Source organism: Haliotis cracherodii, unplaced genomic scaffold (assembly GCF_022045235.1).
Source record: "Haliotis cracherodii isolate W230 unplaced genomic scaffold, xgHalCrac1.p SCAF_5, whole genome shotgun sequence".
NCBI lineage: Eukaryota > Metazoa > Mollusca > Gastropoda > Lepetellida > Haliotidae > Haliotis > Haliotis cracherodii.
This window is the reverse complement of record NW_027266308.1, coordinates 65,703,401-65,818,552: the sequence shown is the minus strand read 5'-3', so window position 1 is coordinate 65,818,552 and position 115,152 is coordinate 65,703,401. Positions and strand designations below refer to the sequence as shown.

At 39.2% G+C, this 115,152-nt stretch overlaps 4 protein-coding genes across 9 annotated transcripts; 2 read left to right on the top strand and 2 right to left on the bottom strand.

Annotated features, from left to right (window-relative positions):
• The first annotated feature begins 9,372 nt into the window (after positions 1 to 9,372).
• On the top strand, positions 9,373 to 24,787 carry LOC139444155 (glutamate receptor 1-like). Its single transcript, XM_071225052.1, has 13 exons — positions 9,373 to 9,409; positions 10,292 to 10,429; positions 11,563 to 11,862; positions 12,148 to 12,329; positions 15,113 to 15,286; positions 16,049 to 16,132; positions 16,726 to 16,911; positions 18,737 to 18,837; positions 19,105 to 19,192; positions 20,183 to 20,507; positions 22,421 to 22,638; positions 23,119 to 23,387; positions 24,586 to 24,787. Exons 1-13 carry the CDS (start codon positions 9,373 to 9,375, stop codon positions 24,785 to 24,787), a joined length of 2,304 nt encoding a protein of 767 aa, XP_071081153.1.
• Positions 24,788 to 31,937: 7,150 nt separating this feature from the next.
• LOC139444013 (transcriptional-regulating factor 1-like) lies at positions 31,938 to 56,847 on the bottom strand. Of its 5 annotated transcripts, none has more exons than XM_071224912.1 (17): positions 56,782 to 56,847; positions 54,833 to 55,837; positions 53,305 to 53,545; positions 51,378 to 51,820; positions 50,021 to 50,210; positions 49,459 to 49,564; positions 46,867 to 49,201; positions 46,576 to 46,660; positions 45,894 to 45,943; positions 45,265 to 45,351; positions 44,717 to 44,820; positions 43,437 to 43,512; positions 42,693 to 42,781; positions 41,993 to 42,274; positions 34,674 to 34,757; positions 33,349 to 33,596; positions 31,938 to 32,939 (listed from the first exon to the last, which is right to left on the bottom strand). In XM_071224912.1, exons 2-17 carry the CDS (start codon positions 55,680 to 55,682, stop codon positions 32,816 to 32,818), a joined length of 5,394 nt encoding a protein of 1,797 aa, XP_071081013.1. In that variant the 5' UTR covers positions 55,683 to 55,837; positions 56,782 to 56,847; the 3' UTR covers positions 31,938 to 32,815. The 5 variants fall into 5 exon arrangements, with proteins under 5 accessions (XP_071081013.1, XP_071081012.1, XP_071081015.1 ...); XM_071224911.1 differs by lacking the exon at positions 56,782 to 56,847 and adding an exon at positions 56,536 to 56,742; XM_071224914.1 differs by lacking the exon at positions 56,782 to 56,847 and adding an exon at positions 56,536 to 56,742 and having other exon boundaries at positions 53,305 to 53,542.
• A 1,799-nt stretch (positions 56,848 to 58,646) lies between these two features.
• Positions 58,647 to 90,113, top strand: LOC139444407 (atlastin-2-like). Of its 2 annotated transcripts, none has more exons than XM_071225379.1 (13): positions 58,647 to 58,727; positions 70,941 to 71,155; positions 75,983 to 76,117; positions 76,896 to 77,000; positions 77,474 to 77,524; positions 79,048 to 79,110; positions 79,598 to 79,690; positions 80,357 to 80,495; positions 81,124 to 81,251; positions 82,377 to 82,433; positions 83,574 to 83,645; positions 84,319 to 84,750; positions 85,312 to 90,113. In XM_071225379.1, exons 1-13 carry the CDS (start codon positions 58,679 to 58,681, stop codon positions 85,396 to 85,398), a joined length of 1,626 nt encoding a protein of 541 aa, XP_071081480.1. In that variant the 5' UTR covers positions 58,647 to 58,678; the 3' UTR covers positions 85,399 to 90,113. The 2 variants fall into 2 exon arrangements, with proteins under 2 accessions (XP_071081480.1, XP_071081481.1); XM_071225380.1 differs by having other exon boundaries at positions 58,666 to 58,727; positions 70,947 to 71,155.
• A 2,092-nt stretch (positions 90,114 to 92,205) lies between these two features.
• Positions 92,206 to 100,867, bottom strand: LOC139444107 (leucine-rich repeat-containing protein 74A-like). The gene is made up of 12 exons (XM_071225013.1): positions 100,588 to 100,867; positions 100,217 to 100,408; positions 99,222 to 99,412; positions 99,001 to 99,108; positions 97,619 to 97,712; positions 97,450 to 97,499; positions 95,521 to 95,688; positions 94,664 to 94,858; positions 94,141 to 94,236; positions 93,562 to 93,834; positions 93,285 to 93,370; positions 92,206 to 92,398 (listed from the first exon to the last, which is right to left on the bottom strand). Exons 1-12 carry the CDS (start codon positions 100,865 to 100,867, stop codon positions 92,206 to 92,208), a joined length of 1,926 nt encoding a protein of 641 aa, XP_071081114.1.
• Positions 100,868 to 115,152: the final 14,285 nt, after the last annotated feature.

Sequence of the window (115,152 nt, the reverse complement as noted above, 5' to 3'; positions counted from 1 at the left end):
ACCCTCTTTTTAAAATACAACTTTGAAACTTTCAACAGGTATTTGATGATAGAAATTGACAGAACCTGTGGACATTTCAAAACGCAGCTGCTGATTTCCATGATTTGGCTCAGAGGGTGTCCTGAAACCACTATAGTCACGTTGAGATGCCCAACGCTAACACCGTATTCGTGCGAGTGTTATTCCCGTGCACCCTTTCGAGTTGAGTTGATTGGTTCAACTGTGTCATATGGCCCTGTGACGCAGTGGTAGCATTATGCAGATGGCTGTTTCAATGAATGCTCGTTCCACCCGTGACGAACAGGTCTGGTTGGTGATGAAATATAGTGATAGCTAAATAGACAGAATTTGTATTCATGCACCGATTGTCCTTAAATGTAATATCCAGTTATGTTTGACTGTTTAATAATCTCATACCAACTTTGACTGGAGTAGTTCCGATAGTTTTTCAGATATTGTAGTAACCGTCGGTACCTTAAATTACATTCCAGACTATAATTTGCGCATCGTTTGACTTTTAGAAGTAGAGGAGGCTTATCATTTACTTGCAAAATCAGATAAGGAAAAGTTTTGTGCTCAACGTTTCAATGATGTTCTGTACTCAAAATCTGTAAAGGACCATTCACAAGTCGTTGTTGGTAAGCAAGCTTGAGTCTCAGAACAATTTTGATCATTCTTCAGCTTTGCGTATTAGGTGTTAATTTTTCAAAAGGGGGTAGATATTCTAGTGTTATGTCACTGTCCTTTGGGTTATGTCTTGCGGCTAGTTCCTGAAGAAATATCAATGATAAGAGAAAGTGTTTCCAGTGTGAAAAGCGAGGTAACATAGTACGATTCTGTTGTAAGAGAGTGAAGGTTGTACAACCTTCTGCTTCCCCATTCAATCAAGTTTAGCGGATTCTAACAAAAGTTTGCACATCGGTTTTTCGATTCATACCTTAATGAACCGAAAGTAATACACATTCAGTGCCTATAATTAAATTCGACAACAAAAACATCTACGATAGTTTAACCAAAAACAGTTGTATATATAAAAGCAGACAAAAATTACGAGATTGATAAACATTCCAGGTGTAGGAATACATACTGTGGCGTGACATTAATCAGTTGATTGTTTAATGCACTTACCTTGACACGATTACAATGTCAGCAGCCAATCAACGGAGAATAAGATCATAACAATGTTCATAGGAATTGTCAATCAAGGCAAGAGGTGAGAAGAACTGCTTCAGTCAGAGTGCAACGAAACTGAACAAATATGTCCAAGTTGGTTGGTTCGTTGTTCAACGTCGCACCCAGCAATATCCCAGCTATATGACGGCGGTCTTGAAATAATCGAGTCTGGACTAGACAATCCAGTGATTAATATCATGAGCATCGATCCACGCAATTGGGCTCGATGACATGCATCAACCAAGTCAGCGAGCCTGACCACCCGATCCCGTTAGACGCCTCTCATAAGTACACTTTACGAGCACAAGAAATCTCTCTTACGGCAAGCATGGGTTGCTAAAGACCCATTCTATCCTGGATCTTCACGGTCCTGGAGAAGGCGGCTGTTTTAAATGACATGGTCAGTTACCGCCAGATTCAAACATTTGTTCCCTGAGAATGGGAAGACACAGTTCGAAACATGCTAGTTAGAAACCCGAAGACATGAAAGTTGTGGAACCGAGGCGAGCGGGGAAAAACAGTCGAGCGAGCCTGCACGTTTGCTGTTTCATTACTTCTCGTCAAAGGATTGTTTGGACAATGAATAGGCATGAGTTTCGCTAAATGTTCTGTGCATGACGATACACGTGAGCAGAGGGGAAACATCCCTCGACTGTGATATTGGGATTCCCCGATATTAAAAGTAGTCTGCCTCGGTGGTGAAAATGAATGCAATAACACGTGACCAAGTCAGCTAATGAGAATGCAGGAATTTCAATGAACACAACACAAATTTGATTAGAAAGTTATGTATTTTATAAATCGGTTGTGTATGATTATCAACTGAGATTGTCCTCGACGAGGGTTGATGTAGCGTAAAATTATTGTCCCACCTCATTCAATGTATGTTTATATCTACCTCTATTTTAACTGCAGACTATTTGTTCACTTTGTTCTGGCTAAATTTGCAACAATCGCCAGGAACTGAGGGAAAGGTGTAAATCCTGCTGGAAACCATACAGGTAGCAAAGGTACCATCAGTCCCCTTGGTCCCTAGGGTGGTGACATTACCTTTGTTGCTGACGCTTATAGCTGCCTTTTTATATTGTATTTTTATATTTTATATATTTAATAATCATAACAGGCAAAACAATGGGTCAAATATATGGCAGCAACAACAATTAACAGATCTTTTTACATACGTATGTCCACTCATGAATTTCCAGAATTTGTCACAGCCATAAATGTGACACATCCCACTGTTCTTTAATCAGGGAAACAATCTTGGAAGCAGTAAAAAAAGTCAGTGTTTTCAGATAACTGTCCCCTCCGCAGTTCGCAAGACGCAAGTCAGGTCGTAGAATGCCTCGAATTCTTCTCGTCTCGCTCTTATATAGGTACTGCAAGTCTTCAAGAAACTTCTCAGAAGTGTAGACTATCACAGTATCGATACACAACTGTGTTTGTGCCAAAGCGAAGCATCCACTGACAATGTCTTGGACAGTCTCATTAGGTTCATTGCATAATCTACATTTTATATTTACATTTTGATGCAAAATCACACATTGACGGTTTCGAGTGGGAAGTGACTGGTCCTGAGCAGCAAACAGAAAGCCTCAGCTTCATCCTAATGGACGTATTGCACTCATGAAAAGAGACAGGAAAAGTGTAGTGTTATATATGATATAGGGACTACATTTGCGTTACGTTAACAATACTGAATTGTATTCAAACATGATAAAATAATATTACTTTATTACCTACTCGGGAATTTTTACCTTCAAAACAACGCGTGACAAATATACTTAAAACATTTAACATATATACACTAGACATGAACTATGATGGATGTTTAAGTTCATTCAATGCATAAAGTAAACAAAATAAATGCTAAGATGTGAGATAGGGACATACAGATACCAAAGAATTAAGAGTTGAAAAACATAAAGTATGAAAACATGTATTTAAGAAGCACTGAGCAACATAAATATGTACTTGTGTATAAATGACTTGAGATTTGTTTACAAGGGAGGTGATATTTGAAATAAAAGATGTATTTGAGAGTGACATTAAAGTTAAAGATCACAAGTGATTTTAAGAAGCACTGGGCAACTAAATTGATGCCTCATAATATACACTTAGTCCTTCCCAAGAATCAAGTAACTCATTCTACAGGACAGCGGAGCCTTATTATCTCCTTTCTAGCTGAATGAGTATACCGCCCTCATGGTCAGGTGGATTAGTGTCTGCCTCGAGAGTGGACGGTCGGTTGTTCGATTCCCAGCTGCGTCATAAGAACATTTCTCAGAAGCTGTACTGCCTGGCGCTCAGCTAAACTATGGCATAGTATCTCAGTGGGCTAACACTATTGAACCGGCATTAGTTGAACACACACTCGAACAAACACACTACGCGCCCCCGCACGCACGCATACACATCGCTATATAAGAGCAATAATCTTGAACGTGACTTTAAATGCCCATTTTACCACCACCATGTGTACTTAGAAAAACGTGAAGGACACGAAAAGTGTTCGATGCTGGATCTGATCAATGACGTTATCATTGGATACGCCAATAAAAACAAATTGCCCAAAGTCTTTACAGGTGGGTAAAGAGAATGTATTTGTACAGAGTGAAATATTAAATTAACTTCAACAAATCAAACCACAAATAATACTCCACGAGGTAAGAAATCAATTTGCCTGATGAGTTATTACTCTTATACCTGTGAGATAACCAAGGTTATTCGTCATACCATCCCAAACGATACACAACACAAACGGATGTTGTACATGGCGATTACAAATGTCAAAGGATATTTGAGGTTGCAAAGCCGATCATGTATCATCGTTGTGTTCTGTGCATTAATAGAGGTTCTGGTCTCTTGCGTTATCTCCAATCGACTAGTTTAATTGATTGTTTACTGACAGACTTCATGTTCATCAACTGCAAATATGGCGGTGCAATGAACACAGTCATTACTCTGTAGCCGGGATGCTAAATCAATCACCGGTATGGGCACTGCACATATGTAAATGAGTAGGAATGAATGAATGAATGAATGATCTTTATTTCCTCCATTAATTTCGGAGAGTGATATACATTTGGAATCATGTTAACACAGCATATTTACACGAACATTATGCAGAGAAATTGGCAATACAATACTGAATATTTACATGTCATGGTCCTGGTATGAGATATACTGTCTATAGATAGAGCATTGATCGCAGGTTCCAGGAGCTTATGTCTCGTGATACAGAAGATATGAATTCAGCCCATCTGTCAAGGCTCATATCCTCTACAATAGGGGTTATACCACCTAGCAATGTCACAAGTTTGACTTCGTCATCTGCACAGTCCTCAACACGCATGTATTGTTCGAGGTTTAAAGAGTCAAATAGATGTTCATAGAGGGTGTTCCTTGCATCAGCTAAAGCTGTACAGCATAGCAGTTGGTGCTTCATTATGTCATCGCACTCCTCATCACACATTAAACACTGTTCCTTGGATGGAAACTGGTTAGTTTTCATAAAGTGAACTATTATGGTCCATAATTCATATTTCTTTGCAACATTGAGTAGATCATGTGTTACAGACTTACTTTTGTCACTGCTTGTAAAATATTGAGCACACTTGAAATAGAACACCTTTTTCGGGGCATATCTGTGGCTGCTTCTACACATCCTCCCAAGGAACATCAGCTTCATTTTGTCAATCACGGATGTCATTGTCCACAATCCCAGCGTCTGAATAGTTGCAACGGTCGAAGATTTTACATGAAAATTTTGTACATTACGTGCAAAGTAGCGCTGGGGTTTTTCAATTTCATTGTGTTCTGTCTTTGACATATTTGACCACAGTTCACACGTGTAGAAGGCACCTGGAATTATTACTCTACGCCATATGTTCATACAGCAGACTGGGTTCAGACCACCTGCTCTTAGTCCAATATCTCTCAGGGAATTCAAATTCTTCCTCGCCTTAGCGTATTGTGTTCGATTTCATTTCCAGCATATGGTTACCTAGTCTAAAAGAACATGGTTGGTTGATTTTGTTTCCACCTTTAAACACCAGAACGCAGCTTTTGCTTGCATTATATGTCAATCTCCATTGGCAAGCATATTGATGTACAGTCTGTAAGGACATGCAAATGCCACTACTTGTTGAGCTTATGAGAGTTGTGTCATCCGCGAGTAGGACAACTGGGAAGTGATCACGTCCAAGCATAACACCTTGTTTCAAATGGTCAAGGCGGATTATAAGCTCGTTAATATACACAAGGAACATCCAGGCGGATAAAACACGTCCTTGTCCTACACCTTGTCCGATTTGGAATGTTCGACTTGTCTCATCGGCATATTTGACACATGCAGTAGATTCGTGATACGACTGACGGATGATATGCCAGGCTTTCCCTTGCACACTAAAGATGAATAATTTTAGGAGTAGTCCATTGTGCCAAATGCGATCAAACGCTTTCTCATTATCAAGAAACACAGTGTATACATTGGAAGACATTTCCGTGTAGAAATATATGACTTCTTTGAGTATGTAGGTAGCTATGTTTGCACATTGTAATCTATGTGGGAAGTCGGGCTCCATATATTTGATATGTCTCTCAATTCTCTCTAATAGGATCTTTTCGAACAGTTTTCCCACCACTGACGTCAGAGTGATACCTCTGTAATTTGCAGGATCCGATCTGTCCTTATTGTTTCCTTTATATATTGGAATAATTGTTCCAGATCTCAACAGTGCAGGGCTGTAGCATGTTCGTATCATCATGTTAAACAGTTGAGTTAAGTGTTTTAGAAGCATATCTCCAGCGAAATAGATATGTTCATTTGTAATTTGGTCCGGTCCTGGTGATTTTCTCATTTTTAAGCTTTGTTTCAGTCGTTTTAGTTCGTGTATTTCTATGTCTCTCTTCAGTATAGGATCATCGTCCAGAAGTGGTATCTTTGAGATGTTGTTTATTCTAGAGTCCGTCTCAACACGAAAGTCGTTGTCAAACTCCGGCCGGTCGAGAGGTGATAATAAATCTGCATAGTAGTCTGCCCACAAGTTGCACACCTCTGATGGTGTATTGCAACAGCGTTCTTTGTACTTGAGGTGTGTATTTACTGTCTTAGATTGTCTTTGTTTCTTTACAATCCTGTAGAATTCAGCAATATCTACTTCACATGCTGAGTTTATTTCAATATATTTTTCTTTATTCCATTGTCTCTCAGCTTGTCTTTTGCAACGTCGGAAGTCACATTTAGCCTGTTTGTATAGGGTATACGAGTCGTTACCGGCACCCCGAGGCCTGTCTTCTGCTGACCACACCCTTCTCGCCTGGCGCATCTTGTAATGATAGAGGTCAAGATTTGAACTGTTCCAGTAAGGTTTCAGGTGAGCTCTATAGTGTCCACGTGGTATGAACTTAGCAGCAGACGTCTTTAGTGCGCTGACAATCGAGTTAAAATAACTCTCTATTACATCAGCTCCTATATTCCCAGTGTCAAGGATTACATCACCAAGCAATCTGTGAACCTCGGCTTCATACATACTTTGTTCTAAGTGACTAGCTTTTGTCCATTTGTATGGAGTCGACGGCATGTCCGCTTTACATGTAGTGCTGTTTAGCTTGTCATCATGTATGGACACTATAACAGGGAAGTGATCAGACACATCGAAAGGAGTTGAATCATATATACGTGTCTTGTTGACAGATAGTTGTAGATGTTGAGGTACAAATACATAGTCAATTATGGACGATTGTGTGAAGTTCTTGTTCCTCCATGTCATTAGTTGTCCTACTACTTTACCGCTGTCATAGGAAGATACCATATTCCGCACAGACAGATAATCTATGAGTAGGCGTGATCGATGCGAGTTTTGATTATTGGTTATGTCTGTGTTGAAGTCGCCGCACAGGATAGTATGACTGGTTTGTGAGAGTTCATCAACAATGTCGAATGTTTCCTTCAATCGTTCTTGATAGGCACACACATTCTTATTGGTAGATGGAAGGAGTGTACAGACCACAGATAGGTCAACATAGTTGGGTCTAGAAAGCCTTACAGCAACTACTCCGTCATACCCAGGGACGTACGTTGTATATCACTGAACGAGTCCTTTTTAACTAAAATAGCAACTCCACCTTCGCCTCTGTATCCTCTCTGGTCTTCTTTGATTTTTACCACGGCGTCATATGACGAACTCAGCGAGTCGAAAAATGTCTCAGTTCTTTTGGTCAACCAGTGTTCAGAAACAGTTAACACATCACATTTGTTAACTATGTTTTCAAGGTACTGGCGACTGTACAGTGCACCTCTGGTATTCCAAGTGCCGATGTTCAGCATGAACAGTATTAGGAGCAGCCTAAACATGTTTATGGTTACTTATTACCAGCATCCCGACGCGGGTAGGCTAGAAACAGAATCAATGACAGTGTCCTCAGGGTTTCGGCTCTTTTGCTTATTCAAAACCTCTTTCTGGAGGACGTCAGGGGTGGACAGATCCTGTTATAAATCCGTATAGATAAAAAACATCTGGGTGAGTTTAGTTCATGCTGATACTATATCGTACACATACATATACTTTTAATCACAGGTATTGTGTCGATGTGTTGAGTTGGTGAATTGCATTTAAAAATAAGGTAACGCAATGACCCAAGCATAGGAACATATGATTTATGAATGTATTTAGTACAATTATGACACCCTGCAATTGCGCAATCATTTCATATTAGGACGGTACCCTTTTGCTGTCGTTGGTACAACCACACATGAGTTTAGTTGTACTACTACCAATACTACTGACCCGTGAAGATCCGCGGTAGAATAGGTCTTCAGCAACCCATGCTTGCCGGCCTGTGAAGATCCGCGGTAGAATAGGTCTTCTGCAACCCATGCTTACCGTTAATGACGACTGTCTTTGTCGTAAGAGGCAACTAACGTGATCGGGTGGTCAGGCTCGCTGGCTTGGTTGATGCAAATCAACGTATCCCAATTGCGTGGGTCAATGCTCATCTGGATTGTTTGGTCAAGACTTCATTATATAGCTGGAATATTGCGGAGTGCAGTGTTAAACAAAACAAACTACTACTACTAGTAGTAATTATACCATGGATGACCTTGAAGTTATTGCTTATGGAGGTTCCACATTAAAATACAAATTCTCTTTGACGAGTCCTTCTAATTATATCGGCCTGGTAGAAATGACATATCAAATTATGTCACATATAAGGCCAGTATGTTAACTGTAATCTGCCAAAACCATAAATCAGTACGGTCAATTTTGATTTTAAAATCTGAAGACATGTCCATTCCTCTTTTGTACTGGATTCCAAAGCTCCTTAAAAATCCGGACAAAGACAGATATATTGCTCGGTCCAGCAAATGTACTACCAAGTCCCTGTCTCAAAGACTCATCATAATACAATGAAGGAATATTGACAGAAAGTATTTAAAACAAGTGGAAGTAATGCCATGTGGATTCACAAAAACTCAAAGGATTTGCTTGACATTATGCAATCTCAGAAAAGAACCAAGTTCCATTCTGTCAAAAAATATGATTTTTCAACTATGTACACCATTAACACATATGAAAAACGTAAGGATAAACTTAATTCCTTGATCCATGGGACTTTTGTTTCAAACCGTGGTGACCACAGATACAGTTCCGTAACTATATTCAGTGGTTCAGGACAATTTGTGTAACATAAAAGCAAATGCCATCTGAAGTTTACTGAGAAAACAATATGTGAAATTATGTAAAATTTTGGGGAAAGACTTTTAGGCAATAAGTAGGCATCCCCAAGGGTACCAATTGTGTTCCCCTGCTGGGACACATGCTGAATACGAATGCCACATGATTTCAACATGAAGGTCTCCGGTAGAAGTATGTATATATATTGAATTATACGATCAGGTATCAGCGTTGTGTTCTCTGCATTAAAACAGTTGTGTATGTTTACATTGTCTCCAATCAACTATTTAAATCGCTTTGTTTACTGACAGACTTCCGGTGTGTCTCAAATATTATGACAACAGTAACGGTTGCGAGATCTAAACACCCTGTGGCTGGGATGTTAGTTTAATCAATGAAGGGCACTGCATCATATGTCACAGTTATTATCAGTTATCAGGATTCGCCCATACACACAGCCTCGGAACCAGACGCCTTTGTGATGTCTGGGATTTGTACCTTGCAGCTGATCATCTTAATAATGTACACATCCTCGCACGTTTGGACACTGTCTTTCGGTGAGTTTAGTTCATACTGATACTATATCGTTCAGATAAATATATATTTATTCGTACGTATTGTGTATTTAAATGTGTTAAATGGATAACGTGCATTTACACATAATGTAACGCGCATACACACCTAGTAATCATAGAATAATGTAACGGGATAAGTATGTGAATCGGAATTTCTGCTCGGATTGGCAAAGTAAAAACCTGAAGTTGAAATTGAGGTTCAGGTATATTGATGATCTAATATCGTTCAGTAACAAAGAAATAGCCAATTCCCTTCCACTTATTTACCCACCTGAACTGGAAATACAGGAGATCAGTGAGACTGCCTCATCTGTTTCATATTTAGATCTATGCATAAAGATTCAGAGTAACAAAACACTCGTGACAAGAGGGATGACTTCAACTTTCCAACAGTCAACTTAACCTTCATGTCGAGCAATATTCCAGCAGCTCCAGCCTTTGGTGTTTATATTTCACAACTATTGAGATACAATCTAGCATGCTATTTTACCAAGATTTCAAAGAGCGTCTTACGACTCTTGCTCAGAAGTTGTTTGGTCTAGGTAACAACATTACCTGCAAATGCGTATTCTTTATATATTCTGTATGTGACCGTCCACGGTTATCAGCCTGTAGCTTCAATAATTCCATTGGTACAATTTTTTAAACAGTTTTTCGCATAGAAATATGACAAACTGATTTGAAGATTTCAAGAGCTATTGTCTTTTGATAATATGGTCAAAAGCGATGAAGAAAAGGCATGTAAACAGTTATGAATAATAGAAGCTGGTCAATTAATTATGTGTATTCCGGCGTTTACAGTGAGTAAAATGGTCTATGATTCTACTTGGTTTAATCATGAAATCAGTATCTTTTTCTTACCAGATATCTTGCTGAACACAAAGGAGCATGATAAATGCCCCCATCCTGTGGTGTGCCATAGCAATGTTTCAGTCAATAGTCAGTTAAATGTGACCAACTGGCTGGTTTCAGCTAGGGACCAATTTACTGCGTCAAAGACAGGTAATATTTGTTACTTATTTAGAATCTCGCTAAATTATCTTCTGGCAGTTTTCTTCCTGTCTTTTCATTTAGTTTTGTTGGTGAATTTGTTTTTATTTGTGTATATTTATCAATCTATTTAAAGTGTCATTTGTGCTCGCTATCACTACACAAACACCTGAGGAGATCCCATTACAAGGGATGTCAAAACGACCTTTCATTTGACAACCAGGGCGTTGCTGATGCAGACTAATTTCGTCAAAATTATCATTTATCTCTCGCATGAAATGAGATTCAAATAGATATTTCAGAATCTTCTTTTATTCTCTTTTCAAATTTTGAATCGAGAATGTTGTCAAAATGTCTTTCAAAAGTAGTCTGAAATGGAAGCCTAGTGTCCGAAAAAGACGCTTTCTGACCGGTTAATGTCGACTTCCTGTCAGTCATTTAAATGGTCGGTCAAAGTTCGTTCTGACGTGACCTGTAATAGAATGTCCTAAGATCCTGGTGTAGAACTTTATCTGATTATATAAGTTGTGTTCTGGGGCATTTGTCACTTAACATGGCGACAAGATATATATTTACATTTCTTTCTTCAAAGTTAAAAATTGAAAGCAAATGTCTCCCGAAGTTTCCTGAGAAAACAATATATGAAATGATGGACTTCCTCATACGTAACATCAATGTGAATTTGGAGGATAGGAAATTTAGGCAAGAAGTCGGCATCCCTTAATCACCATGCGTTCCTTGTTTATTTGTTTCTTTATGAACAGGGGTCATTTTCTCTCGGATTTGGCAAGATGTTAACAAGAACTTAAGCTTCAGCTTTATCAATGATCTGATACCGTTCCAAAATGGTCAAATAGACCATTGCTTTCGTTTTTCAGGCGATGGGGGTAGGGGGAGCGGGGTAAGGAAAGACAAGTAGTATTTGGTCATATTTTATTCACTGACCTACAAAAAAGTGACCAAGTGACCAGTTTAAGGTATCATGACAAATTAAGAAACCCTAAATCCCCTAATCTGATTTTACCTTATTTTACTGAATTCATAACTAACTCCACCAAATATAGTTTCAATTATAAATCAAATATGAGTTACAGTGGCATACTAGTGGCACAGTTACGGCAATACAGTGTGTTCATGAGTTTCAGTGAGATCGGTACATGGGGATGTGGTGGTCCTAGCAACTCTGTCTCCCTGTCAGCGTCACTTCAGTCCCTCCTCCCACAGGGATGACCTCAACATCAGCCTCTGCTCCGTGGTCTGCCCCAACTTCCTATCCAGCCATACAATATATATTCAATCAGTGTTCAGCGTCACAAACACAAAGCAGTCCTACTTCAATGCCCTTGTCAGACCCGATTCAATGGAGTTTGTCATTGGAGGCATTAACGTGATACTCGGTCATGTGAAGTGGAAGACGTTTGTTGTTATAACTTCATCCTATGAAGGTAGGATAAACAACAATCCACGTTATTGTTTCGGCAGCTGATCGAGACGTTACTCTCCGCCGTAGACAACGTTTTAAAGGGACCCTGTTCCCGAAACTCAGAAATTACACAAAAGCAATTACAATGAAAATAGTACAGACCCAAAATGAAAAATGGTACAATATATTGGTCGAAACACGGTATGTGTTATCTTTTGCTGAAAATCCAATCACCAAATCAGTGTTAGATATATCGGTAAATAAAGCTACATCCAATAAGATGCCTGCACAATGACGATATTTACAGTTCTGACTACACTGTCTGGAGGTAGACTGGCTTCTCTCAAGTTACTGCTGTATATGATAGATGATCCCAACAATCCACATGAAAGCATTGACCTCTCCAGCATATACCAGCTGCTTCCAGAGAAGGACCTCAACCTTCTTGTGGTGTGCCCCTCCGATTGTATACGGAAACTGCTCAATCAGGTAGTGCCTGCAAACTGCTGTTATGTTTCCAGTTCAGTTTCGCCTGCAATGCTTTCTACATTGTATGAGTTCATTCCTTTGAAAACTGTTTCACAATACTGTACATGTGTTCATCATTGCACACAGTACAATAACAGTAAGGGTTAATTTCACTATGATTATAACATCTAATGCAGGTGATATAATAAGGAGTTCCTGCAAACTGTTTTTAATTTTTAAAAATATACCCTGTTGCTTAGGTAATATATTACAATAACATAAACATAACAATAAACTTTTCAAGTTATAAAACAAGTTACTTTGTTAACTGGGTCATAACAAAGACAGCCTACCTTTAGAATTCAGCACCACAAAAGAATCCATAGCGGCTCCTAATATTCTTCACAAAATACGTCGATAAAGCAGGATGAAATGTGTCGAATATGTTGGGTACTGTAAGCTGTCCTGGAAGACCCACACAAGCCACTTTCACACGGTACATGCGTTCAGTACTGAGGCAAAAGCCGACTCACCCTTGTGGCGTCACTAGCCATGCTTACAAGCCTCCCTCGTTCCTTACTATGATCCACATCATCATTGCAGTGTCCCTCCCACACTTTTCTGTCACAGTATCACCCGAGGAATTATTTAATACTATGTCATTCATGCGTTCCCGCGATAGACGTCTAACGTCTCATTCCTGGGGCCCTTTTTAAGTTTGCGCTATATCGGCTCATTCCCCACCATTCGGTATCTTGTAGTTTACGGAATGGGACGAGTGTGAAAATTGGCATCGGTATCGCTTGTAAGTAGACCAGAATAGACTAACTTAACGAGACACCTACCCGTAACCTTCGTAAGTGTCCGTAACCTATTCAACCCTTTCCATTCAGTTCCGTAACGTCTTTGACATGACAAGGTGAACTTAAACTAAATTTTACAGGGTGGACATTGCTTATGGGGCCTTTACACAGGATGGCGACCTTTGTGCCTCCGGTGTGCGACCATAAAATTTGCCAGGTCGACGTTGGAGGCTCAAAATAGGCAGAATGGTTGCCTAGGTCGTTCAAATGTAGTACACAGAAGGTTCAGGCATCGCCATGAACGCCATGGTCGGCGTCGATTTTGGAACATGTTCAAAACAGTCGCACAAAGGTCGCCGAGGTGGTTGGTTGCTCAAAAGTTGCTCATGCATTGCCGCTGTTGCAGAATGAAGGCACAGTGGTCGCTAAAATGGTCGCCAGGTAACAGATGCGTTCTGCTGAAATATTTTCCCGCACATCATGGGCAACGCTTCTGCCTCCCCTGTGCCTCCTTTGGGCGATCAACAGCGTTTATTGAACGATGACTTTGGCGACCACCATGCCTCCATTCGGCGACCACGGCAACCCTTGAGACACCATGGTAATGCTTCTGCCTCTTTTCTGCCTCCTTTGAGCTACCTGTAGTGCCTCCTCAGCCTGCCTATGAATAGAGGGCGTGTACCTGCAGTGTTTCATTGTGGTTGCAGACGTTGAACAACTCGAGCACTTACTGCTAAACAACTGCTGGAACAGTTACATAGAAACATGATTTTCTTGGTTTAGGCAACAATTGAGCCTCCTGACCAGTTTTTGATCGCTCAAAGGTGGCACAAACGTCGCAGCCTTGTGTAAAGGGGGCTTTAGTCGGTTAGCTCTCGGGCTAACAATCGCGAGATCGCGCCCGACAGATTCTCACAAAAACTAGTTGCTTGACTTAGTGGCATGTGACCTACGGCCGAGATCGTCCTCACGAGATGTTGTGCTGCTGTATTCTAAAGGTGCTTCTGAAAATGATTGCAGCTTTAAGCATGTTATAAGAAATGTGTATATTGTCGTAACTGCTTTCGGGCATCCAGTGCGACCCTACTACAGTTACTAAATGTATTGCCGTTCCTGGTCATCATGGTCAATTATGCCATGACTTTGCCCCTCGCCTTGTCCGCAGCGGCTCGACTCCGCCAAGGAGTGATTTTCTAACGACACTTACTCCAAGTTGTCTCTATCAGCATTCATACTCGCATAATAAAGAAACGCAACGCCAGCTTTATACTCACATAGTTTTACTTACTCTCAGCCCATCTATCAATACAGGACAGGATCAGACCGACCAGACTCGTCACTAAATGGAGAAAACTTAGAACGATCGGGATTCGACTCGATCGATTGCAAACCGCACTCTCCTCTCCTAATGTTGAAGATTTCATTTTATAGCGTTCGGGCCTGGTCTGTCTTTGTCACATGTCACAATACCTCATTTTCAGTCGTTAAAAGTTAGATCTGACCATGAATACAGAAGCCTACGTGCCAGATTGCTTATCTCTCTATTGATTTTGTGACTCGCCCCGGATGCTCCAAATGAAATATATCTTGAAATTCTCTGCTTGTTTCATTAACTAATGGACGATAACCTGGAACCAATCCAATGATAAATATGAAATGTCAAAAAATACACTTGTGATAAATTTTGAAATGTCTTTTATCTATTGATTCCTTTCTAACTAAAAGTTCTGTCACAAACTATATCTAATGCAACTCCTCATTGCAGCTATAACGATTTTATTTGTTACCATTTTCTAATGTTTTTGAGATGCATTTTTAACCTTATAACAATATGGTCTATTAGGCTGCGTAATTCGCAAATTATGTACCAGAATTTGAAAAAGGCATGAGGACAAGGGGTATCTTTATGAAGATCATACATTCATTTCAATACTGTAGGAAAAGTCGAACTACTTAAGAAAGGCATATTAAGGAATGGGTTGCGTAACTGTTTATTATCAGGCTCACTTACTGGAATCGAACATGACAATGACAAAGGCAACTGAGGTCTCACAATGGCTGATGGTTCCTCCTACCGGAAGTGTCATGGACATTGCCCACAGTCATGAACCATTCAAAACTGATGATGTTGTTTTCCTGGAGTTCAATCCGTGCTCTAGGTATTATTCACCAATGGTAAGCATCTATTAGACGTACATATATCTAATACAGTACCCTCTACAAACATGCAAAGAAATAATGTTGCAACAATGTTATTGGTGTGAACTGATTTCCGTAGGGAAAATACAACTCTTTATGTCGGGCAATATTCCAGCAGCTCCAGCACTTGGTGTCTACATTTCCCACCTTGTGAGGTACAATCGAGCATGCTCTTTCTACCAATATCTCAAAGGGCGTCATACGACTCTTGCTCGGAAGTTGTTTTACCAAGGTCACAACATTATAAACATTAGTAAAGTTTTCAAATTGTTTTATGGTACATATTTGTGGAGGACATTTCCAAATTTGTCGCAGCAATGACTAATATTATGTCTGATGCAATTCCCTATTTTGACTTGTACCATATGTTCCTGTGTTTTTTCTGGTGTGCAATTGACTTGCCTTTGCATGGTTTTGTGCCGGGTCGGGCAGGATACGCTCACCTTTATGCAAACACCTGGTATCATCACTATTTGAGCGTATTTTATAAACACATGATCATGATTTAGTTGAATTCGTACACTCGACATTTCTTATGAAAATGGAAAGGGTTTTGTCGCTTATATTTGCACGTGTCTATGGATCGTTACAATATTTACATTCACTTTCCATCCCTAGAGGAAAAGAACTTATGTCAATAATTCCCAGTGTCCCCATTAGTGCCACTTCAACCAAATCAATACTCTTGGAAATGAAAAACATACATATATATTTATTTATGTATCTGTAATGTTACAGAACCTGGAGATTATCACGAAGCAAGTGTCAAACTTAGAAATTATGACAGACCAGGCAGCTGACGAAACAGGATGCATACAGAAGGTATCTGTTTTCAATATCTGAAGCTGAGAGTGACTTACATGGGGATCGGGTGGCCACAATGGCCTCGTTTAGTATTTGGGTAGGGGGATTAAATTCAAGTTTACGCTCTAACTGTCGACCACATATATGTCTGCTCCAAGTTTGATGCAGGCATATTGTTTCAGACAATGCCATAGAACTACCTTCTTGGTAACCCGTGAAGATCCGGGATAGAATAGGTCTTCAGCAACCCATGCTTGCCATAAAAGGTGACTCTGCTTGTCGTAAGAGTCGACGAACTGGATCGGGTGGTCAGACTCGCTGACTTGGTTGATGCATGTCATCGTATCTCAATTGCGTGGATCGATGCCCATGATGTCAATCACTGGATTGTCTGGTCTAGACTCGATTATTTACAGACCGGCGCCATATAGCTGGAATATTTCTAAGTGCGGCGTTAAACAACAAACAAACAGACCTACATGGTACCCCGTTTATTAGCTCATGTACGTGCAGTGCTCAGCTACTGTGTAAAACCCAGTCTGTTTGCGAATACAGACTACGATGTAAAAACCCTGTTCGTTAGCTCAAATGGACACCATGTATTTTTGCAGGCTGAAACCATAAACGAATCCCCCGTTCAAGCTAAACTGCAAGTTCTCAGTTCAAGCCGTACTGGAATAGATATTGAAACCGTGGGATATGTTGGGACGGGTGCAGCTGTGGAGGTCAAGCATCAGCTCTATCACGGCAACAATTATGGATTTCACAACCGAACGTTAATTGTCGGGACTCTGGAGGTATTTAGAATTCACTTCATAATTTTGTTTCTGTGTACTGTGGTCTTTGGTGTAGACATTGCACTTTGCGATCCTATTGAAAACACCATTGATTTCCCGCCGTTCGCTTTACATACAATGATAGTTTTTTTGGCAGTTAGTTGATGTGTTGATATAGTCATATGTGTGTCAGCACCGGATGCAATGGATCTATAACACATTCTTTTAACGCTGTATAGCAACTATTATATGGGTATTTTTTTTCCCTTATAGCCATGGTTCCCTTGTCTTGTGACGGGTTCAGGACAATTGCATATCTTGCCATCAAGACGGTGCTGAATATTGTATAATACGGATATCAAAGCATCGGCCATTGACGAATTTTGGTGCCCTAACCTTTACATATTTTCATCAGTAAGAGGTATACCTCCATATACAATTTTATAATGTGTGCCTGAGCATAGTCTGCTTTTGTGTTTGTATGTTAGGTTTCCTGGCAGTGCAGCTGGTACACTCAACTAATTTATTTTCAAACGCGAGACCCATGGCATTTTATGCCAACAATAAAATTATGAAGTCGAGATAAAACGTCTTTATCATATAATGGGTAGGTTTCTCGGCAGGATAAAGCCAACGGATAAAAACGATATCCGTTGGGGCCATATGCGGATAGAGATGCAAATATCAAAGGTCAAGTAGGGACTACTTTCACTGTTTATAAACAAACATGGCGTCGCCCTCGTCATTCGGCGATCGAGAATTAACCATCGGGAATCTGGATAAACTACAGAGATAATTGCTTTCATTATCAAAAGAACAGTCTAATATACTGAAAATCAGTGTCTAACTGTGACGTAGCTAAGGCATTTTATAAGTTTTGGCAACTTTGGAGATATAAATTTCGACACAATTTTGCGAGGGCACGAGGCCTAGCCAAGCCGGATCAGTAGCCATACCTGTGCTTGTAGACCTCTGCGGCTTGAACCTTTCTCCACAAATTAAAATAGTTAGATTTGGCCGAAATATGTTTGAATTGTTACCTTGTTTCCTTTTGTCGCTGTGTGTACATCTGACTACACTTCTTAACGTTATGACAGGACAGACCGACCGTCAACAACGTCTGACCGTGCCCGTGACGTCTCATAGACTAGGGTTAGAGTAGCTTCCCTTTGACAAAGGGCAGTTACTCTAGCAGACAGACCGATCGATTGCCGCGAAAGGCAATTAAAAACAATTGTTGTTTTGGGTATATGTTGCTTCGACACTGTATAAGAAAGAGATTTCAGTTGGAACTATATTGGCTACTGTCACTGTCCGACTGACACATCACTTACCCTGTGACGTAATAAATATAAATGCGTGCATTCCAGGAAAACTCGCAATGTTTCGGTAATGTTTTTGGGAGAGGGAAAGCGATTTTGAAGCACAGAATTAAAGAATGACATTATATGATAAAGAGGTTATCACGCTTGTGTGTTTGGGGATGGTAAATATCCTGTATTAGGAATAAACACTATGTATTTAGCTCGCCAAGGCTCGCAAAATACAATGTTTATTCCTAATGCAGGATATTTACCATCCCCAAACACACTCGCGTGATAACCTCTATTTATCTCTGTGGCAGTTGCATAAAAAACATATCTGACGACTCACTCACTGATGCATGTACTCATGAGAATGAGCAACAGTAGCTGTGGTCAGCTTCGCGTATTTAGTCTCATAACTTTAACAGAAATACGGAAGGTTTGACTGTATTCAAAGGAGAGAAAAAAGCATCGGATGAGGCTATTGTTGAAGTTAGCCATGGGACAAGGTATTTCATCACAACTGTTTTGTATTGATACAGTGGGCGCCATTTGTGATCAAGAGAGTGGAGAATGGCTCTGTCAGGTTCGACGGCCTTTGCATCCAGCTGCTGCAGGAACTGGCCAAGCAACTCAATTTCAGGTTTCAGTTTTCAATGTCCATTTTGTGCCTGTGTGTTTGTGGTGTGCGTGCGTGCGTGCGTGCGTGCGTGCGTGCATGTGTGTGCGTGCGTGCGTGCGTGCGTGCGTGCGTGTGTGTGTGTGTGTGTGTGTGTGTGTGTTGTAACGAAGTGTGATATTGTCTTTCTGGTTAATCCTACCACAAGTATAACACAACCGTGCCAGGTAAAACCACGGATAACTATGACTTGTTAAACGGTTGTAACAGGACTATGCTTGTGTTTGTCAGCTACACCCTGGTGGAGCCCAAAGACAGAGAGTGGGGTCGGGTACTGAACGGTAGTTGGACGGGGCTGGTGAAGTTACTCACTCATGGGGTAAGTACTAGTCGTAACACACAGTGACATTAAGGGCGTCCTTTCTGTTTCTTGTGTTCTCATCTCCCGCTGCCAGCAAATTTCCCTTCCGCCGAAAAAAGGTAATGCTGAATAAACAGCCGTCCATCGGTATTTGTATGCCATCTTGAAAACAGTAGTAAGTTTCACAATTAAAACGTCGAATATAAAAATGGCAGTTGGCGTACATAAAATGAACTGTTGAAACTTGGAATTGAAGCAACTCTTGACAACTTTTATTTTTGTGTTGCCATATAGGATTCAATTCCACTATAGTTCACATATAACACGGGGGGGGGGGGGGGGGGGGGGGGGGCTATGCTGATGTTTGAGAAAGAACGTGGCATGAAACCCTGCGACAATGGCACACACAGACGGGCTTCTCTCATATTTGTGAAGTAAGATGATTCTGTCCAGTGTGCTGGCATAAATTGAGTGCACCAATCTCATGCACACCATTCGTCTTAGCACTGGGTGTTTATGGTATAGAACAGTGGCAGCGACTGGTCAGACGAAAGGTCAATTGTGAGTGATCATAATGGACAACTACTTCGTTGTTATATATACACAATATTTCAGTGCTAGTTGTTGTCCCTTTATCGGGTAATGAAGGGTTGCTATGCACTCTGCTCTCTTGCCCTGGGCTAGAAGTTTTTTTGGGGGAAACTGTTAAACCGACACATTGTATCTGTGCCATTACTATCAGAATTAGATTGATTCATAACAGATACATAACAGAAAGTTTGTTAGCAGACAAAGTGGTATTTGAACGACTTGTAGGAATTCCAACATAGCGCTCCTTGAATGCGCGCACACACACACACACACACACACACACACACACACACACACACACACACACACACACACACACACACACACACACACACACACACACACACACACACACTCACACACACACACACCTGGCTTATTAAGTCAGGACTAAAGGTACTTTTTCCGTACTTCCAGGAAGTTGATTTGGTTGTGGCACCGATGTCTTTGACTGGGAGCAGATCGACAGTCATCGACGTCACAGTGCCATTCTTCTACATCAACTCTGTGCTTATAATTGGCAAACAAGATCCCAACACCAACAAATGGTTGACCCTACTCTGCCTGTTCCGCTATGAGGTTCTTATTTGTATCCTCGTCTCCTTCATCTTCTCCACTGTCTTCGTCTTCCTGATAGAAGAAGTCACATCCGTCAGTCCGTGGACGGACGGCAGACTCACGGATATGCCGACCCGTTATGGGGATATACTCTGGTATCATTTTGGAGCTCTTATGGCGAACGGTAAATTAGCATTGCACTATCACATAAGTTTTAAAATGACATTATGTATATGTTCAGGGATTTAAAATAACTTTAAATTACATTATTTATTTAGCATATTCACTAATCGGTACATCATAATGTTGTATGTGTTATTTTGGGGGTCTCTTCATCATAAGTATGTCCCCAAAAAAGAGAATCTATCAATGAGCTTTTCATAATAAATTATTATCATAATTATTATGTACAGATTATAATAAGAAATACAGCAAAGAGGGTTTTGGTGGTTCTGGCACAGTCAGGCTGGTAAGGCTCATCATCAGCTCAGGGCCCAGACAGCCTTCTGCATTACACAGATTGTCAGAAGTGCTGTATTGCTGGCAGTAAACCCGGGTACTCTCCCAATGTCAGTCAACAGATCGGGAGGTACCAAACCTAAGGCACCGAGAACAATGGGGAGTCGGATAACTTGGTACTTTGGATGGAAGCGTGACATTTCGAAAGCGAGGTCCGCATATTTGCCATGTTTTTCCTGAGTTTTGTCAATCACATTAGTGTCAAGAGGGACAGAAACTTCAATGATAAACGATCTCATTGGATTTATTAAAAATGACGAGATCAGGTTTGTTGGCCTGGATGGGTCTGTCGCTGTAATTGGGCCTATTCCAAAGAATAGTGTATGTATCATTTTCCATAACGCCCTCTTCATATTCTGGGTCTTACCATGGATGGACCTCTGTGTCAAAACCACAAGCATGGCGAAGGAGGTAATACAAGTATCGAGCCACTCAATCACGTCGCTCAAGATACCGTGTTTTTGCCAAAGCGCGGCATCCACTGACAATGTGATTACATTCATTGCATAATCTGCATTTCCTAATCTGTTGACTGACATTGAGAGTGTACCCGGGTTAGCAGATGATGAGCTTAACCAGTCTGACAGCCAGAATCGCTGAAACCCTCTGTGCTGCACCAAATACTTACAACATTATGATGTACCAATTAGTGACTATGCTATCAGTAAAATGATAATAATAAAAGCGAAAAAGACATTTCAATAATCATAAAAGTGCGTAAGAGTCCATTGTACGAACATAGGTCTGCCCGTTCTAGGCACGTTTTGTGTCCATAATAAGGTTGCCAAGCAAATACACATTTGACATCATGCAATTGTGTGGATGTCAACTTCTTTAGTTATATTATTGCAACGTTTACACTCAGAACCTTTATACACATGGGCATCGACATTCAACAAAGCCGTTTCTATTATTCCACGGTGACTCAACATTGCTCAAGAGCAAAAGTTCTGAAATGCCATTTAGTGTACTTTGCCTTAGCATTGTACTCGCTATGATACGTTCTTATTATTGCAATACATTTTGATTGCACAGCGATGGTTGCATAAAAACGTATCTATCCATTAACTTGTTTGTATCTGTTCATCAGCCTTTTTGGACATTGATAGAAAACACGACAAACACATACCATAAGACGCATACTACTTGATGAAACCGATTCACGGGTCTTACATCGCAGATCGTGCCGGTGGGGTAGCCTAGTGATTAAAGCGGAAGGCCCGGGTTCGATAACCCAGATGGGTACAACGTGTGAAGCCCATTTCTGGTGTCCCCCGCCGTGATATTGCTGGAATATTGCTAAAGGCCGCGTAATACCATACTCACTCGCTCACTCACTACATCGCAGATCATGTATCAATGAAATTAATTGATTTTGATTTTGTGAAACATAGATCTGTCTGTTCAAGACCCTGTTGCGTGGTGTCTGTAATACGATTGCCAAGCATATACACATTTGATAACAAGCATATGTTTGAATGAATGCGTCTTTATTCTGTTGAGCTCTTTACGTGCAGATACTAGCACCTTTATACACATGCGCCTCAATGTTCAATATGCCTTTTACCAATATTCCAGGAGGAGCATATCTTCCCAACACAGTGTCCGGACGTACAATGCTCAGCTGCTGGTGGATGTTCACGGTGATAATGGCGGCAACCTACAGTGGTAATCTCATAGCCTTCCTCACCGACGGACGACAGAAACCTCCCTTCTCCAACCTGGCTGAGATGGTGCAGCAGGACACCTACCGATGGGGCTTTGTGAGAGGATCCTCGTTGGAGACTCTCCTTCGGGTCAGTAGGTGTATAATATGAGTGAGGTGTGTTTAACGCAAATTTGAGGTGATATGGTTTTTAAAGTCGCATGCAAGCAGCTTTTGGAAAATTTCTTATAATACTAAAAGCGATAGTTGGTTTGATCATTTCAGCGATATTTTAAACAGCTTAGAAAATATTACTCTAGCAATAGAAAATGAATCTGACAGATCTGTACACATAAGTGAAGTTGAAGAGCTATCCTAATCTTCTATAACAGTTAAAGAAAAAAACTAATGCTAAATAAGTATTACGTACATAAAAAATGGAAAATCATCTGAAACTGACACTGCTCACCGAAACCATTAAATGTGAGTTGTTATTTGTATGTGGGCCTATGGCCTTCATACTGAATAAAGAATTGATTGATTGAATTCATCATCCTTACCTGTCATGTATCTGCGAAGGGATGCTGTATTATCAATAATGTTTAATGTTATATACGGAACCTGTTTACAGGAATCCAACAACTCCGTCTATCAGAAGATATGGCACCGTGTGGAGGAAATCATGGCCAAGAACCCTGATTGGTTGAGCCAGGATGACGACGAGCACCTGCGCCGAGCGGCCGAGAGCCAGTACGTCTACCTCGGGGAAGATTCTACTTTGGAGATGTGGGACGACCCACGGCGATGTGATTTACAGATGTTAAACGAGAAGTTTCGTTTCAACAACCTTGCAGTTGCCCTACCCAAACATAGCATAAACACACAGCTATTCTCCCAAAAGTGAGCACAAAATGTCTCGTGTTATGCTCTGACTCTTGTGTGTGTTGTTGTGTTTTTGTTTGTGTTATAATTTGAGTGTGGGCGTGTTACTAATACTTCAGCTTGACAACATGTGTATTGAGTCGGATATATGTTTATCCCGCCTAAACACGTTCTGTGGCCTCGGTTCTTATTTTGTGGAGATTACAACTCGCACATATAATATAAGATAGTTACGAAATTACGATATTAACTATATTTATTTTGGAAACCACGCCACTTTCTGAGTGAACAGCACCATTTATGACATAGTGCCAAATAAGTTGCAGCTATGTTTGTACATAATTACTCACACATCAGGAAACCTCAATGTAATCATAAAGGAAACGTCACGCAATAGCTGTTGATGTCGTAAACCACACATTATGTGTAGAGCTAACAGAAAGGAATTCCTGCTATGTGACCTTGTTTGCATATTTATCCGATCACGCTACAAACACATCAATAAAAGTAGAAATTAAATGATCAACATAATTCACATCTACTTAAAAAGAAATTTAATTTAAATCTACATAAAATTACCGTTTAAGTAAATCATTGAAACAGATTGATGGCGGAATGGCAAAAGTAATCCCTTGTCAGAATCTGGCTACAAATGAATGCTATGTTATTGCACATACCACATACTAGTTACCAATCAACTTTCATAAAGAAACATGCAGAAATGGTTTAGCAATGGAAAGTGGCATTTTTTAACATGCATGCCATACGAGATCAGAATATGTGTTGTTGTATTGTTCTTTAACGCCGCTTTTGAAATAGAAATTGCCTTCATATTGCACATGGGACCTGGGAAATGGCTTAGTAATGGAAAACAGTTGTATTAATATATTCCAGCTACATGACGGAAGTCTGTAAATAATTGGGTCTGGACCAGACAATCCAGTGATTAACATCATGAGCATCGATCCACTCTATTGGGATATGATTACATGCATCAACCAAGTCAAGAAACTGAGCACCCGAAACGCCAGTCACCTCTTACGTCAACAACGGCTTGCTGTAGACAACTTGTAACCCAGCTCAAGTCTTGAGGGTCTGACCGACACATGAATAGAATAACTAAATAACTCTGATAGTAATCATTATTCTTGTAAGAATATATAATTTAAATATGTTATGTGAACATATTCTCTTTTACTTCATATTAACCTTGCAGAATATTGAAGCTATACGAAAGCGGCATACTGCATATGTGGTGGAATCGATGGAAACCCAAACATCAGTGTGAGCCACCAAGCAGAAAATCCAAGAGGATAGACATGTTAGCCTTGCAGAGCGCCTTTTATGGTGCAGGGGTGGGTGTGGCCTTAGCACTTGCCGTCCTTGTGAGTGAATTCATTAAGAACCGGAGATGTTAAACAACGACAGCAAGGACTGTCTGGGAACGTTGAAGAAGAGTCAGTTTGCCGTGATATTTCATCACAGGAACTGTCCTATCAAGACATACCTTCAAGCACTTGACGTAAAACAGTGTTGCACTAGAAGAACCTTATGAAGACTTATCACATGAAATCCCATCTTGATAATATCGGTAGAGCTCCATAGGCTATAAGAATAGGACTGTTCTATGACAGTTTAGATTTTGTATGACTTGATCATTCAGATGGTAATAAAGCCTTTAAAGAGTTTTGTCCTTTGATCATTATGTATTTTCGGAGATGGTCTTCGCAGTACACAATAAGATACACACAGGCAACATAAAAAATACTTAAGCTTTATAGCATAACAAGATTTGCGCAGTTGATATGTCCATATCTTTGGTCCTACTGACATCACTTTGAGGAGAAGCGAGTGAGTTTGATTTTACGCCGCTTTTAGCAATATTCCGGCAATATCACGGCGGGGGATGCCAAAAATGGGCTTCACACATTGTACCCATGTAGGGAATGGAACCCGGGTCGGGCGGGACGAGCGAACGCTTTAGCCACTAGGCTACCCGACCGCCCCTTTGAGGAGAAGAAGAAACAATTACATGCAAAGAGTAGGTGACCACAACTTGAAAATTGGTATCACATTTCTACTCAGAGATTGAGCAGAGATGTCGTCTCCTTATGGTTATGTATATGTTTGTGTCATTTTTATTACCATAAAACATTTTGAAAGCTTTACTGAGGCCTTCAATGTTGTGGCCCTGAGTCGTATGACGCTCTTTGAAATCCTCGAAGAAAGAGCATACTTACTGTACATAATGTCAGTGTTGTCAAAAGTCACAGCGATGGAGACAAGTTATGTTTAGTGACGAGTCACGGTAGACGTCATGTTTACAGGCGTTATCCATACAGAAAGTGGACAGATTTGGTGGTGTGATGATGTGGGCAGCCATCTCCAACACTGGTAGAACAGATCTGGTGCAAGTTCTGGGGAATTCAACGGCACGTTACACGGATGAGATTCTTCGGCCACCCGTTCTTCCCATTATGCAACAAACGAACATAATTTTCCAACAAGACAACGCCCTACCTCACACGGGAAGTCTGACCACACTTTTTCAGGAATCACAACATCAAGGTCATGCAATGGCCCTCCAGAATTAAACACAATCGAACATGTATGAGATGCACTGGATCAACGACTGCGAGCACGTCGAGACAATCAAAGAGCCTCCGAGACTTGGCACAAGCACTGCAAGCAGAGTGGGTGAATTATCCCCAGGCCACTAATCGAAATCTGATTGTTTCCATGGGACGACGCTGCCAGTCTGTTTTTGGACTCTATTGGTGGCTATCCAAAACATTGAAAAAAGATGCCCTCCACCTTGTAAATATACTGCTCCATGTGTGACATAAGCAGGATCAAAGACAATGTGTGTTAATTTTGAAAAAAATTACATCTAAAATCACTATTGCGTTTTCTTTTTCAAAGTAGATGTGAACATAAAAATTAATAATGACCCGTGGCGGGGGTGGTGATAAGGCTGTTTTCTTGTTCCACTTTTCTCAAATTCTTTCTGTGAATGAAAAGATTGCATTGATGATTTTAGGCCACGGGAAACACCTGAAATGGGCTTCACACACAATGTACCCTAGAGAACTTGGACAATATGGTGTTCGTATAGGGAAACAAAACTGTTGGTGAAAGCTGGACCTTGAAATATAGTGTGACATTTTTAGGGAAACTGATTTTTGGCAGAGAACGTTTCTTAAGTGTAAGGCATCAATTCCTTTTTTAAACGTTCCAAAGCAGTACCAAGAACTTTTCTGTCTAGTCCATACTGTGGACACAGTATAGTCTTGTTCTTACTTTGTGCAGTCGCAATGGTTCCTGAAGGAGAGGCAACAAATCTTCCCAATCAATTGAATCATTTGGCCTTCCTCATCCACTTGGCTGTGTCGACGTCTTTTCAAACATTGACACCCTCTTTTCTTTGATTAGACAGTCTTGTCAAGGTATTATATTTTGTGATGACATCAATACGGCATTATTGTACATAACATTCGAATTATTTCCTCTGGACATGATTAAGTTCCTCTGCCTTTAAGGCTATCAGATAATGGTATACTTTCTCTTATATCCAAGTTTCATTCAAAGGAGGGACAGATTTTCAGAATTAAAATGATTGTCGACAAAATTGGAAACATTTCTGATGATGATCATTCTATGTTGGATAATTTATGACGATAATTGTTGTCTCTCCACATAAATATAAAAAAAACTTTACATTTTTTGAAGATGATAGTACAGAAACCTATGTTTTTTAAATAGAAATTGCCTTCATATTGCACATAGGACCTGAGAAATGGCTTAGTAATGGAAAACAGTACTATTAATTTATTCCAGCTACATGACGGAAGATTGTAACTAATCGAGTCTGGACCAGACAATCCAGTGATGGATATCATGAGCATCGATCTATGCCATTGGATACAATGACATGCATCAACCAAGTCAGTGGACTGACCACCTGATCCCTTTAGACACCTCTTACCAGAATTCTGTGACCAACTTTTGGCGGCACAATAGCTGGTTCTTGCTTTCAAGCTTCAGCTTCATATACCTTATTGTTTCAGGGATGTCAAACATGCAAACATCAAAAGCGTAAGACTGGAGGACAGATACCACAACATAAGCTCAACTGACTTTCCCTGAACTAATAATCTATTCTTTGGAGATGAAAAAAGAAGAAAAGGAATGTTATTTTCTTTCATGAGGTACATCCAACCTCTCATTTTATTCGATGAAAATGCTATGTCATGAGAGATGATGACTAAAATGGCATGGTTGATAAAAGGTACCTTCAAGAATGGTTCTATAGAATCATATCGCACCACTAACAATAGTCAAAACATAAACATGGCATTCTCTCCTGCTTGCCAAAGGACAATATACAAGCTTTGTTTGACAAGCACGGTACAATAGGGGTCTAGCTAGGGGATACAACAGGCTGGTTTTACCTGATAACAAAATAAATCTTTTCTCAACAGCAATATAAGCCACAACCAGGACAACTCCTGAACAACAGTACATAGATACACTATGTACAGCATAGTTACACACTCGCCACAAACATACTTCACACACACACTCACACACAGGTGATGCGGAAACAATGATCAACATACAGAGTGGTAATGAGTCACTTCTACACTTATGACATACACTTGAGCCAATATGCTTTCCTTGCACTAAGAAGCATGGAAAACAGTAATGGTTCTGTTACTCTACACAATGCCCAATTCTGTGCATTTTGTTATTATGTAATTCAAAAGGTCATGCAGGTTTGGAGCTATTTCTAAAATTATTTCATTTAGTTGGATTTCATAATAGAATATTGAATATTTCAGTTTAACAGTGAAACATTATTTTTCTTACTTTTGAAATTAGACACACACAAAACACATTTATTTTTATCTAACTTTTATCATGCCTTCAAAGACAACACAAAAATGGAGTCATTGAGTGAGTATGAGTATAGTTACACTTAGCAATATTCCAGCAATATCACGCTAGGAAACACCAGAAATGGGCTTCACACATCATAAAGTCATTGAAGTTCAACTGACCTGGTCCACTTTACCCTGAAAGTGAACAATACTCAAGGTACCTTGCACAACCTTGATGACAACTGACAATAAGGTATGGATGCATGAAATTCACTATCAGATAAGCAAATCTACTTTGCTTCATAATATGATGTACTTGTGGAATGACAAAGGAATATATCCAAATTAGAATATAATAATAAGGATGCCTCAAGAGTCCTTAATGTAACCAATTGATTAACTTTTGAAGTTATTAGTGTGTATGGTCATAAGTGTAGAAGCACTCAACCTGATGAGCAAATGTGTCATAGCTATGTACAATGACCAGAGAGATACAATTCATTAGAGGTGTGGTCATTAACAAACAGATGCATGCATACATTGTTAGTGCAACTTGATATGAGCATTATACTGGTAACATTCATTATGCCCTAATTCTCACTGACAAACGTACATAACACTGAAGGTGGTAAGTATAAAAGTATCTCAAAGTATGTTAAAATCACAAAGACAATGTAAAAATAACATTCCATCTGCAACAATGGAGCAATGATTAGTGAAGACCATGACACAAAGCAGTATGAATTGTTTGTTTTACTTCCAGCAACAGCCAACTCGCCAGGAACCATCATTGACGATCTCTTACTCACAGTAAGATGAGAATTTCAGCTAAAGTTTTCCTTATCCTCTATCTTGCACTTTCCATTAATACCTTTCATTAAAAATAGGTTGTATCTAGACATTCCTCCTCATGTCACGACAACCTAGTGATACTAGACTAGAACTACTAACTGCACCTGTCGTCAATCAAATAATAAGCTGCAGATTTAGGAAACATAAAAAGGCTATCAAAAGATTGAGCTTGATGAGATACTAAATTAAAGTCTTGTAGTGTCTGTTACATAGGGTTGCTGCCCTCATCAGAGTGGCTGTTACCAGTTCGTCATGCCTTGGCAGAACAACTAAGAATTACTACTATTTAATACTGGTTTGTACACTGAAATGCCATACCAAGTTTCACAGGAATTTCTGACTCGTACGTTTTTGAAGGTCATAATATAAAATTTAAACAATATCTTAACAACATACATAAAAATATTCAATAGTCATGCTTATTTGTCTGGTTGAAGGTCCACTTTAAAATCTGATAGTAACAAATGTATATAATCTTAATATTGAAGTCAATATTCTACTATATCAAAGAGGAAAAAGATATTTGTACTGTACTATCAACTGTAAGGCATTAACAAACACTTTTGGTTCCAGTTCAAGTAAATGGTTGAAACACAAAAGAATAACTCAACACATCATTAAATTATTAGATACAGCACATATCAATAGTAATTTTGAAACATCCCTTAAATAAATATTAAAATATCTAAATAATTAAAACTAAAGATTATTCTTTCAAAACTGATGCATGAAAACAAACAGAAGCACACTGATAGAACATTCAGAAATGCATCACAAAAAGCAACAGAATATCCTTTGGATGAGGTTTCCACTTGATGTCAGGTGAAGACAGAATGGACGGACAAGACCAATAGCAATTCAACTACTTTGGAGTCATTAAACCCATTTATAAATAATCAAAGGAATGTTTAAAAGAAAATAGTTGTGCCACCTGTAGTCAAGATATATTTCTACGGGGAAAAAATGAGAACAACAAAACAAAACAATTATGCATCTATGTGTAAATTCCATCATATCTCAACATGCAAGTCATGGCTTCGTTTAAGGCTCCTCGCCACATTTTGTGGTGTGGCTTGACCAGAAAACTGTTTATTAGTTACTCACATTTTCCTTATGATATAATTTTAATCAAAATAATATTCTGATGAGATACATAGTCTTATCTCCATATTAGGATTTGTATTGAGTGTCACGATGTTAAGATTCCACATTTATGAACGAAACCGATTCGGAAATAGTTTCTGGTCCCCAATATTTTGGTTGATCAAATTAAATGTACATAGGTTAATGGGTCTCAAAAATAGTTTTGAATAACATTCATTCACATATGAAGTCACTATTTCAAACATCAAGAAGAAAGAAGGGAAGCAGACCACTGCTGACAATACAGGTAATTTGTGCCCAAGAGGAAAGAATTCTCACATCTTCCATTCTTCCAGGTCAGACATGATTACTTCACTACATTATAACCTACACATTTAGGAAAAAACAACACCTATACACATGTATATATCTTTGAAACAAAATATATGCCACTTAACATGTTCGTTTCAAAAGAACTGTATGTTTGATGATATGGGGATGTTTTTAGTGGCTGACAACAGTTATTAAGATAGAAATCAGCAGACGAATACAGGTAAAATGTGGGTCAAAATCCACCAGCACAGCATTGCCAGTGTCAATCTAATATATTAGGTGCTTAAAAAAGACAGATGTGGACATTGAAATGTAGAAAACATTTGGCACATTTCCAACCAATAGCTTTTCAGAGCACACATACACCATTGTGAGCAATACAATGGCAGACAGAGACTCCATGAGGCCAGCTTGAGTTCACAGAACCGTACATGCACCTAGTGTAATATGTACTTAATACTGCTTACATAAAGAAAACTGCCATTTGATCTCATTGGATTTTCTGTGTCCTGCATTAAGTTAACTGATTGTTATATTGAAGAAGGGAATACTTTCATCCATGACAGAAATGATTTCATAATAAGATGATTAAAGAAGATAATGAGATATTACTGATTCAAGTTATCACTAAAGCAATTCCAAAGCAGTTTTCCCAGATAACGTTCCTGCTGCCTCCTCCTATGGGTATTTTCATCTGTAACAAACATGGCAGTCTAACTATCCAAAAACAGGCATATTACTGGCCAACACATGAGGTAGTGAGAGAGGCTATCCCTCAGTCCTATATCTGAATACTGTTTACAAGATTACTGTACTGTCAAGAGAAAGCCAATTTATAAGTTCCATATTTCATTGCAGCAGAATCTTACACTGACAAGCATTCTATGGATATCAGGAAATAGAATACTATATACCATGTATACAATAACTCTTCAACATAGTTTGATGGTACACTTGGTTCTGAAAATGGAATTCTCTGAGAAACAGGAGACAGGGAGAGACAACTTTGTGATCAAGAATAACTTTAAAATCATCATAGAGATCTTACATGTCTTTTCCCCAATTGAAAAAGAATTTTATTTATAGCACTCTCATTGCATTCCATCAGTTTGAATTGAGTGGAATATTAGCACTTCAACATGAGTTATGGCACATGCTCATCCCTGTTCTTCTTCAAATATAAGTCCACACATCTTTCACATTTTGTCCCTAATTTATCTGATTCATAATTTATAAAAATATGTTTAATCCAGGCCATAACAAACCTTATACTTACCCCCATCAGATCCATGATTTAGTACTAGTCTGCATGTATCAATAAAAAGTTCATCTGTACAGTGTACATAACAATAACATGTTTTTTCTTAAGCCTTAAATTTTAGAATCATACATGTTTTTATATTCACATCAGACATGTGGTGTGGTGTGGTGTGCATGGTGTAGCTGTAATGCAACGTATGTGATCCTTCATAAAGAAGCCTAGTGTTAATCCTCCACATGTCTTAACAGTGTAATATAGGGTGTCACACCATGTCATTCTCACACTCCCAACATCACAGCCACTGGGTCATAATAAAGCACCACATGAGTTAAAACTTTTAAGAACATCGTATAAAACATTCTTTCAAACATATCTACTGTCAAGGTCTTTCTAAAATGTTCTGCTATCTAAAAGGAAAGCTCAGAAAGTACACAATCATAAAAAAACATGGTAGGAGCTGACATGATATGAGGCCATAACTGGTTGTGTGACACGACCATGACAAGTGAGTGTGCAAGTGCAGCAAGTCCACATGAGCTATAGAACTTCAAGTCCCTTGACAAACTTGAGCTTCTGGTCTTCCAGCACACTTTGTCATGTATAGACAAGGAGAATAAAATCTTGAAGCTGCCATCATGAACTGAAGTGGGATTATCCAACCTGTTTACTTCTTCAAGGTTCAGAAGACACCAAGCCACTACACAGTTCCAGAACTGCATCCATGGAACAGCAGATCCAAGAGTACAGTAGATACCTGTGGCATGGGAAGCAAGCCATTGACACAAAAGAGCCTTCCTGCTTAACTCTTAGGCTCCAACTAGAAGATTCAGAATTGTATCTACTGAATGGCTGTTTTGACATACCCTGTTTGAATTTCAGCATTCAGTAACCCAATTAATTCTACCTATTCATGAGGTTTCCCACATTCAAAGGTGTAATCATGAATCTGCTATCCTCCAGACATACAGAGATGAGCATTTAACATCTGCAGAGTAGTCATGTAGTCACATAGGCAAGTCTTGAGAAGACAGCAGATTTCAAAGAACTTCTGCTGCAGCCTTCAACTTAGCCAGCTCTAATTCTCTGGCTTTGTTCTTCTCATTGTCCTGTACTTTGTGGCTCTTCATGTGAGCACTCCTGCTCTTCACCTTGTAGAACACTCTGTAAACCACAAACATTTCACATCATGTTAACATGGCTAGATGATGCAACAGGGTTAGTAATTTTGCTAGATATGAAGTAGCTGCAATTCAGAAAGTTTGCCCATGTTCTTGTCATTGAGAGTCGAATATCATTTTCAATTTCAGAATCTCCAATTTTATCTTGTGAAGTATTCCGTTCATTAAGGGTTTTGATGTGTTTGTTGTGAAAAAACATATACGGCTAGTATCATATAACAAACATCACACAAACTGCACAAGGTACTTAAATTGCAAACATATGATATACTTTTGTGTTCGGAATCGGGACCTCATTTTAAGCATGCTTTGGCACAAAAATACAAGGAATTTCAAACCAAATAAATAACACAATTGTTACTGAAACCAGAAGAAAACACTATAGACTTTACCTGTTGCAGAGTTTACATGGGAAGATGTCTCCAGTGCCATCTGTAGCTGGTGGTTTGCTGGGTGTGGCAGGGCGAGGTTTGCGTTGGACAGGGGGGTGGGGATGTGGATGTGGATGTGGATGGGGTGGTGGTGGAGGTGGTGGTTGAGGGCGTTCTGGCATAGTATCATGGAATGGAGGGGGAGGTCTTACTGGTCCCCCTCCATGCATCCTTGAGTGGCCATTCAGGGCCTGCTTGGAGGTGAAGATCTGAAATAGAGGATAAACTTGCACATCGCAGTTTGGAGAAACAATATTAACTTTAACATATGTACTATTTAAGCAGTAATATGTAAGCATGGTAAATATATCCTTATCAAGGAAACCCAAAGCATGTTCATGTCATCTGAGGCACGCAGATTCTTGGAATGTATGCATGATGCGATCATGGTGATAATCAACTTGGGGATCAATGCACCTGAAATTTTTTACGTATGCAAAGATCTTTGTTCTGGCAAATATACAGTGTTTCACTGATGGTAATTGTAATAATCACTGATAATATCTTCATCAAAACTGAATATTTCAAGGCAATAGTCACACTGACCCTTCATGCAGATAGATGCCTCTATTGACCTCAATGTGGTCGACGCTTCACCTCTCCACCATAGTGTGTGAATAGTTCCCTTAATCTGATTAATGGGCTATCCAAAACATATTAACTACAGTTTTAACCAACTGATATAAGCAGCTAATCACACTTCATGACCACTGAACATAAGTCACATATCATCTTCCCGAGGCAAGAGAGTTAACTGACTGTGAAAGTCCAGACCTCAGGAAGATGGTCACATATGTGATCGACAACAGATGCTGGAGTACTTATTAAGGGAGTAGACACTTTTAAGAGATACACAAATCAACTTGTATGTAGAAAGCGGCTGCAACTGAGCAGTGGCGATTCTGTGTCATATCACTTCATAACAAGTCGAAAAACAACTCCCAGTATATAAGACATTAATTTGGTCAGAAGGTTTTCTTTCTGATGTGTTCTTAATCAGATAACACAACCTCTGTATTAATGCAAAAAGATTGTCAGAAAAATAGTGTGTGCAATAATAAACAGCCAGTGAGTTTGGTTTAATGCAGGTTTGACATTTCAGAAAAGAAATTGGCATCATGGGGTAAATTAATGAGAAAACAGCAGTCAAATACAAACACTGAGCATGCTGAGAAACCTGGTTTGCAGGCATTACCATGCCTAGTTTGTTAACTTATCTTATGACATACTCAGACATTCTTACCGGTTATTAACAAAAAATTAATAGAATATGACATGAAACTCACAGCATTGCATTCTGGGTAGTCACAGGTGTATGTTGGGGCCGGGGAAGAGGACATGGAAGAGCTCTCAAGGTCAGACTTTATCTCCTGGAAATACACGAGATACAGTCCAGATGGGACATACTTACACACAACATCACCCATTGACACTACAGAGACACACACATTAAATGGCACATCACACAGCACTACACCCAACTCCACACAACACTACACAGTGAAGCACAACACACAACACCACACAATGACATTACATGGCACAACACAGTGACACACATTACATGACCATGGCACATCACACAAATACAAACTACACACAACACACAGAGACACAAAACATTACATGTCACACCAGACGCACACAACACAACACCACACAGAGACACACTACACACACCACCCGGTGCAGCGATAGAAACAAACATTGTTAGTCCACCAGTCTTTATATGGATAGCATATACCGTATTTTCTTGAGTATAGTGCGCACTTTTTTTCGGAAAAACACAGCTGTGTAGAAGGGGGTGCGCATTATACACGAATTATGAGTTTGGATGTTTTTTTCCCCCATGGAGGACATTACGTACCGTGAGCACGAAACACCGGAAATACCATGTCAACAAATCCATACTGAAGTACGCAAAATAATTATGTAATTACACTGTCTGTCTATAAAAAGTGTCCTTTGTATTTCTGGACTTATGTTTGTAACTTACTTCATTAATTTTATTCAAAATTCCTTATAATATTGTTTTTATTAATTTCGGCGAAATCGTGTGTGAAGCGATCGGAAGATCGCACAACTCACCGTTATTAACAGCAACCACGGTCAGAATACTGCTATTGACGCCTTGAAACGAACTTTAGTTGACAGAGAATGGATACATATATCATAAATGACATACTTTGACTCGTTAAAAGTCATATTTGTTTTTGTTTGACGATTCTATGTCAACATGAAATTCTCGCGCTCACGTGCTCACGTGCGCGTGAGCCTTGACGGTGACTGGTCAGACATGTTCCATGTAAAAAATAATACCCGGGAATAGCGATCAGCTGCTTCGCTTAGGGTTATTATTATTTTTAATATGTTTAGTAAAGGCTGCATATAATTAAAGCTCTGCACGCTAACGTCGAACCCATTCGACAGAGGTGTCGATCCCCGTGCATCTGATGTCGAACCCATTCGACAGGCGAATAGCATAACAACACCCCAAAATAAAACTCGCCATATCTATCTACCAAGAAGGCTTTGCGTAACATTTAAATTACGTATGACATGCATAAATGCTCAGCTTGCTCAATATCAAAACGTTCAGTCATTTATTTACCTCAAAAAGAAAATATCGCGAGTTAAAAAAGTTTCGGCCAAACTTCTCGGCACACATCTACCAGGAACGGCCATTGTTGACTTTTGGCACTTCACGTTGAGCGGCATGCAGTCCGATATTTTCTTTATAATTTCATCATTTTTCCTATTCGATCATAATTTTTTGTTTGCTGACGAAAGGAAAACACTCATGTTCCATTATTTCTAAAAATTAGCAACTTTCGGTGTAATTAATTGTAAACAAAAACAATCTGAATCGTAACATCATCGATTGGATGGAACTTGTACGATCATGGCAACGGCGGTAAACAAACAACTCCACATGCATAGTTATCCCGTTAGACTATTACAATCATTTTGTTACATCTAACTTAATTTTCTAGAATTATTGACACGCATGTATAAATCTTTGTAAAAAGAATTTCATTTTTAAAGAGTTTGCAAATGATTTCGTTTGATAAACTTTCCGACACATTGCCAAGCCGACAAACGTCAGCGATACGTTTGGGCGTGGCCTAACTCGCGATTTGTTGAGTCGAACAAAGTCAACAAACACTGCGAAAAATGACAAATATTGGATGATACGCAAAATCTGAACTGATATACATTCTAGGTAAACCATTCAATAGCAAAATAATGCATTTTACGAGAAATAATCAAAATACTTGCAATTTTAGCTATCATTTCTGAAACCGGAAGCACGTACCGCATGTGACACATGGAAGCAAAATATGCAAAAGTTGGTAAGCTATCATAAAGAAATTCCGAAATAGATTCCAATTCAAAAGAAAATACATAATTTACTATTTTTCGTCAACTATTTACTATTTATTGATCTGGAGAGCAGTCTTCACTCTTATTTGTTTCATATTTCTTCGTGATTGTCGCCATAAAATGTGTAAGTCTAAATCCGAAACCGTAATGGATTTCACGCTCGATGATTTTAATTTTAAAATATTTTCTATAAACGAGCGCAACGGAGAGCGATCCAACGTATTGATATGCCATAATAATAACATAATATTGTTATTTGTCTAACATTACAAAAAGAACAATTTAAATATTAAAGATGTTGTTGAAAACTTTCTGAGAACCTCCCGTCCTCTGAACCGATAACATTTTGGTACACAACGAGGTAGTGTAAATATATATAGATTCTAGGCTCCTATTTATATGTATGTGTGATTTTGTACCCAAAACAAATTAAATTGTACCCAAAATACTTTGTGAATTTGTACCTAAGAAAATAAGACAATAGATCTATAATTATATTTATGTTTTAATGTAGATGAACAGAACACATAATAAAATATTTCATCAAGTTCCAAATATGATTATGACTGTGATCCTTGAAATTGATTGTTTAGTTTTGAGAGAAAACTGACGTATTGTCACTGAAGGAGAGGCCAGTTAAGTTGGTTAAACCTAAGTTAGAATGAATTGTTTTGATAGGAAAGTGATATTATGTTAAGTTTAAGACACCAAATTAATGTATATCTTTGAAATAATTCTAGGTAGATCTACAAAATCACATACCCATTTGGGTAACAAATTACTAGAAATTTTGGGTACAAAAGTCACCACTGTACATTTCAACTGATTTTCGTGAATCAATGGGATAAAAAAAATTCGTCTGAATGATTCCTTTTCTCATTTTTTAAGACAAGAAATTGTTTTACATAACAAAACAGGCAGATCTACACGGATCACGTTTAGTCCTAAAAATGTGAAAAATATGGACACCTCAGAAATGAGGGCTTATAAGGTTATAATTCTACCTAACTAGTCACATGGTTTGACTTAGATCTAGGTCTATCTAAGAAAAGTCCTTATGAAAAAAAAATTTTAATTTTTTTTATGACACTTACATTTCTGGCACTTAGACAAAGAGTATTCAAGGAAAGACAGATATGTTTTTGAATGTAAATATGACTTTCCTTTATAATTCTTTTTTCATGATGACAGGGGAACTTTTATACACACCAGCTGAGGAAGTTGTGATACTGTGATTGCATACAAAGAAAAAACAGTTTGGAAGCAGTACCTGTATGTATAAAATAGACCATATAAGGTGAACAAAAGTAATGGATTGGCTGACTGGAAAAAATACACCTGGCAAGGGTAAACATGTACACAGGCATGTTTCTTTTCATTCCAACCAGAAGACTGAGATAGCATTTTCTAAGAAACCTATGGCAAACTTACCAGCTTATGTGCCACCATGGTTCTTGTGATTAAACAAACAAAAATGTCATGTACTGTTACTGTATTTAAATTAAATTAATTCCTATTAAATTATATTTCAGAATTGTTTTATTTGGAAACAAACCACATAATGCACAAAATTAATGTCCATATGAGTTTAGTATGTATATGTTAAGGATCTGATTTAATCATTATTCATGGAATACTAAAATTAAAATGATGACATCAGAGAGTTACTTATTCACATAGTTGATTTTCAGAGTGCAAGATAATAATTGTTGAATAAATATGTTTAAACTAAAGATAATAATTGAAGTTTGATCAGTTACACTGTGTTGATGCAAAGACTAATATTTACTGTCCCCACACACCATCATTGTGGGAAAAATAACTATTAAATATAACTTAAAATTTTAAAACCTGTAAAAAGCTGTAAATAATTAAACAATTACAAATCTATCATCAATGCGCAATCATGGTGGTCTTCATTTTTTGGGAATAAATTTAGAAATCCTTCGTGAAACTGTTCTAAAATCATGCTAGAATCTATGAATGTATTCCCGAAAGGAAAACTATCCTAAATGTAATGTGGAACTAACACCGAAAATATGTACGTAGAATTTTATTGCTTATATATACCCTATCATTTTCAGCAACGCGGGGATGTTATTTTGAAACACGTTTTGTCAAGCCCATTTTCGCGCACCTGTTGTTGAGGGTGATCTTGCTGATCGACGATATCCATAGACGTATTACGTGGGATACACTTGTTGTAGTGAAACTTATCAGCATGTACATCGCAGAAATATGAATCATGTCCCATTTATATTCACAACATTGAATGGTGATTCTTAGATATCAACAGAAGTTCAAATAAAAGATACCGAGAAACTTGCATGTGGCATGTTGATTTATCGTCTACCGTTTCCGGGTCACGGGAGCATGCAAGGTAAAACGGATTAACTAATACGCGAATTATATCGTCAAAGTCACATTTATATTTCATGTTAGTGGTGATTACTGATACTGTGTATCGACTTATATTTTTGCTGTATGTGATAGGCGAACTATTTCAAAATTTACTGTAATTGTTTTGTTTCGAAAGCTTATCAGCAGACTACCCCTGTCTGTGACATCACATCCGGTGACCTTTGCACTAATTGAAATAGTGCTGTCAGAATTCACGATCTTTATTTTCATTTTTCTCTCGTCATATTTATTGGAATATGACGAATAAAACATTCTTCGATTGAGAAGATCGTCAACTTTCGCCAAGTTATATTTATAAAGGCAATGTAAACTTTGTTGATATTAAAATAGCAATAAGTTATGCGGAGGTCGGGCGAAGCGCGCCATGTTTGATTTTAGGACGTCTACTAGCATCATGACACGGGTTGTTTATTTTTGTATATCGTAAATATTCAACCAAAACGCTTGAAATTAGGATTAGTGAATATTTATAAGTCATTTAATGTTTCCTGCAAATTTTATAACATGACACGTCAGATTAACCCGAATATTCGTATTTCTGCAACCGACATGATGACCTCGAAAATTAAGTTATTTTTCTGTTTAACGTTTAGATAATAAATTCACTGAAATGGTTCATAATTTACCATCGCGCTGATATATGCCGATTATAAATCCCGAATTTTTACTCAATTAAAATTATGATATCGGAGATATGATTATTGAAATCAATTTGCAAAAATGTTACGATATTAGAGGGTTCCTAGCATGAAATGCAAACCACCTTCAATAACGCAATTCAGGTAAGTTCAAGAAAATTAACAAATTTTGTGTTCGCTTTGGTCTTAACCTTGGTATGATTGAAAACACCAGGATATTTTTATATAGAATTGTGTAGTTTTCTATCAGGAATAAATGTGCAAAATATTTCTTCAATTGGCCCTTGTTTAATGAGGCACTGACTGTTTGAAATCACCCACCCTCTTTAGAGCGCCTTATGCTAAAATTAATCCAGCAGGCAGGGGTAAGAAGTGTGAAAATAATTCAGCAGGCTAAAGGTTAAGAAAATAATGGAATATATTATTCCTGATAAATAAAATAGTTTCAGATACAATTGTTGCCGATCCTTGCATTAAAAATCCTATAAAGTTATATCACTGGGTGTGTCTTGACCGAATCACCGGTCGATTCCAAGAAAACGTGTGTACAGCTGATTGCTGTTTCCGGCTTAGTTTACGAGAAAATACACAAGGTAATCTTAATCCCTAGATATAAAACAATGCCTAGCAGAACAATAAATACTATTTAAATGGTAAATAAACATGTCTGGTGATTTTTTATCTCAAATTTCAGTTTCTCAGCACCCGTTCGTTTGCCGGACTTCGCTGAAAGGGTACGGTGTAAATTTTTTCTGCGCATAATATTCAAATTTCTTTTTTTCCAAAATATTGAACCCGCTAGAGGGGGGTGCGCATTATACATGGGTGCGCACTATACTCAAGAAAATACGGTAGCAAAACCCTTTCAAATGGCAAATTTCTATGAGCCATATGATACCTTAACTATTGAACAGTTTGGCAAGGACTACAGGACTAGTGCCAAATTCTGTTGCTGCAGTGACACACTACACATGGCACACCACACAGACGCACAACACCAAACAGAGAAATACTACACAGAGACATACTACACAGAGACATACACACAACCATCATGACCAGCTTTCCGAAAAAATTATCTCCTGAATATTCTATATCTCACACCAGAAGTATTCCGCTGTAGATAATGAACATCGTGATTACCAATTCTGATCAATCATAGCATGTCACTTTATCATGTTTACAGGGCTTGATTTAAATGCCCAACTCTTAGTCATATCTTTGGCGACATTTTAACTAGCCTGCATAATCATCGGATGCTAATTGGTTCCACGACCCAACAAACTGGGCTTTGGACCAGTGAGGGGGCAATTGCAGAAACCTTGTTGACAGAGAGGGGGAATCCCCTTGAATCCTCTCATTTGACGGGATGATGCTTACTAAACTTTTCACCTTGCAAATTCGTCTGCGTGTGTAAATGTATATGTACAATTATGAGTTTTGTATACAGCAAATATGTTTTCGTAAAATTTTTGTAAAAATAAAATTCAGTACACATGTAACTGCATGTAATACAACAACTACTACACCTGTCTTGTCATCCATGTCTCATGGTATAATCTACACCTGTGTATTTGTCAACATTCACTTGACGCTCAGTTAATGACTTCATTACAGGTATAATTGGTGGAAGAAACACTTAGATTACCTGACAGACTGCAAAATATATGATATTGGAGATACTTTTGGTCTGGTGCACAAAATTTAAAATGAATATGTGCATATTTGACTTCTTTTTTCAAAACTATGTAGATAGCTAATGAACTTGATCTCCCTTTCACAAGGGAGTATAGATGATGCCATGGGTGCATAATCTTTTGTATGTGTGGTAGACCATATTGGAAAATACAAGTCCCTATCCGGAGTCCAAAGGTCAATGAATAACAGAGTTAATCTTTAGTCAACAATCACATACAAAAAAGGTTATGTCTTCAAATAAAATATCATAGTCATGTGCGCTGCTGAATAAAACTGTGTAACATGCAAATGATCACCATCTCAAAATTGAAAGCCTTTCTTATGAGACAAGAAAGATGTGAAGAAGCAGAGCACAAGTCAATGACTGTTATATACATGCCCTGATGAGGGTTATTCGCTCAACAGTATTACCCAAATGTCTAACTCTGTGTTACCAAGTATGCAGGGGTTAATGTTTGACTTACATTAGGTTCTCCAGAGTGGGCAGAGATGCTGTCCTCAGAGTCTGACTCCTCTTGCTGTTGCTGCTGAGGATGAGGCTGCAGCTGTGGCTGCTGCTGCTGCTGTTGCTGCTGCTGAGGCTGCTGCTGTTGCTGCTCCTCTCCCTGGGGTCGGGATCTCAGATTGTACAAAGCTTCCTGTTCTCTCTTACGCCTCAGTGATCTTAACTTTTTGTAATCTTCGGGACAAACTTTTTTCCACAGGTAGTAGAACTGAATACACTGCTTTGTGTTCTTTGTTTTCACCTAGAAACATAAATAACAAATAATCATAACAAAGCAGCATTAAAAAAATATGCAGTTTCAGATTGAGTCCTGTTGGACACGCCTTGTGCGCTGTCTCAAACACAACTGCCTTGCAACATGTCTTGATACTCAAGCAAACAATTTCTCAAGAAAACATTCTCTTCTAACTGTTTCTATAACCTAATTATATTTATTTCGGGCTAGTTCTGATGTGGACGCAAGTTTGAAATTAGATCTATGCTGAGCTCCCATTCAGAAGAACGATATTGATCAGTTGTTGGAATTCCAGCGAACAAACTTGAGAAAATATGAGCTACGTATGTGGGAGGAAGGCAGGAGATGGGGACATCTTTTTCACTGATACCAATATTATCTATCATTTAACCTCATATCAAGCAGTAAACAATATCATACAAACCTCATTTGAAACAGCAAAGAAATCCTTGCTGAACCGAAGCAGCGCCTGGTGAAAGGCCTCAATTTCCTGAGATGTCCATGGGTCAGATTCTAGATGTATACACAAAAAAAACATTGTCAAAATATTGCAAACCAAGACAAAGCAATAACTAATTTGAAAATGCTGTTTCACTTTGTCAGCATCCTCAAAGGGTTTGAAAATGCCTTCAAAACAATATGTCGACTGTAAGTAAAGTTGTAAAAATGCTTGTCTGGATTGCATTCCCCTTGTTCCATGATTGCTGTGATTCATAGGACTGCCTGGTGAATCCGGCATACCGCCAAATGCGACATGTATTTGTTCTGTTATATTGGGTTTAAAAAGATATGAATTTGTATCGTTCAATCGTAAGTGATGTTTCCCTTCAAACTTGATTGACAATGGTGGAAACGTGGAAGTGATTTTTCCCTCACATTCTAATCTCCCCTGTATCCATGACTCCAAAATGGTGGCAACTGACCATGCTGAGTATTATTTACTTTAGTGTCAAGAAAATAGGATCTGAAAGTACAATCAGTGTCAATCACTGTAAGAACACTTTAGCTCCCAATATAATGCAATTGGTATAGCAATACAGATACCTGTATCACAATAAATCACAATATATCAAAATATATCCCAATACAGTTCTTTGGCCAATCCACAGCCTCCTGTCACCTCAGAGCCTATTTTCATCAAACAAGATGGGTCACATATCACAAATACCTTGATACTTGAAAGCTGATATTCCATGGTTCCTCGGCAACTTCGGTGGGTCATCCATCAGCATCAACATTGCATTCTAAATCAGAGACAAGGAGGTATCACACTTTGCTACATAGAAGCTCTAACAATTAATAGAATATCAGAAGTCTCAATATAGGCTCCTCATCAACATTATTCTAACCTGCCTTTAACTAAGCAAAAGAGTGAGTGAGTGAATGAGTGAGTATGGATTTACGCCGCTTTTAGCAATATTACAGCAATATCACGGCAGGGGACACCAGAAATGGGCTTCACACATTGTACCCATGTCGGGAATCGAACCCGGGTCTTCGGCGTGACGAGCGAATGCTTTTTTAACCTTTAGGCTACCCGACCGCCCCACTAAGCAAAAGACATGCAGTATAACTGATATATATATGTACTCATTCTGCACATATCCAAGTCGATGTTCGTTTGTTTAATGCCACAATCAACAATATTCCGGCTATATGGCAAGAGCCTGTAAATAATTGATTATGGACCAGACAATCCACTCATGGATATTGTGAGCAAGGATCCATGCAGTCGGGGTGCAATGACACGCAATCAACCAAGACACCACCAACTCAACTTGGTCACCTCTTACGACCAGCATTGGTTGCTAGGAGACTGCTGTAACCAGGAATTCCCACATGGTCATATCCATGCTGAATTATAAATAGGTCTCCTATAGGGAGTGATTATGTTTTCCCCAGTTTTCAGCATTATATCACAGGGGTACCAGAAATAGATAAAAAAAAATTAACACGATAAATCTTTAATAAGGGCTCTCTGTAAGTTTAGAATATCTTTCCACAATTTGAAAATAAACCTGCTAAGAAGGGGGTCTTCTGTACAGGAGTCTGATTGTGTATCTACAATTTTTGATGGTGTTGAAATTTAAGATGAGAAATTGGGAAAAATATCTAATGTTGCATAGTAAGTATTTATTAAACATTGCTCGTCCTTATGTAAACAAGACCTTGTAAATATAATAGTCTCAGCAGCAAAGGAACATCTGAGCGGTTGCTATTTACTCAGAACATGTGTTTAGCATGTAAAATTGCAGTTATGTCCCTTGCAAGAACTTTTATGTACGCTTCATAAACTTACTTGTGCACTGTATTTGTACTTTTAGCCATTAGGCCTTAATAATGAGAAATTAGGTCAGTCTGTGTTGGGACTACACCTGGCTTGGTCATTGCTATGGTAAGCCAATGTTCCAGATCTGCAATACAGATCACCATGCCTAAAGACAATACCTGCACATTTCCTTCACAAAGGTAGAGTAGATGCAGAGCATATTCAACATTCGAGCCATTGCCCTTCACAGCTGCAGAGCATGCAAAGTCCTGGTAATATTGCACTGGAGAGAAAAACAAGTTAGTGTATAACATCATAATTATAATCATAAAACATATGTAAGTAAAACATGATTTAAAATTAAATGTCAAAAATACCTAAAAAGACCAGATACCACTATAATTACAAACTTTCATAAAGTGTATGGCTTTATGTCGCTTCTAGATATATTGCAGCGACATTTGGATGGGAGAACACCAGAAATGGACTTCACACATTTTACCTAAGTGGGGAAGTGAACATTGGCATTCAGTGAGCCAAGTCAGTACTTTAACCACAAAGCTACCCCACCACCCCTTAGAAACTTGCAACCTAGTAGCTGAAGTAGGTACTTTTACATCTAAGTTACCCAGACCCAGACACCTCTCGCCTCACTACATGCAAACAAAAAAAATGTATTTTTCACGTTGGCTTACAAATGGAAAACATACAGCCATGATTGACTTACCATCCTCATCGGAGTTAGACCCCATTCCCCTAGGTTCCCACACTAAGTCTTCTCCAAACACACATTTTGCTGCTCTAGATCGATCAGCTGAAAAACAAATTATAAAAGTGTGAAGAATTACAGCAGCAGAGCTATAAAGAGGAGAGGTGATCCAATTGGGTTTAACGTTGCATTCAAGATTATTGCACTTATATAGAGACGTGCATGCGTGTGTGGCTGCTAGTACTAGGAGACTAATGCCAATATTATAGTGCTAGCCTACTTAGATACCATGCCGCAATTTAACATGAATACCCAAGTCAGACGAAGTATACTGACCCTGAGCCGACCAGTCCTTGTTTTAGCCCCTTAATGCACAGCTCAAGGCAGAGTAACAACAAGACCCATCTTTTAACGTCTTTTGGTAGTGAACCGCAAATACACTGATCTCATTATCATCCCCATCCCCATCCCCTTCAAAGACATGTGGAGATTGGTCCCCAGCAACATGTGCTGGTCGTTAGAGGTGATTCAATGGATCTGGTGATTGCGTATCAAGATCGTTGATCGTAATATCAATCACTAAATTGTCTGATATCGCCAGAATATTGCTAAGTGCAGCTACAAACAAGATAACGATCAGCACTCACAGTTATAAGCTGGTAACTCTGCTTGGTATTGTGTTCCAACATTGACATGTCTGAAACAGAGATACTCACTTTAGAAATACTATAACAAACATCAGGTGAACTTAAAGATAAGAAGATATACACAATATGCTCACTGACCTAGAAGTATGGACAATTAGCAAAAAGAAAACAACTAGCATTTTATGTACATATCAATACTGGGACAGTCTTATTTCAACATCTTCAATCATATCACATACTGGGACAGTCTCGTATTTACCACGTTATCAATCAATCACATACTGGGATAGTCTCATATTTACCACGTTATCAATCAATCACATACTGGGACAGTCTCATATTTACCACGTTATCAATCAATCACATACTGGCACAGTCTCATATTTACCACGTTATCAATCAATCACAGACTGGGACAGTTTCATATTTACCATATTGTCAATCAATCACATACTGGGACAGTCTCATATTTACCACGTTATCAATCATATTACATACTGAGACACACACACAGTGATAGAAAGTAACTCAATGAAGTCACCAGTGGTCATCATGAAAAACATCTACTAAATCTATAGTAATTCTAAGGAGTCATAATGCAACCTTAACTATTGACACTTTATTTGGGCTGTAGCACCTGTGCCACTTTGCAAGCCTGTCATGTAAAGGTACAGCTACTCACGGCTGTATATCGGTCTCTGGTGGAGCCTCTTCTTGTTCTTCCTCAACAACCTCCGGTATGGCCTCAGGCTTGTGCCCATGACTCGCTAAAACAATTGTTTACGTTTAGTCCTCACTAAAACCAGTTTGAAACCTTCAGAGCATATCCTTTAAAAGCTGTTTTACTTAATTTAGCTCATAAAAGTGCATTCATATTGAAAAAAATAACTGTTAACAATCATATATTTTTTTTAAATCAAACATGAGTGCTGAGAACATGATAATACAAAACAATCCTTAAATGTTTACTTACCTCTTCTGTTAGCCAGAGAGAGCTTCGGTGTGATTGGTGCAGATCTGGGAGTGATGGGTTTGATACCCGGTAAGGTCCAAAATAAGCCACTACCACTTCGAATAGGACTCAGCATAGGCGGTGGAGTGTAAGGTGGAGGGGTGGAACCTCGGAGTCGCCCATCACCTCCATCCCACAGACGCGGGGAGCGGAGTCGACTCTGGAAGCTATTCAGATGCAATGGAATAAACAGGGGTGCTGGTCTATGTTTTCGTTTCACCTTCATGGGACTGGCGGACATTGGATTTCTGAACACACCAGCACCATCAGATCTGGACAGCATGTCGTCAGGGTGACTCTTAGCTCTCCCAATAATTGTGTCATCAACCCTACTTTTTGGTCTATATATTGATTCAGATTCAGTGCGACTTCTGGGTCGCATGAATGTGTGATCCACACTTTTTGATCTTTTTAATTTGTGATCATCTCCTGACTTACTTCTCATTCTAACCCTGCTCACTGCATCCAAGTCTTTAGTCAGTGATGGCTTAGCAAAGCTATCACCACCTGGTCTGGTGAGAAGCATAGCAAGACTGTTCTGTGATGTTAACAGTTTCTTAGGAGAGCAGCTTCTATCTAAATCAGCAGACAATCTACGTTTAAGTTCACTATTCTGCTCTACAATAGGCTTAAAGTCACTTTTGTGTTTTGGAGCCATGCTCCCCTCTCCCAAGACTGAACTCTGAATGTCCATTGGTAAATGTTCTGATTTAATAGTATATAAGTGAGGCATTGAGGTAATGCTGTCCAACATTTGTTGTGGTGTTGGAAGAGACTGAATTGAGACAGACTGTGGCATGTGGAGAGGGTTAAAAGTTGACTGAATATTTGACAAGTTATCTTGGTTAAGGGTAACAGATGGCTGACTCTGCATCACTGAGATGTCACTGGGGATTCCTGTCTGTGTCTGACTCGTGGGCTGCAGTAACAGACCCTCCTGAAAGTTTGCCATACTGTTAAGTAGCTGAGCAACAGTCACCTCTTGGTTGTCTGTCACAGGTGACAAGGATATTGGCCCTGTAGTCAGATGTGGGGCACTGACGAACTGGGTCTGTCCACTGCCTGACAGCACTTGTCTTTGTTCAAGATGAGGCACTAAACTGAGTGCATTTTGCAAGCTGCTCTGTATAGCCACAGAGTTAAGTGTTATGGGTGGAGACTGGAGGGGCAATAACTGTTGTGGCAGCTGGAGTTCCAAATTTGGTGGCAAGTCTCTAGCAGCAATATCCAAGTTAATTTGCTGTGGTAAGTCCTGAGACTGGTGTTGAGCAATCTGGACCTCTCCTGCAGATGTAAACTCTACATTCTGAGGAAAGGGATTCTGCTGGCCGCTACTCTGAGCAGTCTGTTGGTCCACAGCTGCCAGATGCTGTTGAATCTGCTGTATTTGCTGCTGCTTCTCTGCTGCACTATCCTTCGAATCATCCAACATCTCCTGCACAGGAATGTGTGTGATCTCCGCCAGCTGCTGCAGCTGCTGCTGTTGCTGAGGTGTCAGCTGAATGAACTGTTGAGAAGATGAGATTGGCTGGGAATGGGTGGTGATTACCTCTGCTTGGGACACCTGCTGTTGCTGCAACTGGTGTAAATGATGCTCCTGCACGAGCTGATGAAGCTGGGTCGCCTGGAGCTGAGCTGGCAGCCCAAGTTGCAAGTGCTGCTGCTGCAGCTGCTCTATCTGCTGTGGTGACAGTTGGGGTAACTGATGAATCTGTCCCAAGGGTTGCTGAACTTGTATCTGTTGAGGTGGATGTTGCTGCAGCTGCTCAAGTTGTTGCACAGTAAGCTGAGGCAGCTGGTCTGCTTGCACGCTTTGAACCAACTGCTGGATCTGCTGAGCGGCTTGTTGAGCATGTGAAGATGGAAGCTGATCCTGGGCTGCGGCCAACTGATCTTGCTGTTGTTGCTGCTGGAACGCTTGGGCTTGAAGATTCTTGATTTGTTCTTCTATGGAATTAGTACTTTGTTCTTCCAGGATTTGTGGATTGGGATGAAGCTGAAGCTGCTGGTGGATGACCTGCTGTGGCTGCTGCTGCCTAAGAAGCTGACTGTCATGACTGATCTGACCCTGGTGCACAGTGACAGTAGTCAGCCCACAAGCCTGTAATGTACTCTGACTGGTGCTCACTTCTGGTGTTGTGGACAGTGTCTGGAATGCCTGGCTGATGTTGGGCAACACTGGACTCATCTGGACCTGCAGCTGTGTTGGGTTGGCTGTGGCGACAGTCTGTCTTGGGGAAGGGGGCGGAGGAGGTCCCATCTCAGTCTTTTTAGCCGCCTTCTTCTCTTCTTTACTCTGCATATACAAACAAAACATTTCCTCAGAAGACAGAAAAAAAGAACAAGAAATACAGCATAATCTTAATTTGAAGCCCCCGGGGATAAAAATATTTTGAGTTACTCGTAATAGCAAACAAGCAGTATTCACATTTGACCAAAATGACAAAAGGGTTCTGTTAGGACCATTGAATGAAGACTAACCCACTGAATGACTTGTCTTTGATCTAGAAATACAATACTCTGATAACTTAATTAACAATAAAATTAACAAACCTTTTTAAGATATCCTCCATGAAGACGCATATGACCATTGAGTGCTGGAATATTTTTAAACCGCCTCTGGCAGATGCTGCACTGGACGGGTGGCTTGGTTTCTTCACTAAAATAGAAGAATATCAACATTAACTTGCAACCAGTGAAATTGTAAAAAGGTAAACATACAACATTACAAATACATGCAATAAGCCTTTCTTACTTCATTGTTACCTGCCTGACATACCACTGATTTAAAATTTCATTGCAGCCAATTGTGCAATCTGCAAAATTGTGAATGCCTACAAGACTTATCTCCCTTGGTCACACCTTATCCTCTGATATATTATGATTATCATGAAAGGGCAATCTCCTCTTTTAAAACACACGGAAAAAGAAAGGGCTGTCAAAATGGCTTATCACTCAACGATATCTGTTCCAAACAGTTTTACATAACACACAACTTGTCCCCAGAATCACGGCTGCATGCATCACTTATCTCCCCTGAATACCCTGATACCGATATCATGATGGAAAGGTGATGTTTAGTTCTCCATATATACTGTATGCTGAACTCCCCTACCTTGTATTCTTGTTCTCGGTTTGTGGTGTTGGTGTTGTGGTGAACCAGGCTGGTCGCTGCTGTCCCGTGAGGGGACTGGTGGGTTGGTTGTGGGGTATCGGACTGACTGGTGTCACTGGGCTAACCTGGGCAGCATACCCGGGAGACTGATCCCCGCTATGAGGGCTGGGTTGACTGGAGCCTGAGGTGCCTTCAACAATAAGAAAAGCGAAACAAATACAAGCAGCTGTCCTGGACTTTACAACCTTTGGGTTTTCAGACACCATACATAACCAACTGCATGAAAGAACCCCATTTTCGTAAACCAATGAGAATCTATTGCCTGAAACCTGACACACACAAGAACCTAGTTCCAGGGTAAAGGCTAGAGCTGGGATGAGTCTACATTTCCTACCTGGGTACCCGCTGTAGGTCTAGAGAGTTGGGTACAAAATGTCTGATTGGGAACTGTTTAACTGGAGTCCTAGCAAAAACAATTTTGATACATGATCTGATCATGCATACACTGAAGTTGACCGAAATTAAATCTTAACTCAAAGATATGAAAGTCAGGAGGAATGCAGGTATAGTTAGAGAGAAATGCGAACATCAGCGACTTGAAGTGTAACCATAGAGTTATATTATTATTGTCATTAAACAATACATCACATGACTAACCACAGATCCAGGCAGTATCACCGGGCCCTGATTTGGTGATACAACACCTGACCGGCCCCAGTATAGGCTAACATTTAGTTTAGAAACTTGACTATGTACATGACCAATGTTCATGATGTTTGGATCAAAATTAAATGTAGGTGGCAGCAAAAATAATCCTAAATTTCAAACTTCTAAATTAACTTACTGTTCACTGGGCAGGACATTTGAGATATTTGTAAGTAGAAGGTTTAACACTTGTTTCAGCAGTCAGTCATCAGAAACATTCAGGGTTTTGATTATTATTTCTAAAGAATGTATTGCCCTCTAAACAGCTATGAATTACATTGCTTCAAGGGTCCTGTATGCCACAAAATTGTGTTGGTTGATATTGCAAACCAACTAACAAAATATAAAAACAACCTTCAAAATTCACGCTAGTCGAAGACTACTAAATAGAGCTGATGACAAGTAAAAAATCCAATGATGCAAAACATCATAAAAGCAGCAATTGAGGGCTATGATTCTGAACCAGTTCTCAATTATGCTACAAATTGGAACAAAAACTGACAGAAAATGAAAACGGTAAACATTTTATCTCATTCATGCAGGACAGTGAGGACTAGTGAAGTAAGGTGTCATTGCACTAGTCTTGAAAAATAACCAAATTTCTGAGGCTGTAAAAGGCTTGATATAAAGTATCTATCTACTTAGACCTTACCTACAAAATCATACACTCTAGCCCTTTCCTGCCAGGACTGGTCCTGGGGTGGTGTAGCTTGTTGTGTGGAAACAACAGTGGTCGGTAAACCAGACTGGGTCTCAAACTGGAATATCTGTCCTTGTGGGTTGGGGCTTGTGTAGCTGGGACTAGGTGAGGGGGTGGTGTTGGCGCTGTAGGAGGGGGACCCCCCCATTTGCATCCGACTCACAGCCTCCTGCACGGCCAGCTTCTCGGCCGGTCGGGGTTTTCCAGGGGTTGTTGTAGGAATACCAGCTGCAGCCATACTGGCTTGAACACTGTTGGCAATGGCCTCAGGTGACTGGTGGTGGTTTGCCTCCAGATGACGCCTTAGAGATCGGGCATCACAATAGCTCTTCTCACAACCCTCCATCTGACACTGGTATGGCTTCTTCTCTCGATGTGTCATCATGTGACCATTGCTGAAATACCAAGCAGCCATCACAACATTGGCACATGCACTGAACAGAAGAATAAAGAAGAAAAAAACACCATTAACATGATCAAGCTGTTGACATGAAACTGAACCCATCATTAGCCAAGTGGAGCAGTGAAACATCTAGTACCCCTAATGAACAGGAACTAGCTGCCCTTTGTTCATTGTGGTCATGGTAATTAGCTGCACCTGAAGGGGATTTTCTGATCAAGGAGTCAGTGATGGAACAAATGGACAAAAATTGGCTTGTGTGTACAAAACAATAAACATGGTAAACTCAGTGCAGTGCTATTCTCTACAGCAGAACAAGACTCATCGTACAGGTTAACGGTTAACCTGTGCCATGCTTCACAAAACCCACACCCACGACAAGGATTATGTGAGGGTTACGCAAGTATTTTCGTCTCCTTTATGGATGATAGAGTGATGCATCGATACATGTACATGTAAGGTGAACGGTTTCATGATATGAAAATGACTTGTAAATAATATTTTTCATGGTAAATTCAAGAGCTTTCACCAGATTTTGAGTGTAATTACCCGACTCAGACACAGTATACTGACTCTGTGCCGACCAGTCCTTGTTTTAGCCCTTTAATGCTTAGCACCAGGCCGGGTAATAACAAGTACCAGCTTTTAATGTCCAGACAATCCAGTGATTGACATTGTGAGCATCGATCTACACAATTGCATCAACCTGATCAGTGAGTCTGACCACTCGAACCTGTTAGTTGCCTCCTAGTCTTACATTACAAGCATGGGTTGCTGAAGACCAACTCCCACCCGAGTCTTCACGGATCCCAGTTTACCAGTATCACAAAAATATCTACATACTGTACATTCTTATCAAAAAAGTTATGAAAAGCAACATGATCATGGTGGTTGCATTGTCTAGTTGGAATGTTTAAAATTACAAAAGAAATCACATATTCAATTTCTTTTACATTTTGTTCAGTATAATCATACATGACAGCAGATTGACAATCATTCTAACTGACCACATTGAATGATAGACCAATTATTAATCACTCACATACCAATCATCCAATGACAAAGTGTATCATTACATCACTAGTCATGCTAAGCACATGTGATGCATTAACATCAGTAACCATGGTAACTGCAACTGATCCACGAAAAGATAACCATAAATCGAACAGCTGACAATAATTTACAAACTATGTAGCATTTGCAAAGATAAATGCAAAGTTGGAAGCGAACAAGTTAATGGTTTGAATGCAGATAACAATCCTAAAAAAGACAGTCATGCAGGTACAATGCTAGTCAATAATCTCAAGTTACTTAATAATTAAACTTTAAAGGTTGCTTCTACAAGAACTCTACAAGAAATCAAGCTCTTATCTTAAACATGTTAAAATATGCATACTATCAGTACAACCATATCAGATCGAAACCTGTTCATATGTACGGCAAACAAATAATATCAGAAAATATAAACACAAAACTTACAGATGATCCTGTCGTTTGAAGCCCTTCTGACAGACGGAGCAAACATATTTGCGTTCATCGCTGTGTGTCAGGCGATGCTTAGCCAAGGCACTGGAGTTGTTGAAAGCTTTGTTACAGGTGGGGCACTGTATCATTGTTTTAGACGGAGACACCTGAGCCTTGGGCTGGCGGTTTTTACCTTTGGCTTTACTAGCACCATCAGTAGGAGATTCCACAGACTGCCGCCGCTCACCACTACCTGCTGAAAGTCAATTTTGAGATAACATTTGCCAAGAGTTCCTGAAATATTCTAAACAAATAAACAAGCAGCAGCACCTGTACTTTATGAAATAATTTTTTAGTTGTACAATATGCATGAAGGATTATCAGCATGGTGAGGTTTGTATCATTTCATCAGACAACAAACAACAGGTTGAATTAGCTTAATGTGAACAATCACACATTTTCCTCAGCTTGATTAGATTTTGATTTTTCTCACTATTATCTATGCAAAAGTAAAACCAAATTGGTACCCTGACACACAATGAAAACGCATAATCAGCTCTAGCTCGAAATCAGAAAAGATTTGTTTTTGTGTTCAAGTCCATCTCCAAACACATCACAGGGGTAAGATGACAACAGAGCTCCAGATAAGCTGCGTATCTGCATGAAATACACATCAGAAATGCAGAAATACACAGTAAAATATAATACAAGAGTATCAAATACGCAACTAACATTACAGATACGCTACAAAAATATAACTTGTGCGCATCATCAAAATATTGTGAAGTAACTCTGCATATTTCGAAAGAATTACTGATACCCAATGATTTTAAATTGCATGGGTAAAATACCCACAATACCAAAAGCTTATCTGGACCTCTGTGACAATGTTGTTTTAATATCTCATGCCTAAATTATGTAAATACCCAGAACTTATTTTGATATTTGTGGCCCTTTTGCCAAATATTCAAAAACATTTAACATGCATTTTCAAAGTGTTTCAGGATATTTCAATGGTGCTTGCACCCACATGCGCACAAACATTTAATGATAGCAATATGCTAATGTATAAAATAAAATAGCAGTCATAAACTATTATCCACACTTTACTATGCCTTAGAACATGTAGAAGTAGGACTGGGACAATACACCAACTGTGCAATCTGATATGTGTCATGATACCTTGCTCAAGACGCTTGCATGTGCTGTTATCTGTGGTGTGTAAGCCATCGTTTTCTCAGACAGGATGGCTAATACCATCAGTGTATCATCCCACAACTACTTACAAGAATTATAATCAACAACATAAACAGTTTGTTCAAAATAATCTGAATTCTTAAGCATGTTAAGTATATATTTTACAACAGATTTCTATTTTCATAATTGGCTATAATCTATTCAAACCTGTCACCCAACACAAGATCTCCACCATGTTGGCATATTAACTTCAGCAGACAATCCATAATAACTAATTTAGCCAGGTCTAAGTATATATTTCTACATGTGATAAAGTATGATATATAGAATCTGAAAGAAAAATCACCTTCTGAATCCCCAGTTGTAGCACTTAAGTTACTTGTATCTGTAACTGAAAAACTTGGATCCGAGAAAGGCTGAGGTGATAGTGACAATGTGTCATGCACGTTACTGTCAAATAAGTCAAATGAATGGGTAGGATGGCCCTCTGTCAAACGGATATTCTGAGCTGGGTTCCCCATACTGCCAAGAATTCCATCATCTAAATGTGGCAGGTTAGGAGCAGAATTTGCAGCATTCATATCAAAGGCACTGTCTGGCAGCATGTCGCTGTCGTTGTAGTTTATAGCACTCAACATGGCATCCCCTGCACCACCTGCAGATTGAAAACGAAGCCCTTGTGCTCCTGCTTGAGTGACAGAAGGACTCTGTTGACCGGTGTCAGGATATGATACCACTAAAATGTTTAGGGGTGACATGCCTTTATCTTCAGCTAGGTTGCCACCAACTGTCTGCATGTCTTGTCTTTCAAAACCACTTTTCACATCTTTTCCATTGTCACTATTCTGTGTAAAATTAGAATCGGACATTTTTGAGAATGGTACATATAAACCTGAATTAACAATGTCTTGCAGTGCTTGTGTTGTGACAGGATCAAAGGTTTGCCTTAACCCTTTTTCTTCTTTAACTACTGGAAGAGTTTTTAGTCCTTCTGTGAGCAGTGGTATGGAAGCATTGATTGAGAGCGGAATCGTGGGGAAAACATACGAAAGAGATGTTCCCTGATCTGGAAATGCCTGACAATTTTGCAGATCAGCTGCTTGTATAATGGGCAATGGCAGTCCTGACGTATCCATCTTGGGAATTCCTGATAAGACCAACTCTGAATTATCTGCCCCTTTCTGACCTGCTTCCATTGCCCAGCACAAACAACACACATCCCTGAAGACTTTCTAGTAAACACGAGTCACCATTCTATGCATCATTTTGTTAACAAGCGTAGTCTTTTTAGTTGATATATTATGCCGTGCAGAATGAGTGGCCATCTGTTGTGTCACATCTTGGAAATATCCTGAGAAAACACAGATGAAATATTTTAAATACAACAAAAGTGAATCACAATGTAGACAGGCTACATAACACATTCATAACTTGATGTCAATTATAATACAACAGAAGTTACAAACTGGATAAATGGTTATGCTAAATGTGATCCATCTGATTAACACACATATAGGATTTATTGAGGTCACACACAAAAAGCTAATTTGGTCAACTCAAATAACACATTAATTGATATTAAAGTAGAAATACAGCTCTGTAACTCGATAAAACACTAAAACTAATGATGTGCGACAATATATAACAACGTATATACATGGACCTACTGATGTCAATTTATCACAATCCGCTAAATTTGACAGATCATTCATAACGCAATATTACGACTGGAATTTAGGCGATTGTTTACTGTTGTTATTATGATGCTACACGTTCCTCCGTGATAACAAAAACTAAAGCAATGTGAGAAATCGATAATCTATTATTGACTCAACTACTCACACATTCCTGACACAACAGCCCAATTTTATAACGATGTCGTAGCTTCCAGATATCTTATTGCGAGAAACGTCAAATGATTGAAATGCGATTTCTAACTCGCAGAGGGTCACTGTGTTGAAGCAATACATACTGTGAATAGCGTGATGCACATGCAAATTAAAAGCTATTTCAAAGATCTTAATATGTCAAACTATTGCAGACACATACCTTCAATTCCTACATTAATACAATAAACAGCACAGCAAATGTGAAAGTTGGGGTATAATCAGGGCAGTCGAACAGCCATAAATTGCCACGGCTGCTTCACTCATTTCTACTGCGACATTCCCTAAAGAGTGCGTGTAAAATTTACCGTTACGCTAATTAAATAAAACATGTAATCAACGTGAACAGATGAAGAAAACACACTAAATATCGACTTCTATTTACAATATATCAGATATCAGTTCTTACATAAACATATTTTTGTTTAAATGAAGAAGCTTGCCCATTGATATATTTTCGAGCCGGATGGTAAACAGGTTCCCAAAGTAGTGCATGACGTCAGGTCATGGAAAGAATATATGGATGACCACTAATTGTATATAATATCATGCCATGAAATCGCTGTTGCTGTTTTTAACAGCAAATGCAATTGCTGTTTTTAATTCCCCTTTTTATAGCCAAAAATAATATATCATATCATTGTGATCCCCCCGAAGCTCGTGTCCACTTGTGTCACAATCATCCCCAAGGACGTAAGATTGAAAAAGTAACTCGTTCGTTACCATGGCAATCACTAGCTAGATGACTCACATTAACAATACACTAATTGTCATATCTTGAACCCATTGTTCTGTCGTCATACAAGTTTTATCCTGCATAAATGTGTTTTATTGACCTTGGTGTCCCCTATTATGACATTGGTGGGGTATTATCATGGAGCTTATATATGCACTTGATCTTTTTACAGTTATTATCGAGAGCACGTGCATTTACTTTAAAAAAAACAACTTTTGCGAAACAAGCTGTAAGGTATTTTTAAGATTTTGTTCCCACAGTTTATACAGTACACAACATATAGTTGTTACCCAGCAAACAATTCTACGTTGTGACAACGTCGTGTGTTAGCTGGGTATTAGCTATCCACGTTGCAATTTTACCATTTTATGTTTTTCATTATAATTATATTTCATACGATAGTGAAAACAATAAGTGGCGAGAGAAGATTCAAAATCCCTCTACATCTGCTTTATAATGATAATAGCAACAACAATACTTACACTAATACCATAAAATGTATAAGGGAGCACCCATTTGATTTGAATTTTGGGAGGGGGTGTTACATAAAAGCTTTTTCAGAAATATGCCAAAATAAATAGTTTGTTGGCAGTGCTAAAAATAAATGAATAATTTCCTTACTTGGAAAAAATCGAAACGTCAAAGTTTTTGTGTTGATATATTTAGCGAAAATGAATAGATTGGCTGATGGCGGTTCAGAAAACAAATAGTTTGTTGGAAGCAGCTGGGAAAGAATTAGATTATTCTCTCCCCCCCCCCCCAACACACACACACACACACACACAAACACCATACAAATCAAAGTTATTTACCGTCATTATCACCATCATCAAGACAAGGTACAGACTAACTTCAATATATAAACTTACACAAGTCACTAAATGATGCATTGTCTCAACACCTCATAAAAGTAATTACACTCTCCGCATAGTGCACGCTCACTCACTGAGCACCCCTGTCCGTTAATTGAAGATAATTGGGTTGCCACAGCAACAGACAACAAGGTAAATCACCAGCTAATCCGAACGGGTTAATTAGTAAATTAATACTGGTGCTCAATTAAATGAGCATTTATTCATTAATTTTAACTTTAACGTGGCTCACCGTTTTATTCATTATCTTTCCATAATTGGAACAGCAGCCGAATGATAGACTTTCTTGTATTATTTATTCATGACGATCTTTGAAGAGAAAAAATACAGTTTATATTGGTAATTCAAAGACATCAGCATAAGATCTTCTGGGTGATTTTTACGACATGAAAATATAAGTTAGGAATACATTTGCATGTATCCAAATACATACCTGTAGTCCTGTACCGTGCATAGGGTTTTGCCTTGGTCATAAGAAGACCGTTTTAAGAACCATAATAATGATAATAGGTCGTCTCGAAAATATTATTGAAATAGTGCACAAGTGCCCGAGAAAGCTGACTTGACCTGAAATAGAGAGTGTCAGTTTACACGATGTATGTATTGAATAAGGGAAGTAACTGGTAGAACTTCACAATTTTCCCATTTGTTCTTTCGTCATCAGAATATGCGCTTGTGACGTCATATTCAAATCTGCTATGGCGGAAAGCCGTAGAAGCAAAATGCCAACATACGATTCTCCACCTGGTAAGATGTCATTGACCGTTATTTGAGCTGTCTTGATCTTAGATTTTGATTAACCAGTCACATATTTGGCACTTTGGCCCAAGAACGCTGAATAGTCTTTTGTCAACAGTAATTCTGAAGGTGAACTCTGCACATATTTTCATCTACAGACTACACAACCACAATGTGCCAGCATGGAAGATATGATACTTTTGTTTTTTTTAAGCAGTGAGGAGAGTGTGTGGTTCATGTAAACGTCTTCTAGAAGCTAAGTCTTGTATATAAAGTGTCACCGCATCGTGCGTTAACCATTAATTAAGATACAGAATCATACATATGTAAGAATACGACGAACACTGGGAGATTGAGGATTCCAGATTGAGCTACCGACCTCTCGGAACTGGGATAGTTTTCACCTGAGCTAGACTTGTGTGTTGGACCTATAGATGTTTTATCAAACAGGGTCGAGTAATCATGAACATTATTGTCATAGATCTAGATAAGGCCAAGAGACACTTTCACCATAAGCTTTACTCTGTTCATGACTGTTCAACATATTCATGCTGTGCAGAATAGGCTTAATTGTTTGTAGTTGGACAAACCAAAATTCAATAACACTCACAAGTGTTTTGAACATGTTTATTTAACAAAGAGATCTGGTCATGGTAGACAAGCGTCATTTAGTAGAGAAAAAGACAACAGCCACATCATTGAAATTTGAATTCATTGCTGCAGTTTATGGAATCTCTGTTTGTCAACATGATCAACACAAGCATGACAAGGTTACAGTGAGGTGCATAACAATATAGCTTTACACATCAGAGTGACCATATTATCGCTAGTTCTCAGTAGGGCTTTGATGACCTGATGTGGAGGATGAATACGCAAATGGAAATAGTTTTTCATGTTTATGATGTATGTTTATCTACATGTGTTGTCACGTCCAGAATGAAACAGATGCAAAACTCACACTCAGAAATTATTTCATGCATTACTAAAAAACAGAACTATGACATACTGCCCCTTTAAGAGTCTTCTATATAATTTTATCACTAATATCAGTTTTAAATAGAAAAATTAATTAATTTTGCAACTGTGGCCGTGGCCGTGTCCATAAGTCCAAGATGTTGGTAAACATTGCACTAATCATTGCAAATTGATCTGGAGTGGAATTTGTCTCGGATATACAGATTTAGCTGTTGGTCTGAATTTATTTACCAAATATCCCTAGAACCATATACCACTGGTATGTGTCAGGATATAAACTGATCCAATATAATGTCGATCACCCTGATGGTTGAGTGAACCATCAATAAGGGAATATTATAGAAGACAAAGACATGCCAAAGATACACTTGTACTTGTAATCAGTTGAAAACATAACCAAAGCGTCCGTATATTTCTAGGCACGACCATTACAAATATAAGTAGTAAGTACTATTTAGATCTGTTTCCAGTGACATATAAAAAACCCAGATTAGTTTCATCCTCATCTGCTGGCTTTGTATCAGGGTTCCATATTTGCTTGTCATCTGGTCCAAACAGCTGTATGATTAGTGTCATCCGTAAACTATTCATGTTTATTATTGCCTCTACAAAGGAGTGTTAGTATTGACTTAGGGGGCAGGGGTGGCCCAGTCAGCTAAGGGACCGCAATACAATGTGCATAGTTGCATCCTTGGGCACACCAGAAACCTAAAATTGTGGGTTTAAATCCTGTTTCGTCCCGATTATGTTTCTTGATTAGTCAACACCATGCTGTCTATACCCATGCTCATGCATTTTCTCAAAGTGGTAAACATCTGAGACCTGCATCACATTGGGCTTTGACATGCTGTGATATACCATGTTCGACATAATAAGCGCCCACGGCGCTCTCCAATTTAGAAATATGGGTGTCTTATAAGAATATTTTTTTGGTGAAAAACAACAGATTTGAAAGATCGTAAATTTCGTGGTTTATGCTGACAGCCTGATATGTTTATATACAACAGATATATTTTTCCAGAATTTATTTTCCCATAATTAAGGATGCATATAACACATGTATTATACACGAATAAATAAGTCTTGTGTACATTGATCAATCGGAAGGGGTGCTAATTGGGATTGTTCACTAGCCACTATATTAGCACATATCGCCGTGGGTGCTTATTAGAGCGAGGCGAACTGGAATACTGCTCAAAGCGCAATTAATCCCAACTCACTCACTAGTAATGAGTTGAAATGTTTATTAGGTGTTTCTGAAATTGAACAATAGCATTAAAGGAGGCTCATGTTTTTTCGAGACCTGCAATTCAAAATAATGTTTTTGTGATTGAAATATACGATTTTTTTAATGAAATTTTGAGTCGTTTAGGTTTAGTTTATTGTCTAATAATCATGTCATAAATGTGTATTCCTAGAAAGCTGAAACTTTGTCTTGAGTTATGAGGACTTCTCAGAGAGGGACTATGCTTCACAATCTGGTCCCCCCCCCCCCCCATCTTCTATTGTTGTTATAACTTTGTGATGAGCTTCCTAAGCTGCAGAAATGGAACACCACTACAGTGGTTGACGTTATGGGGTTCCTCCTTGGGACAATTTCATTCTTTCAACTTTAGTGTGAATTATGTGTTATGAAAAGGACCCATTGCCGTTCATGCTTATTTTCAAACACTGCCACTAGCACAAAGCATGATCAGTGTTTTTGCAAAATATTAAAAGAATGTTTATTTTAGTAGTTAAGTATATGCTAAGGGACACACAGGTTTTTCTACAGTATTCTACAGTATAGCAATAATGAATTTTCTGCACAATTTACACTGTTTAAATGGGGATGATGCACCATATTATAGGCATATTTGTACATTAATTAGAACCTACATTGCCCTGACGAGGGTGCATACAGATATGTAGGTCCACTGGACAATTGCAACAAGCATTGATGAGTTCTTTTCCTGAGGTCATCTGACAGGCTATTTGTATGAACATACAGGAATTGTTTGAATTATTGAGGTGTGCATGATAAGATAGCAAGGACTATTTCCCTGATGTTTTGTACCAGCCCTGTGACTTTTGCAACTAATTGAGGCATTTATCTAGGATTCCAAACAAAGTTGGCTGCCAAATTTGGAAGAATCATTATTTCATTCAAAATTGTGATATTTTTAGTTCTTCTTTTCCTAAATTCAGAGGTATTTAAGGATTGACTGTGTATTTTTTTCGGTTCATTGAGGTATGAATCGAAAAAACCGTTGTGCAAACTGTATGAATCCGCGTAACGGATTCTTACAAAAGTTTGCACATCGGTTTTTCGATTCATACCTCAATGAACCGAAAAAAGATACACAGTCAATGCTTATAATTAAATTCGACAACGTAAACATGTTTTATCTACAATAGTAGAAAACAGTTGCATATATCAAAACAGACAAAAATGACGACATTGATAAACATTCCAGGTGTAGGAATACATACAGTGGCGTGACATGAATCAGGTGATCGTTTAATTTATGCACATAACTTGACACGCCTACACAGTCAGTAGCCAATCAACGGAGAGTGGGATTAAAACAATGTTCATTGGACATGTCAATTAAGGCAAGAGGTGAAAAGACTTGCAACAGTCAGACTGTAACGAACCGGAAGAAATATGTCCGAGAGAAGGCGGCTGTTTCAAATAACATGGTCATTTACTGCGTGATTCAAACATTCCTTCCCTGATTACGGTAAAACACAGTTGGAGAAATGCTAGTTAGAAATGAAACCCGAAGACATGAAAGTTGAACCGAGGCGAGCGGGAAAAAACAGGCGAGCGAGCCTGCACGTTTGCTGTTTCATTCATTCTCGGCCTTCGGTTTCAAAGGGTAGTTTGGACAATGAATAAGCATGAAAGTCACTAAATGTCCTGTGCATGACGATACACGTGAGCAGGAAGGGCATTCCCTCGGCTGTAATATTGGGATTCCCCGACATTCCGCAGTAATAAAAGTAGTGCGCCGCGGTGGGTGTGGCTTAATTTTTTACATTCATTGGGAAATGAATGCAATAACACGTGACCAATTCAGCTAATCAGAATGCAGGGATTTTCATGAACACAACGAAAATTTAATTATTTTAACATTGAACTAAGCACTAAAGGGCAAGTGAACTGAAAAACTGATTGTATTGGTTGTGAATATCAATTTTCCAAGATACATTTAGTCTAGGCCTGGGACAAGTCCAAATTTACTACCCAGGTACCCACACCCCTATAACCCGACCCTACCTGGGTACCTGCTGTAGGTCTCAAGAGATAGGTCCAAATGTCCGGCTGGGAATAGTTTGACCGTTGCGCTGGCAATATGTATTTAGATACCGGGGGGTACATGAATAAAAACGATCTGGTCATGCATAAACTGAAGTTGACTGAAGTTATCTTTTATCAAACATATAAAGTCAGAAGGAATGCAAACATTAGTCACTTATAGTGTTACCACAGAGTTCTAGATAAGCCCTAATTTACTCAATTTTCTTGAGAGAAAAATTCAAAATATTGGTAGAAAGTATGGTTAAGTGAAAGCGCTGAAATCACCTGCTCCATAATTGGTTCCCGAAACAAACCTATTTGGGGGCATGGCCTAAAGCATCAGAGCATGACAAATGTTTTCTTTGGCTAACATGTATAGTCGGGAAGGTATTTCAAGGTACCGACGTTTACTACAATATCTGAAAAACTATCGGACCTACTCCAGTCAAAGTTGGTATGAGATTATTAAACAGTCATACATAACTGCATATTACATTTAAGGACAATCGGTGCATGAATAACAAATCTGTCTATTTAGCTATCACTATATTTCATCACGAACCAGACCTGTTCGTCACGGGTGGAACGAGCATTCATTGAAACAGCTATCTGCATAATGCTACCCCTGCGTCACAGGGCCATATGACACAGTTGAACCAATCAACTCAACTTCGAAAGGGTGCACGGGAATCATGCAGGCAAGAATACGGTGTTAGCGTTGAACGTATCAACGTGCATGATTCCCGTGCACCGTTTCGAACTTCCTGTTTTGGTACAATAGACCACCTGCTATTCCACACGATTAACGTTTAGTTTAACATATCGCATTGAATGTATTGTTATACATTATGTGAATTTACCTCTGATTTTAAGAAAACGAGCATTATGAAGTCAAAATTTTGAACAAAAAAATAAAAAAAATTTTCAAAATGTTGCTGCTAAGGGCACCTGGAATCCTAGATAAACTGTGTACTGGTGTTGGCAATTGGTTCAATTGATTAATGGTTGGAGAAACAGTCTAATTGATCCACTTAATCATTAATCATGTAAATATAATGATTGAATGATCGATCGTGAAAGAGAGTGGAAAATTCATAAGCATTGTGCCCTACATGTAAATAACTATAAATAAAATAGCAAAACTCATATGATATTTACTCAACTCTACAGCACAAAAACACCAACATGCCTTGAAAATGTTGAAGCCTTACCTGCTTCGAGCCTGATGAGGCTTTTGTGTATTTATACATGTGATTCTCAGCTTGTGTTCTGATTACGTAACTCCCACAAATCAGTCATTGTGCATCATGTTTTATTTGATACTGAATTCAAATAATGGTTGTTAGTATACATTAACACTCCAGTGGGTCATGTCGGCATGTTACGCAGTCATACCTTATGTCATGTCAACTATTAGTATATTCCTGCCCAGTATGGTGCGAACGACATAACGTAATAAGTCAGATATGTCTCACTGCATTGATCTGCATGTCTATTATGTTGATTTAGTTTATTGTGATATAAATGTTGACTTGGCTAAATATAATCTGTGACATGTCCAACATCACCCTGATGTTATCTGTTGACATGTGGGACAAAGTTCATTTAGACTAGCTCCTGTAACCAGCATCCTGTACTCACTGCAAGCACTGACTTGGAGCTCTACTTTGAGCAGTATTTACTGGTAGAATCAGACAGTAGGTTCTTGAAATTCTCCCTGCAGGGAGTTTGTGGGGAAATAATCTAATGGAGGTTGTTCACAGACAAGGTATGGTGTTATGTTCCCTCTTGTTGAGATAATATCTAAAAGCTCCATTTTCAGCTTTAGGCCGTCGTTTTAAAGCGTGGTATTCGCTAGTGTGTTTTTTTATAAACATCCTGCATTTTGTTACTTACTGTGTGTTTGTGTTTACCATGTTTAGTCGTTAGAATAGTGCAGATGGGCACATAAAATTAAGGTTACATGATCTTCATTGAACTTTTCGTGGTTAAGTTTTGTCTAGGATCAGTCAGTCCTCTAAAATGTTTGTGCTGCCTCATATTGCTGTGTGAAAGGTAACTAAAACCAGATGTGTGTTGTGCTGTTTGTGAGTTTCCTGGAAAACTGTTGCCAACACACTTGACCTGAAGTCTCTTGTGCTATACTTCCAGCACAAAACACAGCTCTTGGCTAGCTGTCATAGTATGATTCAGATAGGAGCATGATCGATAAGGTCAAAGGTGAGTTTAAATATGTCCTGCGCATGCATCTAGGCCTAAGGTCAGTTGTATATATCAGCCAGCAATGGTCATTGATACCATTATCTGAGCTGATGTCACTGTAAACACTAAACAGGTTTCTGTAATTAGTATGAACAGGCAATGAAGTCAGTCAAAGAGTAGTCACATATCTAGAATCGTGGAATAAACATGGCAGATGAACCTGATTGACCAGATTTAACATGAAAAAGAGAAAGTTTCTAAGGACATTAAAAATAACCTTAGTTACTTTCTCTAATTTATTTGGGTCTTACTCTTAGTTAATTTAAAACCATGAATTCTGATTCATAAGGATCTTTGTGTATGATATTGTCCATATGTTGCCCCTAGGATAATCATTATTGTTTTATGTATCATCATCAATGGTACATTTATGACCATGATTGATGTTATTAAGGCTAGAGTAGAGATTTTTGTAATGTACAAGTACTTCTTCATGACTGCCTGGTGTAGAATTCCAGTGAGCAGGCTTGTGTTGTCAGATAGATATCTAACACTGCTCCAGACAAACGATATTTTATGAAATTGATTCCGAGCATAATGCCATAATATCAGAACAGAATGATTAAGTATGGCCATAATACAAGTTGTTGTCCAATATTCATTGTTATTGATTTAATTTTGATAGATGGATTACTCTTTAATAATAATAGCAATAATAATCATCATCATCGTTATAATTATAATGTGTAGGGCTCCATATCACATATCAACTAATGTGTCATCAATCTCATCATACACATGATATTTGACAAATCAGATTCATAAACAGTCCCTATGTGAGCTAATAGTAATAAACCAATGTAAAAATCTACTATACAACATTCAGCTTTGATTGACTCATATGATTGATAACCATCTGTTGGTATTGCTGTAGAAGAAACAAACTCATTTTCTTCATAGATCTGGGGCGGTCGGGTAGCCGAGTGGTTAATGCGTTCGGTCATCAGGCCGAAGACCCGGGTTCGATTCCCAACATGGGTGCAGTGTGAAGCCCATTTCTGGTGTCCCCTGCCGTGATATTGCTGGAATATTACTAAAAGCGGCATAAAACCATAATCACTCACTCACTCACTCTTCATGGATCCACTCATTCCTCGTAGTGTTCCAACTGATTGAAATAATTGAAGATTGTTGGAAAGTCAAACCGACCAAGTAATCGAACACAATTTTACATAATAGAACACAAACAGAACACAAACAATTTCCCCCCCCCCCCCCCCCACACTCTCAAATCTTGAGATATTTGTGTTTAATTCGCTGCTTATTACTTGGTGAAAAGAGTGAGGTCAGACTCCATTATACAAAAGGTGATGAAGTAGGTATTTGTTTATCTTAGGTGTGATTTAGTTTTGCTGAATAATTTCGATGATTTAAGGTTTGTGATGATCTAATGATCAATCATGATTTTACAACCAAATCCCAACACCAATCACTCCTTGCCATTCTTACAGAAATAGATTTAGAAAATGTATTAACAGCGATTTAGAGTTTGAGTAATTTCTACTCATCCCATATATATAGAAATTGGTTAGGAAGGACTAACTAGATCCAGTTTTTAACCCTTGTAATGTACACATTGTATTGAAGGTCATGTTGCTTAGCAACTAGACGGAGAGTTTTTCACCTTCCCCATGGGCAAGTGCAGACACCCTCACATGTTTACATACTCCTACACCTAGTTGTTTATTTCCCATTTTCCCTTTCTCTTTCCCCTTCAAACGTGCATGTACATTGGTTCTGTAGTGAGTTCTGAAGGCAGGACTGAGTATCAAAGGCTATTACCTATGGAGGCTGCTCTTAGTGAAATACAGTTATAGCTATGATAACATGTATTGGGAATTTTTTAATTCCAATTTGGGATTTATTACTGATATTTGCTGCAGACTTTGGCCTAACTATCGGCCTCTGAGCATGTTGACATTAAACCCTGGCTTCTTTAGGTTCAAGACAAGCTCTGTCCAGAATTCTGTGTTTTCGACAGGGATCCATATTGTTGATTATGTAAAGGTTGATTCTTTCCCCACACATCACATAATTCCTGGAATTGTTTATCTTGGCAGGATAATGAAAGCATGCCTTGCTCTCGTGGAAGATGCTTTCTCTTGAGCAAAGTCAGATATACTTGACAAGGTGGTTTTATTTTAAGATCTATGTGATGATTCAGATGATGTGATTGTGAATCGTGTGGGAAGTAACTAAGCCCTTGATCACAATTCTGTTGATGTGAGTTGATTATCAGCCAGCCAAGAATGCATCTACATACAAAGATTCACACTGATGGAGCAAGTGACCCATTTACCTGTGAATATGATGGGCCAGAACTACGAAGCATGGAGACCCATATTATATTAAAATCAGTTTATACTAGTCCATACTAATCAGGTGGTCAGGCTCTGTGAATTGGTTGATTTTGTGTCAGCGTGTACTCTGACCGCTCGGAGCTCACAATAACAATTACTGGATTGTCTGGTTCAAACTTGAATATTTTTAGCCTGGAATCCTATGACAGGAATATTGCTGAGTACAGTGTTATACAACAAACAAACCTTCAGGACAACACTGCAGTGGGTGCTTATTATGCTGCTTATGTATATAAAGTGACATGACTCCAGAGCTCCAGATAAGCTTTTGCTGTTGTGGGTATTTTACCCATGCATTTTGAAATCATTGGGTATCAGTAATTCTATCTGCGTATTCAAATTTCTGTTACCCACTAGTTTTTACACATGTGGGTATTTAAGTTAAATATTTAAAAAAAACTATTCATTTAGTCCCTGCAAACTGGTGTCATGTGGGTTTGAGAGCTCTATAGGACTAAAAAATACCACGATACTTCCACAAGAAAGTGTGATGGCAAATGATCATGATCTGACTGTCATCGTGGAGTTCGGCATGGTTGACGGAATGCCAACTTCAAAATAAGTTGCTCATTTGCTAATCGAATACGCAGGGTTACTTCACAATATTTTGATGATATGCACAAGTTTTATTTTTGTAGCGTATCTGTAATGTTCGTTGCGTATTTGATACGCTTGGATTATATTTTACTGCGTATTTCTGCATTTCTGATGCGTATTTCACGCACATACGCAGCTTATCTGGAGCTCTGTGACTCATTACCTTGGTTTGTTAAACTGGGTATTTGTTAGTTTGGATCACAAGTCCAGGCATTTATCTGGGATTCCAAACAAAGTGGACGTGGCAGGCAATTTGGGAGAAAATATTGCTCAATGTAATCAAAGTTATTTTGTTAAGATCAGATGTATTTTAACATAGCAATCTAACCTAAACACAATAATGTAAAATTAAGTATTGAAACCTCTTCCTCTTAGTTTTGATCGACCAGTGAAGATCCCAATGCTTGCCGGGCCATGAAGATCTGGGGTAGAATAGGTCTTCAGCAACCCATGGTTGCCGGGCCTTGAAGATTCGGGGTAGAATAGGTCTTCAGCAACCCTATGCTTTCCCTAAAAGGCGATTGATCGGACAGGATCGGGAGGTCAGGCTCACTGACTTGGTTGATGCATGTCATCGTATCCCAATTGCTCTGATAGATGCTCATGATGTAAATCAGTGGATTGTCTGGTCCAGACAAGATTATTTACAACCACCGTCATATAGCTGGAATATTGCTGAGTGCGATGTTAAACACCAGACAAACAAACAAAGAAACAAATCTTAGTTTGGGTCAGCGAAAGTCACTTCAACGAAGCATAAGATAAATCATGTAACTGTATGACATGACCTGGGACATTTTTAATTCCAATGTGGGAATATTTACTGACTTTTTGCTTCAGACTAAATGACAGATGTTTGGGAGTGGGGGGATGTGTAGGACGGTGCAACTTTGTTTTACAGTTAGGTGAATTTAAAAAGATCAGATTTCATTGATTTATCAATACCAGTACTAATCTAGAAGTACGAAGGTTTTTTGACATGCCAAATTTGTTTTTGGACCAACTACAAAAAACAATAAAATAGTAATAATATAAACATCATGCTGTCAACATATAGAAATGTCTGAACTCTGAAGTGCATAAGGCTGTCAGAGAAAGGTATTGATTTCAATTGTGTTGAAGATTGTACATGCATAATTGCATAAGAGATTGGAAAATCGTGTTATGGGTGGCTGGAGGTGGTATTGAATGCAGATGCATAAACAACACTTTCAGGGTGACATACTAAAATCAATACAATGTCTGCATACCTGCCTTTCTGCAGGTGGAAACTCACTGCGGCAGCGACGGGTATTGTTCACAGGTAACAAAGTGCGGAAATTATATGTGTTGCTATTTTATGCATTAGCAACTCAATGTCCTTGATGGGACATGCATCAATGCAGCATTATTGATGAAAGAGAGGCAGCCGAGCCAAGGTGAATAATGATGCTTTTTGTGTTATAAATATATATAATAGGTACGTTTTTCGGCAGGATGAAGCCAATGGATGAAAACGATGTCCGTTGGGGTTATATGCGTATAGAGATGCAAATATCATAGGTCAAGTAAGGACTTCACTCAGTGTTTACAAACAAACATGGCATTGCCCTTGTCAGGCAAAATTAACCATTGGGAATCTGGAGAAACTACTGGGATAATTGCTATCATTATCAAAGGATATTCTTATATATCGAAAATCAGTGTCTAACTAGGGGCGGTCGGGTAACCTAGTGGTTAAAGCGTTCGCTCGTCACACCGAAGACCCGGGTTCAATTCCCGACATGGGTACAATGTGTGAAGCCCATTTCTGGTGTCCCCCGCCGTAATATTGCTGGAATATTGCTAAAAGCAGCGTAAAACCATACTCACTCACTCACTCACTCACTCAGTGTCTAACTATGACGTAGCTGCACTTCGTAATGTTGTGACAGGACAGGCAGACTCAACAAATGTGACGTCTCATAGACTAGGGTTAGAGTAGCTTCCCTTTGACAAAGGTCATGTATATATATATGTATATATATATATATATATATATATATATAAATGCACACATTCCAGAAAAACTGCAATGTTTAGGTAATGTTTGTGAGAGAAGAAATGTGGGAAGAAAATTTTCGAGCACAGAATTGAAGAATGACATATGATAAAGAGGTTATCAAGTTTGTGTGTTTGGGATGGTAAATATCCTTATTAGGAATAAACACTATGTATTTGGCTTGCCAAGGCTCGCCAAATACAATGTGTTTTTTTCTAATACAGGATATTTACCACCCCCAAACACACTCGTGTGATGATTTATGTAAATGTTTGGGATGCAAATAGAATGTAAATGAGGACATATGGATATCTCTGGTTGACATTTTAAATTATACATCTAAAGGTATTCAGAATATAAGTTTTCAAATCAAGGGTACATCATATACAACTTCTAGGAAGAAAATAACTGGATACTAAACTTAAAAGCTTTACTAGCCCTGGTGAAGATAAAATACCCTTGTAATGTTATAACAATGGGGAAATTTGTACTCGCCAGCAGAACTTTGTAGTAGCCATTGGCTAGCGAGCTAGTGTTAATTTCTACCATGGTGGTACATAAAGACTTATGCTTTGGTGAAATGGCAGTGACAAGGCTGCTTCTGTTTCTGAAAGTGAATGCAAACAGGTCTACTTGGCTAATCACCTTGAAGGACAATAGGAAAGGTATGTTGAAGTAAACCATATGGAAGTCTTGTGTGCTGAGACTGTTCTGCACTGTTTCAGTTTCAGCAAATGGGGCTACCCTGAAGGGCCACCCTGTGCAGATTGTTGTTGCCTCGGACGACCACACGTTCGAGCTTGATGAAGAGAGGCTTGAGAGTATCCTCCTGAATCCTTCCATTCGAGACAAGAAGGCGGTTGTCGTGTCAGTTGCAGGCGCTTTTCGCAAGGGAAAATCTTTTCTCCTCGACTTCTTCCTGCGCTACCTCAGTGCTGATGTGAGTATGGTTAGCTTCTTGTTACGCCACTGACCTAAAAGGACGGGGCCATTTAGTTATACAGGGCTCGAATTTGTGAATGATTTGGTCGCATTTTCGAGTGAACTTTGAGAAATGCAACAAAATATTTTAAAACACTTATCTCTTAAGGAAAAATATTTCAGAACCGTAGGCAACACAGGCCAAGAAGCCTCAAGCCAAGCCGCAATCACGTCAAAATAATATATAATTCTATGAACCTACCTGTCATATCATTCATTTATTAAATCTCTAGCATTTCGCAATATATGAAATATGTATTCCATTTCAATTTATCCTTTTCTATCACTAAGTTAAAAAAATATTCACCATTTCACACAATGTTACACACTCTTCAAGTTTGACAGCCGGTCCACATCGGCCATGTCAAAGGGCAAAATAAATATGTTTCAAGCAAATCTTTAGTTATACTATACAAAGTACTAAATAAAACCAACAAAAAGATATCTAAAAGTTTTCAAACTTGTATCTAAGTTATTATATTCATCTTTTCATGCGATCGCGTGTAATGTAAGTCAAATGACATCTCAGCTTTCATCGCCTCGAATTCTTGTTTCGGACATGATGTTTAATGCCAAAATATATGCATGAAAATATTCTTTGTCACAGCTTGTAACCTAGCACAATACATCCATGAAGTTCCATATTTTTAATATGGATCACGATTTCCTGCTTAAAACGTTCAGAATAACACGATTTAACAAAAACATTTCGTCAAGATCTGAAATTCATCATACACAAGGACAGTACCATTGCTGATTTTTGATTGGCTGCCTTAGGTAACATACTCAAATTTGACCAAACACAAACCTTGTAGCAAATTTCGGCAAGAAAGCGTCATTAGAAACCAATTCTTATCCTACATATATTTGTATGTTATAGCAACCAAAATACTCTGGGCGAGGTTACTGTCATGTAGATAAAAAAAATAAGCTTTCTAATGGTATGTCACATGGCAGTCTTCGACGTATGCGTTAATCATACGAAGCTTCGAAAACATAGGTATTTCTTCATGTTACTTAGCAGACAGCTACTGTTATCGGGGAAAAGGGTGAAGATATATGCTATTTTTGATTCTTTTTAAAATATTTTAACGATATGTTAACAATGAAAATAAAAAAGGAATAGGTAAGTGTATTTCATGAAATCTTATATTTGCTGCAAATCGTCACTTTTCACAATTTTCACTTCCTTGGTCCATAATCTGGACGTTATGAATGTGTAAGCTTACATTATTATTTTTTATTTCAATGAACTTAATTAAATGCATTATTTAACTTATGTAATAAACATAGCTTCCATATGTTTGAACAGTAGGATAAGACCTTTTAAATGGTGTATACCATGTAGTAGTAAGATATTTTACAAGCAGATATTTTCCTTGATAATGTTGGCTTGAGCCTTCATTTATCACACAAGAAAGAGTCTCAGAGAACTTTCAAATGACATGTATCAGTGACAAGTTAAATAAAGTCAGTTTCACTGGCATTTTGATTTTTTCAATCTTTCAAGACTTTGTTTCAGGTTAAACTCAGGTTGAAATTGATTTATTCATATCTACTCATCAGGCATACACCATTGTGTACAAGTTTATGATCGAAGTAAAGTATCTTTTTAAAGTGACTATCCATGATCATGTCATCTTTTCATATTTGACAATTCTCAAAATAATGATCTATTTGAGAGCCAACTAATATATAAATGCTCAAAATTTAACACTGTTACAATTGCAACATTGTGTTCAAATTTGATGTCTTTTACTGTAATCAATTACAATGAATGACAAACAACTTCAAATAAGCATTATCTTTTATTTATCATGATTGTAATACTAATAGGTAAAGTTGCTTGGCCACTTGCGATTCATTTTGGCTCCTGATTAAAAATATTTACTTAGCTATCAACAAGTAAGTCAAAAAGTGAACTTTGAGCCCTGTTATACCAAGGAATTCTGTCCTTTTTTGTGTGATCTATATAACTTGAAAACTACTACATGGATTCTTTTTATACCTATAAGGCTATATTTGGGGGTGCAGTGCAAAGTTTAATTTCAATACTTGTATTTTCTGAAAGTAACTACTTACAATTAATTTACTTAAACATTTATGAGACCTATTAACTTAAAAATTATAACATGGATTCTTTTTTCAAATTTATAAGTTGATAAGAAAATATTGTTTTTCTTCATGTTTTGAACTTAGAAATGTTGGAGTCACTGCCAGGGGTATTAGTGGGCCCTGCTCACTTTTTGTCTTGCTTCATCATGTGATTCTCTGTTTGTCACCGCCATACACATTATGTAATGGGTGTGGCTTTCATCCCTACAAGGTTTCCTTCCATATTATCCTGATTAAACTGACAAAACATAATCAGAAAGTAGAATTGTTTTCAAAAAAGTGTTAACCCAAGGTCACTTACTCACTTCCTTGTTTCATTCAATGCAAATGTTGTGTGCAGAACGTGTGTAACTTGTAACTTTTAGGTTACAGATGACAAAGGACCAGGGCCCTTTTCATGAAATAAATATCCAAATGTTTTCATGTGTCTTCATGAACAATGATAAGATTGAGAATTATGATTTGTTCCTTTCAATGTTTGTATCTGTGGGCACAACAGTGGTAAGGCCATTTAGTGTCAAAAGGGCTGTTTTATGACTGAGGTTTTTATGAAGCATCTTTTATTATGATGAGTCCACTTTGACCTATGGTGATTTTCGTAGACTAACACTTAGTCAATGAAAACATTTCTTTATACTAAATTTATCTTTTGCGATAGAACCTTTCCTCCTCAGCTCTTGAATCTGGTTTAGTTTGACCTAGACTTGCTTGGGCTGTAGTTAAAAATAATTTAAAACACATAAATCCCATAGTTATTGTGAAGGACAGCTATTCACCTTGTATGATTACGTTCATGTTCAAAATTTGAAAAACAACGTTTGTGGGTATTGTATAATTTTATTTTATAAATATTTGGCAGATATCCAGTGTTAATATTTTTCTCTGCATTCTATTACACTGATGGTCCAGTTGTCGTGGCGACATGTTTTTCCATATTTTGATGACACAGCTATGTGCATGTCCGTGTCACAGCTATTGTGATCATGTTACACAGCTGTGCTGGAGACTATTACCTATTACTTCTCTATTCACAACATTGATAAACATTATGTTGTTGTTTTTTTTTGTGCAGGTGTCATTGCGCATTTAGTGCCTGGGATTGGGTGTGCGAATGCTCTGCATGTTCTGGGAATCAAATGCTCAATAAAGACATTCTTTTTCTAGATGTATTATTAAGAAACAAAAGATAAAAAGTTTGTTGTCATCATGATACTTTATTTCAGACGTTTGTCATTTACGATCATGAATAAATTTGTGGGGTATTACCGGTACATTGGTAAATTGAGGTTCATTCTTTCCATGATACATATCACAATATCACTTTTTCGTACTCATGATATCGAGTGATTTCAAATTGGGATTTTTATGTGCTTAATGTTATATACTTGCCAAATGCCTTCACTGTCCAGGAGCAAGCATTCGGGGCCCCAAGATTGTTATGTTTTTATTGAATGAGTAAACATTATGTTGTACTAGCATCTTGTTTGTTCCATTTATGAATTGCTTCTGAATTAAAAATTTAGAATTATACAATATATCGTGATACGTATCGCAATATGGCTTTGTGCATTGCAAAATATTGTGATACACTTTAAGCCTCCAATACCCATCCCTGATCATGAATGTTCCTTTTTGTATGGTTCAAAATTTTCATCAGCGCTGACTGTTTCCATAGCTTTCATATTTGCTTGCATGTAATAGAACTAGATGTGTATTGATACAGCTATGCATAGTTGCTGCACAGATTGAACTCCAGGCACAAACAATTTGGATTGTTTTTATGACAAAAATAAATGTTATGTCTTGAATTTGTTGAAGAATTTGGTGTAGTTGTGTAAATGTTACTGATAATAGAATTCCATCTTATGGCCCAGAAAGTTTAGCTACAGTAGTATTCGAATGGGAGTGAAGGTCAAGGGGTGCTTGTCTTAACAATAATGTTCAGAGCCAATGTTGTAGCTGGTCCCATGTATAACAGCCCAGAAAGGACCCCAGGACCCCTTAAATACTGGATTTCTGCTCAAGTGACAAAAGACACACTAAAGGCCAAACGATTACTGTCAAACTCAAAATAGAGTAAGGCCACACTATTTGGTTGGTTGGTTTGTTGTTTAATGCCGCACGCAGCATTATTCCAGCTATATGACGGCGGTCTGTAAATAATTGAGTCTGGACCAGGCAATTCAGTGATTAATATCATGAGCATCCATCCACGCAATTGGGATCGATGACATGCATCAACCACCCGATCCCGTTAGAAACCTTATACGTCAAGCATAGTCACCTTTTACGGCAAGCATGGGTTGTTGAAGACCTATTCTACCCCAGAATCTTCACGGGTCCCACACTATTTGGGGTTCGTGGATTTTGAAAGTGCAAAATTTGGTCAGTAGATAAAATATAAAGATAAAATGCACTGTACTACATTGAATTTTATTCACCTTAAAGTTAGTGTCGGATCAGGAGGTGAACAGTTTTTTTGTTTTTTTTAGATCTTGGTCTTGTTTGGCACTTTTTGAATAATATTAATCTAAAATCAGACGGCAATATTTCATTGTCATTTTTATAATCAAAGTGATCTTTACTGTCAACAGTATAATTTTCAATTTTTGCGGTCAGTGGACCAATTACCAAGCAAAAATAAATGTAAGGCCTGATCTATGTTATCCAGTGTTCCCCGGACTGGCTGGGTGAAGAGGACTCCCCACTGGAGGGCTTCACGTGGCGGGGAGGATCTGAGCGGGATACCACCGGAATCCTGCTGTGGAGTGAACCTTTCATCTGCCGTATCCCAAATGGAGAAGAAGTGAGTTGCTCATGGCATTATCATACAAATTATAAGCTGACTAAGATGATGTTGTTGAGCATGTCCTGATGTCCAAATCAAATATTCAGTTTCTTGATATCTCCAAACAAACAGCCAATTTTGGCCCAAACAAATTCAATTCAGATTCATACATAGGGGGTCAAGTATAAATCAGAACTCTGTCACTAAGAAGCAGGGCTTCTGAAAGGTGCTGCATGAAAGCAGGACATTAGTGCATGAAAGACAAGGGCATTAATGAATGAAAGCAGAGGGCATTAGTGCATTAAAGCAGTGGGCATTAGTGCCTGAAAGAAGAGGGCATTAGTGCATTAAAGCAGTGGGCATTAGTGCATTAAAGCAGAGGGCATTAGTGCATGAAAGAAGAGGGCATTAATGAATGAAAGGAGAGGGCATTAGTGCATGAAAGAAGAAGGCATTAGTGCATGAAAGAAGAGGGCATTAGTGCATGAAAGCAGAGGGCATTAGTGCATGAAAGAAGAGGGCATTAGTGAATGAAAGCAGAGGGCATTAGTGCATGAAAGAAGAGGGCATTAGTGCATGAAAGAAGAGGGCATTAGTGCCTGAAAGAAGAGGGCATTAGTGAATGAAAGCAGAGGGCATTAATGCATGTAAGAAGAGGGCTTTAGTGCATGAAAGAAGAGGGCATTAGTGCATGAAAGAAGAGGGCATTAGTGCATGAAAGAAGACTTGTTGGTAACACAATGCATTGGTACATATCAAATTGTGGAGGGTACTGATCATATGTTATGATTTACAGGTGGCTGTCATCCTCATGGACACCCAGGGTGCATTTGACAGCGAGTCGACCGTGCGGGACTGTGCGACAGTGTTTGCACTCAGCACGATGATCAGTTCCGTGCAGGTAAGCTGTTTGTCCTTGGATCATTTTGACGGGAGCTCTGATGCTGGATCTCATAGTTTACAAGATAAGCACTAAAGATGTTTGCCATCTTATTTTCAGTGTAATGTACATGGTCATGTATAGTTAAATATAGAAGCTAGCTATGTAGCTGAATATTACTGAAGTGATTAGAAACATTAACTCCTCACTTGGTGTAGAAAAATGGGATTGTCATTAAATCCTATGTGTTCTTACTAAAGGTCACTCTAACCTACTTTTCTTGCTAAATAATAGTTTATAATGTGGCTTGAATGTTGCTAAAAGCAGTGTTAAACGGCATTCACTGGCTCATCCAAGAGGAACTTTTCTCAGAATTAAGCATGGATAATTTATTTTATTTTTGAAGTTAGTTGTGTTCTGACAGGTTATGTGATTGTGGCTGGAGTTAGTTAGTTTACCTGACACTGTGCTGTTCAGTATGTGTCATGTTCCAGGTGTACAACCTAACACAGAACATACAAGAGGATGACCTTCAGCACCTACAGGTAACTACACACAACTAGCTACATCATGTATGGTAACAACTCATCAACAATGTGCAGGCTTGTGGATGATACATACAAGAGGTGGATGAACAGTTCTGATCCTAACTGTGATGGACTCCGTGGAGTTGGCTGCTATGTTCAACTAACTTTATTACCTCCATGGTCCACACACTTCTGCCAATGATCCTAGAGCGCCAGGATCCTACTGGTGTAGAAGGCTTTTTCTTGGTGGTGTAAAAAGTCTTCCACAGCAGAAAGGGCATCATCATCATTTGTATGTTTGCCAGACAGTTCTTTCTTCAAGCTTGGGAAGAGGTAGAAATCCAATCTCATTAAAATCAGATTTTAGTTCTCGCTACCGCTAAATAGAGACCATTACGGGTCACGTCAGACCAAACTTGCGCAAACTGAACAAAAAACATTTTGGAATGGCTAATAGATGGTCTAGATTGTAAGGATTCAGTCGTTAAACCCGTAACTATCATTCGGAATACCCCATGTTAAAGTTTTCGAGATTGCATGATTAGAAATCACATTCCTACTGTCACTTTAATAATCTGGTAAGCAACGCACTGATTGGTCGGATGAAAGGTCGTTCTGACGTGATTCCTAATAGCATGTCTTCAGATCTTTGTTAAGCGGTAGCGAGAACTAAGGTCTGATTTTAATGAGATTGGGTAGAAATCTGAAGCTGCCTACCCTTGAACACTGACAAAGGAAGGAGTACCATCTCTTATTGTTGACGCCATGTCCGCATGGATGGCTGTTGGCCATTCACTTGGAGATACTTGATGTCAACATGGTAGCCAATTTTGTCCATTTCCGTCAACAGAGAATGCTTAGTCACTTTGACGCCTGTCGAGATTTGGTCCGAATGCAGACTGTTAGCAAGAAAAGTATTACTTAATACATACAAACTGGTACTGTGCACCCTTGTCATCAGGCTTCACGTGTTTTGGCCACCCCATGTACATCTGTTGATACACTACCTGTTTGAGAATTCATTGCAGAGAAAAATTTGAAAAATACATCCAATTTGCTGTGCTGCATTTGAAAACAGAACCTTGAGAGTAATCAGCAACCTCTGATCTTGTTGATCAAATCACTGTTTCTTTACCTCTGTTAACAATGCAGCATGGGTTGAAGTTGGAACAGCTTTGTTTGTGTCTGATGGCTTGTTACCAATGATCATAGAGCAGTATCAGTTGTTATAACATACATGGTAGTGTGTTTACTAGGTCAGGTTTGACACGATTTAACCACTTGTCATGCACAACATTGAATTTCCATGGCCTTGAATTTTAGGAATCCTGCACTGGATATTGAAATTGACATATGGTCGTTCAAGAAGAATATAATTTAGTCATATTTCCTAGTGGACTGCCACTTTTACCGTTAAGAAGATGGTAGTTCAGTAGCAAATCAGTTTTTGAATGATGTTGAACTTTGTAACTGATGTTCTGTACAAACTCTGGTTTATTGGAATCTACAACATTGTTAATATGGTGCTGTGTGTCTTTCAGCTGTTCACAGAATATGGAAGACTGGCTTTGGAAGCAAATGATAATGTTTCCAAACCATTCCAGGTAAGACAACAGCTTCCTTAGATCAGGGCCTCCTTTCTATTTGAACAATAAGCTTTGAATTGGTTTAATATGAAGGCTTATTGGTAGCATAGTTTCCGCATTGGAACCGAAAGCATTTATTATACGATTAGATAGTGGTCATTAGGGGAATACGTGCACAGCCGCTATGGGAAACTTGGTAAAATGCAGGGGAATAAATTTGCCTGTATCCACCCAAAGCCGATCATAGTTAATTTGACAACACATTTTCCAGAAAAACAATGTGTGTAAACAATTCAGAGACAAGCGAAGTAATTTCTTTTGTTATGCCGACTCTTAAAGGACCGTAACAATCATCTACCAATCCAAATCAAACTTTAAGATGAATAAAAGAAATTTTGTACAGTGCCTTTTATTTTATTGTCTACATACAAACCAAAATCCGTAACCAACTCCCCAAACCCCATGTATACTGACCAAAAAGTATACTGAAAACTCTGTTTATTAGAATCTGCACTTCCTGGTGAGAGACTGGAGTTTCCCCTATGAAGCTACTTATGGTGAGGCTGGTGGAAAGAAGATCCTGGCCAGAAGACTGCAAGTAAGTCTAGTTTACAGTCTACAGTCACACTTGAACATGTCATTATGATGATGCAACTAGGTGAATCCATAAACTATGGCATATATACAACAATAAATTATCATATTGCCCAATAAATATAATAAGTGTTTAATATTCCCGCCTGTCTGGGTCTGAGTTTATTTTTGCTGATGGCAAGTCAGCTGTGAAAGTTTTGATCAGTAGTCTAGAAAATTGTATCTGGTATGATAACTTCGCAAAGTTGCCAGTTCGGTTGTTTGGCTGAAAGTTTGGGGAATTTATACCCTGATAAAATATATATGATGTAACTAAGGAAGTGTTGCATCAGCTTTGGCTGTTTCTGTTTGTTGTAACATCAGTTTTAAGATGTGTGTAGAGTTATGTCCCTTGTTTGATCAGCTGCAGTGACCATTAGATAAATCTGATATGAGTACAATGTTTGGTCAATGTGTGTATCCTGCATCTGCTTTCAGTTTTCCTCCCATGATATGTGCTGACTGTCTTGATGTGACAAAGTACTGTTAAAACCATTGTCAAGCATTTAATATCTCTCTCCATTATTGTTCTGCCAGTGCAGAGAACTCTTGTCGGTTATATGGCTGGAACTGGAAGTATTCAAACAACAAACATCTTTTTCTCTCTAACTCTTCATCCCCTTGTCATCAGATTTCCAACAAGCAGCATCCTGAACTGCAGCAGCTGCGCCAACACATCAGCTCCTGCTTCGAATACATCTCCTGCTTCCTCATGCCGCACCCAGGCCTCAAAGTGGCCACCAACCCACACTTTGATGGACGACTCAAAGGTACTTGCCACGCTCCTTGAGATAGGTTACCCATTGAACATCCTGGTTAAAATAAGTCTTCAGCAACCAATGCTTGCCGTAAAAGGTGACTATGCTTGACATAAGAGGTGACTAATGGGATCAAGTGGTCAGACTCGCTGACTTGGTTTATGCATGTGATCGCATCCCAATTGCATGAATAGATGCTCATGATATCAATCACTTGATTGTCTGTTCCATTATTTACAGACTGCCGTCATATAGCTGGAATATTGCTGAGTGTGGCGTCAAGAAACAAACAAACAAACCTTAAGATAGGTCATGTATGCAACACAGTGGGAACTCTGGTTAGAAAAAAAGCAGTTGGATGAGATAAAATATGAAATAAGGAATAAGATTATTTAAGAAACATGTTATACTGTGTGCAGTCTCATGATATAGGAAGTACATTTTTGTTAAGATTTTTATGTAATGACCTCATGATCTTGATGTTTGTCACTTATTGAGATTCCATGTTTTGGTCTCTTAACTCTAATAAGTGACCACGCAAGCAAATGTACCTTGATGGATGACCAGCTGGGAAGACTTATTTTCAGTTATTAGTAGGCAAAGCTATTATATCGGTATTATGGACAGCTTTGGGTTGCAGACATCGAGACTGAGTTCAAGGAGCAGCTGCAGATCCTCATCCCTCTCCTCCTGGACAAGGAGAATCTCATTATCAAGGAGATCAATGGCTGTCAGATCACCTGCGGGGACCTTGAGGAGTACTTCAAGGTAAGAACTGGAGTCACTCAGTGAGTGGATGTTGCAGGGACATTGAGTGAATGATGGTTAATGAAGAGGTCAACAGTATTCCCGCTATTTCACTACAGCCAGTAAAAATTCCAATCTGTACCAAACAAACGAAAGACTGAGTTATTGAAGTGCGCGGTATTACTGGTATACCGATATGCCACAATATGAAATGCTGATCACAATACATTTGAAAAACACTGGTATGTTGTGTAATTCAAAATCATGTATATTTTCATCTTGTGGGCAAAGTTTACATAAGTGAAAAGTTGAATCAAAATTATAAAATTCAGACATTGGCAACTGATTCATGTGATCAAAGAAGCAAAACTATTCATGACCAGCTTACCGTATATAATGCATTGTGACCATATTAACATCCAACAAAATGGCGGACATTTACGAAGCGAGAAAAGTTGTTTTTATTCAGGTTCATTACAAATTATAGATGAAAGAAGGCATGCAATGTATTGTAGTACGTGTCACAATACATGAATTATTATACATGAAATACATGCAATACATGAAAGTCACCCACACCATCAGCTTACTATGACCCACAAGCAGCACAGTCACAGCTGAGTCGACCGCCTCCATGGTCTGGTGGTAGAGCATCCGCCCGTCATACCAAAAGACGTTAAAAGATGGTATTTGTTGTTACCATGTCTGCTGCTTGGCATCAAAGGAATAAAACAAGGACTGGTCGGCTCGGAGTCAGTATACTGTGTCTGAGTGGGGTATTCATGGTAAACTGCGGCATGGTAGCTTAGTGGGCTAGTGCACACACGCACACGTACACGTCGCTATATAAGTGCAATAATCTTGAAAGCGAAGTTAAACCCAACACAGCTGAGTGTCACCACTTGGTCCCTACTTTTACAACAAGCATGAGGTACATGTCACTCTTTCTGACCCGAGAATATCAACAGGGATGCTAACAGCTTGAGATCGAGAATGGACCTTGCAGATTTGCCATGACAATACACTAGTAGATGAAGCATATCACAAGACAATGACAGTAAAGAATCACGTTCATACAAATGACAGTGAATGTGATTGGTGTGAAGTAAGGGGCTGATTTCCTACATTGTTCACTTGTTCCGCCAGGCCTACATCAAGATCTACCAAGGAGAGGAGCTGCCAGAGCCCAAGTCAATGTTGCAGGTCAGTGAGTCAAGGGAGGTAACTGTCTCCACTCTTGTAGGAATCTGTTTAGACCTGTTGAAGCGGTATAGGTCTTCATGTGGCCCAAGCTCAACTTTAATCTTTACTAATGCATATTGTAGGAGTCAAAGCATCAAACTTTAAATTCCCCAGTCAGGCTTTCAAGTAGCCTTTTAAAACATGCATATTTTATGTAGTTATGAGTCTTGGGGTCATTTATGATTTTTAGCTTGATTAAGATAAAATAATACAAAATGATCTTTAAGCAGAAAACTTTCATTTCAGCCTTGATGAATTTAGCAATGCAAGTCATAGTCAACATTATGAATATTCTGTTTATTAAGACATGTATTGATGACAAAAGTAAATAGTTTCTGTTAGTCCCTTGGATGTGCTTGCAGGAAGTAGTTGCTACATGACGATTCCCAAAATTGAAACAATATGTTAACCCAAAAATCTGTACTTAAAAGAACTTGGTATGAAACTAACAAATGTTATACAATCATCAAATGTATTACAAAATTGACTAGGGGTGAAGAGTGATCTCCACACAAAGCTTGTCTGGATAATGTCTGATAAAATGTGTGACGAAATGTGCAAGAGATCCGAGAGGCACGCTGTTGTCCCCTTGTATACAGTCTAACTGGCTTCTGGAAATTTCCGCACAGTGCTTTCACATTACAGAATATTCCACATGTTTCTACAAAGCTCTATCTCAGTCCACAGTATTCACCACAGAAACATCTAAATATAGTAACTTCCTCACCACTGCTTACATTAAATAGTACCAAATTCCTGACAACTAATCATTGGCCAAATACAATGCAGTAAGCTTCTGCCTAATCTCAATAGAAACATTTTAAGATAGTTACAATCAAGGTTTAACAATAAAATTCATGGCCATATAACATAGTACAGACTGATCAGAATATGTTGCATTAAACGGGACTCATACGAAATATGTTGAGTATTTTGGATAAGTATGGTGTCAAGTACGCAGGATATGCATGTATGATAATCTGCTTTCTTATCAGCAGGTTATGGTTTGAAAATGTGGGTTCACCAAATTGTATGTGTTGGTGGCCAGTGCCACCCTATGGGCTGGTATGATCTTGACTCACTGGTTCTTGTTGTCTCCAGGCCACCGCAGAGGCTAACAACTTGTCTGCTGTGTCACACGCCAAACTACAATACACCAGGGAAATGGAGGAGGTTAGTGCTGGGATTACACTGTAAAGCTGGTGGAGCAATGCTAATAACAAACAATGTTACTTAAGTTGTGGCATTAATATCAGAAACTAATTTGTTGCCATCAACATTTAGAATTGTTGTACAGAACGATTTTCTTGGCATTTAGGAAAAACAAAATAAAACACCATTTCTTTGTCTCTTTTGCATTACTACCTTGCTTCCACTGCTGTCCTTTTGATCTTATGCATTTATATATATTTGATATTATATTTAGGTAGATATGCAGGACAAGTATGCAGATGTAAATAATATTTAGATTTTACTATTATTGAAAAATTAAGTGAAGAAATAACTAGTTGTTGTGAAACAAAAAGATGATATGACTTTTTTTTATGTCTATGGCAAACTTTCATCAGCAGTTTGTGTGATGAAATGGTTATCCTATGTGAGAAATGTACAAGTCTGTCTGAGGCCTTTGTTTCCGTGTAGTGCCTTCCAACGGGATAAGTCATACACATGGCCTTGAAGCTACATCACCCAGAACATGCTTTTAAGTGATGATGATGTCAATCACTGGATTATCTGGTCCAGACTCTATTGGTTGCAGACTGCCATCATGCAGCTGAAATATGGCTGAGTGTGGCGTTATGCAACAAACAAACATCCCCCTGATGAAGAAGTTCTCTGTTTGTAGATCATCGGTGGTGAGAAACCCTACATGAACCCTGATCAACTGGAGAAGGAGCACAGTCAGTGTTTGGAGCGAGCCATAGACCTGTTCTCCAGCACGAAGAAGATGGGAGGCCCAGAGTTCAGTAAAATGTATGGAGACCAACTGAAGGAGGAATTGGAAGAGTGTTTCGATAACTTCCAAAAACATAACGCAAGCAAGAACATTTTCAGTGCTGCAAGAACACCAGCGGTGTTGTTCACCGTGATGGTGGCTTCCTACCTGCTGGCTGGTATCCTGGGTGTTGTCGGACTTGAGTCACTAGCCAACTTGTTGAATCTTGTCATGATTGCTTTCCTTGGTATCATGTGTGCGTGGTTGTATGTGCGCTATAGCGGAGAGTACAGGGAAATCGGAGCATACATCGACCAGCTGGCTGATTTTATTTGGGAACATGTGAGTTCAACCATTTTCTCACTTGATTCAAATCATAATGTAAGTTCTCATGGACCTGTTTTTTTTAATCTGATTTCCTTCTTATCATCTCTTTCAGTCCTTGAAGATCAGCTTATACATATACTGATATATTTTAGGATGATGTGTTAAAATGCATCTTAAAGACATTGATTCATTATTTTAAGAAAGTGAAAGGTTTTCACACAAATGATTCTTCTCAGAAATTGAGTTTTCTTCAAAGCTCTCCTTATATGACTATTTATTTCTGGCATGGAGCAGGATAATATGGCTATGAAAAGATCTTGAGTTTGGATTAACTTCAGTTAAAAGTGTGATGAGACTGTCCGTGTGACTTTTAGTAGAGAAGAGGTTTTCAACAACCCATGCTTGCCATTAGAGGCAACTTTGCTTGTCGTAAGAGGCGACTATCAATATCGGGTTGGTTGAAGCATGTCTTCGTATCCCAATTGCGTGGGTCGATGCTTTAAACAACAAACAAACAAACAAAAAGTAGCTTTCCATGAAAAGATAAATTCATCTGTGTTTCTCCCTCTGTTGTAGGCCTTGTCCCAGGTCTATTCCAAAGCCGCAGAGCATGCCGCCCAACAGGCTGCCAAGCAGGCCACGCGGAAACTGAAGAAGAACTAGCAGCGCCATCTACTAGGCATTCTAGATGTAGGCTCCAGATAGGAGCTTGTGCATTACTAGAAGCTCCACAGTGCTAGATGAGGATACAATGGACTGTTTGTATCAGACAATGTGACAGATGTAACCTCGTCAATACAGGTGCCCTCTCAGCTGTTTCTGGGACACACCTCGGTATCTTGACATTAGGGGGTGGCCATGCAAATTTTGAGAAATAACTTCGTAAATTATGAGTTATGCATGAAAATTAAAGGGGAACAGATGTCAAGAGTATGGACACAAATTTCCTTGAATGAACATGTTCCATTAATGTTCCCACTTTAGACAGTAATGGCTGTATTGCGAGCTGCGGTTTAGGTAATCAGGTGTGTGGAAATATCAAAATAGTGAACTTATCCCCAGACAAGTAAAAAGTAAAATTTCATATGTGTAGTTACAAATCCTACTTGTCCAGGTTAGTTTCTAACTTACTGCCTATGTGTTATCATTATGAAGATGATGACTCAGTTTTTTATTCTAAGTGGCTTTACCCACCTGAAAGTGACTTCATTTATTTCCCTGTCGTTATCAAACAAAAATATTTTTAACAGCCAGTGCAGCTTTTACAATATGCTACGCTATTGGACCTCTGAAAGACCAATCGGCGAATGCCGTCAGTTACAATGGTCACACTCGCAATGTTTTCAATTATTCAAGGTTTTCCCTGGGCAACTAAAGCTGTTTAGGGTTTTTTTTGTCTGGCGATCTCGCGTAACAAATCGGGCATTGATTTTCCACACCCCTGGTAATCCATGCCAAACTTATTAGGACAAGCTCCTTTTTAAATTCGCACCTGACGGGTTAATCTGTTTACATTATACATGTACAGATGGGTTAATTTATTCTTTGTTTTACCCCAGACATTTCAAGATATTTTGTAAAACATGGTTGTCATATCTCTCATCAGCCATATCAACGTAGTAACCATGGTAACATGTCAAACACTAGTCATACAAACAACAAACCAACCCTTCACGAGATCAGAGAATTACAAATGATATGTAATCCAATAGGATTTAGGTAACCGAAGAATGTAACCAGTGCTAGTTTTTGTATCCTGGCATACCTGCTTGTGCCATAATAATGAAACAATGAACAGCCAGTTCTGTTTGTGATGATATTGCCGTTATACTCAGGAAATCCTAGTTACCCTCTCCTAGTTTTCACATTAAGTGTATTAACCTAGAATCAATGATTCCACTGAAGAAAAACCCATAAAGCCAGGATAGTACAAATTTGTAATAGGCCATTAGTTTCACTGTTCATGGTTGAGTTCAGTCAGTTTGAAACAAAGTACTTGCCCATGAGACTCCACAGCTGTAGAAGTAAGGTGATTTTGCTGCATGTACATGCTGAATAGGGCAATAAGGTTAGCCAAGGGTGTACACATCCTTTATGTTACATGATGTATGCCTGTATGAATGCCATGACAAAGGTAGTAGATCTGTGAATTGTTCAGTCTTAGCCATGTTGTGCTGGGCTTGCTTTATGAGCAACTTCATTTAAAAAAATGGCACTCAACGGGAATTTGTAGTGGTCTTCATTGAGCTGTATTCTGTTTCATAGTTTTGTGTTGACTCCTACAGACAGTAGTACCAATCCCAACTGAGCATATATATCACACTTGGAAAGTTCACCCCTTTTATCAACGTCACAGTTCTCTCCATGTTGTTTATGTAAAGATACCATCAGCCAGCATTCAATACTCACACAATATTCTCATGTAATACAGTATACAACTATTACCACCAAAACTAAATTCCTTCTGAATATTTCAAATTGGAGTTCTATAAGTCTCCCACATTCATTTTTCGATTACAGAACAGGATGGTATGAAATAAACATGAGTGGATTCATTATTAAAATTTCTAAACTTCTTTAGCATGAAAAACATGTATAACTTTACAAAAACCCTCAAAATAGTATGCGCAGACTTTTGAAAATACCTCTCACTGGATAAATTAGTTAAATATTTTCCTTGTCAGTGTAGCTGCAATAGCCATGTGTGTGTTTCCATATAGTGCCTTCCGACTGGATACGTCATTGCTCATGTGTGCTGTAGAAGATGCTAGGTTACCTCCCCTTCTCTATCCTGTTCCAAGCCTCCATGTTCAATGTTAATCAAGTATTAAGTGTTCAAATATCAGTGTTTCACTAATGGTGCATATTAATGTGTTGTGTACATAAAATATTTAGTGATATTTGGTCTTTGTAAATACACAAGTTAAAGGGTATGATAGTCTATACATGTACATTCAATTAGTGCTATTGTTACCTGCAGTCGATATACTCAGAGACTTTGTATGGCCCGTTTCAGTTTGATGGCTTGTTTATGACATCAAGATCTAGTGCTGAATATCAGTGCATCCTTTGTTTCTTTGCAGAGTAAGTCTTGATATTATCAATCAACACTTATAATTGTTGCTTTCATCAAAAAGGTGGCATGTATTTTCAAGTTTCTTTTGAAAAACCTATTACAAGTTGGCTGTTGATCATATAGGGAAAGTTAGACCCATGTACATACGTGTAAATATTTGATAATCAAAATGTTTTGTACAGTACTAACGACAATTGTCAGGTTATGTGTAAACGTTCCAGCATGTACCTGCTTCAATTGGTGATGGATGTAACGAATCCTTGGTTTGTAGGTTATTTATTGTAGTATGACACCGGTGGGGAATATTCCTTGTAAGTTACAATAATCCTTGATGATGACATTTTATAAGATCTTTAGTAACCATTTCTGTGGACAGTTTTCTGTTTACTAACTTCAGTCTTTGTGTTCTAACATTCTTCAAGGTCCAACAACCAATGCTTTTGTCAGGTGATGAGTTTGCCAGTGATGAATTCATAGCTTATATTATTTTGATTTGCGCATATGTACATTTTGAGTTGATTGCCTGCTTGCCAAATAATGTTCCTGGAGGAATGGACACGTGAAAAAGATGCATTCCACGTTTTCTAGATTCTACAGTAACAAGCAGCAACATGTGACTGTTGTCTTTCATTTTCATTGAATGTATTTTTATAGAAAGGCAATGTTTTGGGTCCGTGTCATGCTCAGTCATCCCATGTTGCTTGTGAGACTGATTGTGTCGGTTTCTGTTGTTTGTGATGGGATTGTATGTTTATTTTGTGTTCCACATATTTTTATTCTTGTTAATAATCTTGAGTCTGCATTACTGTGTCATGATGTGGGCTTGGATTGTTTGTGTACCTCAGTAATTAGTGGTTCATTGTCGTTGTCTTGACTATCAACACACTAGACACTATCCACAATACACCAATACTTCACATCTGACTTATATTTTACTTTGACATCAGTCAATCTTGATCATTATCTGTCATCTTTATGAAGTCAAGTTAGATTCTGAATATTCAAATAAAGATACCGTTTGTTAAATAAGACATGCTACTGAAATAGTTCTGACCATAAAGGCATAATATTTAAAAACGTTTTGTTGAAAAATTTTCTATTGTAAAATATAATTTTCTCCATTTCAGTATAATACAAATCAAATGATAATCCTTTATGATGAATGTTTGAATCTATAAATGAAGCACTTGGATTTGGCCACTTCAGGTCATTCAGATGCCACTTTGCTTGAATCGGCTAGCCCAAGATGTAAGATGTTACCCAGCAATAAATAATTACTGAATATAGAAAGACTGTCAATGTCCAACTTGGCATCAGTTTTTACATGTCAACTGTCTACCCCATGACTGGAATTTGGTTCCAGATTGTGTATGATGTCCATCTTTAGCTGCATTCTGTTGATGCTTTCAATTGTTGAGAGATGTAGGTGATTGATGTGAAAGTTCGCCCAACAACACACTGTGGGCCCTGTCCAGAAGGTGATGGCATGCATTAGAGGGACATCTTGGCAAGAAGGGCACATCCGGTCATGCCCACTCATCCCTTGTGCCACATGAAGATATCACCTTTAAGGTTTCAAACATTTTATAAATGTTTAGACCCACTTATTTTCAAGGACTTTATACTTTCTGGAATTCTGTTGTACAGAAACAACCTGAAAATCATGTACCTCTTAAAAAAACTGCTTCATGATGATCATCTTGTTTGACACCAGGTTAGACCTGTTTAAATTTTTGACATAAAGAAAGCATCTAAAAATCTTAATTCATTTTGATTTACCACAAATTATAAATGTTTGTCATATATCGGAGACATCTGAAAACACATTTCTTGATATTTATACTGTGTCCAGTCATGATATTGTACTGGCATTGCTGCATTAGAAACGAGGACACCCCAAGGTAATTTGTCCACAAACTACATGTGCCATCATTTCCTTATATTCGGACCAGAAGCTGCAAAACAAATTGAGAACCTTTACTTCAGCAACGCTAACACCGAAATATATGTAGCGTAGTAGTCTAAAGTTCTCCCACCAACTGATGTCGTCTGGTGCAATGCAAGCATCAGTTATGTGACATGATCATTCCATCACTCAGGAGGTGATTGGCTGATCTCTGTGTCTGGTCCGAGCTATCGCCCTCGCCTGTTTGTTACACGCACTCGGCAAAAAGGAGCTCACATGTCAAATGTCGTAATGGTATTTTTTAGATTTAACCTATGCAAGATGTTTGTACCTACCTTTTGGATGTGTTCCTTTAACATCTAATTACCATTGTCGAGAATGAATAAAATTTCATCCAATTTCGCACTGCCTTGTTATGTGAAGTAACTGGTTGTCCAGTGTTGAACTCATGTATTTTGGAATGCTGGGTTATATTGGAACTGAGTGAATCAATCACTCAATTTCCTTACGTCACTTTCTATAGGGGTGTTTAGGGGGGCAGTGGTCAAGTCGTCTAAGGCGCTGCAGTTCGCTGTCCCTTGAAACCAATGATCGTGAGTTCGCCCCGATTATGCTTCTAGGTTTGTCAGCACCATACCCGTGCTCGCGAGTTTCGCGAAATAATAGCGCTAAACGTGTTTCACCTTTCTCCAACATTAAGCTGAGAAGCCGTGATATAACTGGAATAATGTTTAAGTGGGCGTTAAACCAAATAAACATATTTAAAAAGGTACTCGCACAAATGTCCGCAAACGATATCTCATCCTATTTTACCAAGAAAGTAGTACTGCTGTGTTTGGTGTTACGCCATACTCCACAATATTCCGGTTATTTGACGATGGCCTGTAAATAATCGAGTCTGGTTTGATGATGCGACTAACAACGATCCGCCAGGGTACGCTGACACACAATCAGCCGAGCCTGACACGCACCCCTGATCCATGCAGTGGCCACGATTCGACTAGCATAGGTTGCCTTGAATCAATTTTTAACTTTGAACCCGGAGTTGTACAACTAGTTGTGTCGTGGCAACTGACCGAGGTGCATTGAATATCAGAGGTGGGGGCTAATGGAGTTTGTATAGCAACGCGTGTGTGTTTGCGTGCGTGCGTGCGTGCGAACAAATGCCAACTGTATAGTGCCCACAGTATAACATGGATACCCCACTCAGACACAATATACTGACTCCCAGCCGACCAGTCCTTGTTTCCCCCACTTAATGCACATCGCCAGGGAGGGTAACAGCAAGTAACATTTTAACACCATTTGGTATGACGCGACCGCTCGCTATCCACTAAACCACGGCGGTCCTTGAATGTCAGCATCAATCAGTAAAGACGCAGAATATCTTTAATATGTAAATATACATGTAATTTGGTGACAATGGCTCTACCAAGAGCATGCCACGCTATCATAATGGACATATACATCATTATCTTGAATAATTGACATACCATGAGTATACAAAACACACATGGACATAATGTTATATGTACATGCTGTTGAACAAATTTTCGTAGGCATATTCTTACCCGAAGTACGCAATTTTTACATGTTATTGGAAGAACTACGATAGTCCAGGTTATTTGAATGTCATGTTGAGTCGAATTAATGTCATGGGTATCAAAGTAACTCTCTCACCATGACATTTAAATTCTCTGAAAATAAATAGAATGTAATGGCAAAATAAAATACTTCGTCGCATTTTCTTGCTTCTACGAGCATCCCAGTGAAACAGTGCGGCCATGATGAGAGATGGCAAGTATGTTCTTAAAAGCATGAGAAATTAAGAAAGTCACAAATCAGTATACACTGCCGTAAGAACGTTTCTACTTCCTGTAAGACAAACACAATGTTAAAAATAACAATAAATAATATCTACACATGTATACAGCGCTTAGCTCCAGTTTAAGCTTGTGAAAAGTCCAGCGAGCTGTAGATACGCTTCTCTGAAGAAAATATATTTTTACAATTGATTTAAATGATTCCACGTCTTGGAGGCTTCTTGTGAGTTGGCAGAGAGTTCCATAAAGTTGGTCCAGCTGTTGCAAAGAAGGTCAATAACCAACCAGTTTCTGCATTTGGTTGATCCACGCAATGTACTGTCCTTGAGATGAATATTTAGATTCATCCTTGCATAATCCTAGCTACTGGCCAAGGCTTGTATCATGCAATGAATCCAGATATACGACAAAGTAAACTAATCCTAATCTTGTCAGATCACACGTCTCGTTCAACGGCTGGCAATGTGATAGGATGGTGCTCGCTGCCTCAAGACATGTTGGTCCTGATCCAATCCTTCCTCAGCTGCAATGTTGGTTTCATCTTGACAACTTCTTTAAAGCGACTTTGCTCAAACGTCGTTGAGCTTAAATTGACTTAGGAACAGGAAAGGTACCAGTTGACCCGAGGCGCTCTCCTCTAAACCTTCTGCACGATAGTGTTCCTGCTATGACTTGCCTGACTCGGAGCTGCTGGCGCTGTCTCTCTCCGAAATGAGCATCCTGATGACGGAGGGGACACGACTGCTTGCTGAATCATCCCCGTCCTCAGACATGCCCCCCGACTCCACCATTACCTTCTTTTTCGCAGCTGCCGCTCTCAGCGCTTGTCTGTACTCCCTGTCCCCCTCCATCAGCTCCCTATGAACACATGGCATGGCTAGGCTACACAACGAAGGTACACCATATCAAGTTAATCTTTTATTCAATTATTACATTAGTGCCTATAGCTGACAGGTAATACGTTCCAAGCGGCGTAAAACCCAGGTAGTCTCCTTGCACTTACGAACTCCCTAAAATGTTCAACCTGCTTGTGCCACAATTCTACAATTTCCCGTCTCTTCAACAGATGTTTAACTCGCCCACAGTCCACCCCCTGCCCTACCCCTCCCTTTCCCGTCTCTGTCACAACCACAGACGTTGAACTCGACCACAGTCCGACCACTCCCGTTCTCGTTCCTGTCACATCCACATATGTTTTACTCGCCAACAGTCCACCCCCTCTCCCTCCCGTTCCCGTCTCTGTCACAACCACAGATGTTGAACTCGACCATAGTCCGACCACTCCCGTTCTCGTTCCTGTCACATCCACATATGTTTTACTCGCCAACAGTCCACCCCCTCTCCCTCCCGTTCCCGTCTCTGTCACAACCACAGATGTTGAACTCGACCACAGTCCGACCACTCCCGTTCTCGTTCCTGTCACATCCACATATGTTTTACTCGCCAACAGTCCACCCCCTCTCCCTCCCGTTCCCGTCTCTGTCACAACCACAGATGTTGAACTCGACCACAGTCCGACCACTCCCGTTCTCGTTCCTGTCACATCCACATATGTTTTACTCGCCAACAGTCCACCCCCTCTCCCTCCCGTTCCCGTCTCTGTCACAACCACAGATGTTTTACTCGACCACATTCCACCCCTTCCCGTTCTCGTTCCTGTCACATCCACATACGTTTTACTCGCCCACAGTCCACCCCGCCCTCCGTTCTCTCGTCTCTGTCACCCCACAGTTGATTTACTCACCCGTAATCCACCTCCCCGTTCCCGTCTTTGTCCAACTTCTTGACCAGTTCGTCCACCTGCTCCTTGGTCATCACGATGCCAGCAGACTGGAAACACACCAGGAGATGATTAACTCTTACTTTTACCTTGACGCAATACCACACATATACTAGTACATACACAATGTCCTACATGTCCTACATATGTCATATATGCAGTGTTAACCACATCTGAAGGTTGTTGTTTTTTAAATGAAAAAGGTGAAAAGGAACCGTTACTTGTCCTCCATAGGTCGCACCTGTATGCCAATATGAAACTCCTGCTTGGTGATAGACATATTGCCGTCTTTGTCAAAGTCCCGGAAGAGGTCAATAAGACGGTATCCCGTATCTCGGATGTAGTTTTTTATCTTCGTCATTGGGTTGTTGGCGAGCCAGCGTTCCCACTCGACCCCTCTGAGGGCTGTGAGCTTTAACAGCTTCTTCTTGAGGCCGCCATATACCACCATGAGATTCCGGTCCTTCTCCAGCTTCTCCTTCAGCTCAATAAAGCTGTCCATCACCCACACGTTCTGGAAACAATTAGAAAACCCCAAGTAAGCTAAATGTAAAGTGCCATGTCATGGGACGTTGATGCAGAGACTAAGACCTACCAACTGTTTCAGTCATTGGACTTGGATGCAGAGATTAAGACCTACCAACAGTTCCAGTCATAGGACTTGCGTGCAGAGATTAGGACCTACCAACTGTTTCAGTCATGGGACTTGCGTGCAGAGACTAAGACCTACCAACTGTTTCAGTCATGGGACTTGCGTGCAGAGACTAAGCTATTCCAACAGTTCCAGTCATGGGACTTGCGTGCAGAGACTAAGGCCTACCAACAGTTCCAGGTACTTCAGGCAGCTGCAGTCGTTCCTGTCCACTGCCACCAGCAGAGCTAATGACCCGTCACTGCCGAGAGGATTCGAGCTTATCTGAAGGACATTTAGTGTTATGATAATTACTGGAAAGATAAAGCTGTTTTGATTTTATGCTTAATATACAAGTAATTAAAAACAGTGGTATTATGAACGTTTTGACAATGGTAAAAGAATCTAGACAAGCGAGCACATAACATGGCAATATGACTTTTTCTAACTTTTCCAAGGACCTCTGTTTACAAATTTCTTTTTTTACTGATTTGCAAAAACAGTAGCGATGACAATTATCTGTCAGTTCTTACTTTACACAGCAGAATATAAATTAAAGCCTAATTAAAATAGACATTTTCAAAGGCGTCCAAATGCATCTCGTGAACCATCTTATGTGTTACTCCTTACTGACACACTCAATGTGGTCACTCTCTTCCTTTGCTTGAACCATAGAGTGAGGTTGGTCTCATAAAAATATTAATTTCCCTACCTTCAGTGACTGCAGCACGTCATTGACTTGCAGACCAACTGCCATGTGACCAGCTCCCTCTTCCGGTATTCGGTTGAAACTAATATCAAGGTCAAGCAATGTTCGATTGACCTTCAAGGCCTTCCCCATCGCCTCTGCCCCGGCAAGTCCCAGTCCGTTCATGGAGAAGTTGAGAATGCGTAGACCATAGTTCTCCTGGGAGAGTAAGAAACACACATTACTTAAAGAAATTATTGGGGATTAAAAATTAATTAATCGTTATTCTTACTACTCAGAAGAACTTAGAGGAAACACGATTTCTTCATATGGCTATGGTTAATCTGTCTTGGCTTGTGATTGTTGCAACACACTGCCGTCCTAGTGTGGGTTCTTAACATTTGTCTTTAGTAGTATATAAACGTTGACATGAACATAAGATGGCATAAAACCCAACTCGTTCTGAAATGTGTGACAGGGAAACCGGAAGAGCGGCACTTCGTAGACTTTCACCACTAAAGTAAAATCCGATATGTTTTTTTTTTCACTTCGAATCTAGGATTCGAACTCACTGTGATATGATATTGTACGCCTAGGTGGCGCAACTCTGTACTGGGAAATACAGTAGCTAACACACACACACACACACTAACACACACACACACACACACACACACACACACACACACACACACACACACACACACACACACACACACACACACAAAACACAAAGTAAACAAAATTTAAAATATTAACAAAACAATGGGAAGGTCACGTATATTGCGTGCCTCCTTCTTTCTATACATCGGAGGTGACCAACTTGTAAAGTACCTGAGGGTTTTATATTCCATTATGTTTTTTGAAAGGTTCGACCGTACCTGAACCCCCTCGGCGATGTAGATGGCCCCTCGGGTCCTGAACCTGTTCCAGCTGAGGTCCAGAGTCTCCAGGGATTCGTTGTAGGACAGCGCCTCCTTGAAGTGAAGAGCACCCTCCTCCTCGAAGTGGTTGTGGCTCAGGTACAGGTGACGGAGGGATGTGTTTTTCTGTACAACAATCACAAGCTTGACAAGTCAACTCTCGTTCCGAAAGATAAGGTGTGGTATGTGTCTTGTTTCTAAACATGTAATCTTATACTGTATGCGGGCTTTGTAACACGGCGATATCTTATGTCTCTGTTGACCTTATAGAATTGAAATTAGTAATGTACCCTGTTTCTTAAAGGATAATGTTATACTTCAGTGTAATGTTTCATAGGAACCAATGTTATACTTTAGTGTCATGCGACGGGTCATTGCTATACATTAGTGTCATGTTTCATAACAGGCATTTAATTTAGTGTCATGTAACGGCAATGTTATACTTAAGTGTCATGTAACGTTCAATGTTGAAATTTAGTGTTACGTAAAAGCAATGTTATACTTTAGTGAAATGCAACGGGCAATGTTAAATATTTAATGTTATGTAAAGGCAATGTTATACTTTAGTGTCATGTAACGGGCAATGTTAAAATTTAATGTTATGTAACGGAAATGTTATACTTTAGAGTCAATCAACGGGCAATGTTAAAATTTAGTGTCACGTAACGGCAATGTTATGCTTTAGTGTCATGTAACGGCAATGTTATACTTTAGTGTCATGTAACGGCAATGTTATACTTTAGTGTCATGCATCGGGCAATGTTAAAAGTTAGTGTTATGTAACGGCAACGTAATACTTTAGTGTCATGTAACGGCAATGTTATACTTTAGTGTCATGCATCGGGCAATGTTAAAAGTTAGTGTTATGTAACGGCAACGTAATACTTTAGTGTCATGTAACGGCAATGTTATACTTTAGTGTCATGCATCGGGCAATGTTAAAAGTTAGTGTTATGTAACGGCAACGTAATACTTTAGTGTCATGTAACGGCAATGTTATACTTTAGTGTCATGCATCGGGCAATGTTAAAAGTTAGTGTTATGTAACGGCAACGTTATACTTAAGTTTCATGTAACGGCAACGTTATACTTAAGTTTCATGTAACGGCAACGTTATACTTAAGTTTCATGTAACGGCAATGTTATACTTCAGTGTCACGCGACGGGCAATGTTAAAATTTAGTGTTATGTAAAGGCAATGTTATAATTTAGTGTCATGTAACGGGCAATGTTATACTTTAGTGTCATGCGACGGGCAATGTTAAAATTTAGTGTTATGTAAAGGCAATGTTATAATTTAGTGTCATGTAACGGCAATGTTATACTTTAGTGTCATGCGACGGGCAATGTTAAAATTTAGTGTTAGGTAACGGCAACGTTATACTTTAGTGTCATGTAACGGCAATGTTATATGACGGGTGTCATGCAACGGGCAATGTTAAAATTTAGTGTTATGTAACGGCAATGTTATACTTTAGTGACATGTAACGGCAACGTTATACTTTAGTGTCATGCGACGGGCAATGTTAAAATTGAGTTTTAGGTAACGGCAACGTTATACTTTAGTGTCATGTAACGAAAATGTTATACTTTAGTGTCATGTAACGGGCAATGTTAAAATTTAGTGTCATGTAACGGCAATGTTATACTGTATTGTCATGCAATGGGCAATGGTTAAATCTAATGTTATTTAACGGCAATGTTATAATTTGTTGTCATGTAACCGACAATGTTAAAATTTAGTGTTATGAAACGGCTATGTTATACTTTAGTGTCATGCAACAGACAATGCAAACCGCCCTTACAGTCACGTTTTGTATAAGGACGTAGTAGTATTGTGTAGGTGTATCTCACGTTCTTTGTTTAATAGACCGTTAAATAACTTACTTTCAGCATCTGGCATATGTTCTCTGCCGCGGAATCTTTGATGTCGTTGCCTGTAAACGAAGATTTATTATTGTGAGTGGAACTAGAATATACCATATTATCTTAATAACTGTCACGTACGGGGTGATGTGGCGGCAAGCCAGGGACTACAGCGGAGCTCATGGCGTACCTGAGAGGTCGAGTTTGACGACGGTATCATTCTTCATTAGAATCTCACACATAGACAGAGCACCTGCACAGCCGATCTTGTTCTCGGATAGAATCTGCAACACAATTGTCATCTCAGTCCTTTACTACAGAACACAATGCTACTGTGACTATACTTGATTGCAACACAACCCATATTCTGAATGCCCTGCAACCCTGATATCTTCGAGAAGCCCCAAGCATTTAGTGAATGTCCCACAATCCCAGATACGATCGAGATGCCTCAAACTTATTGTGAATGCCCTAGAATCCCAGATACGATCGAGATGCCTCAAACTTATTGTGAATGCCCCACAATCCCAGATACGATCAAGATGCCTCAAACTTATAGTGAATGTGACACAATCCCAGATACGATCAAGATGCCTCAAACTTATAATGAATGTGACACAATCCCAGATACGATCGAGATGCCTCAAACTTATTGTGAATGCCCCACAATCCCAGATACGATCAAGATGCCTCAAACTTATAGTGAATGTGACACAATCCCAGATACGATCAAGATGCCTCAAACTTATTGTGAATGCCCCACAATCCAAGATACGATCAAGATGCCTCAAACTTATAATGAATGTGACACAATCCCAGATACGATCGAGATGCCTCAAACTTATTGTGAATGCCCCACAATCCCAGATACGATCAAGATGCCTCAAACTTATAGTGAATGTGACACAATCCCAGATACGATCGAGATGCTCAAACTTATTATGAATGTGACACAATCCCAGCTCCGATCAACATGCCTCAAACTTATTGTGAATGCCCCACAATCCCAGATACGATCAAGATGCCTCAAACTTATAGTGAATGTGACACAATCCCAGATACGATCAAGATGCCTCAAACTTATTATGAATGTGACACAATCCCAGCTCCGATCAACATGCCTCAAACTTATTGTGAATGTCCCACAATGCCATATACGATGAAGTGGTCTCAAACTTATTATGATTGTCCCACAATGCCATATACGATAAAGTGGCCTCAAACTTATTGTGATTGTCCCACAATGCCATATACGATAAAGTGGCCTCAAACTTATTGTGAATGTCCCACAATGCCATATACGATAAAGTGGCCTCAAACTTATTGTGAATGTCCCACAATGCCATATACGATAAAGTGGCCTCAAACTTATTGTGAATGTCCCACAATGCCATATACGATAAAGTGGCCTCAAACTTATTGTGAATGTCCCACAATGCCATATACGATAAAGTGGCCTCTGATATACTGTGAATGCCCCACAACCCTGTATAAAACCAGGAAGCCCCAAGCATGTAGCAATTTGTTTAAAACTACCTGAATGACCAGCAATCACTTTGTGATTGCACTTACCAGCTCGGTGATGTAAATGTTGTCTCTCAGCATCTCCGCGAGACTCCCACAGCCTGCCTCATCTATCCAGTTACCCTCCAGATCCAGTTTCTCGATCTTACTGTTGGTCTAACACAGAGATAAGGACGGATATCAATGCCTCACGTCAACATAACGTTGAAATGATAACCATACAATGATGCGCACTGCCCATAATGGACTTCTATACTGTCTCGGCTTACCTTGAGTGGCACACACATAGCCTTGGCTCCCTGGGGGCCTAGCCCATGGAACCTCATGCCCACTTCGTGGTCGGCGATGTGTTTGACGAAGTAAGTGGCGGGCGTGACTCCAATGGCGTCACATGCTGCCACGTAACGTCTCTCGCCGGAGAGGTCATCCTTGAGACGAAGCTGCTCAGCGTTCAGCCACTCTGGTAGGACAAGAATCAGTGCGGGATTTGTAAACTATGTTGCATGAAAATGCATGAAACAAAGGAACTGGGTGTCCTTAAGGAAGAGAATATCTGGATGTCATCTTCTTTATTATTATTACAACACAACACAACAAAGACCTGGTTGTCCTTAAATTCAACTTGTTTGGTTGAGATATCTCTTATGGACAAGGCACCCTAAATATGATGATGCAAAACAACAAATGAACTGGTTGTCCTTAAATTCAACTTGTTTGGTTGAGATATCTCTTATGGACAAGGCACCCTAAATATGATGATGCAAAACAACAAAGACCTGGTTGTCCTTAAATTCAACTTGTTTGGTTGAGATATCATTTATGGACAAGGCACCCTAAATATGATGATGCAAATCAACAAAGACTTGGTTGTCCTTAAATTCAACTTGTTTGGTTGAGATATCATTTATGGACAAGGCACCCTAATTATTATGATGCAAAACAACAAATGAACTGGTTGTCCTTAAATTCAACTTGTTTGGTTGAGATATCTCTTATGGACAAGGCACCCTAAATATGATGATGCAAAACAACAAAGACCTGGTTGTCCTTAAATTCAACTTGTTTGGTTGAGATATCCTTATGGACAATGCACCCTAAATATGATGCTAGGTTTGTTAACATCATCCTCGTGGATGTCACTAACGTCAAAGAGTTGCGTCACTTCGGGCTTTCCACCCACATTCTGCGGACAAGCCGTGATATATATGCAATGCTGTTCAAGGTGGCGTTACATTCACGCCCTAGGAGGACACGAAACACTCACTGTCCATGTCCATGTCGAGGTCGGTGTCGTAGTCCACCTCACGCCCTTCGTCTGATTCCGACTCGGACTCGCTAACGTCACATTCGACGTCATCTGAGATGTCCAGACCATACTGTGTGATGAGGATATTGCGCATTTCATCTGCCTCGCGTTCTATGTCAGTCAGGCTACGCCTGGACAGACGAGCACTGCCTTAAATAAGAATAAATCAATATTTTTTCAAAAAGAAAACGAGGTCTTAAAGATTAATACCATACAAAAACACCACCACTTAGATTAAAAAATTCTAATAACATTTCGACGCTACCACACTGTGATGTGAGCATTAAATTATGCTCCAATGAAACATATGATTCCATATTAAATTTGACCTTTTTGTGATGGTGTTCTTTTCGACTTTGCACTGGTCAGTGAGGGGGTAGGGTCCCCTGCCTCGCCAAAGTCAGGGTCGTCTGCTGCCAGATCAAGGTCAGGGTCGTCTTCTGTCATACCAAGGTCAGGGTCGTCTCCCCATGACATTTCAGAGGTGGAATCTGGACCACGGGTAGATTTACTCCTATGTTCCGACCTTGACCCAATGTCAGACGCTACTGGTGTTGGAGATGTTTCTACCGACTCCAGTGTCGGCTGGCTATCTGTGTCGTCCTCCATGACTTCCTGTAAGAACCAGAATATTTTGACATCAAACTAAACAATGAAGACATTGTGCATTCGCGGGGACACAGAGACATGCAGACAGGCCCACTTGCACAAAGCGATCTTAGCACTAAGACTATTATAAGCCTATGTTAAAGTATGGGAGTTACGATAATCTTAGCGCTAAGATCGCTTTGTGCAAGTGGGCCCTGATTAACAGTTTACTCACAGGAAATACCAAAACTGTCAGTCCTTGAGAACGTGTGTAATCACCAAACGTTAACTGAATGCCAAAAGGACCCAACTACTGGCTTGCACAACAAAATATGTCAGTGCAATACCCATATCATAGACTGGTGCTTCTTATACGGTCGTCCTGTCCATCTGGTCATATCTGAAGCTGTTTTACCACACACACACAACACTATAAACACGACATATAACACAATGCTGTTAAATTACCTCAGTTAAACCAACGTGAGTTGAACATATAACAGAGGCGCCACGTTCAATATGTCAGCAGTACAAGATACAGCAATTAGAATGAGTTTCGTAATTCCTAAAGGGCTTGATCTGGCCATATATTAACGCGTAGGCTAATCCTGTGGCAAGTCGTAGCTCACAGTAATTGCCCCTCCACCTGCACAGGTTGCGGAGAACACGGGAGAACGCTACAAAGGATGTGCACGCTTCGTTGACTGGTATTATGTGCACGTTACAATGCCCTCGTGCCTGTAATTCCTGCTACTCGAGCGGGTATGTAACAGGGGTATTGAAGGGCCCAACTGGGTTCAGTCTTGCGGTAAAAAACCTTGTATTATGCTGTAGACATTACAGTTGTTATGCAATGACCTTTCCTGTGTAAGAATGGAATTAAAATGGTTTGAAATTGTTATAAGATCTACAATGAAATCTAATTAACTCATAAGAACGACCGACGTCGACTGTCGCACGTTTTAAAACTGGTAACGTTTTGATAACATTTCTAATGTTCTGGTAAAATCCAATTTTCAAATGCATAATTTCTTTTGCCCGGCAGTTATAACGTTAATGACTAAGCTAATTACCTTCTGGGCACGGCTTCTGACTAACATATCAACTGAAGGGGAAAAAGAAAGCACACAGAAATTGTTTTTGTGTAATTGAAAACAGAAAGAATTGTTGTTAAATTTGATTGTCAACTTAACCATCACTCATTCCTGCAACTGTTTGTAAAAAGTAATCTGTGGATGACTGGTTCAATGAAGACTTTGGTAAGAAATACATTTGCATCCACATGACCCCTACTATGTTTGAAATATTGTAAATGTGTTGCAAAAAGAAAATTTATTGATTTACAAAATAATAGTATTATATATTTCAAAACATGGAAAATTGTTCCATGTAGAAATGCTACAGTTACTTGAATCCAGACATGTAATTGTTCTGACAAAAATGTGATATTACTTTGTGAACAGGACATGCTTACCCTTTTCGCGAACACCTGGTGTCAGTGATTTTCACTGATCCATTCATATAAGTTTCACGACTATTTTGCCTTTTCCGCCCAGTGGAATCTGTTTCGGCAGATACTCAAGACTGATTATTTTCTGGCGTCGACAATATATAGTTTCAAACAAGGTATCTAATCTAACTCTTTTATAACCTCAAGATGCTAATTGTAACAGCCTTGAATGTAAACACGTTCTGTTCTGACACACCGAGATAATGAACTTCAATTTAACATTGAATAATTCTTTAATTTGAAGTTTACACGATATACGGCTTTTCCATTGGACGAGAGGTCGGTCACATGACCGCGAAATTGACGTTCATTTAAGAATTGACCTTCACTTTGTGTGAGTTCATTGGAGTATGAACCTTCATAGAGTGAGGGCCAAACTGTATTAACGTCGGATCTTGCGACGTTCATACAGTATTTGGCCCTCACTCTATGAAGGGTCATACTCCAATGAACTCACACAAAGTGAATGTCAATTCTTAATTATAATAGTTCTGAATTATCTTTATTTGTAAACATATATGTTTATAGAAAAAGCGACAAAGCCCTTTCCATTACTATACTAATAAAAGCGACACAGCCTTTTCGCTATTCATAAGAAATCTCTAATAAATACAGTCTACTGTACAATTCAGTCTATGTAATGAACTTGTGTTTATGAATTACTGTCAAATACTAATCATTCGTCACCACTCGCCCCTTTCCGTAACCTGCAAGAAGACTCGTCCCCCTATCGATGAATGTTATGTGCGAAAATACGACAAACCAATGAGAATGCGCGTATGATTTCAAGTTCTTTGTCAAAGAAACCCTCAGAAATAATATTTGATTGTACACATGTCTTGCATCTAAAAATATACCCAAGACACAGTTAAATGTGTTCAAACATACTGTATAATTCCGCATGTCCAGATGTGCTTTAAATTGCATCTGAAATATATATAATATACGGGGAAATATGTGTGAACCATTACTCAACGAGTTGACAATTGGTTTAGGTATGCCCGTTTGCGCTAAGACGGAAGACGCTATTCGGCTTGTCCCGAAATAACACGAGTTGGTCACGAAGAAAAAAGTGATGATACCAGATGTTCGCGAACAGGTGGGTGTATCCTGTCCGGTGGCACCCGTCACAAACACATGCAAAGGCAAGTCAATTGTTCACCTACACAAACTCGGGAGCATATAGTACAAGTCAAAATACGGAATTGCATCACACATCTCTTTCACTGATGCGTCATATTGGAAATTTTCCAACACATGTCAACCATAAAACGTTTTGAAAGTTTTACTAAGTCCTTGAATGTAAACCTGACAAACAACTTAGTCGTGATGCTATTTGAAATCATCGCGGAAATAGCATTTTCGATTGTGCCTCAAAAGTAGTGATATGTACACACCAACGGTTGGACAAGTTGGACTATTGCTCGACATAAAGGGAAAATTGTCATCCCTTGCGCAAACAATGACTGCATCCAAGCTTGCATCCAGGATGGATCCATAAACGATGACCGGAGAGCATGTCCATACGTAGGTGGCGCCGCACAAGTCATCCATCTTGTAATGAGTCGTTAGTCACTCTGAATCTTTACGCACAGATAAAAAAAACTGACGGCCAAAGGAAACTTTTCCATTTCCAAAATGAAATTGCGAAAAAAACCAACAACCTCCAAACACAACAATGCTCTATGCAGAAAGTGATACACATCCACGTTTTTTTGTGTGTGTTTTTTTATTTTTGTTGTGTTTTTTTTAGAAAATGCGAAAAGGTGAAAAACACGTGCCGCTTGAACAACCGAAACTACATGTGCAATAACACTGACACCCGAACAACGAGAGAAGGCCCTGGGTATGAAACAGATGGAAGCCACCCATACCTACATTTGCTAGAGTGAGTGAGTATGGCTTTACGCCGCTTTTAACAATATCCCAGCAATATCACGGCGGGGGACACCAGAAATGGGCTTCACACATTGTACCCATGTCGGTAATCGAACCCGGGTCTTCGGCGTGACGAGCGAACGCAGTAACCACTGCATTTAGAACATAGGTATTTTGTCATAAAGACGAATGACGTCAGAGCCATGTCGTGTAAACGCTGAAGTGTCAAATGTCCACTGTAATATCGTCCACACCAATTCCTTGTAAATTCTGCACTAGGCAAACCGACAGGCAGAGCACGTGACAGGCAGAGGGTCGTCTTCACTGATGAAAGCCGTTTCTGTCTGTTCACAGCTGATGGAAGTCAGTGTCTTAACCGCCGAAGGGTAGAACGAACGGCGGCATGTTGCGTTCAGGAGGTTGTGTCGTACTACATGCTTGTCGTAAGAGGCGACGAACGGGATAGGGTGGTCAGGTTCGCTGACTTGGATGATGCATGTCATCGTATCCCAATTGCGTGGATCCATGCTCATGATGTTAATCACTGGATTGTCTGGCCCAGACTTTATTTTTTACAAACCGCCGCTATATAGCTGGAATATTGCTGAGTGTGGCGTTAAACAACAAACAAATAAAGTAAACTGTGGGCTCGTCATCTGGTATTCTTTCATTCATGAAACAAATGCAAGAGACAGTACTTGGATACTTCGTTAATGCCACCAGCTTCAACAGTTTATACAAATACACGTGCGCTTCCACAAGCGCGACGTTTCATTAAAAAACAACAACAAAAATCCATTCGAACATAAAATAACTACAAAGGAGGAAGGGGGAGAAAGGGTCCTTGTCTGCATGCTGAAAAAAATATATTTGCGGAAAACTTGAAAATTGGGATTTGAAAATTATCAGACAGGTTCAAATGACTGACAACTAGTCCTTTTTTTCTTTCTTCCACTTGAAAGGGTTGGAATTCTGGCATGGCCAAATACACAAATATGGCTAAAATGAGTGATTTTGGGAACTCCAGTGAAAATTTAAGTCCGATACCCAAAATGATGTTTTCACCATATGTTTGTACAAATGCAGATTTACAGATGTTTATTTATATATATACTTGTGTGGGAAATGATCATTCTGCATCATATACCCTTACTTGGAACAAAAATACAAACAAAAAGAATAAACATATATATGAATAAAAGAAGTTAATTGCAACAACCAAAACTGACCAGCAAAAGGAATGTTACCTATGAACATTGTTTGTTTCTAAAAGCAGTACATGAAGATACTTGTAAGGTCAAAAGAAGGGATTAACATCATCCTTACAAGTTACGCCATGAGAATCAAGTTAGCCTAAAATGTACCCAATTGCAGTTTGAGATGCATCAGTTGTGAGGATTGGTTTGTTTTTGTCCGGATAAGCAAGGATAGCGGCTGTTATAAGGGCTTGCTTTTCGATTGCCTGTTGGCAATTGTCGGACCATTCGAAAGACGCATCTTTTTTCAGAAGGTGCCAGAAAAGTTTGCTACACATTTGCGGTAATACGAGACCAAAGCTAAGAAATGACGCATATCATGGACATTTTTAGGGGGTGTGACTGAATCTATTTTTAAAGGACCGAAATAGATGCCAGCTTTGCTGATGATAAGCCTTATGTGGGTGACTTGTTTTGTCGCGAATTTACATTTGCTTGGTTTTAGAGTGAGCCCAGCATTTATCTTTTGGAATACTGCCTTGAGGTGATTCAGATGTTCTGAAAAAGTTTTAGAAAATATTATGATGTCATCTACATGTATCAATAAGTCAGTTAATTTCTTTTAGTGTCTGAAATGGTTTGCTAAAATGCCATAGGAGCATTTTGGAGGCCGAAAGGGAGGCGATTCCATTCAAAAACACCATGGCAATGAAGACCGACTTGTGTTTTGTATCTGGATGGAGTGGTATTTGCCAAAAGCCACTGGCACAATCAAGGACACTAAAAATGTTGGCACGGCAGTCGACTATATATGGCGTCAACGACATCTTCAATACGAGACAAAAGGGGGAATATATAAGTTTGGTAACTTTGAGGCGTCTAATGTACGGCAAAGCGATATGAGCTATACCGTTTTTTAACCATGACAACGGGAGAGTGCCAATAAGAACTCGGCTGAATGATATTGGCTTCAAACATTTTTGTTGGCACCTGTCTGGAACATTCTTCCCTAATTGCTGCGTTTTGCTTATACAAAAGGAATCTAATTAGTCTGGCGTCACCTGTTTCCAATCTGAGGCAAAATTTGATTTTTGTGATTGGAGAAATGCATTATTATATATACTTGTAATTTCAATATTGTCGCTATTTTTATAACGCTTTTGAGGACAAAAGCTCCATACGTTCAGGGGTATTGTTATAGTGCAACCCTCTTCAATAGGTTTCTTTAAAATTTCATTTATCCAAAATACCTATTGTTTCAACATGTTTCCAAAGTGCACAGAAATTCTCCTTTTTCTGTTTAATGTACACAGCAAACAGTCAGCGTTTCCCCTCTTATCATAAGCCCCTAAGGATCCCTAATCCGCAGCGTTATCTATAAATGGCAAATAACACCTCCTTACGTCGCTGAATCTTACGTATGGTCTTTTATTATATACAAAATATTTATTAAAGTGCTATTATCATGCCCCCCCCCCCCCCCCCCCCCCCCTCCCCTTAATACTTAATATCAAATGACCCGCCCCTTAGTCCCTCTCCCACCTTGTCTGGTTTTGATACATGAGTACTGGCTGTAGTTGTACAGTACCTTGCTACAGAGCCGCCTCCGTGCTCTTGTGGTAGAGCGTCCGCCCGGAGAGCGGAAAGTCTGGGGTTCGATCCCCGGCCGCGTGATACCAAAAGACGTTTAAAGATGGCACTCGGCATTAAGAGGCTAAAACAAGGACTGGTCGGCTCGGAGTCAGTATACTGTGTCTGAGTGGGGTATTCATTTTAATCTGCGGCATGGTATCTCAGTGAGCTAGCAGTATAAATCGGCATCAGTCCGGACTAGTACAAGCAGCCACACACACACACATACATGCACGTCGCTATATAAGTGCAATAATCTTGGACGCGACGTTAAACCCAATTTCACCTCGACTCACCGTGCTACAGAACTAGTATATTCTTACAGCTGTCAAACACCTAATGTAACGGTTTATAACATAATCACTCATGGCCTTATCGACACCACTAACCTGTCATTCACATCGCGATGTTGACATACGAAGCACAGTGATGCGGAGCGTCATTGCAGAGATCTGGTAACCAAGGCTACGTCTGTCAGTACTCCCATTTTCACCGGCCACATGCTCGCGTCCACTCGGGGCCAGTGGAACAGGTCAACTCTCAGTAATCACATTAGCAATGTGTCATAATGGCCCTAGATTATGATTTGTGACCAATATCCTGTGTCCTGGATTAGCTTAGACGGTATTATCTGGCAGTTCTGCCGATAAGCGGACTACGTGACGAGCGAGAGGCTACCTGACTCCCCGTGTCCCCGGGGATGCTTTGTCAGGTTGACACGGGGACCTTGGACCTTGACACATTTACAGCAGAAGAAACTCTTAAACGCCTGATCTGACAAGCGTACGTCTGTATGACGTGAGTGAGTTGGGTTTAACGCCGCTTTTAACATTATTCCAGTTATATCACGGCGTTGGAGTAAAGCCCGAAGTGATGCAGGTCTCAGACGTTTACCACTTCGGTGAAACCCACGGACAAACCTAGAAATTTAATCGGGGCGAACCGGGATTCGAACCTACAATCATAGGTTTCTGGCGTGCCCAAGGGACGCAACTCTGCACAGCAAATCGCGGCGCCTCAGACGACTGGGCCACCCGTGCCCCCGTACGTCAGTATTACGTGAGTGAGTGAATGAGTGCGTGAGTGATTTGGGATTAACACCGCTTTGGACAGAGTTCCAGTTATATCAGCTTAATGTGGGATGAAAGTCCGAAGTGATGCAGGTCTCAGATGTTTACCACTTTGATGAAGCCATGAGCACGGATATGGTGCTGACAAACCTAGAAACATATTATAATCGAACCGGAATTCGAACCCTCAATCATAGGTTTCTGGCGTGCCCGAGGGACGCAACTCTGCACAGGGAATTGCGTCGTCTTAGACGACTGGGTCTGCTGTGTCCCCTCGTTAGTATTAACCGCACCTGCGTGGAACGTGGTAGAATGAGTGATAGGGTTACACGCGGCTTGGAACAGTATTCAGTTAAATCAAAGGAAGTTATGGTCGTAGACAAAACCCCGCGAGCACGGATATGGTGCTGACAAACCAAGGTTCATAATCGGGCGAACAGGGATCCGAACCAACAACTGTCCCCCCACAAGCTGGAAGATCAATATATATTTGAAATACTCTTTAAAGGTGAAGGCGCTCACTTGAACTACCAACAAGCAGATCACATGATGGCTAAGGGACGCAACTCTGCAGAACTCACAAGAAATGGGTGTGGACGATATCACAGTGGACTCCTGTGACATCTGACACTTCAGCATTTACACGACATGGCTCTGACGTCATTCATCTTTCTGACAAAATACCTATGTTCCAAATGTGATGTTGCTGGAATATTGCTAAAAGCGGCTTAAAACCATACATGCAAAATGGGTGTCCCATCGTCGTCAGCATCAGCATCACATCTGTCAACGTGTATACATTCGAACTAACCCAGGAAACAAGTGGTTCACCCCGTGGAGAGTTGTGTCCTATTAGTTTCCAACATCCCAATTTTCCTCCAAGGCGTGGCATCATCGTGACCGATATCATCACATTCGCCAGTGCAGAAGGGGACATTAGAAGACTTATCATAGGCATGAAAGTGTTATACATATTTAGATAATTAAAGGGAAGTTAAATCAATAAGACATAGAAATAAGAGGGAATGAATACCAGATATCATAACATGAATTGGCACCATCTCAGAGTGTGGGGACTCACTCTTCGCCAGAATGTGTGTGTGTGTGTTATGTTCATATCTAAATATGTATTACACTTTCATGCCTATAATAGACTCCCTCAAACCCAGATGTTGGTTGTTGGGTGGTTTGTTGTTTTACGCCGCACTCAGCAATAATCCAGCTATATGACGGCGGTCTGTAAATAATCGAGTCTGGACCAGACAATCCAGTGATTAATATCATGAGCATCGATCCGCGCAATTGGGATCGATGACATGCATCATCCAAGTCAGCGAGCCTAACCACCCGATCCCGTTAGTCGCCTTTTACGACAAGCATAGTCGCCTTTTACGGCAAGCATGGGTTGCTGAAGACCTATTCTACCCCAGATCTTCACGGGTCTAAACCCAAATGTAATCACTTTTAGTTTCATGTATGTCTTTGGGGATGACATGACAGTGTATTTGGAAAAGGTCTCTGGCTCTACGAATTTATGTTTGTTTGTTAAATTCGAGACTGCAGACTAACCTCCCAGATGAATTTACATTTGTTTGTTAAATCAGATTTGTTCGAGACTGCAGACAGCCAGAAGACAATTGTTTATTTGAGTCTCACCCAAGTAATACAGTATAAAATTTCCAAACATAAATAAAACAACATAAAATTATTACTTAGGCCACTCAATACAGAGTTATGAGAGACTAAAACGTTTAAAATTATGTACAGCAAACATGTATAAACATAGTAAAGAAATATCACACTTTGTTATAATAAAACGGTTTACGGTTTTTGTTAAATTGCATGGCAGATATTGGCACTAAGATTACACATAACATTATTTGATAAAACAAAAGACACTTTTTCAACGTCGCTAAGAATTTTAAAGCCAGGATACATATCACAGCATTGTGATAAAGATGGTTAACGTCCCAGATGAATTTACGTTTGTTGTTAAATCAGATTGGTTTCCAGACTACAGACTAACAGAAAAAACACCAAACTTCCTCCTCCCTTGCATTCGGGCTAAACTAAAATGAAAAGTTGAAATGAAATATAAATTCAAATTGACAAACCAAATAATTTAGCTGGGTGGAAAGTTTTCGGTTCGGTTATTAACATAACGGTCAAACGGCTGCGAGTTTAATACGGTGCTGGCAGACAAAGAATCACAAGTGGGGCGATTCTATTATTCGAATCCATGACTAGCGGATCCTGGCATTGCCAAGGGACGCAGATGCCATGTACACTGCCTTTGCATGGGGACACTTCTAATTCTTGAAATGTAAATTAGGTGGTCTATCTACCGCCATCAGTTTGTTTGTTGTTTAACACTGCACTCAGCAATATTCCAGCTATATGACGGCGGTCTGTAAATGATCGAGTCTAGGCCAGACAATCCAGTGATTGACATCATGAGCATCGATCTACGCAATTGGGACACGATGACATGCATCAACAGCGAGCCTGACCACCTGATCCCGTTAGCCGCCTCTTACGACAAGCAAAGTCGCCTGTTACAACAAGCATGAGTTGCTGAAGGCCAGTTCATTAGTCTGGATCTCCAAGGGTAATCAGAAATCACCAATGGCTTAGCTCTTAACAAAGAACAACATAAACGACCCTTGATTAATTGCGATGCATTTTTAACTTGCCTAAAAAGTTGACTCTAAAAATTTAAAACACCCCCATTGATTTTTTTTATTAATTTCGGTAAATGTTCGTTTTTAATGACAAACGATATAATCCGTCAGTAATTGTGACGTGCGCGCTACAATATAGCCTAGAATTTAAATCCGGCATTATCCCATATCGAATCGGATAGGCTATTGACGGTTAGGATATTCAAGCCGATTATGTAATTAACCCTGTTGTTGTGATTATCGTGTTGGATATGGAATTATTCTGTGATTACGCACGTATGTCGCATTCAAACTGAAACAATAGTCTAACAATACGTAACCTGAATACTCGAGTAAGTGAGTGAGTGAATATTGTCCCATCAGCAATTTGAACGGTTGTTGCAGCGTTCAGAATACGTGTGCGTGTGTGCGTTAATCCTATCTCTACGGTACAATCAGGTCTTTCTTGTCAGTCAGGTTGGAGGCACATATTTGTTTCTTAATTTTAATTTCAAACTATATTTTAATGTATCGTGTTTGATTAGAAGTTCTACGTTCGAAAAAAAGGTTGAGTTTTACGACTTTTATTCCTCCAATTTATAGCAAGTAAGTCCGACTATTATGAACTTAATTATTACCAGATTTATTTATTTTTAATATAAACTGACGGCCAAAAGCAACTTTACCACTTTAAAAATGAAATTGATTGATTGATTGATTAGTAAAATATTTTATAGGTGTTCGGGCAACTAGGCCCATTTACACCTTGCCCATAATAAAGGTTTGCGAAGTACCTGGATATTTTATAAAGTATCAAAACTGCCACACGCTTTAATATAAGCGAGAATGACATTCTGAACATCATGGTGAACAATATTCCTAGAACAGAAAATACCAGACAATGAGAAGTCAATATTGAAAACTGTTAGTGCCTCCACCATGACCTTACGCTGATTAACATACTTTTGGCAATGCAATAAAAAATGAGCTACATTGTCAAGCTGATTACACACTGTACAATGTGCAGAAACGTCTTTATTAATAACATTTAGATAGGCTCCAAGACCACAATGCCCAAGACGAAGTCTGGTTAAGAGAACCTCCTCTCTCCGATTATTTCTAGATATGTGTAATTTAGTGATAACAGGATCGATGCCAAAGAGATGCCGTCCTTTTAAGGATGATGCCCATCTCTGCTGCCATTTTGTTTTAGCATGGGCCATACTGACGGTGCCTAACTCTGCAGGAGAAGGTAAAATTGCGTCATCCAGTTCGGAGTCATCAAAGTCTAGTGCAGCTTTAGCCAATTTATCAGCTTTCTCATTTCCAAATAATCCAATATGAGCGGGGATCCATGAAAATTCAACATCTAACAGATCTTTACTTAAGTCATTATAAAGGACGAGAATAATGTTGATCAAGTCCTGTCTCGCTGAGGAAGCACCTACCCGAATTGCTTGTAATGCACTGACAGAGTCACTGAAAATTACAGCTGAAACAGGCCTTAAAAAAGTAATCCAACGCAATGCTTCAATGATTGCTCCTAGTTCAGCAGAAAATACTGATAAGTGATCAGCCAATCGGACAGAAAGTTCTCTCTTTTCATTAACAATGAATATACCAGCACCAACACGACCAGACACTGGGCACTTAGAGCCATCAGTGTAAATCTGCATAGCATTCAACCATTGTAGACTTCGGATATGTTCCTCAGCTATAGCTTTAACTCGAGGAGCTGGCTCACATTTATTTACCTGCTCCAGGACATCAAAATATACTGATGGTAGTCCAAGCAGCCATGGTGGCTTTTCAGGCAGAACAGTAGGGTCATCTATTGGAACATCACGCACAGTATGATTGAAAGCCGTTCTCTGAGATCGCATCCCATAAGGCCCCATACCATTTTTCCAAGTGTCATGAAAATATTCTATACAATCATTCAACACAGTTGACGTTGAGTGTTTTTTCCCAAAAGATTTCAATTTTAACATATATCTAACGTCTAACATTTCACGCCTGAGATCTAAAGGCATTTCACCAGATTCAACCTGTAAAGCCTCAACAGATGTGGTCCGGAACGCACCAAGACATAATCTTAGGGCTTTCGACTGAACAACATCAAGTCTTGCTTTTTGTGTAGCACATGCAGATCCATAGCCCTGGCAACCGAAATCAAGTCGAGATCTAATGAGGGCTCTATATAACATTAACATACACTTCCTGTCTGCACCCCATTTGGTACTGGAAATGCTTCTCAGAAGGTTCAGGACTTTATTGCATTTCTGAATCAGATAGTCAATATGTGGTTTCCAGGTGAGCCTCTTATCAAACCAGAGACCTAAAAACTTGACTTTGTCGACAAACTCCAATTCAGAACCGCACAAGACTAATTTGGAATCGTGAGGAATCTTTTTACGAGTAAAAATGATAGCAGAAGATTTAGAAGCTGAAATCTTAAAACCCCAATGAACACACCAATTCTGTACAAGATAGAGAGATTGTTGAACGACTTTGAAGACAGTGTCAAAATTACCGGACCTTTTCCACAAAGCTCCATCATCGGCAAACTGTGATGTTTCAACCAGGATATTAATATTCTCAAACAAATCATTTATCATGACGTTAAATAATGTTGGGCTGATCACACTTCCTTGAGGAGTTCCATTCTCTAAAATATAAATATCTGACAGTGACGTTCCAATGCGAACTTGTATAGTTCTACCCGTTAAGAAAGCTTTTATCCAATCAAGCATACGTCCACAAACTCCAAGGTTATACAGTTTAATTACCAAACCTTCCCTCCACAACATGTCATATGCTTTTTCAATGTCCATGAAAACAGCCATTAAATATTCAGTGCTACCTAATGCCTTTTTAATGTCAGTTTCAAGTCGGACTAAATGATCAGCACAAGATCTATTTTTTCTAAATCCTGATTGAACTTCTGAAAACAGATGGTTCTTTTCCATGAAGTACACCAGCCGGTTATTTACCATTCTTTCCATTATTTTACACATGTTAGAGGTAAGAGCAATAGGTCTGTAGGATGTGGCTTCAGTAGGATCTTTACCAGGCTTTGGAATTGGAACTACAATTGCTTTTTTCCAAGAAGAGGGAAGTTTGCCTTCAAACCAAATATTATTAAACAGTAAAAGCATGGTGTCAAGGCTGATACGGAGAAGATGTTTAAACATATCATAGCATAATGAATCATCTCCTGGAGAAGTATTTTTCCGTCCAGAAATAGCATTCTTTAATTCCTGGAAACTAAATAAGGAGTTGTAATCAGCAATATGAAATGTTGGACAATGTAAGATGTCCGAGAATTCAGATTCAAGTGTTTCTTTATAGCGGAGAAAATCGGAGTTAAAGTTATCTGTACTCGATACTTTTTGAAATGACTTAGCCAGTGCATTACTCTTGTCTATATTTGATGTTGCAGGCGTGACTTTACCAATAGACGGAAGAGCACGATGTGAACTTGAACTACCAGAAATCTTTTTCACTTTCCTCCATACTTGGGATAGAGGTGTATTGTTATTTATAGAACTGGTGTAATTGGACCATGACAAACGTTTTGCTTCAATAACAGTTCTTTTCAGTAATGCGGAAGTGTGCCTATACTCAATTAAATCACAAGGCAAAGCCGATCTTTCAACAATTTTCTTTGCCCTCTTCCTGGCATCATGTGCTGATTGACATTTATCAGTCCACCAACAAACAGGCGGTTTAAGCGGACGTGTACCAGAACTTCTGCCTATAAATCTATTGGCAGCATCAATAATGTTAGACACAAAGCATTTGGAAAACTGCTCCATATCAATTGAGTTTAGAGCAGGCGTGATTGTGTCAGAGCACAAAGCAGTAAACGCAGACCAGTCAGCTTTAGAGAAAAGCCACCGCTGAGGGGTACCACTCAGATCAGCGATTGGGTCAAGTTGAAGGCTGGTAAACACAGGATAATGATCACTACCAAATGAATCCTGCAAATATACTTCCCAATCACAATGTGGAGCCAGTTGTGGACTGACAATGGTCAAATCCAGGGCCGAAAAAGAAGCAGAAGCCAAGTCATACCGGGTCATAGAACCATCATTAAGAAGGAAAAGATTCTTTTCATCAAGTAGTGTCTCAATGGCTTTACCTCCAGCATCTAACTTACTAGCTCCCCACAATGGACTATGACTATTAAAATCACCACACACAACTGTAAGATTGGCTGACACGGTCAAAACAGAAATATAGTCATTATAGGTAGCAAGAGCATTATTATAGACATTAAAAATGGAGACGGATCTTTTGTCCTTCAAATGAATGGTGACTGCATTCGCTTCTAATTGGGATGGTGGCAACGTAAGTT

Excerpts from the sequence above, each read along its gene's own strand:
- LOC139444407 (XM_071225379.1), top strand. The coding sequence starts at position 58,679 with ATGGCGGAAAGCCGTAGAAGCAAAATGCCAACATACGATTCTCCACCT. Across the intron at positions 77,001-77,473 it reads CGATGATCAGTTCCGTGCAG|GTGTACAACCTAACACAGAA; the intron begins GTAAGCTGTTTG and ends GTCATGTTCCAG. Across the intron at positions 77,525-79,047 it reads ATGACCTTCAGCACCTACAG|CTGTTCACAGAATATGGAAG; the intron begins GTAACTACACAC and ends TGTGTCTTTCAG.
- LOC139444013 (XM_071224912.1), bottom strand. The coding sequence starts at position 55,682 with ATGGAAGCAGGTCAGAAAGGGGCAGATAATTCAGAGTTGGTCTTATCA. Across the intron at positions 53,546-54,832 it reads TACAACTGGGGATTCAGAAG|CAGGTAGTGGTGAGCGGCGG; the intron begins GTGATTTTTCTT and ends ATTGACTTTCAG. Across the intron at positions 46,661-46,866 it reads CTCTCTGGCTAACAGAAGAG|CGAGTCATGGGCACAAGCCT; the intron begins GTAAGTAAACAT and ends CAATTGTTTTAG.
- LOC139444155 (XM_071225052.1), top strand. The coding sequence starts at position 9,373 with ATGTACACATCCTCGCACGTTTGGACACTGTCTTTCG. Across the intron at positions 9,410-10,291 it reads CGTTTGGACACTGTCTTTCG|ATATCTTGCTGAACACAAAG; the intron begins GTGAGTTTAGTT and ends TTTTCTTACCAG. Across the intron at positions 16,133-16,725 it reads AAACAGGATGCATACAGAAG|GCTGAAACCATAAACGAATC; the intron begins GTATCTGTTTTC and ends GTATTTTTGCAG.
- LOC139444107 (XM_071225013.1), bottom strand. The coding sequence starts at position 100,867 with ATGGAGGACGACACAGATAGCCAGCCGACACTGGAGTCGGTAGAAACA. Across the intron at positions 99,109-99,221 it reads CTATGTGTGTGCCACTCAAG|ACCAACAGTAAGATCGAGAA; the intron begins GTAAGCCGAGAC and ends TCTCTGTGTTAG. Across the intron at positions 92,399-93,284 it reads AACGGGGAGGTGGATTACGG|GGAGCTGATGGAGGGGGACA; the intron begins GTGAGTAAATCA and ends ATGTGTTCATAG.